This window comes from Diospyros lotus, chromosome 3 (genome assembly GCF_014633365.1).
Source record: "Diospyros lotus cultivar Yz01 chromosome 3, ASM1463336v1, whole genome shotgun sequence".
In the NCBI taxonomy this organism is placed as follows: domain Eukaryota; kingdom Viridiplantae; phylum Streptophyta; class Magnoliopsida; order Ericales; family Ebenaceae; genus Diospyros; species Diospyros lotus.
Genome location: NC_068340.1, coordinates 36,684,949 through 36,829,127, shown reverse-complemented (window position 1 = coordinate 36,829,127; position 144,179 = coordinate 36,684,949). Strand labels below are relative to the sequence as shown.

Here is a 144,179-nt window from a genome sequence, read left to right as displayed (position 1 = left end):
TAATTTCCTTTTATTTAAAATAGGATAAATTGAACACTTATTTGATGAATACTAATTTATTTTGAGATAACTTTTAAAAAATAAGCTTTTCAAAATCAGTTATAAAAGCTTATAGGCTCTTCATAATTTATCAAAATGGGGAGGATTTTTTTTTCTAGCAAGTTATAAAAGCTTATATACAAGCACTAATTGTTTCAAAGAATTACTTCATATGGAAACTGCTAGAATTACATAATAATGCTTAATAAATTTGATTTAATTTTACAAATATTTTGCAGTTGTGATTCTCAAAAGTTGTTTCGAAGAACTGCAAGTGGTGATGGAATGTCTGTGGAGGAGTTTGGTGGCTGATTTGCAGATGGGGGCTTGGAACTGACTAGTGACTAGTCGAGGATGTTGTCTTCCAACTGTTAGATGAAATGCTTCACACTTCAATTAATTTTCTTCTCCGGGATAGTTGAACTACTAGAGTATTGGTAAAAGGAACCCACTCTATTGTTTGCTCTCTCATTGCAGCCTTATTCCTGTTTTCAGGTAAATCTTTCATTTATATATTATGCATAAATATATCAAATCTGTTCCTCATAATGAATTTTTCGGACTCTGAATTTGAGATTATGTTTGTGGGTGAATTCTGGTAGCATGATCTTTTTAGTAGGTGAGTCCATACTCTATTTTTTAAATCACTGGTTTCGATTTACTGAATCATATATTGTTGGTCATTCTTGAAAGATTCAATTATCTAAGTTGCATTTGTGGGTGTCATGACCCAGGAGGAATTAGAGGGGCAATGCTGCCATTAGTTACAATTGTTGGTTAGGAGATGCTATTCATTCTATTATAGTGCACATGGGTGCTGTTCTACAATATTCTATTACTTGAACAGCCTATAAATAGGCCATAGCATGTAGAGAAATGTATGCTGAAACAATATAGTGAATTCATATTTTCCCTCCATATTTTCTCCCTCTCATTCTTCCTAGTTCTCTCTCATTTCTCTTGATTTCTGCTCTATCTCCCTCTAATTCTCCTCCCTTTCCCTCCCAAATCCTTCCTAGACCCTAGCTAAACCTTAGGGTCGTGACATTTGGTATCAGAGCTAACGATTCTTGGCTGAGATTCCGACGAAACTGGTAGTTCGATCACTATAAGTTGGTCACTGGAAGCACATTCTGACAAACCAGGCGATTTCCAGTGCTTGGGAAGCCACAACAGAGGTGATCAAGGTCGACACAGGACCGATTGAATCCTAGCAAGAGGAGGTCATTCCTCTGCTATTAGTCGAAATAACGCATGCAGCGTTTGATCTTAATCTGAGCGGAACCAAGATGATTCCAAATTTCAGGCGATAGATTACGGCACTGACCGAGTGCAGTAGGCGTTTCCGGAAGTGGTGGTAGAATTGATCGAACAACTGAGTCGATCAATTATAGAAGGTGGAGGTTCAGGTAGAGCGGACGGAATTCAGGCGCATTCAGTCCAATGATTCCGACGAAGGAGTGGCTTCTGATTTGAGAAATCCAGGAAGTATTGTTCGATCAAGGAAGGCGTAGCAGTTAGCCAAGGCGCTTCAGTGCCAACGATTTTTGGCAAATTGTAGGAGAGGCCAATTCTGTAATCCGATTCGACTTGAGTTTTGAAGGTGAAGTTGGCGATGATTGGGTGAGAAGGAAGACGCGATTTAGGAAGTGGAGTAGAGGCGAATTCAGATCTGATGGTCCTCAGCAGATCAATGAGGGTCGAAATTGCAGGCAACGCGAGGCGAGCGACTCTCGAAACCCGTCTGGGTCACTGTATGTGACCGAGGTGGGAAGGAAGGCGCGATTGAAAACGGTTCAGAAGTTAATTCCGCAAGCAACGATTCTCAATTGCCTTGATTTCGTTTGTGATTCTCAACTCAGATTTGGAAGTTGAGCGAGAGGTCTGGGCAAGCGTGGAACTGAGATTCCAGGCGTAAGGAAGGCTGTCAATTACGGATCAATTGCTAGGAGCGAAACAAGGTTAGGCAATTCAGGCAATCCAGAAGCTAAAGGCGAAGCAGGTGGTAGCCTCGTGGCTGGAAACTCGGCTGTGGAAATGGATAGCAACAATTCGATTGTGATTCCAGCAGCTTCTTGCGCTGAGACTCGGAATTGTTGAAGGTGCAATCAATCAGCTGCACCTCGGTTGCTGCTTGGGAGTAAAGCAAATCAGAATAGGGCTGATCGAGGCCGATTTGTGAGGTTCCAGTGACGGAATGCTGGTGAAGTTGGAAGCGGTGAGTAGGCAAACTTGAAGGCCAAACAAATTCGATCCTCGATTGCTAAAGTGAGGTTGAGGCGAGAAGGAAGCTTCGGTCGGAAGTGGATATTGAGTAATCGCTGCGCATTGGAGTGCGATTTAATCCGGAGAAATTCTCAGCTGACTTGATGGAATTAATCGAGCAGTTCCTTGGCCGCTGACTCTTGTTTGAGTTAATCAAGTAGATCCAAATCCAGATCTCAGTGGATTTCGTTTGAGGCAGAATTAGGTTAGCTGAACTTGAAGCTGCTATGGTTGCGGATTTGGAAGCGATCGATTAACAGTAGGTCTTGGCGATTTATCAAAGCTATTTCAATGACTGAATTCCGATGAATTTGGAGGCCCAACAGATTGAATCAAGCTTCGGGAGTAATTGCGTAGCAGAAGTTGTGGTTTTAGAGTGCGTAGCGGAAGTGTGGGTTTCAAAAGTTGCGGATAGATTTCCAAAGCTGATCAGAACAGGTTATGTTCTGAAATTATCCAGAACCAGCAGATTGTTTGAAGGGTAATTGATTTGGAGGCCATCATCAGCAACTAAAGACTGATTTGGACCTAGCCTTGTGTGAATCTAGGGTTGCTGAATTTGAGTACTGGAATAAGTTTCCGAAGTGGTCATTGGAAGCTGATCAGCAGGCTGTTGTAGTGGTGAATTTTTAAGGAATTCAACTGAGGAGATGGCCGAAGGACTATGTGCTGCAACTGCTGCAACAAGAAAAGAAATCAAGGACCTTAGTAGACAGTTGAATGATTTTTTGATCCTATTTTCATACAAATTCTAGGTTAGTATTCCAGCTGAATGTTTTTCAAAAGAATATTCTGCCTACCTAAGTCAAATTGGAGATGAGAGTTGCAACGAAAAGTATGCGCTACAGCCCAAATGTTATAATAAAAGCAGCCGACAGATTGGAGGAATTCCTAAGGCTGATGTGTCCCTAAGATTAGGAATGGATGATACAGAGGAGGAAAACTTGAGGCGAAGAGTTGGAGAAACTCACTCCACACCCCCAGGCTTGCGGATGGACATTCCTGCATTTGAAAGAGATAGGCCTAAATGGTGGATTAGGCAGTGTGAACGAGCGTTCTACCAATACCGAGTAGCTGAAGGGGAGAAAGTGAAAAGGGCTGTAGCTTATTTGGATGGTGTTGCAGACGCTTGGTTCCAGAATTGGAGTTGGGGAAAGGTAGAATGGAGTTGGCCATAGTTTGTAAATGCCTTGTGTACTCAGTTTGGAGAAAGGCCCAAAACTAATGTTGTCATAGGAGTTCCTAAGGCTGCTCATCAAGAAGTGCAGGGAGTTGATATAGTAGCCATGGAAGAGGAAGGTGGTGTTCATACAACTAAGGAGGAGTATGAGGCTGATGAGGTACTAAGAACGAGAATGGTAGCTGCAAGGAAGGAGGACAACCCTGCTGATCTTATTGATCTCCAGAAGCAACAGAGGAAGGAGCTTGAAAAGTCTCTTTACCAAGTACTTGAGGAGAAGGAGGACAGGATTGCACCGGGCACCTTGTTTGGAACATCTCATACGTATGTCTTTGGCACGGACACACAAAACAGGACAATAGCTGCAAAAAAGGTTGATTTGCTTAAAGAGAAGTTTAAATTTCTTCTTATGCTAGGAAATGAGATGGTTACCGGATTGACAGCTCCATTGGAGCCATTTTCAATTGCAATAAGGAAGAGGTGGATGGTTGGACTTGGGCTTGCCGCTAGTCGTAGTTCGGTTAAGAAAGAAGGAAAGAGAAAGCAAAAGAAAAGGGTAATGCGAGAGGAGAACAAGAAAAGGCGAAGAAGAAACCAGTTGGTAAATATGGGCATCAGATGAATAACAACGGTTCAATGGTAATAAGTTTCTTGGGGATAAGAAACCTTTCAAGGAGGGGAAATTGTCTTGACCCAGGAGGAATTAGAGGGGCAATGCTGCCATTAGTTACAATTGTTGGTTAGGAGATGCTATTCATTCTGTTATAGTGCACATGGGTGCTGTTCTACAATATTCTATTACTTGAACAGCCTATAAATAGGCCATAACATGTAGAGAAATGTATGTTGAAACAATATAGTGAATTCATATTTTCCCTCCATATTTTCTCCCTCTCATTCTTCCTAGTTCTCTCTCATTTCTCTTGATTTCTGCTCTATATCTCCCTCTAATTCTCCTCCATTTCCCTCCCAAATCCTTCCTAATTCCTTCCTAGACCCTAGCTAAACCTTAGGGTCGTGACAGTGGGTTATTGTTATGTTTCTAGCATGAGTTGCAATTGATGGCCAAATATACTAAGGTCTTGATAATCCCTTGGTTTCACTAACTTAATATTTGAAATTGAAGCTAATTTAAAAATCTAATCATTTATAGCTTCTTATTAGAACTGTAGATAATTAAGAATGTTTGAATTCTTTACTCTTGAGAATAATGAGTATTTTTTTCTATAAGTGGGAATAATATGATTAGGAATCTTGCAAAGGTGAATTCATTTGTATTTATATGCTATCTAGGAATTGAACTAGGCTCTGATTGAGAAGCTGAAGATGGATCTAGGGGCTATGCAATTTGTTTTGTTAGTGATCTAGTCAATGTGGTTGTTAAACTTGTACTCTTTCTTGTTGGTTCATCCCATTCTCCTAGATTTTGATGAGATTAAAACTAACACACATAAAAATCTGATCTTTTTTACTTGTAGAGTTGTAATTAAATCATCTTGAGCAATATGAACTTTTCTACTGTTTTAATATTTTACATGCCAATGCCATAATAAGACATAGAAAGAAAAGGCATATACAACCATAGTATTAATTGATTTTCCACTGTCTTCACATGGCATATATAGTTATCAAGTATTCAAAACATTGCAGAAAATGTCTCAATAGAATAGATAGAAAATGTAGTATGCCAATTGTATTAAAGAACATATGAAATCAATGGAAGAGTACTAGAATACAATCAACTAACCAACAAATAATAGTATCATCAACTATTTGGGTATGGGCATTGCCCCATCTCCACACGGACGAAGAGTACTAGAATACGAATGAAAAGACACTCTATCGCCACATTTATGTTGACATATTTCTTCAGCTCCCCTCTCAAAATCATCCCTTAAATAGTATCGATAGACTTTCTCCTTTGTAGCAACAAGCAAAGACTCCCCATTGACTACCTTGAAGCCAGCTACATCATAGGACTTGATGATTCCTATGTCTTGCGTACAAATTTTCAATACTTTAGTCCATGAACTTGAACTATGATCGCTTAATGTCCATATGGTGAAATTTCCTTCTGCTAGTTGAACCAAACAAATAGATTCTCCTTTTCCCCACTCGAATATACACATTTGACAATTTCGATCATCCAAACCTCCTCTTGCATCTTCTGGTATTTGTATAAATTTTTGGGTGCCCTTCTTGAAATCATATGCTAATATATACGGCCAATAGAAAGGGCTATCTAGATCAAAAGAAGGAGAAAAACAATTCAATAATAAGTGAACATTACCATTATAGCAGACAGCAGATTGAGAGTATAATCTTCTAGGACCAAGACATATTTCACCAATCTCTTCCCAATTCGCTGTTGCTTGTAGTAAGTAGACTTTGCATGTTGCATTTGCTGACCATTCTTCTGGCCTCTTTATCATCATCAATAGAAAATCACATGGAAACTCAGATGGTTCCTTAATGCTACATTGGAAGACTAGGTTGAAGTATAGGTCGAAATTTATTAAACTCATGGGGACTTTAATTCGTTTCCAACTTTGTGTTGTTGGGTTGCAAATAATCAGTTCATTTCTCTTTTTATACCTGCAACATAGCAACCCATTGCTTGAAGCTAGCACCCGAGTGGTAGACTTTAAGAATTTGATAGATTGATTAGGCAACCCAGTTGATGCTTCTTCACCAGGGTTCGCATGAAATTCCAATTTGTGATAGCCTCTAGGGGACCATCTTGGTTGAATGAAAAAGGCTGAGTCATTTTTCAACCCCATGTGTATGTATTGTTGCTTGACAAATAACATGTCTGAGGGAAATTCATTGCATGCTTTGCAGGTTAACATGAATCTGAAAATGGATTTTGCAGGTAGCCAGGAGAATATTTTAAAAATTTCAAGATTTGCATCAAACTCCTGCAATTCAAAGTAAAATTTAATTATTATCCAAGACATAAAATATTGTAATACATTTAAACATAAATTTAAAAGGCCTAAAGTGTTTACAGCATATACTTAAGAATCCTAGCCAATTTTGGTCTCTTCCATTTTGTTGGAAAAGAGGTCTATTAATAAAAGAAAGAGTAGATTGCACTCAAACTCCTGTGCTTTGGTGTCATACTTCTTGTAGTATCTTGAGTTTGAAGAAGTTAAAAATTTTGTAATGTGGAGACTCATCTTGATATGTGATTTTGGCTTTTTCTAAGTGTTTCGAGCCCCACTCTATATTTGCATAAATATAAATACCATTTGATGACAACAAAGAAACAAATATCAATCTTAAATTGTAAATATAAAATATTTAAAGAGTAAGACTAAATATACATACTTACCAATTGTTGTTGACAATTTTGTTTCTTTCGACTGTTTGAGCCATGATGATCTTTTTGAGTACCCTCTTCCAGCTTTCTCTCATCCATCATATCAATGGAGCTTTCTGCCTATCAACAATGGATATGTTAATTTGAAGGATCTCATTGCCAATGTATAAATGTTTGGCTAGAAATTCCATCCCATTCTTGATTGGTTTATGCTTTAAAAGATATTCTTAATTAGTTTAGATGTCGTTCTATCATGGAATACCAATTTCAGAATGAAACAATTGTGGGTAATATATTACGCATATCCACGGGCCATGTAAGGGAATTTTTAATTGATTGACATATATTTTGAAAAATTAATTAATTATTTACACTGAAAATTTACTTAGATATTTAATTTATCAATAAAATTAGAGTTTTAACAGAAAATAATATAGACATAGTAGGAATTTAAAAAGTGAACATTTTTGGATAAATTAACTAAAATAAAATTTCATTTTTTTACCATACTTTTAATGAAAAATCTAGCAAATACTATCACATAATTTGAAATAAACATAACATACTAATATGATAATTAGTTATAATTATAAACACAAATATTTGTCATAATAACAAAACGATTATAATTTATCAATAAAATTGATGATCACAAATATTTTCTTTTGCAGTTCTTGTATTAAAACGTCCAATACATCCCCGTCCCCCAAAATCATTCAAATAAACGTAATATACCTAGGTGACGACAGTCCAAAAAAATGAATAAATGATTTTATACTTTTGTAACTATTTGTATTTGTAATTAGGAAACAGTGATAACTTCTAAAATTCAAATTAGAAGAATTTTTTGGACTAATTGTAAAATTTTGGGTGTAAATAAAAAATTAGGAAATTTTTTTTTGAAGATAAGGGAAGGGATTATAACTATTCGATAGTCATAAATAAAAAAGCTGTAATTTTTTTAATCATCAAAAACAGAAAAATTATAATATAGGATTAGCACACATTATTGATTTAAGAGGTATAAGAATTGAAAAAATTGTAACCAAACCATTGTTCTAAGTGCCAATGACCATTTTCTTTGTATTCTCATACTGTATTTTTTCATTCTCATACTCTATAAACAGGTGCCTTACTCTATTCTATTGATTTTATTGTTTTTAAAAATAAAATCTATTCTACACCCAACACAATTAGATTGTTAATTTTGTAGGTGCATCCATTGCAACTTGAATTTAAATTTTCAATTAAAATAGGAAACCTTAAAACATTTTGACAGACTCCTTTTCTCAGATTTGTCATGAGGGAAAAAAATAGCTTTTCTTGTATATTAAAACACGAAAATAGAAATCAGAACTGAAGGGCATTAAGTAAATCACTGAAAGTATGTATGAAAGTACCAATGAATTAATCGTAGGTCCTCAACTTGTTTCTTGGCAATCTTCTTGCAAAACAGGGTCGTCAGGACTGGTCGGGCCTGCTTAGATTGGCTTTCTGACGCTCAAGTTGATCTGATTTGGAATTGAAACCAAAAACTAGGACAGATGCGTGATATCCAGTGATTGTTCGACAGTATATAAGAATGAACAATAGTAGAGAGTGTTTTCTGGATATTACCTTCAAAGGGAGAAGAGCCCCCCCCCCTCCTTTTATGGATGTTAATTTGCTCGGGTCTTGTGCCGCCCATGTGTTTGAGTGTACATGGCAAGTGCGGATATGGTGGATCAAGGATGGAGAGTGAGGATACAATGCAATTGTGTGTGGTAGGTTTGGATTTGGCAAGTCTGTGTATGGTAGGTATGGATATGGCAAGTTTGCATGTGGTAGCTTTGAATATGGCTAGAAGTATTGAATGTGCTAAATCGCCACACGATATGTTTACGCGTGATATGCACGCAATGAACAAAGAGAGCTTACTTAGTTGAGTACCACTAGGCCACGTGGGTGGATCTCCTTAATTTTGAGTTGCATTATGCCTGGTATTCTAAAGACTATCGCAAATTGGAATTTCTTGTAAATTCTGGTGAAGAAGCATTATTAAGTTGCTTAATCAGTCTCTCAAATTCTTAAAATCTACCACTCGGATACTAGCCTCAAGCAATGGGCTATTATGTTGCAGGAATACAATGAGAAATGAAATTATTTGCTTTTTAACAACTCAAAGCTTGAAACCTATTAAAGTCCTTGTGAGTTTAAGAAATTTTGACCTATGCTTCAACTTAGCTTTCCAATGTAAAATTGAGAATGGTCAGAGAATGCAACCTGCAAAGTTTACTTATTCGAAGTAGCAAAGAATTGGGAAGAAATTAGGGAAATATGTATTAGTTCTAGAAGACGTACTCTTAATCTACTGTATGCCATAATGGTAGCGTTCACTTGTTATTGAATTGCTTTTGTCTTTCTATTGAAAAGAGTAAGCTTTTCTATTGATTCGAATATATTGTCATATGATTTCAAGAAGGGTACACAAAGATTTATATAAATACGAGAAGGTGTAAGAGGAGGTCTAGATGATCTAACTTGTTAGATGTGTATATTCAAGTGGGGAAAAAGAAAATCTATTTGTTTGGTTCCACTAGTGGAAGGTGTTTTCATTATATGGACATAAAGCGATTATAGTTCAAGCTCTTGGACTAGAGTATTGGAAATTTGAACATAAGACATAGCTATCATTGAGTCCTATGATTTAGCCAGCTTCAAGGTAGTCAATTGGGAGTATTTGCTTGTTGCTACAACAAAGAAAATCTCTCAATACTATTTAAGGGGTGATTTTAAGAGGAAAGCTAAAGAAATATGCCAACATAAATGTGGTAATAAAGTGTTTTTTTATTCGTTTGCTAGTACTTTTCGTCTATGTGGGAATGGAACAATACTCATAACCAAATAATTGTTATTCTTATTATTTGTTTGTTGGTTGTTTTTGTTTCAAAATTGACTATATAAACTCTTCTATTCAAATGTTTCATATGTTCCTCACTCACAATGAATGCAATACAGTTGGCACTGCATGATTTTCTATTTGTTTTGTTGAGACAAAAGTGGAAACATATATTTAAAGTTTCCTAAGAAAATACTTAATAGCTTCTGTAATATTTTGAATGCTTTATGTTAACTACATGTGCTATGTGAAGATGGCGCAAAATCTATTAATACCACCACATGGTATGCACCTTTTCTTTCTCTATGTTGTGGCATTCGCATACAAAATATTAGAAAACTTGTATGCGAACTGAATTTATAATACCAAAGATGATTTTATTCATTACTCTATATGTTTGTGACTGTGTGGTTATTTTGATTGAGGATAGAGTTGATCTTGTTGATAAAATTGAATTGTTATTAGATGAAGTTAAAAGATATCAACCATAATGGCTAGTATGTTTTCAAATTTGAAAGTACAATTGCTTATTTGACATTTTTTAAAAGTACAATTGCTTTTTTGAATGTATAGGTGCTTATTTGACCTTTCTTAAGGGACAGTGACCAAATTAACCTTGAGGCCAAACTATGGCTTATTTGGCACTGCATCCAAAATTTTGAAAAGACAACAAAAACAAAAGGCTCCAACAAGAGAGAGATAGAAAGATGGGGATATGTTAGCCATTCTAAAAAATTTAACAAGGTTAAGTGTTAAGAATTTTTAAAATTGAGTGAAATTATTTTTATTTTCAGAACCTCAAAAGATATTGTCTGCTTTTCTTCTCTACTGAAAAGTTTGAGTGAATTCTTCCCTTGAAATAAGCTCTTTTGTATAAACATTTTAATAAGGGTAAATTGCATAAACATGTCATGTGATTTGACTTATATGTGTAGACACACTCTATACTTTAGGCCATCTATTTGAAGCCAAAATGACATAGTTTTGGGATGCCAACATTAATTAAGTTTTATTAAAGTTAAAAAAAAATAAAAATTGTTGCCACCTTGAATCTATTGGAAAACCCACTGGTGGGTTCTCTAAACCCATCATTGGTGGGTCAGGGGAACCAAAGTGAAGAGAGAGAGAAGAAGAAAAAGAAGAAGAAACCGATCTCCTTGCCATCATTGTTGTTGAGATCCCCTGGCTAAGGGCAGTCATGCTAACGACAGTCGAGAGTGGAGTGGAGGCCAGCGTTGGTGGCTGCCCAGGACCCCTTCCCTTATTGCACTGCCACTGTCAACTCCAACTCTTACACTACTTCTACTTACAAACCCAGAACCTCAGCCGCCCTCTCTCTCTCTCTCTCTCCCCCTCTCCGTCCTTTTCCTCTCCCTTTCCTTTACCAATCCGATTTCTGCCACTTCCACTTTTCCTTCAGTTTCCTTCCTCTTCTCTTCCTCTGGCAGTGATGATTTTGACTGGGAATGCGTCGACAGAAGCGAATTCGGATGGCTTCGTTGCTCTTTCTGTGATGATTTTTTTTTTGGCACTGTTCCTTCGGTGGACAAAGTTCAAACCGCAGCCGTTGCTCTTCAGCAGTAAGTGCTTTAATTTACTATAATTTCCTGTTATCTACTGAATCTTATTGATCACTTAATTTTTAACAAGGGTTTATTATCTTAATGCTTCTGTTTGAGCATTCATGTTCCAATTCCCCTTTTTAATTTACAGAAAACTTCTGTTTCTGTAAGTTTATTTAGAAAAGTTTTAGTCAATTGTAGACAAACAGCATCATTTGATGTCGTTAATGTATGTATGATGGAATCCCAGTAGGTAAATGGGAAAAGCTAGGGGTCAAAACAAAAACTAGGTTTGGTAAAGAGAAGAAATCATATAAAGGATACCATTTTTAATATTAATTTGAAACTTAATTGAATTTAGTGCAGAAATAATGAGGCAAATAACACTTGAGTTCATTATTCTTGTTGTCTCTGTTGTTTAGATAATGATGATTGAGTATGAAATACGGCATAGGTTATTACCCGAACAAGCAAAATTTCTGAAGCAGCTGATCGTTTCGTCCATGATTGTTGTACCAAGTTAATTATTTTGCAGTGGGATGATAGCGATGACGAGGGGGAAATAGATAGGGACCTGGGGTGATAAATACTAGGTTATTCCTAGAAAAGATGATTTCTCCGCTTAGTTCAACAAATGGTATTAGAGGTTGATTCGATCGAATGGTTTGATCGAAGAATAGCCTAGTATTTAACACCCCATTTACATAAATTGATGCCGAAGAATGTAATCAGAATTATTGTTCTACAATTTCTACTAATATTTTCCTCTCACCCATCTTTTTAAGTTTCTGTTTTTCTTAATCCTTCTCATCTTTCCAATCTCTCTTGATCTTCTCATCTTTTAAATCCTCCTAATTTTTTCTCTGCCATCATCATAAATTGAAAACTTTTAACTAGTAATATATGTTGAATATTATAGTGTAGGTAGTTTCTTACGATTTATATCTTGAAATGTCAACTCTAGCGACTAGTATAGCCAGTCCAGATTTCTCACCATTTCAAAGATTCTTGAAAGAACATAAAACAATTCAATCTGACATTTCATTTGCTTTGCATAAAAAGAACACGACATTTCAAAACCAAAGCAACTTTAACTACTTGCTTACAAAGTATCAATTTGGAGGCTTAACTTTGGCTCCATAATACAAGTAGACAATCTAATAATAATAAGAAGAAAACTATTTGGGTATGGGTATTGCCCCATCCCCGCACAGGCGAAGAGTACTAGAGTATGAACGAAAAAACACCTTGTCAGTGACTCCACATTTATGTCTGCAAATCTCTTCATCTCTTTTCAAAAAATAATCACCCCTTAAATCATACCGGTGCACTTTATTCTTTGTCGCAACAAACAAAAACTCCCCATTGAACACCTTGAACCCTAGAGCTTAAATTAGAATCCCTTAATATACATACAGTGAAAACTTCATTTGCTAGCTTGAACCAAACAAATTGATTCTCCTTTTCCCCACTCGAATATTCCCATCTCACAACTTCGATCATTTAGACCTCTTCTTGCACTCTTCGGTATTTGTAGGAATTTTTGGGCTTTCTTCTTGGAGTCATATGCCAGTATATATGACCAGCAGAAAGGGCTATCGCTTGATATACAAGGAAGCCAATCTGATATGAGGTGATACTTATCATTATGGTAAACAGCAGACTGGAAGTCGAAGTATCTAGCACCAAGATCTATCTTTCCAATCTCTTGCCAAATCCTTGCTTGGGGTAAGTAGGCTTTGCATGTTGCATCATTGTTTGACCACTGTGTAGTCTGCCCTATTATCATCAACTCAAAATTATGCGAAAACTGATCAGATGGTTTGTTGATATTGCAGTGGAAGATGAAGGTGAAGTGCCTCTCCAAATGTCTTAGATTTTCTGGGAGTTAAATAGGTATGCACATTTGAGTTGTGGGGTTGCAAACAAGTACATCTTTCTTTGTGTTTCTGCAGCATAACAGCCCGTTGCTCAAAGCTAGCACCCGGGTGGTAGTTATTAAGAATTAGAGAGACTGATTAGGCAAACCACATGATGCTTCTTCACCAACACAATGAAATTCCAGTCTATCAAAGTATCTGCTTTAGCTATACTGGTATGGTTGAATGAAAAAGGCCGAGTCAGCTTTTTGACCCCATGTTTTTGTATTGTTGATTGATGAAGAACATCTCTGACAAAAATTCCTTGCATGCTTTGCTGTTTGACATGAACCTAAAGATGGATTTTGCAGGCAGCCAGGAGAGTATTTCGAAAATTTCTCCGTTGAACCCCATTCTAGTCTTCAAGATGGAAGCAAAATGTAGTTGACAAGCCTGAAACTGCAACACAAATGTGACTGAGAAGATAGATTTATGTTGTCTTTTGGTTTTCTAATCAAAGTGTTCCTGACTACTGAATGCAAATAGAGATGGCAACAAGAAATGGTCAATGTTAATTAAAATTGTAAATATTGAAGTATCTAAGAAGAAATCAAATATATGCTGACCTGTTGTTGTTGTTGTCGATTTTGTTTCTCTGGACCTTCCTGAATCATCATGATGATGGTGATGATTCCAAATTCCTTTGACAAGCTTAGCTGATTTTCTCTTACCCATCCTGTCAATACGACTATCGAAATTTCACTACCGAACGTGGTGGTGTTGGTTGGAATGATCTCAATCAATACCTATTCTTAATTGGGTTGGGATGGTAATCACAGAGGTCATTTCCTTGATTGGGTTAGGCTAGAAATCACATTCCTAATTGGTTTTGGTGTTCTTCTATTATGAAATTAGGATTATACAGCGAGTAATATTTATGATTATTTTATTTAAAATTCATAAACGTTATGTATTTTTCTTTTAGATAAGATGAATGCTATGTAGCGAAAAAGAATTACTAAATAGGTATACATTTAGCGAAATGCTTATTTATAAATAAGATTAAACTAATTTAATCTAATTAAATTTTGATTGACTCTTGATTCTAAAGTCTTCAAAATTATAACAAAAATAATTTACAATCTGTGACGTGTTCAAAATATTAACATAATAAAGTCTTGACAACTGTAACTAACAATTAACCACTTACACAAAGTAAACATATTTGACCAAATAGAAGTTAAAAAACAAGGCAAATTTGGGGAGATAAAGCCCTTAATTATGTTAGTAGGGTCATGTCAAATTTATAGACGAAATGATCTTATTTGATCTAAAATTGATTAAATTAAAAAAAATCAATACAAAGAACTAATTCAATTATATTAATTCGATATGATTTTTTAGTCTATTAAACAAATAAACGCCATCAAGAACAACTGTTAAATGACATGAAAGATGGCGTATTTATTGTTATCTCGACTAATCCATGGCACTAGCACTATCACTAGCCATTGCGTAGGAGACGGGCAGGAAGACAAAGACCAAAACAGAGAGCTTTGGAAGAGCAGAGGGGCTTTGATAATGCTAATTATTATTTTAAGGTTAATGATTAAAGGATAATGAGTGTATTTTATTTTAAAGATAATACATGTTTATTATATTTTATTTTTAATATTTAAATAATTTGATTGTCTTGATAATGAATATACTGTATTTTAAAACATGTAACTAATCAATCAAATTATTTAAATGTTAAAAAAACAAAACAAAATAAATACATATTATTTAAAAACAAAATACATTTTTTTATTCCTAAACTAGCTTTAGCCACGAATCAAAATTACAGGCCACTCTCTTCTCTCCTGGCCTGCCTGCCTGCCTGTCTGTCTTCAATCTTCTTCCACTTCCCCAAAGTCTCCTATGAAAATTTCAAAGTCTTTTGACGGCAACAACACGTCCCATTAAACTATAACCCGAGACCCATTTCGTCAGTCCCTAGACCTATGCCAAACGCGTCTCTCACATCCACCCATTCACCATGGCCACTCCTATGCAGTAAGCACTCTCTTCCTTTGCTTGCAGTTTTCGGTTCTGTTTTCTAGAGTGTTTATGATGAATTGTCCAACCAAAACGTCCATTTTTCAGATACTACCGAGATTTGCCGCCGGTGGCCAAGACTTTTGGGGTGCTCTGTTTGATGTCCACCTCTGCTTACCATCTGGGGCTCTACAATCCCAGGACCATAGCTCTGTTCTATGGAGATGTTCTGAAACGTTTGCAGGTACAAATCTTGTTCATCAACTTTCAAATGACGTGACAGTGACAGTGGTGGTTTTACCGCTGTAAACTAAAGTTTAGCATGATACCGATGATGGTGCCTGCGATTGATTTGGTGATGCAATTGTTGCAGGTTTGGAGGCTGATTACAAATTTCTTCTTCCTGGGGCAATTCTCTCTGCCATTTGCTTATGAAATTTTGCTAATGTAAGAAGAGCAACACGGCAGTGACATTTTTACAGTTATATTCATCTCTAAGAATTATGCTGTCACTTCCCTAAAATTTCTAATATTTTTAACGAGATAAACCACCCACCAACACTATGAGAATTCTGCACAAAATGGGGAGGCAATAACAGCTATATAACTATACATCACTTGTGATAAAATTTTCATGTTAACGAGATGGACCGTGAATCTTGGGGCTGAACTGAATGGGGATGAATTTTCCATTCTGTTCTTGCTTTTTCACACACTTGGATGGATCATGGACCGTAGTGGCTCAATCTTGACCTTTGGCTCACGGCCAATTGTCCAATCTCGGCCTTTGGCCTGGACAGCCCACAGCCCAATCTCGACCCGCGGCCTTAACTATCGTCAGTCCACAGCCCAACCACGGTTCCTAGTCTGGTCCCAGCCCTAAACTTGAGGCTCGATCTTGATCCTGTGCCAATCTGCAGCAACATTTTAATAGGCGTAATGATGTTCGGTTCAACATATTAACAGATCGAATTTCTTAATTCTATTTGGCCTGAATTTTCGGTTCAACTCGAATAAAGAATCGCTATCTTAACAAGATAATATAATTATGTACAAGAATTCTGCACAGAATACCATTACAGTGATGCGTCACTTCCATAACATTTCTAATAGAATTTTGCAGAGAGACTTGATTTTCTCTCCTCATAAAAAAATAGTGTTTGGAAGCCTCTCATTCTGATTCTGCTTTGGTTGATTCGCGCAGAGCGTACTATGGCGTGCGATTGGAGAGGGGGCCGTTCGACAAGAGGACGGCGGACTACGTGTGGATGTTCATCTTCGCCGCGATCTCGCTGCTGGTATGAGTGTGTTGTGGTCATTGCCAATGGCATTGCTGATTCATGTGTTTGGAGCGTCTTCTCTTGGTCTGGTGGTTTAATTAGGCAAGTGTTGGCTGTGTTGTTCAGGTGATGGGAGCTGTTCCGATGTTGTGGTCGCCATTCATGGGGAATTCATTGGTGTTCGTCATCGTCTACGTCTGGAGCCGCGAGTTCCCCAACGAGCGTATCAACGTTCATGGCCTCTTCGAACTCAAGGTAGTTTGCTCCCTATGTACCATTTTTATACTGCTCTCAATCAAACCAGCTCACTGGAAATACTTGTCTTTGGGAGAGGAGATGGAGGATCGGAGATCCATGGGATAGATATCCTTGGTCTGGAAAGACATGTAGTACTAGTAGTAAACCCGCCTAGGCCTGTAAGTGGACCCACATTTTTCTGTAAATTGTGAAACCGCCCCGAAATATTTCGCAATTTACAGAAATGGCCCGAAAACCGTTTCGGGCCGTCTTTATCGTTTCCAAATTGGGAAATGGTTAAAAAATGCAGAAACGGCACCTCCAAACTTGCGTATAAATTTCCTTTCCTATTTTATTTGAAGAAGAAGATGAACTTGGGTATGAATGTAAAAGTTGGTCCTAACAAATTACTAATTAATTTTAAGAGGGGGATAAACAAGGAATCCCAATAATATTAAGTATAAATTTCCTTTCCTATTTGAGGAGCTTAAAATTGTAGAATTTGATTGAAATGTATGACACCAATATTGAGTATGCATGTGATTTGTGAACAGGGCTTCTACCTTCCTTACTATGTTATTGCAGTGGATCTAATCATTGGGAACCCTTTGAAGCCCGATCTCCTTGGCATGGCCGCTGGCCACTTGTACTATTTCTTGACGGTTCTTTATCCGCTTTCTGGCGGCAAATACGTCTTCAAGACTCCCCTCTGGGTGTATCCTTTTCTTTATATAGTTTTAATTAATTTTCAATCTCCGCCTCTGTTTATTCTCTTTCTTTACGGATTTTTTGCTAACGTCGCCAGCCACCCTATAATAATAGAACTAACTAAGAAATGCGACACACAGTCCCTATCCCTACAGTTAATTTCTTAACTAGTGCGTCGTGCAGTCACAAGCTAGTGGCATTCTGGGGGCAAGGATACCAAGCAAATGCTCCAGTGGGCAGATATGCTTCTACCGTGCCCGCTTTCCAGGGAAGAAGCCACCGCCTCGACGGCAATCGGACCACCCCTCAGCCTCAGCCTCAGCCGCAGCAGCCCCACCAAGCCGACGGTGTAATTTTCCGTGGCAGAGGCCGCCGGCTTAGTGACCAGTAGTCGCCGGCTTAGTGACATCTACTAATCGATGCATGCGTTCTTCATCTCATTTGCGTGGGTTAAAATGTTCTATAAAAATACTATTAATTAATGTTACACCATCTCGTCTTGAACTAATGTCCGTTGTGTTATTGTATGAAATAAAAAAGAATTAGGAACAGTAAAATAAAGGCTTTTTTTTTTAAGAAATGATAATAATAATGATTGACCCTGACCTTTGAAAAGGTCAAATTTGCACACTGGCAAACAGTTTGAGGATGGACCCCTCCATTAAATTCTGGCTTCGAATTTCAAGTTCAGGCATTGCTGTGACAGGTTGGCTGCAGTACTAGCAGTCTCCATCAATGAACAAGGAGAAATGCATAAGATCCATCACCTAAACATATTAATCTTTGCTGGGACAGGTAAGTTTATGGCTTACCAAACCAGGTTGACAGCTGAACAGTATCATTATTCTTATCCCATTAGTGAAAAAAATAAATAAAGATGTATAATTATAAAAATATCAATAAATTACACAAATTTCTTTTCCACATAATTCAAGGGATCTTTCCCATAATAAAGCCATTCCCCCTTCAATGGTTTTATGAAGCCCCGAATCAATTACAAAGTTTTTTTTTTTTTAGAAGGGATGTGTTTAATTGTATTATTTAGAATTTAATTCTAGGTAATGATTGTTTAAAAAATAAAAATTACCCTATCTCTTTGAAAAATGAATTTTATGAAATGAATATTTAAATGTTTGTATCATATACAATTTTTTTATAAAAAAGTTAAGAGTGTTTGATTATTTTTATAGAAAATATGTTTAATAATTATATATTTTTTATGATAAATATGTGTAATCAAACATACTCTAAACTTAACTAATTAGTGTTCATAGAAAATCTATTCATTTAGTCAATTAATAATAATTGACTAAATGAACTTGATTCATGAACTTGATGACATGCAGCTTCAGTGGCAACTGGCTGATGCTGGATCCATTAAGATGGTCTTAGTCTCTCTCTCTCTCTCTCTGTATATATATATATATATGTGTGTGTGTGTGTGTGTGTGTGTCTGAAAAATGGTGAGCACGAAAAAGAGAAGAATTTGTTTTGTGAACCTTTTGTATTTTATTCTGTTGTGATGTATATATAGGTAGATTTACAATATATAAATATACATAAAAATAGAAAATTAACAACTCTGTTACAGTAATTATAAGCTTAAAAGATTGGGTTAAATTTCAAAAATTAACAATTAAAGAATCATGCTAGATGTACAATCATTTTATACATCTTGGGTTACATAAAGAGGTATTATGACTAAAAAATCCTACACTTTATATGCGCCTCACGCGCCTCTATGCGTCTCATGAGGGACTTTTTTATCATTGATATACCTTTATGTAGTCTAAGATGTACACGTGTACCAATAGCATTTTCTACAATTAAAAGCCTAAAAGATTAGACTGGAATAGACTCTTTGATTTTCCTCTAATAATATATATATATATATGTATGTATGTATGGTTTAATAAAATTGTGAACAAGTTCACTGAAAATTAAATTTTTAAACGAGAATAAATTAAGTAATTTCGGTCATGCCAATTAAAAAAAGGCCAAATAACTAATGATTTGACTCAAGCCTGACGTTTTGAGCGATATAGATTAAGTGCTTGTATAAATTGATTATTCACTTGATAAACAGTTCGAGTTATTTGAAAAAAAAAATTATCCCATCATAAGCAAATATTTTTTAACATTTAAAGATAATCAGGTCATGTGATAGAAAATTAAAAAATAAGTTTTTATAAAAAAAAAAAGACAATCAAATATTTCAAAAATTAAAATTTAGATAAAAAATAGATATTTTTAATGAAAAACTTGACTAATCAAAGGCACCCTTAATTCTCTTTATTTTCTCATCCTATTTGTATTTAGGTGACTACAATTACTTTAATATTTTTATTGACACACGTGACAAAGAAAGGTCAAATAAAGAAAAAAATGAGTTATTTGATTATTATTTTAGATTTTTTTTAATTGCATTATCAGAAGTCTATGTAATTTTCTAAACAGAAAGAGATTGTGCCCTGAATTTTGCTTTATGTCAAAGGAGGGTTACCCTAAAAATATGAAAATCACATACTTCCTAGTTAAGTTTTCACATAAAAATAAAGTGTAATTATAATTTTGCCTTGGTCACGTTAATTGGGGTAGATACGTGTGACTCATGCGAAGACCAGTTGACCAAAACGCAATCAAGTCACCTTTTTTTTGGCATGGCAAAGGCGGCCGTGACCATAAACAAGTCAACCTAAAACTAGAAGGTAGGGTAGAGGCTATGCAAATGGAGACAGCCTACAGACTAACAAAGATGCTAAATAAGATTCTTTTCTTACAAATGACTCCTGTTAAATCATTTATTAGCTGATGTTGACAATTATATTTTAATTTTTTAAATAAAATTTAAATACAAATAGGGTCATGCTATTTATACAGAACAAATGTTACATAACATTTACAGGACAATCAAAATATCCATTTTGCCTTTACAATTAATGACCCAAATGCCCCAAATACAGCATCTCTCTCCCTCTGTCTCTCTTTCTCTCTCTCTCCCTCTCACACCGTCGGCCCCAATGGCAGCGGCGGTGGCAACGACAGCGGCGAGGCGAGGCGCAGCGGTAGCGACGAGGCGAGGCGCGACGGCAAGGCAGCCGAGGCGACACGATGAGGAGGCAGAGGCAACGGGGTGAGGCGGTAGAGGCGACGGGCGAGACGACGAGACGAGGCGAGGCGAGGCGAGGCGGTGGCGAGAGCAAGTGGAGGCGAAGTTGCAGCGGCAAGGGAAGGGGGGAGAGGGAGAAGGGGATGAACAGGATCAAAATATCGCAAAAATATCGCGATATTTTGATGTCAATATATCGCGATATATCATTTTTGTAAACATTTTGTACAAAAACTTCTATACAAATAGCATTTTTCATGCAAATAAGAGTTGATGCAGTAGTAAAAGGGTTTTAAAATTTATTATAATTGTATTAGAAATTTAGTATAGTTATTTTTTTTTAAAAAATAAAACAGACAAATGATAATTCATTTAAATCCATCGGTTCAGGATGACGCATTTGTTTGGAGACTGTTTCAACAACCGGAGACAAAAATATAAAAAATTAAAAAAAAAAAAGGGATAACCCCAACGAACTGATTACTGATTTCCACGAACTGGAAATTGAATATAATTAAAAAAGGGTTTAATCTATTAACAATTTCTTAATATCATTTCAATGACGAGGACAGAAATATCGACGAAGGTACAATCCTAAGAGACAAATGAAGACTTTAGCCTCCACATATAAGCCGAATCACGAGAAAGGTCAAGCTAGAGGAGGAGAATCGGCAAGTAATTGTTACTTGTTGTCAGCCAGAGCTTTTAGAATTTTGGGATTTGTTTTGTTTTGTTTTGGCATTTGATAGCAGGATGAAGAAAAGCAGTGCATTACGGCACGGTTGTGCTCCGAATTTAGGGGCCTGAGGAAGCGTGTTGGCTGGCGGGTAGTTTCAACTTTCAGGTTCACATCTATATCTTTTTCTCTCTCTGCTAAATTTTTCCTGTTTTTGTGGGAATTATGAAGTTCAACTATGGAAATTTTGGGCTGTTAAGCTGCTGCTACTTTCTGGGTTTGGGGGAGAATTAAGTGGTTGTGAAAATCTTGCTACGGTTTGTTTCCCGTTTGGACTCTTTCTCTGCGGTTTCTATGTGAATTCCTTTTTGGGTTTGGCCTTTTGACTTCATGTTTGGTTGTTGGGAAATTGCTTTCTCTCCCTCTCTTCTGTCCTTTCTGAGAAAATGGGAGTAGTTTTTTGTCATTTGATGTTGGTGTTTCATCTCTTGATACTTCATTTCTGGGTTTTCTGAGTTCAATTGTGTAGGTCAGGGAATTGCTCTCTCTCTCTCTCTCTCTAAGTTTATTGCCTTTTCTGTGGATTGGAGTGGCTTTTTGGTTACATGCTGGTTATAACATCTTATTTACTATGGTGTTCATGGAATTGGGTAATTCTTTATGAGAAAGATACCTCAAATTAATTTGATTAAAGTTGCACTGGAAGTGTTTCTTTCATGCAAATGCTATGATAATTGTATTCATCATATGGTTTTTCTTCCAAATTACAGACAATTAATTCGTGACAAGATATTAATACAGCAATGAATGAAAGTGAAATAATTCAGGCAAAAGGCCTGCTGGGATTGCCTCTTCCCCCGTCCTTCACTGTTGCAATAGCTATCAGTGGAAGCAGAAAAAGCAAATACATAGTCGAGTGGGCATTGCAGAAGTTTGTCCCAGAGGGCAAGTTAATGTTCAAGTTGCTCCATGTCCGTCCCAAAATAACCACGGTTCCAACACCAAGTAAGTTATGCTGCTTTCAGATGTTGTTTGGGCGATAATTTATCTTAATACAATTTGCATCCACCTCTCTCGCTTCTTGCCTTACATTTCATAACTCTAGCTTCTGTCCATGAAGTTGTTTCTCAGCTTGATTTCGTTAACACCAGTGTGATTTTATTCCATACCACGTTCAAAAGATTTGGTGAAATCATTTGACTTATCTATTGTCCTTTTTATCCTTCGAAAATCGGTCAGTATATTTGGCTGCATAATCCATGAAATCATAATGAAAAATCCCATATCATTTAAATTTTCCTTAAGGACTAAAAAGTTTGCCCCAGAATTGATCATTTTAGTGAGAAGAATCCAATACCATTTGAAGTAAAAAAAGTTACAAGACTTGAATAACTTATCCAATCTTGACATTTGTGTTCCCCTGTCCCCCAACTCTTTGCAGTGGGAAATTCTATTCCTATTTCACAAGTGCGAGATGATGTAGCAGCTGCTTATATAAAGGAAGCGGAGTGGCAAACAAATGAAAAGCTCCTACCATACTCAAACATGTGTAGTCGGAAAAAGGTTAAAATTTGTACTTGAGCATCTTTTTGAAAGAAAAAATTAGAAGTCTTAAGAGGCTTAATTTTAATGATCCAAAGCAGGTACAAGTGGAAATTCTACAAATTGAATCAGATGATGTTGTAGATGCAATATCAAGGGAGGTGGATGACTCAACTATCAGCAACCTTGTTATAGGAGCTTCATCCCACAGCATATTTTCGAGGTACCAACATAGCTTATGCAGCTCTACTGAAGATGGTTCGTTTTTTTCCCCCTAGATTTAATCTCCACCTGTGTAAACAATCTCGCCTCCATAATGGGGATGTAGGCAAATATGCTTTTTTTTTTTTTAAATCTGATATAATTATTTTGATGCATATCAATTCAATTCCTATTTGATCTTGGCCTAAGTTCATGTTTTCTTCTTGATAATTTTGTTGCTTTTTTCTTTATTGAGTAAAGATCTTGACGTAAACTGCTAAGGAATATAATCAAGAATTGAATTCCTTTTGGTGAATAACGAACAAGCATATTAACAAACATGCACGTCCCCGGGGAAAATGTAACTTAGGACTTGTGTCATGGAAACCATGATGATGTACAGTAACAATCTCTCTCTCTCTCTCTCTCTCTCTCTCTCTCTCTCTCTCTCATGAAAGGTGCAGTGACAGCAATGAGGAGTGGGGTTGTGGTGCTCACTCTTCAATTGCTCTCAAATAGTGTACTGCTAAATGGAACATATCATCTTAGAGCTCGGACACAATGGGAAGAGGGATTACAATCTCTGGACATTGAACCATTGAGTTGCTAAATGGTAAACAAATAGACATAAAAGAAGTTTTTTCACTACCAATCAATGAACTTGTTAATTGAAAAAAAAAAAGTCTTTCATTATTGAAAATAAATTAAGGATATACATCTTGAGTTACAACTTGTTTGTCATATTAACAATCTTATGTTTGCTGAAAGCTCAGAGGACAGAAGTTATCCTCAAAAATCGCAGAAGGTGCTCCAAGCTTTTGTACCGTTTATGTTGTTTCAAAGGGAAAGCTGTCCTCTCTGCGCCCATCTGATTCAGTAACAATTGCAAGTTTCGAGGATGAAAGTAGGGAAACAGTTGGAAGAATTGAAGATGATGGTAGCGAGGCAAGTTGCTCTACTAAGAATTCATCAAGTCACAGTTCTGGCTCACAAGCAGGTATATTACTTCATGTGTTTATTTTCTGGGTGGGTGCAACTGAATTATCATTATGATGATAGATAACTAATACATTGGACCAAAATTAAGATTGGCAACAATAGTCTTTTTTTTTTTCCCTAAATGATAGATAACTAATGTACTGTATCAAATTATATCATTCTGTTGGTCTGGCATGTAGAAGTCAAGTTACAGTTAAAATCTAACTCTCCTCTTTTTTCTGATTGAACTGGCCCAGGCTTGGTTCTTTCACATTCTCTTTTGTGCTCTCCTTCCCTACCGATGCAGCGGTTTCAAGCTCTTTCGACTATAAACCAGACCCTTCTTCACAAGAAATCAAATTCAATTGAAAGTAGTGATTATGGAATCTCGTATCCAAATATCATGGAAAGGGAAGACGGAACGAGCTCTTGTCCTAGCAACTCGGATATTGGTCATCCACATGGTGGGCCATCTAGTTTCAGAAGCTTGGTAACGGACCATTCATTATGGACATCTGATCAGGCTTCAATCTCAGACGGTCCTTCAGATTTTTCATCCGAAAGCCAGGTACATTCTTATTCACACTTGACAATAAAAAATACCAAACTTACTGCTCATCACTGGTTAAATTGTACACTTGGATGACCTGTTTGCTTCTGGTGTATAACCTGGTGAGCAGGAGTGTGTTTGATAGGTATTCCTTTGTGGAAACTCAAATTGTTTTACACATGAATAAGCTTTGGTATTATATGGAAGTTCAAGAAAGGAGATCTTCAAAGTAATCCAGAAATATTTGTGAAGTTCAGTTAGTGTTCTTTCTTAAATTTGAACCTGTCACCTTGGTAATTTGTTGCTTGTGTGTTGAGAACAGGTAATACTTACATGCTAGCTTAAGAACTGTTCTGATTGCTAAATACTATTTCAAAATGAAATTAAATTAAACAAGAAATGTGAGGATACAGTAAATTCAGTGGCATAAGCTATGCGTAAATTTATTGGAAGGCTTGACTTGTTCTGTGCATATGCTTTCCATTGTGGATTTTTGACTGATGTGTAACTCAGGATGATGCATGGGCACATTCACATGATTTACTGGAAGTCTTTCTTATTATATTCAGATCAATGTCAATTTTGAGCTAGAAAAACTGAGAATCGAACTGAGACATATTCGAGGAATGTATGCAATAGCTCAGAGTGAGACAATTGATGCTTCTAGGAAGGTAATTTCTTGTCCACTCCAATACTTAATGGAAAGAATTTTTTTGCATTTCTTGATTGATATGGATACAGTCTTTTGCTTCCATGGTTTGTCTTTCCTTCATGATGGGAAGTCTCAGAATGTAATTTTCATGCCTATGGCTCATATTCAGTAAATTCAAATTTTTTTGTTTCTCCAAATGAAGATTGTAACCAAGATTTTTAGAATATGTACTCTTGAGATCAACTGGAGTTGTGGCAGTGCACCAATTAACTAGAAATTATTTATTATTCATTTATTTAATCCAACTCCTCCAAGAATGCAACCTGATCTACTTTCTTTCTTTTTAGGTAAATGATCTTGAGAAGTGCCGATTGGAAGACACAATCAAGCTTAAGGAGGTAAAAATTAAGGAGGTGGAAGCAAAAGAATTGGCAATACAAGAGAGAGTAAATTATGAAGCTGCAAGAAGGGAGGTTAAGTGTGTGAAGGCATGTGCTGAAAAAGAGGCTGCACAAAAGAGAGAAGCAGAGATTAAAGCTTCGTATGAAGCAAAGGAGAAAGAAAAACTTGAGAATGCACTGATGGGCCATCAGCAGTACCAGAAGTTTGAATGGGAGGAAATTGTGTTGGCCACTTTATCTTTCTCTGACAGTCTTAGAATTGGAATGGGAGGATACGGAATTGTCTATAAGTGCAGTTTGCATCATACGACTGCTGCAGTGAAGATCCTCCATTCTAAAGAGACTCACAGGACCAAGCAATTTCAGCAGGAGGTAAGAGACTTTTGTGTGAAAATGTATTAGAAATCATTCCCTTTGTTTCAAATACATAAACCCAGGTCAAACTGTTAAAGGACTTTCTGATTTGTGATTTTTAAGATATTGAATCCATTTGTATATCTGAACTGCTGGTTTGGATATTCTGGTAGGCCATCTTGTTGTTCACTAATCCTACTTGGTCTCAGCTCCCTCTGGTTCACTCTATAGCAAAATTCTGATTTACTGTTTGGATGCCCAAGAAGTGCCTCTCATCTTCTCCTTATCAATTATTAGGTTCACTTGCTCACTTCGAATCCCATTTTTGTTTGTTCTTTTGTTTTTTCTGCTAAAGAAGCAGATTAATTTATAAAGAAAACAACATTTTTATGCCTGTTCACTTGCCCTGTGTCTCTCAATTTCTTGATATGCAACCTTGATTGTTAACCGAGAAACAGAAGAATGGAAAACATAATTTACCTGAATCCAGTTTGAGTACCTACTTTGATTGTTTGTTGGCTTCCAGCTTGAAATCCTGAGCAGAATTCGTCATCCCCATTTGCTGATTCTTCTTGGTGCATGTCCGGAACACGGTTGTCTTGTTTATGAGTACATGGAGTACGGCAGCCTTGAGGATAGGTTGTTCCAGAAAAATAATACGCCTCCTATCCCATGGTTTGAGAGGTATAGAATTGCTTGGGAAGTAGCATCAGCTCTTGCCTTCCTGCACCACTCACAGTCACAACCTATTATCCACCGGGACCTGAAGCCTGCAAACATATTGCTTGATCGCAACTTGGTGAGCAAGATTGGCGATGTTGGTCTTTCAAAAATGCTTCACTCGGACTCTTCTGCTATATCAACTGTTTGCCAGGACACAGGCCCTGTGGGGACATTTTGCTACATAGATCCAGAGTATCAGAGGACTGGATTAATCTCTCCAACATCTGATGTTTATGCATTTGGGATGGTGATTTTGCAATTGCTGACTGCAAAACCAGCCATAGCACTTACCCATGTAGTGGAAACAGCAATTGATGATGATCGTTTAGTAGATGTACTTGATCCAGAAGCCGGCAATTGGCCAATTGAAGAGACAAAAGAACTGGCAGTATTGGGGCTGAGATGCACAGAGCTTCGCCGCAGGGATAGACCTGATTTGAGAGGTGAAGTACTTCCCGCACTGGAGAGATTGAAAGAGTTTGCTAATCGGGCTCGAGATATGCCATCCAATGAACAGATGGTGGCTCCGAACCACTTCATATGCCCAATAAGCAAGGTATGATTACTGCCAATATTTGCAGAGCTGAATTTTCATGCATGTAATAGAAAAGAATATGCTGTAAATTTGAAAATGGGTTTTGAAAAACCCAACATTCATCTTCCCTGCAGATGAGATTCTCCGGCATGAAGGGGAAATTCATGGAATATAGTCTTGTCATACAACCATAATCAATATTTACTTGGACAAAAGCATTTTTATGCAGGCTTCTTGTTTACTATTAACCTTTGTAATCGCTTTCTCCTTGCCATGAGCACATGCGTATCCATGTCTGTGAAAACATGTACTCGTTCAAATTCCTTGACGAGTTCGATAATGGCAATTGATCTGTTCCTATTTCAGGACGTAATGGAAGACCCTTGTGTTGCTGCTGACGGGTACACTTATGATCGCGAGGCTTTGGAGATATGGCTCAGGGAGAATGATACATCCCCATTGACAAATCTCCCTCTGCCAAATAAGAATCTACTGCCAAACTATACACTTCTTTCTGCCATTGCCGACTGGAAGTCAAGAAAGGAATGACTTCATTTATCGTTTGTTCATGGCTTTTCTCCTTTTCTAGTATTTTTAGGTACATTAATCTGCATATATCAGTTTAAGGAATGCAATTTTGCTCGAGTCAGAATGATTAGATTAGCAAAGATGTGTATATAGTTTGGAATTCAGGGTTGTAATGGACCAAAAGTGTACGGGTTGATGATGAACTAGATGTTTCTTTGAGGCAAGGCTTTCAAATAAAGGTAGATCCATTTATAAACTTCTTTATGACAGAGCATGCATATCGTAACTGCTGCTGTTAATGAGAGCTTCTTCCTATCCGCATATGAGAAAATATTTTAAGTAACTGTGACATTGTATTGACACGATTATGCTAACGTTGTATCACAGCTCAATCATATGTTACTAGGTGTTCAAATGTATTCTCGATTTGAACATGTGATAGGCATATAATTAAGCCATGATACCACATTGATACTATGACTATGAGGTAGCAAGTATCATAGATATATTAAATATTGTTGGTACTGAAGTTTGTGCCGTGCTGATAGCCAGGAAATATGCTTGAAATTGAATGGATCAAATTATCTAGAAGGTGTTCTGAAATATTCTATCCCATCTAAATCGAAGGGCCCACCACTTACATACAAGTTTTGCTTAGTGTCCATGTCAAAAGATCCACAATCAGAATCTAGTGGGTGATGTCTTCAACCTTTTTGGCTTGCAAAAGTTGTTGTCTTCTTCTGCATCATTATTTTGCTTACCATTGAGGACACGAAATTTAGATTTGCAGCCAAATGGCCGTGCCAAAACCATCTAGTTTATCCAAAGATCCATCTTCTCAATCTCCAATTTCTTCAAGCTTTCTAAGGACTTGCTTTGTATGGGGCCTATGAGAAGGTGAAGGAGAACAGCAAGCCATTGCAAGCTGAAAGGATTTGAGGATTTTCTCTTCGAGAAAATTGTCTGGATGGTACAGATCATCCATAATTCCATGCTTAAGTCTCCAGTTTCTCATGGTGCTGTTTGGCAAGTAAGAATTATGATCAGGGATTTTCTCATTGATTGGCTCCTTACCAGAAAGCATTTCTAGTAATATCACCCCAAGGCTGTAAACGTCAGTTTCTTCACTGGCATCCTTCATTTTAATCAATTCAGGGGCTTTGTATCCCTGAGTTGCAGAAACTTGAAGCATATCTTGGCCTGCAGTGGCATTTAAGAGGAGATGCAGGCCAAAATCGGACACATATGGATCATAATTTCGATCCAGAAGTATGTTGTTTGACTTGAGATTTCCATGGATTATAGGGTGCTGCAATCCAGAGTGAAGATGAGCCAATCCTCTGGCAATTCCAATCGAGATCTTGTGCATGATGGACCATTTCTGGGAATTACCATTTCCTTCTGCTCATCGAAATTGATTCAGTCAAAAGCTAAAAGAACAAGCTTTACCAAGAAATCAATCAAGGCGATCAAGAGATTCACCAAGTTTCCAGTTACCAAACTCAAAGCGTTCAGTTTTCAATTTTCTAACTGGAAAAATAAAACTGAACAAAAAAATCAGAGAACAAACGCATAAAAACTGATAGCAACTGGGCATGAAAGATAAGCCATTAGAAGATCAAAACCAGTACCTCTCAAGAACTGTGCCAAAGTAGCATGGCTATAGAACGGATGAACCATCAGCTTCTCACCCCTTGGCCCTGCATAAAATGCAAACAGTGGCACCAAATTGGGATGCCTCACTGATCCCAGCAGTAGAATCAGAGGCATCAATTCCTTCATCTTCCCGGCACAGGCCGGCCTCAGAAACCGAAGCAGAGCAGCTGAATTAGTCCTCAACGGGGTGGCTCTGTACAGCGTGCCATATCTGGATTTTGCCACAACTTCACCAGGTGCCTCCAATATGTCATTTACTGTGAGGCCTTCACCACCCTGGAACTTGATCAAGTCTTCTTCTTCTTCACTTGCAGCTTCTGTTTCTGGTGTCTGATCTTTTGCCGGATTTTTCAGACATAAGAAGATAATCACTAAGATTAGAATTGCAAGGATCGGGAAAGTGGTTAATGCCATGATTAGTACGAGCTTGTGCTTGTGTTCCATTTCGTGGGAACTGGGAAGTGAAATTCTGGGAGTTTTTTTTTTTATGGGACTTGTCAAAGGACCAAAAACCAAGATTTAGAATGTGGATACAACTGAAATGGAAAACGTGCTCTGAGAGAGAGAGGGGGGGGGGGGAGAGAGAGACTACAAATCGTTGTTAAAAAAAAAGTGTGGCTTTGTGGGAAAGAAGAATGGATGCTTGTGTGGAGATATGATCATAGCAACGAATTGTGGATAAAAGTTGTTGGAAGTGGAAATACTTACACTGATTCAAATTTACACAATCATCTTATTAACATGCTTCTTCAGCACTATTTTTTTTTTTTTTTTTTGGGAGGGGGGATGAAATTCTCTACCTTTGGTGTGACTGATTTGTGAAAAGAAATAAGAATGTAAGAAAATAAATGGAAAATTGGGAAAATGAAATTGATTTTTTTTTCTTTTGAGTTTATTTAAGAAAATAAGTATTGATTCAAATATATCTCTTTCATTATTCATAATGTATATCAATTATTCTAATTCTATTTGACCAATGATTCATGATGAAAAAATTAATTCTTTTTTTTATTCTATCTTAAATTCTCAAGATATCTAATATCTAGATGTAAGCATTAATTGTTTAAAAATTATCCAAATAACTCTTTATGCTGCCAAAGGACACTCTTAAACATTGAATAATTAATATATTGGTCGAAAATGTGTATGGAAACTTGATTAGAAAATTAATTTTATTTATCATTTTGTTGAATAATTCAATGTAATAAGGGAGTAAATAAAGATTGTATATTCAAATTTTACCACCAATCAGAATTTAATTATTTATATATTTTACCTTAGTATAAAATAGGCCAAAGAATATGTTTAGAATATGAATAATAATATGAAAAGTAAATTAACCCATTTCTATAACTATCCAAATTTTAATAAGGATAAGTATCTGATAATTTAGCAGTAGTTTTGAAAGAGTGATCACTAGTTAGAAAAAATTTTGAGGGCTTGATTTGGTGATGGGTAGCACATGGAAATTGACATATGTATTTGCTTGTTGATCAACTATTAAAGATTAGGAATAACTATACAAGTTATCTATGATGTACAAAAATGTTTGGGGGTGTTGTTTCGGCATTTTTAAAACGTTTTTATTTTTAAAGTGTCAAAAAAACCTAATATATATATATATATATTTTCAGACCGTTTTTACAATTTCAAAAATATTTTTGAGGTAATTTTGTAATATTAAAAAATATCAAAAATACGTTTTTGTCCACAAACGAAAAGGTTAGAGACTGAAAAAATGTTGTCTCTAGAATAGGTTAGAGACGGAACTTTTTCTGCTTCTAACTAAAAATTTTTAAATTTATTGTTTGTTTTTAAAAGTAAGTAAAATTTTAAATTTATTATTTATATTATGTTTGATTATTTTTTTATTTTTAATTACTAAGTTATGGATCATGGATGATAGAACTTATGCTTATGTTTATTTGAATGCATTATGAAATTTTTGTTTATTTTTTGATTAAATAACTATTTTTTATAATTTTCTATACTAAATATTATATTTACAAAAAGATTCATATATATTTTTTTTAATTTATGCGTTTCTCCATATTTTTGTATCTTATTTTTTTAAAAAATGTCATTTTCTCATTTTCGTTTAAGTATGGTATCGATTTCTCATTTTTGTTTCTATGCAACCTAGCAGCTATAATATATATTTTTAATTAAATATTTTGTTAACTATATAGTTTCATTACCTAAATTATATTTAACCTAAATTTTTTGAAAATAGTCAATAATTTAGAAGGTAAATAAAAATGTTCGTAAAGTTGTAAAGTTAAAATGAAAAAAATCATTGTATCTAAAACCATTCATCATAGTTGACTTTCTAATACCTAAAACCTTTTAAATAATTTTTTTTAGACTTATGATTTATCAACACTTTTGTTAGGCTTTAGGAAGTCCATTGACTATATATGCAAGATTTTTCTTCATGAAAATATAAATCTTAGGTAAATTTTAATTAGATTAAAAAAATATTTAGATGTATTTCTATAATAAAAAGTGTATATTATTACAAATTTCAAGTTCTATTCAGTAATTATGATATGATAAATTTAAGTTTAAATTGAGATTTTTATTAAAGTTGATTAAATATATCTTTTATCTTAGTTTTCTTTTAGGAGAATAAATACATTTCAAATATCAATCAATTACATACCTATTTGCCAATGATGTGTTGGCTAAGTGGCAAGAAAAAGGGCCATGAAAACCCTTATATCCAATACTCAAATTCCTTTGGTGGCAAATCAATGGGTATCATCATTAAATTATTATACTAATACCATAGATGAAAATGAAATTAGCAGTATTAAACTGGCTGGAGGAGGGGTTGTGGAGATTTAAGCTGCTTGAATCTCCAATCATATACCACTGCTTTTATGAAAACCCCTCCTTTGCAAAGAAAGGGTTTACTTGCATGCCAAAAGGGCTCTAAACACACAAACTTCTGTATGGGCTCACCCTAAAGTTTGAACCTTAATGCAAAATAAGCTCTCCCAATGCTCAGTCGATCTCCATAAATGACCTTTTATTTAGTTAGTTTTTAAAAATTAAGTTCGAACACCAAGAGTCTGTTTCAATAGAATCATGATTGTTGGTCTAATTCAAACTAAGTATCATAATTCTTTTTAATAATTTTAACGATATAAAAAAATAACTTTCTCATAAAAATGACTCGCGTGGCATATATTTTACAGTTATCATTTTAATTTTATTTACAATTATTTTTTTTAAATAAAATGAGTATTTTTCAAAAGACAAAAAGAACAAAAAGACCTAAAGATGAGAAAATAGCGCTTTGAAGATTGGTCAGGATTATAAAAAATTAAATATAATTTCAGTCCAAGCCAAAAAAAAGGAAAGAATTTTAACTTATGGGTTCTACGTCTATGAAATGGTTTCAGATGAGGTAGATTTTGAGCGGTGATTAGACTTCAATTCAATGGGAACGCTAAAAATGGCTACAATTGCTGTTCACTTGCCTTTTCTACAAGAATTTACTTTGGAATGGCTGCAATTGCTGTTCATTTCTTTCTGCTGCTGCTCCTGATAGTATTAGTAGCAGTTTTTTATGGGCACTGATTTCTAGCCTCTTTTTTCTTTCATGTTCTTAATAGTCTGGTAAAACTAAAAACTGTGGAAGGACACATAGAATGAATTATTAGTTATACAGCCGACTCTATGCTATAGTTGCTTATTCCTCCAACAGTTTTATTATCTAGTGATTCCATGATGGATGGCAATGAGGCAAAGCCGTGTAAAGGGGTTTGAACCAATTGTTGTAAGTTCCTCCATCAATGGGGATTTCTCCAAAAATGGCCGTCGGTACTAGTGGTTCGATAGAGAAGACAAAACGTGATGAGATGGTGGTGGTGAAATGGCAACATAAGTGATTCCAATAGTAAATATCTCTCTTCGAAAACTTTGAACCTAAATTTTTAGGTTCAAAAACCGTTTAACCCATCGAAGATTTGGGTTCAAAGACAACCATACACGCTATATCTATATATAAATATATATCAAAAGCATCTTGGTTCCAATCAAAACTTATAAGTGAGGGTTTCAATCATAACCCAAATGCAGAAGCTTGATGGTCGTCTGGGTTAAATCAGAACCCAAATGTAATGCTAGGTTGCATTCAAACCCAACAATGATTTTTCATTCTAAATGTGGTTTCAATGACTTCTTTATTTTTCTACTACTTTTTCAAGGCAGTAATTTATTTTTATTTTTTTGTTTTTATGTAGTTAACAAGACAATTTAAAAATTTTAACAAAATTAGCTATCATTACTTACAGGAAAGGGGAATGCATTGCCTTACACGATAATTAACATCAGGGGAAGTTAGTGTCATTTTTAAAAATACAAGAATAATCTGTACAATTTAAACAAATCTCAAGAATAATATTTGAAATTTTCTCAAAAAGATTAGGTAGAAAAGGGCATTCAGGCTGTTCTAACCTAGGATGGAACACAACCACTGTAGATATCATTCGAATTAAATCAGACAAATTGGTAATGTCTCGTTCGCTCGCTGTTAAGATCCAATCCCTACAAAATTGGAACCAAACAGAAATAGGAGTAGCTAAAAGGCAAATTAGATACCCATAGATCAAGGTGAAGTGCCCAATAACATCTCACTCTTTAACTATATACAAATGAATTAAATACAATTACAAAGAATCCATATCAAATCACACAAGGCTTCCTTTTTATTGTGTCTCCATTGGACACTGGAAATTATCTCTAGTTGTATATGAATGAGCCCCAACTCTCCATTGTCCCATCTCAACGTCTTACATGCTGCCCACTTGGCGAATCAGCCGAGGGATTCTCTAATGATGTGAACACAAAGTTCCCAGAAAATAGAGCTTCTTTATCTGCCCATCAAGAATCACTGTCAGACAATGCGAAACTTGCAATGTTTTAGGACAGATATTTACACGGCATAAATTCCAGAAGTGTCCAACTAATAAACCACCACATGAAGGTGTTTCTAAGACTAGGACTAAGGTTTGGCATGCTAGGGGGAGCACCAAGAAAATTCTTTTCCAACCCCACTAGGTTGGAAGGCAAAATTACGTACAGAACTGGGCCAGCCTAAATTCACTTAAAACGCCATTGAGATGTCAAGTTTGCCCTCAACCAAAATGCTAGAGGAAGGGGAGGGAGATGGGCTGGCTATGGGCTAAATCTACAAGGATACAGGACAGAATAGTTACCCTTTGATAAACTCAAAATTTCACACTAATAATCCAAGCTTGACGACTCCAAAACTTTCATATGCATTATATGGCACAGCACTTAAAACTCACCCTATAATTAAGAATTGGGCAACTTACCAAAAAATCACTTATGTTTGACCCGAATATCAATTTTATAAGTTACAACAAACTTTAAATGTAATGAATTACATACTTGAATTTTCAAGTGCGAATCAATTCCATAACACCGTCAGATAAAACTAATAGTGTCAAAGTTCAGCTGATTTCAGTATTTGGCTTAATCAACCAAACTTTTCCAAGAGTCAATTTTACTTGTTTTTAAAATTATTTCTATGTATTTAGGCTTTGTGTGTTTTACTTGCATGCATATACATACAACTATAAAATAGGTGTCTACATATATACAGTAGGTATACATATAAAATCAAGTATGAATGACTAGAATTGGTTAAGAAAAAGGTGAAATGCTGAAGAGAATCTGAACCCCCAGGAATTGTGCAGAATCCAATAAGAGTAGAGAAGATGGTCTGATCAAATGGGGAAAATTCTGGACTAACTTGTTTGCAATATGTTGGTTGGCCTAGTCCTGGGAGCAAATTATCAATCACCAAAAGGTTGTCTTCTCAAAGAGGTAGCTAGAAATAATTTAATTATCTTTTTTCTTCATTCTTTTTTGAAAATATAAAATAATACAACAAATTTCAATGATCGCTTATTGATATTAAATAGAGCGTAAATATATGGTGTTTTTAGTTTAGAGATTAAGTTAATAGATAAGAGCTTTTTTGCAATTAAGACTAACGTTAATTTGCATTTTCAAATTTGAATACTACCCAAATGCATTTTCACAAGCCATTAACTATTTACATCACCCATATTCTATTATATACATATACCTATTGTGTGTGTGTGTGTGTGTGTAAATTAAGTAAAACAAATCGAACCTAAATACATAAGAAAATAATTTTAAAAGCAAGCAAAACTCTGGAAAAGATCAGTCGATCAATTAAAACACTTGGGCAGCCGAACTTTAACTCCGTAAGTTTTATTCGACACTCAGTTGCGGAGGAACATTAAGGCCTGAAGGGGCCATGCCCGCCCTAGCTTTTGGTTGATTGCTATAGGTATAGTATTATGTGTGTTGAAAGGTAATTAGATTTTGATAGAGTGGCCCTCCAAACAATTTTTTGTATCATAAATATAAATATATAATCATGTTATTTGGGAAAGAAATCTAGGGAACTATAGTACAGTCTCACTCTTGTAACTAGTAATAAAGAAAAAGTTATCCTTACAACATTGTCATTTAAAATGAAAAAAGACAGAACTCTACTTTGTTTAATTGGTTATTATTTATGTTTAAAGTGACCACTTGTGCATTAAAAAATCTCTCATGTTGCTATTGATTTTTATAATAATTATATGTCATTAATGTCAAAACCCAGAGTCTTAGAAATTTTTACAGGAGAAGAAACGGAGGAAACAAAGAATCTTGTTTGTAATTAATACATATTTTTTTGTTGGCACTTAATTAGGATTGGCATTACTTTTGTTATATATTTTTTTGGATTATTTAAAATTGCCCCCCCTCCCCCCAACCCAAAAAAACAAAAAAATTTGATCTTGGCTCTGTCCCTGCTGATGATGTTATGAAATTTGCACATTCGAAAGTTTTAAGTATATAATCAATAACATTTGAAGTTCATTATAAAATTGATAATCAAGTCAAAGTTCAGTAGTTTTTGGTAATTGTCCTTGAGAATTTCATCCCAAAACAATATGTATGAAAAGGAAGGATATGTAATGGATAGAAAGGTTAGCATACCTGTTAATGAAAGGCAAGCAGATTCCCTGCGAACATACCTTGACATAGCCTGGAAATAAAACAACAGCTAATTGAGCATCTTGCCTTACTTTTTTACTTGTCTCGTCATTTTCTAAGACAAGCAATTTACCTTATAATTAGAAGGATCAGAACGCTGAATATAGAGAGAATCTAGAACATGATTAAAGCTTATTCCAAAGTTTCAGGGTTTGGTTTTTGGTTGTTGAACATTAGACATATGTGATGAGGAAAGAAGCTATAAATGATTCTCACAAAGGTCATCTGAAAATTATTGGAATTGCCACTGCATCAGTGACAAGATTGGAAGTTGTTGTAATACGTTGCCACTAAAAAAGGACCACACTTAAATAATAAGCTAGAGATAAATTGAGAAGTTAAGCCGAGTTCAACTTATACAACATCATTTTTGGTCACCACTCAAATTTAAGCAGAAACACTACCAAGAAACCATGAAAAGGGCCTAAGCATTTGTTGTCTGGCATCTTGTGATTATGCAATAAAGTATGAAGTGTAAAACTAAGTCCAGAAGGCAACCATGTCCATGATTAACAGCATTTCACCTACCACAAACATAAAATGATTCATGAATGATAATTCAACCTCAGGGGATTAAAATTGACATTAACACTTGCCTGAACAGCATGTAGTCCAGCATCATTTGGTATTGACGAGCCATCATCAGAGAAGACATTTCTGTAACATCATAAACAGTTTTGCAGAGAATTAAGCATAGAAGTAGGGTCACCAATGTCAACAAATTGTCCCATGAACAACTAGTAGTTCCTCCTAGCTCTTAATTCAAGTGAGTTCATAATTTTTGAATTTTCATAAGAGATTGAAGTACATTTTGTATGTCCTAACTCCAATTTTGTGAAAGCTATTTCTATATGGCAATTTGCAATGGCCATAATCTATCGAGTTATGGGGAGAAATAATTGATTAAACTTATAGATTAGCAATTCCACCAATCAAGTTATACATAGGTTGATTATAACTCTTTTTCCCTTAACACACTCATGATTCCCTTCAGGTTGTGAAGAACCTTGCTACGTGTCAGTGTCTGAATTTTCATGCAGCAGAGAGACATCGGCACCTGGACGCCACCAAACCCAAGCCACCCTTCAATCATCCAAGTCTATTAGATTGCCTGCTTTGCCACAATTCAAGCACACGGACATTAACAACAAGAGGAACTCCTCCAAAGAATCCTTGCATATTGAACATCTTGTGTAGATATGCTCATCCCAAATATTAACATATAGGGTATAGTGGAGGCCAGTCACCAACCTCTCACATAAGAGCATTCTGCTACTTTGGCATGCCTTGTTGGCACAATTGTGAGGCTCCTTTATGGAAACCCTAGATGCTGTTGTGGATGCCCAAAGCCCATCCCAAGCCACCTTAAACACTCCTTAGTAGGTGCCCAAAAGTGGCAAGCAGATTGGTAGGAAGCAATTCATCAGCCCATCCTTTATAATAGTATTTTTTACTAGCCAAAAGAAATTTACCCTGATGAGCCATAGTGTCATTAGAAAATTCTACCAGGCTATAAAGTTACACCAATCCATTTTCCACTATGGACTCCAAGTGACTTCTGGGAACAAAAACATATCAAGCCTTGCCTACTAAGAGGGGTCAGCAGCATAAATTCTAGTTTTACGCATATCATGCCCAAGAATTCCCACCAAGTTTTTTTTTTCTGTCTTCCTCTATCTCATTCACTAGAAACTGCTTTCGTTTTATCCACTCTCCTCATAGGCACATCTATTAGTTGTCTTCTCACAACTAAAGCATCTTAATAGTGTCTCATTCATGTTATCTCCAATAGGAGTCACTTTGACCTTACAACACATGACCTGATTTGTAATTCACTCTTCTTGTACGGTCAAATCCACCATAATAATTTTCTACCAAAGAGACCTTAATTGGTCCCCATTCCTCTGTCAAAATAATTTTCAGCCCAAGCACATTTATCTCCATTTGAATTAATCTCACAGCTCTCTTGGCCAATCAAAGGCTTCAATAAAACATACTTATCTGCCTTGTATCCTTCTTTTATTGGTTAAGGAAAAAAAACCACACCAAATCAAGGCACAAAGGAGGTGGCCAGCCATATAAAAAGAACCAAGAGCTAAACAGGAAGCAAAGGCCCTATACAATATTACTCAACTTACTACAAAATCTAAAACTTGCCCTAATAACAATCAAGCCACATGAACACCCACCACACAACAGAGGCAATAATCTATTCTTGAGCTTAAACAAATAATGGCTTCAAAGATCAATAGTTCCCCTCACCCAAAAATCAGCCACATCAGCACCGAAGGGAACAAACTCTATGCCTACTTCTTCCTCTTCCCATCCTTGTCCCTCTCATCAATGCCCATGAGTCACTAGCTACCCACATTGAATGAGAAGGTGTCTTCAGAAGCCAAATGTTGTTTACAAAAACAAATAACACCACCACCTCCAACAACAACATATCAAGCCTTAATCCGACTATGTGGGATCGGCTACATGAATTCTAATTCGCCAATCATTTCTATCTATGCCCTTCCCTCCTCTAAAGGCCTTATAACTCGTATTATACCTAAGAGTCTCCAACCAAATTTTTTCTTAGTCTTCCTCTACCTCTTGTGCTAGAGAGTTGTTCCATTCCATCCTCTCTCCTTACAAGAGCATCTATTAGTTATCTTCTCACATGACCAAACCAATATTAATCGTGACACAAACAACACCAATTGACAAAAACTTTTCTTCCCAAAACAAAATTACTGCTAGTAAAAATCTGATTATGTGAGCTTATCCGTAAAAATTTACCAGGAGTTCAAAACTCAAACACTTATATAGGGGCCACTTTTGCAACACTAGCATCATTTTCCCTACTCGCCACAATGTCCTGCAGAAAGACCTCACCTGAAAACAACCAAAACTCAGACCTCTCTATCTCAACATTCAACTTCATAAAGAAGCAGGGATGTAGAATGAATCTTGTAACCTAAGCAGCTTCTTCAATCCCCACTCATTAGCATCTAAACAGAATGCAATATCCTATAAAATCCTATTGCTACATCATCCCTAATAACATGCTATGTATGCTCCTCTATCTATAACAAAACAGATGAGAAAGTGGCAAAAATTCACTTCCAAACTGTCCTCGCCACACCAAAAGTCACACTATAAAAAAAAATATTGATTCCTGGTTGACACATCAAAAGAACTATAGCGACAAATAACAACCAGCATTTTCTAGTACACATCAAAGCTACAGCTGTAATATAGCACATATTTTTATTTATTCTTTTTAGCTATTTCCATAAAAATAATATCCACAATTCACAAAAAAAAAAAAATGTGACTAGCTCGACAATAGAATAAATAAATCACGAGTCAAAAGAAAATATAATTTAACATATCATTACAATTCAAAAAGAAAAATCAACATTAATATTATTTATAAAGAAGACAAACTTTCAAATAGACTCATATTAACCCATTCATTGCTATCGAATATGTTGTGTGGTGTGCCCAAGAGGTATTTTCACCAGTGAACATGTAATCTAGCATATATGACATTATATCAGAAGAGTATACAAGTTGAACATATAGAGAAAACCCAATTTTAAGTTTCCATGTTTCAGGTTATCCAAAAAAAAATAAAAAATATTCCATGTTTCATAGGATGCAATGCTTAACATACATGGAAGACGAAAAGCCTAAAAGCATATACAGATGTACATGAACAACAAAAAAGAAAAAGAGGTAACCAAATACATTGGGAAAAAGGAAGGAGGTGAAATGAAACACTTCCAATTATGGAATGAAGAAATACTCCACACCATTCAAATGTAGTGCTTCCTTTTTCGTGCCATAAATACCATTAGACACAAAAGGAGCAAATGACCCATAAGCATCACACCTTTTCTTGAACAATCACAACATCTATTATGCATCAAGACCCTGATTGACGGTGTCACCAACCCTATCCCAAACAAGAAAATATCAAACTCCTCTAGCCACCATATAAGGGAGGAGGAGACAATTAATAGGTTCGGCATCACTTTTCATCCAACAGCAATGCACAATAACCTTTCTCCTCGTTCTTAAGTTGTCTATCATAAGAATGGATCCGAGATTCCAACGAAATAAAAGATGTGAGAGGGTGCCCCTGCCTTTCAAAGAAAAAGCTACAATGAATTTTATACTCCGCATTGCCAACCTAATCTTTTTGGTTATTAACTCCATAATCTTGGGTGTGCTTCTACTGCTTGTCTAATCTTAAATTGGTAAAAGTTACAAATTGAATTGACTTTTATAGATAAAAGAAATTATTTCTACATTTATGAGAGGCAAATATATTGAAAAATATATTATGATGACTTTGGACAATAAAACTATCAATGGAAATGGCAGTATAATGTTCTTAAAAGCAATAATATCTCAGCTATCAACAGAAACAGTTCATACCAAAGCAATAATATCTCACCTCCACAGCACATTTTCCAACTCATACTGTTTAGATTCTGGAAGTAGCGCAGCATCATAAGCAACAATATTTCCATAAAATATTTTTTCCAAATCCTTCATCCATCTAGTCAATAGTAAGTTAACCTGTCACACCATGGGAAAGAAGTCATCTCCATAGCAGCAACTGATCAGATTTAAGCCATATCAGATAATCCTAATTGAATTTCTTATCATCAGGATTAGTAGATTTAGGATCTACAACATATTCTGTAGGAGGCTGTTTTGATTTGGAAAGAAATTGAACTAGGTCAGGCACTCTGATTGTTGCAAGAATTTGAGCTTTCCAGAAGAGATAATTATCAGTCTCTAACTTGATAGGACTGAGATTGAAACCTTTCGCAAGTGAAGAAAAGTCAGCTAGTGATTGAGAAATTGTTGAATCTTGAACCAAATCTAAAGAATTCGAACTGAAGGATCTTTCAGAATTGATCAACATAACGATTTTGCAAGTGAAGAAATATTGAGATTTCAGCCATTGACTCCGATACCATGAAAGAATGAAGAATTGCAGAAAGAAAAGAAAATTGAGAGAGAGAGCCCTAACTCTCTGAAAATTCAGGACTGAAATCTTATTGAAAAAATATTACAAGATCGCATTTATAGTAGCTAACTGCCAGCCATAACAATTTCTTTAACAAACTTACAGGTGGTAGCCAACTGGTAAAACAAAATAACTAACTAAAGAGACTGAAGAAAAGCATGCCACATAAGCTAGCTAACTATTCTTCAAGTGCTCAAAAGACACAGCCACTTTATTCTTAACATGTTACCTTAACTGTGTACAAGAAAAAACAAAAAGATAAGTCTATAAACAATGACATATTTATTATTCACAAAAAAGACTAGCCACTAAATTCTCACAGTTCTAATGATCTTTCACCTTAGAGACTAGGCCGTGAGGATAATTCTATTATACCCATAGTTTCTTCATCACATTATGATTAGTCTACTAAATCCAAAAAGACATTCATCCTAATAAATAAAATGATCCTCATTGTGAGACCAATTAAGAACAGAAACGCCAGCAAGAAACCTTGTAAGGCAATAATGAGCATTTAGGATCTTAATTCATGATGTGAATACAGATCACTAACCCCAGCCTTGGAAACTCTTAGCTCTACATCGTGATTGTAGATCTCATACAAGTATTGCCCAAACTCAACACCTTCCTTTCCTTCTTGTTTCATACGTCGTAAGAACAGCCACGTGTGTAGTAGAAGCAAAGAGAACGTGGTTTTGAAGGTTTTCTCCAAGTTAAATACTGCACAAAGAGAGTCATATCACATAACATTATGTGAAAATTAATACTGCATGGTATACAAATGAAAAATATGGCACTCAATGTCAATTTTGATGATTTTTAATCTCAAACTCATATAAAATCCTAAAGTCAATTCTGACAAGGCTTTACACGCCACCACTCAAACTACAAGGATTAGGATGATAGTTTTAAGGTACGTCTAACATTTTATACATCATACCTCCTCTTTTGAGTTTTTAACATCTTTGTTGAGTAACCTCCCATCAGAAAAAGAAAACAGAAGGCCAGTAAGTGATTTTGAGTTACAAAAGGGTATCAAAGTGATATGCCCAATCTTAAGGTCAAGGTTAAAAACTGTGAAGAACCTTCCAATTATCAGGCACTTGGACAAAATTCTAAGGGAAACCGGCGAGTCAACTTAGTAACTTGGTCATAATGCATATGTGTCTTCAAATCTGTAGGTCGTGCATCTTTTCTGCCTTATTGTCTTTGCAGAGAGGAAATGGTTGGTTTTTAATCCTTTCCCATTTAGAACACAGATCCCAGTTAGCTAACCTTTAAGAAATGTTGTAAACCTAAAAAGGCTTTTTCTTTCTCTCTCTCTCTTTTTTTTTTTTTTTTGGTACGTTGTTGCATGGATGTTATTCTTGAGGATGCTCTAAAATAAGTAGAACCTTGACTGATAAATTATAACCTAATCATATCTCATTAATGTGAGAGAACACAGAGAGGCAATCAAAGTTATAATGTCATACAGCACAGGAATTAGTTATCATTTTCCATTTAAAATAGTATAGGGGGTGGAAATTCACTAGATGGCTGCCACGAGAACTGAACTTGTTTTGCACTGTTGTCTACTTTCGTTCATGTCTTCCTTTAAAATTATGTTCTCCTAATAAAAAAAACAACTAATCCTGTAAGAACTATTTATATAGGCAGCTTTAACACAATTCAGTCCCTTATGATGTAATTTCTACATAAACGCTATAGAGAACTCCGAGGCAACCTAGAGTTCTTTAGAGTAGTAAAGAAAATGATTGCATTGTTGGAGAACCATAACACGAAAAGACCAACCATTATAGATAGCAGGTTTATCAACTTGAGATGTGATGCGGCGGTAAACCAGATTTGCCCCTCGAATGGATTTGCTTTGTTTACTGTAAAACAGCATCAGCTTGAGCATAATGTGCCGGATGCCCTCATACTTTGGTTCTTCAATCCTTAGAGGGGAATCAGGGGCCAGAGACAATGAACAGGGCTTAGACCAAAACATCTTATTCAAGTTTACCTGTTCAAAGACGATACTCTGGTATTCAGTAATAAAAACAGCACAGTGCAACACTAAACCCTAAGCCTCCAAACCAACTAGGACCGATTCAAAAAGCTCGATCAACAATAGACGTCATCGAATTGTACTCAAGTGACGCCCATTGGATCCCAAAAGAACATCCTTAAAAACTGACTTTCCATATGCCCATTCTCCCCAAAGCAAACCCCTAATTCTCAGTTTATACCTGCGGTGCATTGGTATGGCTTTTCTCGGCCGAACCCGCCGCGACAGTATCCACGGCAGCGACTTGCGAATAGCTCCGGCATGAAAAACCGCTCAAACCTCTTGCAGCTGCAATGTCCTTCCGCAGTGCAACCCTAGATAGATAGCTCACGGCTCTGCTGCATCTCGGCAACATCGTCGCCGTTAATCTGTCAAATTCAGATAATCAAAAGTGAGCTTCGAATCGAACGTGAATTGAAATCAGAAGAAGCATTTTTGTGAACCACAATGGCCCAACCAACCAAGCGAAAACCTGAGAACCAAACAGACTGCAGGGCCTTGTGATTTCTGGAAAGTGGTTCTCTAACTTGAAGTGGCTTTGTTTGTAGCAATTAAACCCTAGCCTAGCGATGAAAAGAAAATGAATCCAACGGCTGCAGGAGTATATAAATTGACAGTATATCTATCATCTCAGCCCAACCCAAATATATATACATATATATATATATATTTCAAACGTATGTAGTGCTTCGAAATATCTTATTTATTAGTAAAAAGTATTGGTGCCTGTTACACAGGCAACTATGCGCTAAATAACTAATTATATCTTGTGCTCCTCCTAACATTTCAGCTGACTTCAAAAGTGATACATTAGTAATGATTTTTATCATGGTTACATTTAATTTAGTACAAAGTTTTTATTAAACTAGTCATTTAGATCACCAAAATCTTTTTATTGGAAATAAAATATTAAGTTATGAAATCAAATATTTCGATGTTATAAAGGCAACAAACATATTATCATTGAATCACATACTTAACTATTTTTTAATAAAAATTCAATCAAATTGCTTAACCTACATCTCGTATTTTAAAATTGAGAGGGACCTCTTATTGTCTCCATCTCCTATCCTTCTCTATACTCTCTCTCATTTCATAAAAATAAAAAATTATATACCACTTACGAGGCAATAGTCAGTAATGACCCAATAATCGTAGGGAGATTAAATGTCTTTTATCTATATATTTTTTATATATGTGTATATACTTTCTTAGTTAGTTTATATACAAAAATATAATATATATATACACACATATATAAATTAACCAAAACTAAGGAGAAAAAGAATTTAACATGACTCAATCTACCACTATCACTAAAAAGAGCTAAGGATGGAGAAAGGGACTGAGCTTAACCATGATTAAATACTAGATCATACGTGTTCAATGGTTATGGAAAACAAATATTCACCAAATTGAGCGACTATCACTAAAAAGAGGAAAGGGTGGAGAGAGGGACTGAGCTCCACCATGATTAAACACTAGACCATAAGTGTTCAATGGTTATGGAAAACAAATATTCACCAAATTGATTAGTGTTCGCTATAATATAAAATCTTAACTCACAGAAGATTAGAACTTAAATAAAAGTAGAACGACACTCCCAATGCCTTTGCCCAGTACATTGATGCAGGACAGTAACAAAAAATTGCAAAAAGTAGGAAAGAAAGAGAAGATATTGAGGAGAAAAAGCTAGAGAAGAGAACCCAAGGAAAAGAGAAACAGAGAGAGAGAGAAAGATCATCTAAATCTGAACAAAAGATTGCATTATATGCAATAGGCAGTGTTTATAAACCTATCTAAAAAGATTTAACATGTAATCCAAAAAATAATTCTAATCTCTAAATCAAACATAACCCTATCCATACCTAAATCAATCATAATTATATCATCTAAACAACTAATATAAAACAAAATAAAACCTACTATAAATCTTATTTTTAAAATCAAAATAGAAAACATATCAAAATATCCCTATCATAAATGTTTTCGTGCACCTCCACTCAATCCCATAACCATTATTTGCACCCAGTCCTACATGAACAGATAACAGCAGTTTTATTACTGCATCTGAGAAGCATGGAATGGAGAAAGATTTAGAATAACAATAGATAACATTAGGCAGCATTGCCAATTATACAGAACTGCTACCTAAGATATATATCATGTCATCTAGTGAACTAAGAGCCGCTCTCCTATCAAAAATTTCAACCTCAGCTATACCAAGTTGAAAAACTTAGCATTTATGTACATGTTAAAGAACAAACATATACGTATTGATCCCCACAAAGTGCTCTATTAGAACTCGGCTAGAACAGCATTTTGTGTGTAGCTCTTTTGGAATGCTCAAAGGAATAACACAGCAAGAAATAGATAATGTACGACATCAGAGGTATTGGCGAAGGCTTTCCCCACTCATGGATTCCATTTCCTTGAGGATCTCTTGTGCAAGAGACTTAACAGGCGGCTCAACGTCTTCCAGCAATTCACCAAGAAAGGGGATGGTCTCAGCCAAGAAAACTAAATATTCTTCCTTCAAATTCTCCATTAGGAATTTCACAATTCTCAGGCCTAGAATACGAGCCCGAACCTTCTCACTTCGCGTTTGCATCAACACCTGCAATTGAAAAAAAAAAAGATTTAACACAGGCTAATGAACATTACCAGAACATGGAGAAAGGGAGAAAATGATTAGGCAAATTTGAGCAACAAAAAATGAAGGCATGAGAGGAGATTTAAGATGAGGAGGAACTCCAAAAAATCCAACCATGGAAGAAGTGGAGAACTGGAGAAAAAAATGGAAATGGTGTTTGCAGGTGCTTGTGGGACGTTCTCAGATGCCTATAAAATACCATTAGAAGGATGCTAATACCATTCTTTAGCATTCCAATTTAGCAAGGCATATTTGAAGTCTATTCTTTGCCTTATTTGAGGTCAAGTCAGTGATGCCAAGCCATGTTCTGAAGTAGGTTAAATTTCAAGTAGTAGTAGAGCCCATACTGATTGAGTATGAATAGAGTTTGGAGCCATCTTTCCTATTGGACAAACAAGCTTTCAAGGGTATAGAGTAGGCACTTCCTTTATCAAGGAAACCTTTTCATTCTACTTTTGTAGGTAAGGGAGGAAAAAGACTAATTGAGGCTCACATGAAGAGAGTGGATAGAGTGGAAAAAGGTCATTAGCAAAATAGATAAGGAATACTAAGAAAAACTTGTAAGAGACTCTCAGGCATAATACAAGTCGTAAGGGTCTTACAGAAGATAAGACCGCAGATATAAATGAATAGTTAGTTATAACTCATGTAACCCACCCACACGATGTGATTATGTCTCAATATGTTGTTGTTGTTGTTGTTGTGTTGTGTTGTGTTGTAGACAATAGAGAGGAGTCCTTGTCCATCTTTTTGTCCTAAAAAAAGCTCTCTTCAAGCCTATAGATATACCCGCTTCTTGTTGCTTTAGAATTCATCCCACATCTTTGCTTACAGGGTTTTCCCTTTAAAGAAATTTTCTCTTAATACTTTCCCAATCAAGGAAAAATGAACCAACAAAAACACCAAACTCTACAATCAAGATGGCATGTGAAAGCCATGGTACTCAAAAGGTGTTAACAAACCCAAAATTTGAATTTATTGAAAATAAAAATTCTCAAAGTTCATGATAATATCACAAGGAAAAACAATAGAAGGTGGGGAAACAATGTATAGTACACCCTCAGGGGAAAAAAAAAGTGGCAGGTGCCCGTTTGATTTGTTAGAGACACAGACAGGAAGAGGGAGCTTGTTGATTCTTGTGACCATTCACCATTGTCATAGATTTACAAAATAAATAACAATGAACATTGTTTGGAACACCAATCAGGGCAGAACACATCTGAAGGCCAAATTTAGGTGTGATAAAGAAAGCTCAAGCAGTCAAGTAATGCATATGGGTACAAAGCAGTCAAGTAGGCATATGGGTACAACTCTTCTTTTTTCTTTCCTTCTTGTTTTTTATATATTTTTTGCACCATTTTAAGGCAGGAAAAATGTGGGAGATTAGTTATACTGCCAGCTAACCTGTCCCCACCCTACAATGGCAGAGACTAGGAGAGCGATGTCTTGACCTTTAACTGGACAGCGTGATGACAAACAGAAGAAGGTGATGAGAGACGAGAGTATCCCATTGTTCATCATAAGCCATGAAGAGACAAGACTCAAACATGGAACGATGGACCAGGGTTTATGGAGACTCCAAAATGGGTCACACAAATCCATGTTCAAGGCACATGCAATGATGAGATTTGGACATATAACAAGACTTATCCAGTATCCAATATCTGTGGTACCCATCAAAATACATATCTAATGGTGACAACTCTCTTGAGTTTATTAATGCTTCAATTATGATTTTTTCTATTTTTTTTAAATGTGAATTCACTCATTTGTATTCTACAAATTTGTTTACATATTTGTATTCTACATATTTGAATTTACATATTTGTTCCCCCCATTTGTATTATAATGATGTACAATAAATGAAATAACATTATTTTTTATAAGTTAAATTTTGTTTAGATATATGAATTAATAGGAAACTCTATGCCGAGTGGAATAATCCCCTTAACACTTTTACTGGTAAATATATTCTTCTCACAGCCAATCCCATGTCTAGATAAAAGAGAGGGATGTCTTATGTAACCAATAGCTTGAGTAAAAATCATCAAATCTTCATCATGAATTTTATACGGATTCAAAGGAAGTCAATGTTGACCTAACATGGCATTTTTGGTGTTCAAAAATATAAGTTTTTGTAGGCAAAGCTAACAAGAAAATGACATTTTAAGTCCTATGTTCAATATTCTTGTTATTTCAGTATCTGTTCCTGTATCCACGGTCCAGAGGGGACAGTTATTGTTTTTTCCTTTTTCTTTTTTGGACTGACTGGAAATTCATTCAAAATAAGACTAGAAAATGATGCATCTCAAATGACTAATCCCACACCTCCACTGTACTCACTCAGCTTCTGCTAAATGAGGGCATATATATTTAAATGCATGAACATACACAAATATCAATAATTATAACCAAATTGTGTTAAATGCGCATGTCTGCATTCAAACACAAATTTCAATCTCCGTTGTGCTGTAAGCTATAGGAACCAATAGGAATGGATTATAATGTTGAAGTCCACAGATAAAAAAAAAATACCAAGGGAAACAGGGTCAAGGCTGAAAAAGTTAGGCACTACCTCATGGTTCAGGGGCTTCCACAGAAGGTCAGAACCAGCTGCAACAGCCATTTGACCAACGCATGCAACCAACAAATCATCGACTTCCTCTACAGATGGTATGCTTGTGTGGTTTTCTAAAGAAGCAGGTGGTTCTATGACTAGTTGTGAGACTATGGGTTTCAGCAGTACCTGCAGAAACAGGGAAATTCATTTCAATCAGTGAATCAGAAGTAAACAGCAGGAAAGGAGGGGGGAAAAGCCACTTTTTGTTTTTGGCTAAGTGAAAAGCCACTTATTGGTATATAATTATAAAAGCAGCTGCAAATTACATAATCTTAATTATGTCATCAAAATGCGCTCTTAATCACTTAAAATGAGATTCCATAAGCTCTAAGCTGCAAATCTGAAACCAAGACCACAGACATAAATCCAGGTTTGCAAAACCTATTCTTCTTGGTTCTTTCCCTACATGATGTCAAATTCATCAATTTGTTTATGAAGTTCACCTACAAAAGCTTGTGTGTTTTTTCTTAGTAATAAATTAACATGAAAAACATGTAGCACAACACTGAATACTTGTACTGGTACCAGACATTCCTGTCAGACAGGTCAAAATATGTTCAAACATGCCATGTCCTATCTATAGTAATGGCTCATAGAATACATCTAAATGGACACCAGAGATAATGTAGGTGGGTCAAATGGCAAGTAGTTGGTTTAAATTTAGCAAACGTGAAAGTCAGAAGTTGGGCATACTAGTTATTTTCACATTTTCTACAAATATTGGATACTGGTCAGCATCTCTAAATTTGGATGGTGTATCAGAGTACGATCTTTTTTTACTTTAATTGATCTATTTTAACATATTGAATTAGTTCAACTCCTATCCACAAATATCACTTTCACAGGCATACTACATAAAAACAAATATTTTGTCATAAAATATTCATATCATTATTTCCTATAAATATGAGTATACAGGTCTGTATCAATGTTCATTTCAACATTCATTTTTGTGTCTGTACCCTTCTTCTTAGCAAGAACCATGGTACATATTAGTGCATAAGATAGAATAGTAAAGAACAACAAATGCAACCTATGTTTGGAGTCATCAATCAATTTCAATATTAAATTACACTCTTAAACATTTAGACCCATTTGGTAGAACTTCCATTTTCCATTTTTGTTCTCACAATTTTGAACAAACACACAGCCAAAGAGCATTAATTCTTTGTCTCTAGGTTTCATTTCAGACATTTCAATGAGTCCTCCTCCTCTCCCCTGACCTTCCAACTTATTCCCCTCTGAGTCATAGCCAAAGGTGTCCCTTTGCCCGTTCTTCCTATCCTAATCTCAGCCAAAGGTCTTCCTGAACCAACTTCTCCATGGTTCCCCCACATCTAATCTTCCAACCTTGCAACTTTATCTCCAAGACCTAGAATCAGCATTTCTTCTTCTTCTTCCTACCCACCAGCCAACTCCTAATCTTCTTCTTCACCAAATACTGTCAGACCCAAATCAAGGTTTAGCCAACTAAGATCTTGTCAAGCCCTTGAATTAGGGCTGGCAAATCGATAATTTCCTAAATGTAAGAATGGGATAGAGAGAAAGAGAGAATCAAAGAGAGAGGATTTGATCATTCATTTCAATCGATACCTCTCACAATGTCGTAGGTTCCTATATATAGAACCTCTAGCTACATCGACAATTCCTCTAACTACTTTAACAGCCTAACAAGTAGCCATTGTGCAACCTCTTCCCGCCTATTAACTAACTGCCTTCCTTATTTAGACTTATCATTTTACAAAATTACACACTGCCCCCAGGGTCATGACAGATCTGCACTCGTTTGAATCAAATTTGGGGTCAGGCAAACCCAAGTCTACATTTGATGGAGTAAACTTGAGGTTACCCAACCAAGCCATAGATGTCTTCACCAAACCCAAAGAAGAAGAAGAACCTGTTTTTGGGTTTGCTTTCCACTTGCAAACTTGAGGTTACTCAACCAAGCCATAGATGTCTTCACCAAACCCAAAGAAGAAGAAGAACCTGTTTTTGGGTTTGGTTGCCACCTAAGTTTGGGTGTAGAAGACCAATATAGGCTCCTATGAGGAAAGTAGATGAAACAGGACAAGTATCTAGCATAAGAGGTAGAGAAAGACCAAGAAAAATTTGGTGGGAGACTCTTAGGTAGAATGTACAGCTTTTTCACTAAGTGGAAGAATGCAACCAGATCAATTATCTTCATTCACAACTATCTCATGAAACTTTCCAATATGAAGATAACTTTATATCACCATGCCCTCGCTAGACAGTTGTGTTGGAAGCACATTGGCATAAAATTCTGTCAAGCCCTTCAATTAAGGGCTGGGCAATTGACAGAATTCCAAGAAGAATTCCGGTATGAAACAGAATTAAGAGAGAGAATGTGGTAGGGAGAGAACAGAGAACGAGAGAGAGAATCAAGAAAACGAGAGAAATATTTGTTATTCAATCCAAACATAACCTTCTCCCCTTACAACAGCCTACTTAAGGCACCTCTTACAGTTAGGATGGCTAACTGCCACTCCCATTAGTTTCCCCAATCTGTTACACAGTTACACCCCTACCCATTTCCTTATTACACTCCTACCCCAGGGTCGTAACAAATTCTTCCACATTGTTCTGCATAAAATTGTATTATCAATATGACTTGTAAAAGTTAATTAGCATTATGAATGTTGTGCCATCAACCCTAACTTAGTTAGCATAAGGTCATTTGACAACAATGATGAACATCTGTAGTTTTTATTTTTAAAAATTTGAAAAAGGCCCTAGTCATCAAACAACTTGTTCAAATTTTTAGTTAAGAAAAAACAAAAATTGGAAATAACAACTAGAAATCAAAACTAAAAATTGAAAATATAAACTACATCAATCAACACCAATCACAAGCCCTACCCTACTAGGTGGGGTCAACTACAAGAATTATAGATCTCCAATAAGCATTATCTATGGCTATAACCTCGGTAACGCTAGTATATCTTATGTCATGTCTAGTGGTTTCTTACCAAGTTTTTTTTAGTCTTTCACAACATCTTTTCTTCTCACATGTCCAAACTATCATAATCATGACTCCCTTGTCTTGTCTTCAATAAGCATCACTCCAAGCTTTTTACATGTGATCTTGCTTCTTATTTTATCTTTTCTTGTATGAGCATCACCGATCTACCGTAACATTTTAGCTACACTCATTTTACACATGTCAGCAGATTGGCCAACATTCTAAGCCATATAGTAGAGATGGTCTAATAGCCATTGAACAAAACTTCCCTACTAGTTTTAAAGGAATCATACAGTCATAAAATGCTACACAAACTTCTCCAATTTAACCATTACATCTTCATTCTATGCGTGCATCCTCCACGATCTCCCCTTCATTTTGAACAATTGATCCAAGATTTGAAATTGATTTTTTAAAAATAACTTTATCTCCAAGTTTCACAATAATATCATCCATATATAGTTTTACTGAACTTACATTCCCTTGTCATGTTCCTAGAGCAATAAAGGGCAATATTGTAATAAAGATATAATACTTGTTAGGATTATAATTGTATTGCACATGGGTGGTTGTATTGCACATGAATGCAATGGCTGTGAGGCTATAAATAAGCCATTGCTATAGGAGAAGCATCATCTTTGAATTGATAATTGAATTCTCTCATTTCCCTCTCTTGAATTTTCTCTCTCCAATTTCTCTCTAATCACTCTTGTTCTATCTCTATCTTTCTATTCTTCCCTAACTTCCCCCATATCTCCTACGATCTAACTTCCCCAATTCCTCCCCAATTACCCTTAAACCTATTATGAACCCTAGGTTCATGACAATTGGTGTCAGAGCAGTTGTTCTTCGGCTGTGGTTCATAGGCGGTTCCAATGGTGTTTCCAGCGACTTCAAAAATGAATTCAGGCACAGTCGCTTAAATTCTGAAGTAGCTTGAAGTAGTACAAGAGACGATTGATTTTCGAAAAGAATTCTGATGCATGGAGGTGATTTACGACTATCGTAGCACTTAGGTTTGGAGTTTGAAAGGCGAAATTCAACAACAGTCTAGCCAAGCGAATTCTGATCGGTTATAGGCTATTTGTAATACCCCGAGAGCCCAGAAAAGTTAGAATATATCGAGGATAGTGTAAGAAAGGAAACAACACCAGCTGGATACCTTTTGGGCTGAATGTTGGCAAAGAACTCCCAAGTTAAGCGTGCTTGACCTGGGGTAATCCAGGGATGGGTGACCCCCCTAGGAAGTTCGTGTAGGCCCATCAGGGTAAGTTGTTCCGGTCCTTCCTATCGCTCGAACAGAATGTTACACTATTGCTTTCCAACGTGGTTAATGGCCAACGCCGAACTCTCGGTTGGAATTGTAGAGGAAAAGTACAAGGTTCGACTGGTGAAGGCGGAGCAGTAGGTTGATTCGCTGTTGTTCTCCAAGTTGTATAGTCCATCAAGGAAGGTGAAGTAGAGCTGGTAGATCACGACCGTGGTAGGTGGTGTATAGAAGCGGTTTTAGTGTCAAAGTTCGAGTGACTTCGGAAGCTGTGAGTAAGGCGATCGCAAGTGGAATTGAGAGCGAGCCAAGTGATTGCCAGTGATCTAAACAGCGAGTGCAATTTAGCAAGGCAATTTTCGTAACTTTCGGTGCGAACTTGGAAGCGAAGTGGGAGGTTGACTCTTAGCTGCAAATCTCAGTAATTCTTGCTCGTAATTGACTTGCAAAGCAGGTCAAGCAATTTTCAGCTTGAATCTAACAAATTGTATCGACTGCATCAGAGTCCATCAGCATAGAAGATGGATTCCGTTGGGCGATTCTAAATTGGAAGGCAACTTGAAGGACTGAGGGAATCGAGGAAATTGTTGCAGCAGGTTCAACTTGAAGAAGAACAACACTTGCAATTCTCCACTCCTAGAATCAGAGTCGAAGGCAAGTTAGGTTGCTGCAGGCCATTTTTAAGGACCAAGGGAATCACAGGAAGTTGATTCTTGGCGGATCGATTGCTGGCAGTTGCTACAGTGGTGATCCAGACAAAGTCGCTTGAATTCCAAAGCTGAGCTAGGGTCCTTCGGCCATTGGACGATGATTAGGTGTGGGTCGCAACCATCATAAGTCTTGATTGGTGGCGGCGATTGCAACAAATCTCAAACTGTTGATTCCTCCTTCCATCTCTGCATAATAGTTTCGGCTCGAAGCTGTAGCTGAATTCTGTTCGAAGAGAAGGATTCCTTCGACTTCGTTGCTATGAGTTTCGACACCCGAAGCTGCTAATTTCCAATCGAAAGGCGCTTTGAGACAAGAATAGGAAGCTTTGGCAACAAGCGAGCCAGGAGGTGGTGCGAGCTGCAAGTGGAGGAAACTAAATTCAAGCACTAATTCCAACGAAAGTGGTTTCTCAGCTATCAATCCTCGAGGCGATCGATTATCCACCAGCTATATAAACTCTGATGGCAAATGATATCGGGATGAAGCACAAAGAATCTCAATGGCAGGAAGTGTCAGCAAAGATGACAAAGAGGCAAAACAGATTGGATCTGTAGAATCGACACTGGAAAAGAAGTTGAATAGTGTTGTCGATCTATTGCAAGAGGAGATCAGTCACAGGCGTGAAATTATTGATGACTTAGAAATTGGATGAGGGACGAGTGCATGATAATGTTCGCCAGACAAAATCAGGTTAGATTACCTGCTTGTTTGCTTTTGAGAGAATATTCTAATCCGATTATTATAGAGACGCTACCAGATCCTACAACTACTCCTTACTGTCCTCGAAGAACTAGAGCAGAACCAAATTTAGTGGGGAATCCTTACCTCACTCATCCCTAGAATTGGAACCCCATGGACAAATCTCAATGTCCACGGTAGGGGGACAAAAATGTTGTTCCAGAATGGGATGTTAAAATGTCTAAGGCAAAAAAAGATGATAAGGAGGGTGTGGTAAAGGAAGCATCACTGCTTTAGGAGTTTCCTAAAATGCAGCAGCCTAAGGAGGGTTCAAAACGATGGGAAAATGATTCATGGCATACCTCTGACTGTGGGCAGAAGAAGTATTCTAGTTTAGGAGGAATTAACAAGGAGGAAAGCTATAACAATCAGGTTGCTAGTGCAGCCTATCCAAAGGAACCAATGGAACTTTTTGAAAAAGAAGTTCATGTAGAGGGATGTTCCGACAAACAAAGAGAAAAAAGAATTACTAAATTATTTGCATGGAATCAAGAGATTCATGCTGAAACTGCAGTCAATATTAAGGAAGCTAGCGTTGTAACTAAAGGGAACCTATCATTGATAACTCAGGATGCCGGAGAAGAAAGGAGGGTGGATATGGAGATTGGTGTGAACCACGTTTTTCAAGGGCATGAGGCTGATGACTTGGTTGAAAAACAGCCTATAAATCAGATTGAGAAAGGGAACTGCTACGAAGATGGCTTCCTTACAACTGATATTCCAGCTAGGGTTATTGTCTCATTAGATAATCCGATTATAAATCATGTTTGGAATGAAGGTTGTGATGGAGGCCTGGTTTCAGCCATCGAGGAACCTGTGGGACTTTCTCATCACTTTCTATGCAACCAGTATGTCCGGACAGCAGGGCAAGGAAATTTGAGTCCCTTACTATTGCTGGAAATGTTATGTTTGGAGGTATGTCCTTAGCTGGGATATCTTCTAATGTTATGAAGGTGTGTGGATTTGATAAGGAAATATGGGGACAGCCTGTAATTGAAGGACAGCTACCAAAAAGAATTGATTCAAGCTGTATGGTCGGAAATGAGGTTTTGCATAAGTTGGACAATGCCAATTCTCAAGGAGGGTTACAGTGTTTTGCACCGATAAAGCAAAATACTGTTTTGGAAATGCAAGAGAGCATGGCTTCAGCAAATAAATTCCTAACAAGATTTCAGCTAAGGAAAAGGGCTAAGGAAGCCAAGAGTTTTGTGGTGGAGAACAAAGCACTTGTTGCTCTATTCATTCTTGCTACAACCAGAATTGCTGCAGCAACTCCTAGATATGACACTTCTACATTGCAGCATGTAAAGGCGTTTGCGGATATCGTTGCGAAGGGTGATGAAATATTCAAGGACATGAGAACCACTGCAAATTTGTTGTGCATATAGAGGTTTTTCAAAACTTCTCCATCCAAGCTATGGAAGAGAAGGAAAAAGCATACCAAAAGCAATGGGGGTTTGGCATTTCTTGGGGATAAGAAATGTTTCAAAGCGGGGGAAATTGTCATGTTCCTAGAGCAATAAAGGGTAATATTGTAATAAAGATATAATACTTGTTAGGATTATAATTGTATTGCACATGGGTGCAATGGCTGTGAGGCTATAAATAAGCCACTGCTATAGGAGAAGCATCATCTTTGAATTGATAATTGAATTCTCTCATTTCCCTCTCTTGAATTCTCTCTCTCCAATTTCTCTCTAATCACTCTCGTTCTTTCCCTCTCTTTCAGTTCTTCCCCAACTTCCCCCATATCTCCTCCAATCTAACTTCCCCAATTACCCTTAAACCTGTTATGAACCCTAGGTTCATGACATCCACATCCTCAATTTTCAACTTACTTCCCTTAAAACCTTCAGATTCTGGAAACAATGAAACATCCTTAAAAATTAATTGATAGAAGGAACTCACTAGATAGTAGGTCCTGAAATATTCTTTCCCCTCTATGAGCCTAACAGCCTATACAACACCAACCAAATGGCAGGCTTACCAACTACAGAAACGATCAGTGGCTTATGAAGCTAGTATCCTCACCCCTAAATTTTGTTACTTCAGTTCTCAGTAACAGTTTCACCAACTACTAAGATGGAGCAGTATGACTTGGTAACTACCAAGAGAACAACAAAGGTTGGAACCAATGTCAATGGAAAAGTGTTAGGTTATAATTAACATACCTAGGAGAAGCAAACCAACAGAAGAGTGAAGGAGCAATGAATTTAAGTTCTCGTGCAATTCTGTCTCCCTGATAAATATAAATATGTATAAACCACTAAAGATTGCCTTAGGGAGAGGGGGAGACCCTTACAAAAAAAAAAAAGGAACTAGAAGTTCACACTATCAACAGCCAAGAATTAAATGGCGTGGAACAAATTAATAGGAAGACATGCTGGGGTTGGAAGGAATAAGAATTGAATGATCCAACATGACACTAGCTCAATAATATACTACAGAACGTTCAATAATCAAAACATAATCCTGCGAAGTGTTAATGGGATAGTCCTATCAAAGCTAGTCCAGCAAATGTTCCACGGACCTAAGTTATATATCAAACATAATCAATGTAATTGCTGCACACATAGGAAAGTGTAAAGGGGGTTCTGCCAACCTCAAAATTTGATGAATCGAGAAACTTCAAACTTCCAGCATCAAAAAGAAAACATTTATGCAAAGACGACACAACCAATGTCCTAAGATGCCACATCTCAGGGGTCAAGGTACCATTTCCATCATTCTTATTACTGTTTGTTTCATGGAGCTTAGCCTTCTTCTTTCTTGGCACAGCAATTTTTAAACCTTCAGCAGCTGTCAGATGCCGTATACAACTATCAAGCAAGAATTTGAAGTACGGGACAAACAACGATCTGCAATCAGATGAAATAGTATGAGAAATCAATAGTTCAAAGAGATACTCCACGGTACATTATCTAATAAAAGTTTCTGAAACTCCCAGAATAAAATCTTCAAAATTAAAAATATAATCCTGTTCATCTGAAGACATCTCTAGCTAAGATGCATAAACCAGGACACAACACATAGATACAACATAAGATGTATATTGCCAACATCACATTTAAAATTTCTAGACACAACTACGTAAATGCAGACAACAAAACAATAGTTTTTACATTATCAAATAATAACAGATCATATATTTTAATCCAATGGGCTCTTATAATCCACCCGTTGCACTAAAGTAAATTGTCTATTTCTTTAAAACACAAGTCCACCAGAAATATCAAGTTTAAGAGCTAAAAACAGAGGCTTCCAGAAAGGTATCCCGTTATGAGACACCTGCCAAAACTCACAATGAGTTTCTGACATTTGAGGGAACACACATTATAAAGATTGCCAGTTTAAACATAACCTAGACAAAACAAAGAGCAGATCTCCACACTTAATTCTTTTGAACTTTAAGTTCAATAATCAACCAAAACTTCCAAACACCTATATCAAACCAGGATCCAATTCTGGATTCTTTCTGCAGTACATAAAAAGAGAAAATAACATTTAGAATGGGAAAATTATTTTTCTCTTTTTCTTTTCCATTTTGATATAGCATAAATGTAGTTGTAACTAAGATATTGAAACACTATTGCATTTCACAAACATGTATAAATATATTTACATCACATCATATTCTTTTTTTTTTTTAAATTAACATGTCAATATACTGGTGTTCTGATGTGTCCATATCTGTTGCATTTTCACCATATGTTCATTGTGCCTACCGAGTATATAGGGTATTTTCTTGTCCATAAACATACAAAATAGTTAATTACTCTAATTCTTAAGATGAGTGGAAAAAGAAGTAACACGTGTGCTAGAGAAAGTAGTCATTCACATGGATTAATGCTTGGGATTGTTGTTGTATCCACACCAATGCTGATGCTTCTTAGTTGTTTTCAGTGAAACTTCACTAAACAAAAATACCCAATTTGAAATGAACACTCTTGAAATAGTAGAACCATAATTTCAGCATAATTAGAGAGGGGTACAGACTCTGCCCGCCACAAGGTCCTCAGGACCAATTAAAGAAAGCATCAGAATTCCTTTTTTTCCCACCCCACACCACCCCTCCGCAGGGAGGGAGGGGGCTTACAGTTCACTTTTTCTAATTTAAGCAACAACCAGATCCTCATGCAATGAAAGACTTAAACCAAGAGAAAAACCCTACAAGGTTGCCTGGTTGCTCCAAGCTACCAGTAGTGAACAGACATCACATCATGGATATAAAGTAACAAAGCTTGGAATTTTTTTAAAAAAAAAAACTTGAAATACAGAAAGGCATTTATTGACTCACCGGTGGCTTTCAGCTAGTTTATTTACCAAGCTATAGAAAGAAATTGCCCTGTCAATACTTGTGTACCCCCCTTCACTTCCATTCTCATTCAACTCAGCCCACTCAATACACCTAATGAAAAGAGGCTTGAACATCATCTCTGTAAGTTTCATGGTAAGTAAAATCATTGTGTGGATAACATTTTTCTCAACATCATCAATGCTCTTAATTGTAACAGGATGTTGACGGCGAAGATCAAGTGCTAACAAACACAAGTCAAAAACTTCTGCATAATGAGCAGCAATCGATGCCTTTTCCATTGTTCGTACTAACTGCCCTAACATTTCAAACACAATTGACAAACTTGAATCGCCACGTTTAATAGCTTCAGAATATATATTCAACAGAGGCGGAAGCAAAGATCGAACCTATAAGCAAGTTAATGGTCAGTAGAAAGAAGAGATTGCAGATTACTGAATGCATCCAACAGCTCAATGGAAATTGAAATCAAGTTTGATGCAGAAACTTACTTTGACTTTGTCAACAATAAGCTTCCGAATTACATTGGCTTTCAAGTTTAATTTATGATCAGACCCAGTTGCATAGTTGGGATGCAACACAATGAGTTTCAGGATGTCTCCAAGATATGGATTTAAAAACCCACCAAGCTTGTCAATGATGGCCTCTAAGGCTAGAAGAACAGACATAAAGAGAGATTCCTTGGAATCTGTCAATGCAATGGACATATTATCTTCACCAGAGGTGATTAATGCAGAAGCCGTTGACAACACCTTCAGCAGATTCTCCATAATAGAAGAAATCTCAGGAAGAGCCCTCAAGCCAAGAACGTTGATCAAAGTGCCAGTTGTTCGGAGGCAACAGGAGGAGACAGCCAAGTTGTCTGACAGGATATTTTTAGACACAGATGCAAGACAAACGCTGAAGACAGAAGAATTAGAAGGAAATTTCCATGCCAAAGCTTCAAGGGCTGAAACTGCTGTCATTTTCAATGCAGTATCAGAACCATCAACAGAGTCATCAAACAGCTGCACAATTTCGACACACAGCTGCTTAAAGGATTCCACAGATTTCTCATCAAGATGAAGCCATTTTGAAGACAATGCTTTTCTCTCATGCTTCAGTTTGGCATTGTCAGTGTCTTTCACAGTTTCAGATAAAAGACCAAGAGCCTGCTTGCACAGAAGGTATTGATTAATTTGCTCCAAGACTACAATTGCAGAAAATTAAGCAGAAAACAGAAGATGACAAAAGACAAAAGTAGGATAGAAAGAAATAAAATTAGATAAATCAAAATAAAAATAAAAAACACATCAAGCATTTCTAGCATCTGCCTCCACAGAGAAGTTGCCAAATTTTTAACTTGGCTAAAGCCCACTTCGTCAATTGGCTAACAGCACAGGAACCACTAGAAATAATAAGAAAAACAGATAAGAAAATTTTGATCCCAGGGAATTTCACAGATCATCAGGTGGTCAAACTTATCCTTTAGACCAATATTGGGGAATGCCACTAGAATATTTAAATAAAATTCTTTGTATCCCTCTTCTAAACAAATCATATATAGTTACATCACAAATGCATGATAAGTATTATGTTACTTACTTTTCTCCTCACGCTTCTATCTTCATGTTTCAGCAATTTAATCATCCCTCTGAAGTATGCTGATGGTGTGAGCCTTTTTATGATGTTTCGCAGGACAGTACGCATACTCTCCTTTAGTTCTTTCCTGATGACAGTGCGAAAACCTATTTGCTTTCTTCTCGAGTCAACCAGTTGCAAATGAGAAACAACCTTCTCCATAAGTGCTCCAAGCATTCTCTGTGAAAGTAATCATAACTTGTTGCCTCAAGTAACTTCTAATCAAAGAATATCTCATATGCAGATATGCAAGCACAGCACACAGTGACCTCAATTGCATTAAACAAAGCAGCATCAACACTTAAGTCCCTCTGCCATTCCATGCTCAAGTTTATAAAAATAAAAATGTCATTGATCTTCATCTTCAAGCAAGTGAACACTGATGCCTTTGAAAGAATGGTTTCATTGTAATACATTTGTTGTCACTTGGGAACCATAACTTTTTCAATATTAACATGTGTATCTTAAGATTAATAAAAAGATCACAGGAAAATATAAAATAAATATTATAAATAGAAAATAATCAGTATCTTGATATTCTTTCAAATAAAACCAGGGTGCAGTGGCTCTTTGAAGGGGAAATGGGAGCAGGACTGCAGGTAAAAATTCTTTCCAGTTAGGTCTCAGTCACAAACCAACAAGGCAGATTTATGGCGCATACAATTCGTGAGCTAGATTTATGGCGCATACAATTTGTGAGCTAGAATTCAAGTAGCGGACCGCTTGATATGTTGCAGTTATTGTTTATGATGTTCTTACTATACCTTTTATATGGATCTTACTCGTTATATTCTTGGTAGTTCAACAGCCAAATTATATCATTGAAAGTAAGTGCAAAATGAAACCTCTTACAATGAAAATTAACAAAATATTGATCACAATGTCCTTCAGACAATCTCAATTTGAATACACAACACACGCTATACCAGTCACACAAGCTGCAAGACCAAACCAGTCAAAAGACCTACCAAATGAACCCTGTTTCTGACAAAGAAAATAATAAAAAAATATATAATATATATTGACCAGAATATTCTTCACACAATGTCCAACTTGCACGGATCACTTTCATGTTTTAATGGACCATAAATGAGTAAAGTGGCGGCAAAACTCAGGTGCACATGACTTCCTATGTTTCCCCTTTTTTGCTTCAGTTGTACCTCTCGTTCTAAGTTTCTTTAGCCACATGTCACAGATGCCAAGTCCCTGATGATGCTAGATTCAAGCTACAGATTCATTTACAGGCCGAACTCATTAAAAAAAAAAAGAGGAAGAGATTAAATTGAATATATACAAACCTGAATTTCCTCTGATTCTTTTCCAGAATCAAGTTTAAATGCAATTTCAGGATCTTGCATTTTGTCAGAAATGAGCTGCATTGAAACAACCAGTTCCATAAACAACTCTTCATCCCAGTTGCCCACTTCTATTTGCTGAAGCAGCTCAACAAGAGCAGGAAGCCATATCGTGCACGAATACTGTTCAGATATTTGCATTGCAAATACGAACTCCCATTCTGTACGTGTAATGGAAGTCAATTGATCCCATGAGCGCAGACTATTACCAAGGGTAGACAATCTTTTCCTTCGAACCAATGAACGAAAAAGGAGAACAAGTAGTGAACCAAAGCTGCTAAGTTCCCCCAAAGTCCTGAAAGGATAGCTAATCAATCCAGGCAAAAAACTAAAGAATCATCAAAACCAAGAGACAAACCCAACTTTAGGCAATATACCTTAACAGATGTACAATAATTGACAGCCTTCTATGCTCTGCAACTTCAGGCAATACATTCACAAAAATCTGAAGGGCAAACCAAACAAATCAAAACCTAAAACAAATTCAAAAGATGGAGAACTAAAGTAGTACTGCATAAGGGAAGGCTTGCAAGGATAGCAGAATTATCCTTCACAAGTCCCTTCCTTCACAAAAATTCAATCTACCAACTTACCTGTAGCAATGCATCAATGTTGTCATTCATAGATAACCAGCATGGAATGACTGCAGATATGAGGCCTTCAAACACTTGCTGCGAGTTTATATCCCACTATAAACAAAAAATACATTAACCTTCAGCATTCATATGACTACAATATATCAAATTCAAATATTCAATAATTAAACAGTTCTATTGATGTTTCTACAAAGAAAAGCAGTATATTAATTTCAAAATATACTAACAGACCTGCTCAACAGCTGATTCCCCAGCAACAGTTAAGATATCCATCATATGCTCCACGACGTTGTCTGGAGCAACCTTTGCAATGGTAGATAACAATGAGAACACATGGTTGCGAGTGCTTTCATCCTTTACTGCACGGGCATATTTGACCAATAGCTTCAAATCAAATTTGTTACTTATATCATCCTGCCATGGAACATGGTCATACTCAGTTAAGATATTATGAGCAGAATATTGTAAACATCCACCTAAAACATCTTTTACTAGAAAAATAGTAACCTTTAGAGGAACATTAGTTAACAGCGAAGAAATAATATCTTCCAGAATCAGTAAGAGCATCTGCCGAACATAAGATGCTATACTGGAAATGGTTTGAGCAGTGTCAGATGAAGCTTGCACACATTTCTCACCATGGTCAAGATCATCATTTTCCCAGTCATCCGTGAACATTTTGCAGAGAAGCTTAAATAAGGGTCCTATAAGAGATGTCCTAAAAATAAAGTTAATAATACAATTAGTACCAATTGCTGAAAGGTGATTAAGCAATAGCATTGTATAAAAACAAAATATTGATCACAACTTCATTAAATTATTTAACTAGTTGACCAAGAAGACTTATAAACATAATAGCATACCGATTCTCTATATCTTTCTTCAGCAGCAAAATATCTAGGAGCGAGCTCACAAAATAAAGCGCATTTCTGCCCATAATCTCACTATTTTGATTCAGACAAGTCATATGCTTCTTTTTCTTCTTTCCATATGCTGAACCATCTCTGCCAACTTCCTCCTCCAAAGCAAAATCAAGCATCTGGATGACCGTTGAGCAAGTAAACTGCAAAAGTTGTAGAGATTACCAATAAGCCATCTGCAGGTTGCTCAATCAATGGCAAACTAAACAAAATATAAAATACGAAGCTTCTGCTATATCGTGAATTTTTAAACAGATGGAACCACACTACAAGGAAAAAGCTTGGGCATTCTCCTTAACTGCAGAAAAAGCATGCCACGTTCTAAAAAGATGACAGCTAGCAAAACTGGACAATGTTGCTTATAGAGAAGAGGAAAAAGCAATAGGATAAGTGAGGAAATCAAGATCTACAGACCACTAGAGAAGCTGCTCTTAAAAGCTCCTATGAATTTCTAGTGAGTTATCTTAACAATGTTGGCATGTCTAACTGGGGTTACCACCATTACTATTTAGGCATTGATGCTATGGCAATCCGATAACCCAGAATCAACATGAGTAGCATTTAAGTTACCTCAGAGAAAAGATATGTTGATAAGCATCATAAGGATATTCTTGTTTTGTGATTCATGAATTTAATTCATTTTTCAAACCTTAGTTAAGCAGTATTTAGTTGATTCTACATTGGGATAATCTTCCCGAATTTAATTCATTTTTCAAACTTTAACTATGCAGTATTTAGTTGATTGGACATTATAAAAGTTTCCCTATTAGTCAATTGATTCACAGGATAGAAACAGTTGTGGATACATGTAGACTAAAATCATAGGACACAGAAAAAATCTTTGCAAATACCTCACTTGTTTATCATATACAGAGCACATTAATCCCAGATGCCATCTCCAAATGTCAAAGCAAATGGAGAAAGTTTTTTCACTTGGTGACAAAGGGAGGAATGCTACTTTGGAAGATATTGTGGAGGTGGAGAGCTCTCTCAAGGTGACCAGAAGGTCATGGGTTTAAGTTCTGGAAATATCCTCTTTGCAAAGCAAGGATAAGGTTGCATAAAAAATGCACCCCCCCCCCCCCCCCCCCAAGGCAACCCTCACAGAGTGGGGAGCCTTGTGCACTGAATATGCCCCTCACCTTGTTTAGCGTCTCTTGGTATATGAGCATTCTATTGACCATTGGTTTCACCAATTTATACTGGCTCATGATATTTGGAGCCTTTCCCCATTTATAATTGGTAGTGGTTGATTTCAGCTTGAGCAACTGATTTTTTGCATTCAAGTAATTGGGTCCAAGCTGAATGGGTGCATTCAGAAGACCATTCCTTTTTAGTGTCAGGTGGCACATTTGGCATAATGAGAGAGCTCTTGGGCATGTAGAGTCATAGATTTTTTCGTCTAAAGAGAAACGCTTTCATTTCCCAGTTCATATGATTGAGGGAGGATCCCTCCCTCTTTCCCCATTCTTTTTGCAAACTCTCCATGTAAGTAAGCATTTGTTCTTTCATTTTGTACAGGGTTTCTCTTAGACTGCTTGACATTGTTGCAGAGACCAAAATTGTAGCAATGCATGTGTTGTCATCCTTAATATCTCAATTTCTTTCTTTTCTTTATTGGGGAGGTAGATGTTGCTAAAGGGAATAGTGAGCTACAGCATCCACCCAGATAGATGGGATTTAACAGCTAGGTCTTAAATTTGATCATCCAGCACCATCCCAACAAGCTATCCTAAAGCATAAAAGTGTACCGCAACAATAACCAAGATAATCACAACATACCAAGCCTTTATCCCACTGTGGGGTCAGGAACAATGGCAAAGAGGTTGACACAAATTACCAGAATTTTGAAGTTCTTTTTATCAATTGAAGCACTGAAACCTCACAAGCTCGTGACTTGAACATAGGCACAAACAAGGATTCCAATAATATGGATAATAATAATAGAGATGTGGATAGAGGGGGGGATATGATGAGCAAATAACATTTTATGATTTGTATTAGTAATATCTACGAAATAATCAGGAAAAATAAAAAATATACATTCAAAAAAGTACCACCAATCCGATAAGTGGACAGCACTCAGTTTATAATAATATTTAACAATTGAAAAAATTAAAAATAAAAGATCGATTAAAATCTACAATAACAGTAATATAAGCAACATTCAAAAGAGAAAAATAATTATTTTTCATAGTCATATTAGGCCACAACCCAATCCCATATTGGCAGTCTACTGGAGAGGTTCTTCGGTATATTACTTGGTCCCATAAATCACCTTCAACTAGCACTTTTGGATGAGGACCATGGTGTTACATATTAGGCCCAATTTTATGATTTATTTATTTATTGAATAACTTATTATATTTGTAAATTTTAGCCAAACAAAAAAACATTTCAAAATTTTAATTAGAAACACAACAATTAGCAATGTCCTCACGCATCTCCATCGGGAGTCTGAATCATGGACACGTATATCTGTTGCATGTCCTAGAAGGTTCCAATGATGAAAGAAATTACAAAAAAGTAAGACATGTGATTTGCAAAGGCCAACACATACCCCTAAGTTCTGACAAATATCTGTCAGATACGCATCATAAACATGTACGACAGCCAAAAGGTTTGCATACCCCTGAACCAACCAAATATTTACAAAATTTTGTTAAAGTGTATTGGGACATGCAACCAAGTATTCCATGATACTCAATACCATGCATTCAAGCAGATAATGACTATGTTACGGGGAAATTATCACCTCTTCCAAGTGTACTAGTATAGTAAATTCCCCATGTAGCACCACTGTATATCACAACTGAGAAGAGAATGCCAAACTCACGTCCACCACTACCCCCTTTGTATGACTATATCACATAGAGGGTCAAGTAATTCTTGCCCTTGTTAACAAGTGAAAATCAATTCATGGAGTTCCCAGTGCTCTAAAACTCAAACTTTCCATGATTTTACAAACTGTGAAAACAAAACATGGAAAACACTTAACGTCAATACAGCCTAAATTCAACTAATTCAAGTTTTTTTTTTTCTAAGTCCCAATTTAAGAAATTTTACCGGACTCAGGATCAAACAAGAATAGATAACAGTACAGATTGGAAGGAACAAAAACAAATATTTAAATGAGATTAAGAGAAAAGAAATAACATTTATACGCAGCAAAGCATCTCTGGCGATATTGCGTAAATCTCCGTTACCAGTCCGAAACAGATGCACAAGGTCTCTAAAAAGTTCTACCTGTCAAATCAATAAAAATACTGTAATTTAGCAATAACAGAGGAGTCAATTTTTAATTCTTTTAATTTACCATAGTCACAGAAGCAGAACATGAAATAGTTGTTAGATAATGATCAAAGCTAAACATTGTAATTTCAGCATTCAAATAATAGATATCAATTGCTGAAACAAGGGCAATACACAATCAATAGGAACATATACTACTAGAAGCGTACGTGGCTTTAAAGATTGCTTTCATTCAATTCTAATCAAGGCAGAAATGACATTAATTTAGCCATATATAGTACATAGGAAGGAATAAGAGATATTTTTATTTCAGTTATAACATCTTAGAGAACAAATACTTCAAATTCTTAAAGGTAACACAGACACACCTTTCACTCTCATGAAGTTTTCAGATACTTTGACTGTGTTCGACCAAAATCTTGTCAGTGATTAGGGAAAATATTCAAAAATTATTAAAGTTGTTCCTTCATTGGAGAAAGAAATTAGCTTTACAGGACATTCAAATTCAAGGTCTTTAGGGGCCAAACCTAACAAAACCATCAAGACCAAAGTCAACTACACTCTGGAGAACAATTGTCCTATCATTTTGGAGAAGTGCACCCAACGAGTATTTTTCAGTGGTAATCCCTCAGTTGGACAGCAGAATAATAAGTTTTTAAGGTTTAGTAATTTAGCCTCTAGAAATTAACATAAGCCAATATCATTAATCATGTTTCTAGAGGCAGTGTCATAGATTGACAATAAATTTCTATATTGCTAGATGGCTTCACAACATCAGTCTCTCACCATTCTAACCTACTTGAGACTCCTGTTCCATATTCTGCTTTACCTATTATTCTGAACATCTTCTCTCTAACTAGAGACCTTAGGTATTACAATTCTTCAGATTGTGGCTCATAGTGACTCCATTCAAATGCATTTGGAAGCACATCTCTCAAACTAGAGGCCACAGGTTTCGTTATTGAGAGTCCTCGTGGCTCAAGCTGACTATATTCCCACTAATTTGGAAGTGTAAGAATTAGAATAGGTCCTTTTATAGCACATGTAACTACTTTTGGTGAGCAAAATACTTTTTTCCCTTTTTGGTTAGGAAAGAGCAAATTCCTGTTGAAATTGCTTTTTCATGAATAACATGCCTCAACAATGCAAGATAAGAATTTGTTCAAAATGGGAAAGAGGCTTCCATTATGGCAATATATATATATATATATACATCTATAATGCAGGAAAAACAGAACCCTGCATTAAATAACCTTGTGCAACAAATCACCTGTACCTTGTTCCAGGAAAAATAATAACCCAAAATGGTGTAAAACATCAATGGAACCAAGGACACAACTCTTTTTGAATCTAAAGTAGAAGAGCCTTTATGTAAAAAGTTTCATTTTGAGCCATTTACTTTGCCAAAAGCTAACCTACACTTTCAAACCAGAAGCAACATCACATACAGACATTGACAATTGACCAGAGACCGAATATTGAAAAGAAAACAGAACCAGAAGTAACAACAACAAAAGATTTATTCATTAAGTGAACATGTATATGAAAATATCAAAATATCAATTAGTTCACAAACACAAAATATAATTATATTCTTTAAATTCAATAAAAATCCATTTGTTAACAATAAATGTGAAATTTATCAAGCCCCATGTCACTTACCATGCAGATCATTCAATTCCAACAAATTGGGGCTCAACATTATAATGCAACAGGCTCTAGAATTTTGACAGAATAGGAGCCAAATTTCATAACTCAATGCACTTTTACAGTGATTTTCAAAAAATTAGACATCCATCAATACAATTTGCTTCATATAAATGAATATCATAAAAAATATATTCAACTTTTTCTTTTCTAAAAAAAAAAAAAAAAAAAAAAGGAGTAGCTTGTATAGGGATCAAGAAAATACCTTAAAGGAGGCAAACCCTATACAAAAGAAATGATAAAGAGCAAGAACTTTAGACTATTCAACACAAAAAACTGAAAAGATATAACAGACAAAAAAGACAGTCCAACCTCAAACATATAAAAAGAGAAAAGTTCCAAAAGCTGAAGATGTTCAAATACAAAATTCAAGTTTTAATAAAGAAATAAAATGTGCTTCAAGTATAGGATAAGAAGTTTAGAATGCCGATGATCTTCACAAAAAAATGTTCTAGCACAATTGATCCCAAAGCATAGGATAGAAAAATGTTCAAGCATAGGATAGGAAAAAGCACGAAGGAAACCTGCTTCTCAGTTTTGAAACCTTGGTATACAGGAGCACTGAGATTCCTCAACACAGTTACACAAGGAAGCACAACTGCAGGATCATCAGATGATGCATCCAGCTGAGGCAAAGCCAGTAAACAATTAAGAAAAAATGAGATCAGCACAGAGAGGTTGAAAGCTTTACAGTTAGAAGCAAGGTGTCAACAGATAGAACATGGTATACAGATAGAATACCACCTTCAGAGCTTCCAATAATGGATCTTCAAAAACATACCCATCAAATGAGGAAGTTGGAACAGAACAGCACTGCCATAAGAGAGAGAATTCAGTCAAATTCCTCCACACAGAACAGCAAAATTTAAATCCAAGACAGAAAATCTACACAGAACATCTTTAGTCACCTCCAATAAAACGCACAAGATATCAACATCAATCTTTGACAGCTTACAACACGATTTTTCATGACTAAGATGATACTGATGACGTCTTTCTAAAAGCTCAGACAGCAATAAATTAAAACCTCTAAAGTTCACAATTCCACTTCCCAGTCCTTTAAGTAATGATAGAATGATTAGCTGCCAAAGAAAAAACAATACATTACTTTCATTGCATTATGAGAAAAAAAAAAAATAGGGCAGTGAAAAGTATTGTTTTCATATGGAGTGGTAAAATGCTTGTCTTTCAACAGCGGAACAATAAGTGCACTACACTAGTTGCAGTTGACAAATTGTAGATCCAATTTGGAAGGCACTAACCTTTGGGTGTGCAGAAAGATTTAGTGCAGAGACTAGAATGAAGTCCAGTATCTCCTTCTTTGCCGATTGACTGAATCTGAAACAATACATAAGAGGATATTTTAGAAAATTAACAGAGTGATAGTTGGAAGGGGGGGAAAAAAAAAAGAGTGCTTCTATCAGTCTTCTTCCCACATGTTCAAATCACCATCTTAATTGCAATTATTTATCTTATCTTCAACAGGCGTCATTCCAATCTTATTATGTATGATCTTGTTTCTTATTTACTTTTATGGCCACACATCCACCATAGCATTCTCACCTCAGATACACTTATTACACTAGTAAATTCAGAGATAAAATATTCTTAAAAGAGCCACGAGACAATGTCACCAACAAAGTAAGAAGCATGTACACAGACAAAGGGGCATCAGACATAATATGCACACACTGACACAGTAATATTCAGAAAGATTTGGACACAATACAGCATGGACACATCAAATAATAGATTACATGTGCATGTGTATATCAAGTTAGACAAAAAAAAAAAAAAAGATCATTTCAGATACCATGGTTCAATCATCAAAACAGCTGGGGAGATAGTAGGGATGTTACCCATAGACTTAAAGCATGATGGTTAAAATAGAAAAATGCATCTGGCATTCTATGCAGTAGTAGGAATCCATTAAAGCTAAAAGAAAATTTTACAAGATAGCTATAAGACAAGTTTTGTTGTATGGAACAGAATGAATGGGAGTAAAGCATTAACCTGTGCAAAATATGAGTGTAACGAAGATGAGGATACTAAAATAGACGTGCGGACATGTAAGAAAATATTAAATTAGAAATGAGGATATTTGTAATAAAGTCAAAGTGGCCCCAATGGAAGATGAGATGCATGAGACAAGATTAAAATGACTTGGTCATATAAGAATAAAACTAGTACAGGCTCATGCAAGAAAGTGGATGGAATAGAACAAGAACTTAGCAAAAGAGATAAGAGGGAAGACCAAGAAAAATTTGGTGCAGAACACTTAGATTTGATACCAACTATTTGAACCTTACAGGAGATAAGGCCATAGATAGAAATGAATGAAAAACTAGAATTCACACCACATAGTGAGATAAAAGCTTGGTAAGTTTTTTGTTGTTGTTTATTTGTATATATATGAAAATGATGGCATTATACACAGTAGGAAACAAGTGTGATTAAAAATACCTAATGGATATTTTAGAAAGCTCCACTCATTAATAATTTTTTTAATTTCAAAGTTTCTAAAATTAAAAGGTTTAAATAAGAGTACAATAAATCTAAATCAAACTTTAAAAAAATAATTGACTTTAGAATTATCATTTAAAGCTACCAAACAATACAAAATTTAGGTAAAAGATAAAAAAAATAATAGGACATGGATGGACTCATGAGTATTAATGTTCGGCACGTGGCACCTTTGTAAAACTGACCCTGCTACTTAGTAACGGTTGACAACAGGCAGCCAGCTTATATATGCAAGAATCCATCTTTTCCCTTAGGGTGGGGTGCACACACAATAATCAGAATATCTCATGCAACTCCAGTAAGTAAGAATAAAAGCAGCAACTCTCATAACATATATCAAGAATGGAAGAAACTCAGTCATTAACCATAGACTGAAGGAACTTTATGCTCTTTGTATATTATCAAGGCAGACAACAAGAAGGATATGGCAACAGGTGAGAAACAAGATGACAGTGTTAATTGTAATGATAGTATGTCAAATTAACTATAATAAAATGTGCAAACCTCTCTCCAACTGTCTGAGACACTAAAAGGCTATCAAATGAAGAGCTGAGCAAAGCCATTAAAAATGAAGAGAGGAAATTTCTGTCCGAAAGTATCAGCTTCTTATGTTGAACAATCATGCTTAGAAGCTCCTCAAGCAAATGACTACTGATTGTGCTGTTTCCTGTGAAAATTAAATTTAAGTAAAAGCTTACTGTTGAAGGCAAATGGTAAAGAAGAAAAACTAGAAAACAACAAATCACTACCATGACAGGTGTACTACCATTTTTCAATCTGGTGATATTAACACGGGGGCATAACATGCCTAAGCCTTCAATGCAATTCATGGAAGCCATCTGTACATCCTGGGAAGAAAAGAGAGTAAAATTCTACATAAGCAATAAGGCCATACAACAAAATGAAAATATAAACAACATAAACCACGACCCAAAAAAAATGCTAAGCCATACACAGAATTAGAAGTAATAAACTAGTATATAAAGGTAACAGATCTTGATAAGACTGGAAAGATCACATAAGCTGTAAAGTTGTTCAGGAACCTGGTTATCACTCGATAATGGAACAAGAAGTGAAGGAAATTCAGCAAGAAGTTGAGAATTTAAGTTCTCATCCAACTCAGTACAAAGAAAATAAAGAGAATTAAGGCTCTCAACTTGAACAGCAACAGGAACACCTGCAAAAGTGGAATTCCCAAACGAAGGAAGTGGACACAGAATCAATACCATCATAAGAAATGAAAGCTAAACAAGCAGGAAAATAATTCCCAGGGACATAAAAGGATATCTTTAATTTGCTGGAGATACATGTACTAGATGAACATCCACAGATCCCCAAAATGCGTCCAAAAGTAATCTGAACAGCAGCTTTAAGGGGGAATAAGTTAAAAGTACGGTACACAGCCAAGAAATATCCATAGGGGAAATATATTGTTGACTTCAAACTCTCAACCTTTTCAAGTTCAAAAATCAGCTACTTCACATGTTCTACTTTTCCATTAACTATTCCACCAAGGGAAAAGTTCCTCACGTCCCTGTATGGACACAATTCAATGTTTGGGATTCCTTGTTGACTTACCTCTAAAGGTCAACAAAACAATGCTTATATAATTCTCATATCAATCAAAAGCAAATTTTACAAAAGCATTTAAAATTCACAAATCTTCCATGCATTTCATGCATATTCTAAGAACTAAGAAGCCTGGGCATAAATAAATGTTGGAGCATATACACAGAATAAACAGAAGACATGATATGCAGTGGGAATCTGGCAAACTAAGAAGAAAGAATACTAACAAAACATGGAAATGCCAACAGACTAAATGTCTTATACCTATACAATATAACTCGATTTTATATAATAATATTGAGTTATGTTTGTTTACATAGGTATAATTAGACTTTAGGATAGACCCTAGGACAAGGGATGAATTGAATTAGAATAACAACAATTACAGTCTTAATCCCACCAGGTGGGATCAGCTACATGAAGTCCAGACCTCCAGCCAACTCAATCCATAGCCATATCTGGATGAACTGAATAAGAAAGCTCTAACAAAATGCAAATCAGGACAGCTCATAGTAAGATAATGGATCCCTCCGACCATAATCATATCTTAAATGAGATTGTCTAAGCAAATCTCCATCTAGCTGGGAGGGATAGATTTGGACCGAAGTGGGAAGCTCAGGGCTTAAGCTCCAAACATGTCGAAAATATCTCACATTCTACATAATCAGGTAAATATCTACAATTTAAACTTCCATATATATTTTAGAAAATTTTATATATACATCGTTTTTGAAATCAATTCTTAAAATAAAAAGTTTAAAGCAGTGAAAACTAATATATACACACCCGCATAGTTTTTTGTTCTATGAACATACTATTTACATATACAAAGTGATTCTATTTTCTTTAAATGTGAACATGTAACATCCTTGAGCCACAAGTGTCCTTTCAGTGTCTGTAACGTGTAAACAGTAACTCAAAAATAATGTGATATGTGTAAACAGTAACTCAAAAATAATGTGATATATTGGGACAAGTGCCTGACGAGTATTTTTGATGTGTCAAACAAGTAGTAATATCTAACATGAGCATCCGACTCAATACAGAACCTTCAAAGAAGTGCTGTGCTTCTTGACCAACAAAAAAATATATTTTTATTGGCTTTGTAAAAATAGATAACATTATGGTATAAATCATGCAATATTTACACCAGCGACTTTAAAAATTTTACGTTTGGTAGTCAATAGGTCATTCACAAGAAATCAGAAATAACATTCAAGTGAGAAGAAGATCATCATCCAACACCACATTGAAATTTCAAGAACAATAGCATTCCCCATGAAATCCCCCACCTCCCAAAACAAAACTAAGAGAAATACTTAATTTAACCAAGTTATCCATAATTTATGATAAAGAAAAACACCACAGTTGTTTTTGTCCAATTCCATAGTAGTGCTTCAAAGATTAACATAAGAGTAAAAACACCATAGATGTTATATGACTGACTCACTACCAGAAACAAGAATCAACGGCTGGCCAAACAGTAAGATAATCAATGAACTACAATGCCTAAATCGTTTCTTTCAGAAAAGGAAGAAACAAATGCAACAGAATGCATCAATAATCAAGATATCAAGACCAAAACCTTCTTCAGTATAAAACTTTGACAAAAACCGGACAGCAGATATCTTGCTCTCCATAAGTAGGAAGCGAATATGCTTCTGAAAAACATGCTTTGACTGAGATTCAGTAAAGAAGATGAACAGATTCCGAAGACTGCAAACCCACTTCCCATTATTGTCCTGGAAGAAATACAGCCACATGTTCAGCAGTGCTAGTGACAAAAATATTAGTCCAGCCACTAAGATCTTGTGCTGTCTTGCACCAAAACAAAGAGAAAATGGATTACAAATAAATAAAATAAAATAACATGTATCACCAACCAATGAGGCATTTGCAGGCATTGTCAAAATAAACCCCTTCAATAACCTCCAAAATAAACACATTAATATCTTAGCATTCAGTTGCCTGAAATCGGTGCTAAAGCTGGTCCCATATAGCTGATCCAGAAATGCTTTCCAGTCCCCATCCAGCAATGTTGTGTTGGACTGTACATTTATATAGCAAAGTCAGAGAATGTATTGCTCAAACACCTCAACTTGGGACAGCCAAGATGGATGACCAAAAAAATTATTGACATGGGTGTCAGAAAAACCAATAAGAAAATAAAAATAAAAGGCTAAACAATCAACAGTTTTCGTTCTCGTACCTCTTTGGCAGATACAGGTATGGCAGACTTTAATGCATTCCACTCAGTTTTCAGAACTGGATAGCAGGAATCATATAATGCATTAAATTGGCCAACATCATCTGACAAAGAGAGAAAATATCAGAATCAGCACAATAGTTATTGCTATCTATGCAAATGAAGTGGCAACAAATAAATGTACAATACACCAAAAAATAGCAATTACAGCAACAGGCATAGTATCGACTGCATAAGCAATGAATTTATTGTATGACAAGTACAGATGTTCAACATGAATATATTGCATCACTATGAGAGAAAAAAAAAAAACCATACTGATGAAAAAAGAAGAGAAAAAAAAAATAGTGTGTGACTTGACTTTTTTATATAGTCACCACTTTGCAAAGAGTATCTCAATCTAAGAAATCAAACATTGCAACTGGTGCGGTACAGTGTAGATTGGCCTCAACCTGACCCCTACCAAAAAAAGGAAAACCCACCCTTATATCCAGACCCGTGATTGCACAACTTCAGCCCCAAAACCCATATACCTTTTTGGTTAACATAAACCATTCATGCCTTGCCCGAGATGTTTAAGACAAACAAATTTGATTGGTAAGGGTTAGGATACACCACCACAATCCTAATTGAAGATGAAAGAATTTCTAGAAAAATCTAATCTTATATAAGATAAGTGTTTTGGTATCAATAAGAAAACATCAGAGACAATTTTGTAAATCGACATATAACAAAATTGAGTTAGGGGGGCAGAAAAAAAAGATCAAGGGTATGGATATGCTGAAATCTAACCTATCCCCATTGTATTTTACTAACACCCCAGAATCCATCTACCCTTATGTACAAACTCATACCCGCGCTATTAGAGCCATGGATCACTTTGCTGTCCCAATGTAACGTTGTGGATGCTTGAGGACAATTGTACTCCATCAAAGCAATTAGCATTCATGTTTGCTTCAAAATAAACCAATTTATACTAGGGTAAATTGCATCAGACCCTGTCACAGTTTAGGCTAGTTATATTTTATTTTTATTTCTGCAAAATTGTATTAGTTAGTTATTTACACATTAGAGATAGTTGTGTAGTGTTTAGGAGTAGTTACCTCTAGGAGTGGAAACTACCACAAATAACTATTGGTTAGCTTCCTAGATAAAGCTTTAACCCATTATTGTTAAAATCCCGATTTTACTCGTACGATTTTACGCTTCGGAGACCCTCAAACGATTCAAATCCCATGTAAAATCTTACTTAGGGTAAAATCCTATAAAATCCCGATTTTAGGTGTACAATTTTACGATTTTACGCTTTAGAGATCCCCAAACGATTTTACGCTTCAAGTATAAATTGCAACTTAAATCTAATGGAGAATATTGAAATCATCCTCTAAAGAATTTTAAGCTATATTTTGCCTCTAAATTGCCTATACCAACATGTTAGTTTTGAGTTATATTTTGGAAGCATCATCTTTTGAGTTATAATAAGGAATAATCAGATTATTAATATTAAATGATATTAATTTATTTTTTATAAAATTATGTTATTATAAACATATATTTATAAAAATTAAAGGATATTTATAATTGTCTCTAAAATCTTCCGATTTTATGAATCCTTTTTCGATCCCACTTAAAATCCCGATTTTAACTACCTTGCTTTAACTGCTTGGCCGATTTTATGCTTTTTGGATGAATTAAAAGTTATTCCCTTCTCTTTGAAATTCCCCTTTTCTCTCTCGATTTCTCTCTAAGTGTGCTTGAGTTGGGAAAGCTCAAGGATGGATTAAGCGTGCTTGAGTTGGGGAAGCTCAAGGATGGAGACCCCTTAGGAAGTTCGCGTAGGCCCATCAAGGTAAGTTGTTCCGATCCTTCTTATTGCTCAATGCGGGATGTTACAAGAGCACCCGGTTCTCGACATAAGATCTAAGGCGACCCTAGTAGTTGCAGTTACCAATTTTTGGAGACGGACCAGAGGCAATTACCAATTCCAACATAAGATCTGAGGCGGTTACCGAAATTCTGGAAGTAGTTTCATTGCCTGCCAAAGTAAGACAGAAGAAACAGACCAAGGCAATGGCAGAGGGACCTGCACAAAACAGAAGGAAGCAAGGTTGGACACCCTAGAGTTGGGTTTGCAACAAACCCAAGAAGAACTAAACCATTGCCGGGAAGAGCACACTGCCACCAACGCTGCCACCAAAGAGGCAGTGCAGTTACTGGAAAGGAAAGTGGCTAACATGGGCCAAAGGTTGGACGAGCTCCTGAAGATGTTTTCCAAGATGCCTCAAGCCAACCTACAGGAAAATTTTCCTCCAAGAGTCATGTCAGAATCGATCTGTCACATTTCTAGGGTTACCTAGGGTTGTGATTGGAATTAGGGGAAGAACGGAATGAGGGAATTGAAAGAGGGGAAGAAATCAAGAAAAAGAGGGAGAAATTAGAGAGAACCGATAGAGGAATAGAGAGAGAATTAGAAAGAAAGAGAATTAGAGAATATTCATCCAATTCATTCACGCCATTCCAACTTCAGGTTGTGGCTCACAGCTGCTATCATGTGCGGTTATAACAGTATTGTAACCGTCTTAGCTACAGAACAAAAGGAATAACGACAAAAGAGAAAATATACTATTACTAACAGAATCTAGGGACGCAATTACATAGCTACCCTTGTGTATGTGACAACTATTATAATCCTACTACAATAATGCTCCTCTATTGCTCCTAGGTTTATGACCAATTCGCCCGCCTTAAAACATTTCTAGTCCCCAAGAAATGTCAAACCTCCACAGCTTCCAACATGTTTTTTTCCTTCTCTTCCACAGCTTGGATGGAGAAGTTTTGAAAAACCTCTATATGCATAACAAATTTACAATGACTCTCATGTACACCTTGATTGGAACACAACCAAAATCAATCACTCTCCGTTGGTCAACGTGAACAGCTAAAATCTACTAACTGTTGTCCTCACTAACTTTCCCGTTCGCAATTCCTTCAATGTGGGCTAGTGTAAGTCCAAAGGATTGGCTAACCGTGACCCCAACTTCTTGTAATATTTCATCACCATCTAGTAAAATTAAGGATGGCAAACATGCATCATTAGAAGCAGTAAGATACCCTCCTGCTGAAGCTGTCTTAACATTCTTATAGCCTATTTTAACCCTAGCCAAGGAATCCACAGCTTTTCCCAAAATCAAATCCCATACATTAGCTGATTCCCATATATTGGACTAGGCACCCAGGGTAATGCAAGGGACTTTGTTTCCTCTGTCAATCCATTCAATAATCCTTTATTTTTCTCCTGCCAGTTCTCATTAGACACATTCTGATGTATTAACCCTTCTTCTGCTGCATAGCAATTGTGCCCAAACTCATGTCAACAGAATTCTCCTTCAGTAGAGTTTCAATGGTAGTTGTAATAGGTAAACTGCCTTCCTCTGCAGCATAAACGGCCCATATATCTCCTTCCACAACCAATCCATCATTTGAATCAACCTTTTCCGATGGTGTCGCAATGACTATTCCTGCCACTACCATCCATGTCAGTACATCGAATGCATGAAAGCTATCCTTCTCACAATTCTCACCTCCAATTTGATTTATAGCCCGCCTACCCACTGAATCACCCACTTCTTGCAACTGTAAAATGTGATCCACACGGATTTCCTTGACAATTGTAATAGGATTCATTTCAACGTCTTTCTCCTCTATTGGAACCTCAATAATTCCTCCAGTAGCTGCCCTTCCTCCCTTGTCATCTTGAATAACCTGCTCCATTTCAGGTCTATCCTCACTTATTGCAACAATCAGCCCGAATCTTAGGGACTCGGTAGTCTTAGGAATACCCTCCCATCTACTGGCTGCTCTTAGCATAACCGTTGGGCTGCTGCTTGTGCTTTCTAGAAATGGCTTCCAATGTCGTTTCATGAAGCCTTGCCCTCTTCATCACTTGTTCTACCGTGGCAGGACACGTCATCCTCACAATAGTCCTCAACACATCGTTAAGACCTTCAATAAATTTCAACACAAATATTCCTTCAAGGACGGTTGAAAACTAAGCATCAACGCTTTCAATTCCTCAAATTTGACCTTATAATCCGTGACAGATCCTTCTTGCATTAGGTTATTGAAATCATCTCTAAGTTGATTTAAGGAAGCAAAGTACTCCTTAGAAAAGCATTCAACAAGAAAGACTAACCTGAAATTTCTGTGAGAATAGAATCATCAAGTCGTCTAGCTTCTATTTGAAGTTATTGATTCCATTTATGGTTGCGACCCATTCCTCATTGAGTGTTTTCTCCCTAGACTATGCACTTCCACCAAGTCCTACGACCATCTCCTTAGTTCAAATACTTGAAAATTCATTACTATAACAACCTCTTGCTCAGCTTTTGAGGATCCCTTCAGAAATTTATTCTAGTACTAAAATTCAGCAACCTTAAATACACATTTACCTAATTCAGCAAACTCAATCCACTGCCATTGTTGTTTCCAGATTGTAGCTAAGATCAAGATTAGTTGCATTAGATTCCTCCCTAAGGAACATTGCCTCTAAAATTCAAGTCAGTTCAAAATTTGGAATCTATTTCGCCTACAATTCGCCAAGAATCGTTGGCACCATCCCCTCTCACCTCGATCACCTACAGTGACCCAGATCGATTTCGGGAGTTAATTGCTTTATGTCACCTTCAACGTCTCCTAAATCATCCAAATCCAAGTCAATAGTCGAGGATAGCCTGGCTCTGAATTCGCCTCTGCTTGCCTGGAATTGCTTCAATTATCAACCGAGTTTTACTCGCCTGAAGCACCAGAAATCACGCTTGGCTAGTCGGACTTGCTTGCTCGCGCTCGCCTCACCCAATCACCATCCAATGGTCGGAGGACCACTGGGCTTGCTGTAAACTTCTCAGAATCACAGCGAAGCTCACTTGGTTGAATTTGCCAAGAAACAACGATCACCGAAATCCCACCACGCTTCTGTTGTGCCTTCAATTCTGAGTCTATAATTGATCGGCAGAACTCGCCTCTTGGATTAGCTGCTCTAGATATGCTTCAGCCCTAGATCGCCTGACTTCTCAACCTTCCATAACTTATTCAGCTTCGTTCAGCCCATTGATAATTGCCTGAACAGCGCCTTCCAAAAATCCAAACCGAACTGCTGCGAGTTTGTCAGAATCACTACCGAGGATTGCCTCGCTCTGATATCATTTATCACATTCCTTGGGTTACTTAGGATTGTGATTGGAATTAAGGGAATAACAGAATGAGAGAATAGAAAGAGGGGGAGAAATCAGGCAGAAAGAGGGGGAGAAATTAGAGAGAACCGAGAGAGGAATAGAGAGAGAATTAGAAAGTAAGGGAATTAGAGAATTAGAGAATATTAAGCCAATTCATTCATGCCATTCCAACTTCAAGTTGTGGCTCAATATATAGGCTCACAACTGCTATCATGTGCGGTAATAACAGTATTGTAACCACCTTAGCTACAGGACAAAAGGAATAAAGACAAAAGAGAAAGTATCCTAACATAATCTAGGGACGCAATTACATAGCTACCCTTGGGTATGTGACAACTATTATAACCCTATTACAATAATGCCCCTCTATTGCTCCTAGGGTCATGACACGATCTTAACACAAACAGGCATTCCCCCTTATGCTTCCACATCGCAAGAAGATGAGAAACAACCAACAATAGACCAGGCCATCCAAGTAAGGGAACCCTACCCAAATCACCCACACACACCCCTACCTAAGCTAGTGTCATGAACTAGGGTTCATGACGGACTGAAATGGGAAGGAAAAGCAGAATATTTGAGAGGAAGAAATGGACAGAAATGGGGAGAGAATGTAGCGAGAATTGAGGGAGAGAAGTAGAGGGAAATTTGGGAGAATTGTAGAGAGAGAATCAGTTTTCATTTATCAATTCAATCATATCCATCTTCTCTTACAATGGCCTTTTTATAGGCATAGGTAGCCCCTTAACTAATTTCTAACAGCACCCATGTGCAACCAAATATCTCCTAACAAACTAATATAAGCCTATTACAATACTACCCTTTTATTATATCTCTATCACAATATTACCCTTCTAATCCTCCTAGGGACATGACAGCTAGAAATTCCCATGTTTGAGGGTGCTAAACCCAGGTGGTGAGTTAGAAGGTGTGAGGTTTTTCCAATATTATCATGTGGCTGAAAGTCAAAGGATAAACCTTGCAACAGCCTATTTCAATGACGTGGCTGATACATGGTTCCAAGGGTGGAACAAAGTGAGAGATGAGACAAATTGGGCAAACTTAGTGTAGGACTTTTGAGTAAGGTTTAGTGAGAAACCTACGACAGACGCAATCGAGGAGTTTAATAAGTTGAAGCAAGAAGGGTCAGTGATAGACTACCAAGTCCGCTTTAAAGAATTGAGATCTCTAATGATGAATGCACATCCTGCCTTGACTGAAGATTATATTGTTTCCAGTTTCATCAGTAGACTTAATGAGGAATTGAGGCCAATGGTTAAGATGATGCAGCCTACAACTGTCAAGCAGACTGTCAAGAAGGCAAGATTAGAAACAATGGCCTTGAACAAGTCAGCAGTTGGAAGGAAATCTGGGGACTTCAACATCAGGATGGAATCCTAGAGTTAATACTTCAGCAAAATCCCTAGCAATGGATCAAAGGAGGCAGCTAGGGTTGTGCTACAGGTGTGGAGACGAATTTAGTCTAGGCCACCAGTGCAAAAGGCCATTGTTGTCTCATCACTGGAAGTTGAGTACAATTCTTTCCTTTTTGGTGACACTCAGATTCTTTATTTAATATTTCAAAATCTCAATATTTTCATTTTATTATTGTACATTTTAATTAAGCAAACTACATTTTAAAATACAAATCCGTGCATAATTTTTACAGTTTTCAATAAAACAAAAAAAAACACTATTTTATAAGCATGTATGTTAGAATGTTGTCTCAAGTAGATCCAGATTTTTAAAGCAGTCATATGAGTCGGTTTTATGGGTTTAGTCAGGCGGTTTCTCAGCTTTGTAATTAGTTTTAAGTTTGAGGGTAAAATCGGGAATGTCTAATCCTGTTTTAAGCCTTAGAGATTATCACCTATTATTCTATAAATAGGGCAGAGGTCTAGGCTTATGTTAGGTTGCTCATTTTCTCACGAGTAAGTTCAAGAGTAAAGGTTGTGTGTTCAAGAAATAGTCTTTGTAATCTTGGAGAGACTTGTAATCGTGAGGCGAGATTGTACTGCTTACATTCTGTATTAAAGAGGCTGCTATCAGGAGGCTTTAAGAGGCTGGATGTAGGGTTGTCCTAAGGGCAATCCGAACCAGGATAATCTGCTGTCTTCTTCTTGTGGTTTGGTTTTATTTTCTGTCATTTACATTCTGTTTTCATTGTCATTCATTTTGTTTTCTGTTATCATTGAAATCCGAGTGTGTGCGCAAGGGTGAGGTTGAGAATTCCGTCCAAGAAATCTAACTCTAAGTGCTCCTAAGTTAACAATGTATAACATTATTATTATTACTACTACTACTACTACACAAAATTTTGAGAGGTAATGACCAATTAATAGTACCTAGTGCCTAAATCCATTTATACATTCAGGTTTTAACATTTAAAATCACAATGCTATACTATTTCATTATGAATGATATTATTGTTATGTTGTTATGAGCTATTACTTTAAACCATCTAAAATTTATATTGGAGTCAAAAATTCTTAATAATAAGGTTGGTAGAACTTCCTTCTAGAAAGTTCACAACTTGGGACCACAGGTATAACATGATGCTCATGTTCATTGTATTGCAATCATGCATTTGTTTTAGTCCATGATTGCAAATTAGTTTTATGATCCTAATGGCTAAAAATAATGGAGAGGCAAGATACAAGAAGTTGTTGAAGGAAGATAAAATGAAGATACGGAAGTGATATGTGGCTTTGTGTGTGTTTGAATAAAAGCCGGAAGGAGATGAGATGATAAGGAGTATTTGAAACTAAAGAGATAAGAAAGATGAGAAGATAAAGAGGAGATTAGAAGATAGAGATAAAACGGTTCCATAAAAAAGGATAAAACTTGAGTTTAAATCCTACCCTATCTGTTTTGAACTTGTTTTGTGTATCCTATCCCTGTATTTTAGGAGCAAACCGTGGCCCAGCTCATGTATAAATACTCATTCTAAACTCAATACAAAGTGAGAAACAAGTGCTTTGTTAGTCTCCAATTTTACCTGAAGTATTTCTACTCATATTTGTTCAGAAGTCTACTATTTCATTGAATAGACACAGAAACCATTCTTTGACCTTAAGCCAACTAGAACTAGAAGGCCTTGCCTTTAGTAGAGGGGAAAAATAACAAAAACAGGAGAGAGTGAAAGAGTAGACAAGCATGAAAGCAGGAAAATATTTGAAAAGACTGTTTCCAATCATTCTATATCTCTACAAAAAGTTTAAAATAAAAAAAAAAAGAGAAAAATCATGCGGTAGTCAAATTACTTATCTTTGATATCAAAGACCACTGTTTGGCTAAAAATTAAAAGGTAGTACCTAAATTAATTTTGTCACTTTGACAAAATGGAAGACTACATGTATCTTACAGTCCTATAATGAGGAGTGAATGAATCCATACAGAACAAGACTGTCACAACCACAATTTTTCACAACCGTGATTATTTTTTATACTGAATCTTTGTAAGACTTCTTTAAGCATATTTGACACCAAATTAATTTGTATGATACATTTTATATGAGGCCGCACACCAAAATTATAGCAATATCATATATGATAGCATAACATGAGTTTAACTGTACAGCGTCCTTAACATAGCAACTAACAATTAATTGTTATATTTAAAAAATTGTAATTTTCAATTTACTATAATAGCATTTTAAATTATCTCTCAATATCTACAAAATACTTAAAATTTAATGTCTAAATTTGTAAAAGATTATACCAAAAAATTTAACTCATAAATGCACAACATAAAATATTTTAGCAAAAACTTACCAATTAAAAATGTAAAATAGTATAGTGCATGTGAAAACCAGGAAATCAAATTCTCAAGTCAAGCTCTCTATATGACAGAATAAAGGTAACAACACAACAACAACAACATATCCAACCTTTATCCCACTATGTGGGGTCGGCTACATGAATTTTAGACTTCTATGTAGGTTACGTCCCAATAGATAGTTTGTCTAGAATTTATATTTGGATCCGACTAGATTTTACGCTGGCTGTCGGCTACCTAACGCAACCCTCCTCCTTTATCCGGGCTTGGGACCGGCAGTGGATAACATCCCTTGGCGGAGTAATGATGAAATGAAGTTTCAACACCATCTTCATATGGAGAATTTTCATGAGATGGTGATTAATAAAGGTAACATAGTGCAAAAACTAATCATATCCACAGAAAACAGAGATATACGTGCGGAAGAAAAAAAATTGTCCACCCATCTCATCCTCTTTGGCAAACATGATATAATGACATGACCAAACGCATTGAATAAGGATCGACAAGGGGCACCCTGGACCAAGTTGGAATTCGTTGGACCATATTATAGAATATTAATTTGGAGACCTAGGTGGACAGATATTTAAAAATAATATTCTTAAATGCAACCATTGGAGAGACAGATATTTAATAGGACTGTTTTTCTTAGGTGGGTGTAAATATTTGGTCAAATCTAAAATTATAAGTTCAAATCCCATTATTAATTGTTTCAAAAATTAATGGCATTTCATTATTTCATTTAATAAAAACTATGTTGATAATCTGATCTTAAGATAATCATCCCAAGGTCATAAGGTAATTAGATTAAAGCCTAAGATTTTGTCCAACAAAGCTTTCCAAACCAATATAAACCCAGTGCATTAGAAGACTTTGCAAAGTTTGAGCCAATATTCATCCTTAACATCACATAAAAACCACAAAATGCAAGTTACACAACTTACAGTACGACAGTTGCACCTGTTGGACTATCCAGAATATAGAATCATGTAACAACTATGTGCTTCTCTCATACGAGGGCAATAATACATGTTTCCATCAGAATTACAATCAGCTACGACAGTTGCACCTGTCGGACTCTAATTCCAATTCCATGTTTGCTACAAATCATATCAAAGTGAACCAACCATGTTAGCAACTTCATCAAATGTAATCCTAGTCAAGTAACACAGAGGTGAAAACCCTAAACTAATCAATAATAGCGAACAACAATTTTGCATTGCTGGGCATGCCAAAGAAGCAATCAAAATGAACCCCAAGTACATTAACCATAGATGTAAACAAACATGAGCAAAATATATTTATAGGTAAGTTAAAGGAATAGGTGTACCAATTTTAGGCATCATGACTGACTGCAACAAAACCAATAGGAATAGCGTTTTTGACAGCTCTGAAAAATGGCAGCATTCAACAAGCCAAGGAAGATATTCTTCAGGGCACATCAAGAATGTTTCCGCCAACCCTCTGATAGTATCCATATTAATAGAAGATAAGTGCCCATGTTCCAGTCTCTGCATTCATTTTTTAGAGTGGCTTAAAATTTACTTGATCAAACCATAAATGATGATTGACAATCATGGTCAATTTATACCATATAGAACAAGGAAACTAAAAGGAAAAATAAGTAGAAAATAAGAAAACTGGAAAGTTCAAGCAAAACACAGACCTATGACAAGTTTTTTTTTTTTTTTTCTGTAACTACAGACCTATGACAAGTTGGAGCCTTTAACACCTGAGATGTCAAGTAACAGGCAATACTGTACATCAAACTTCCTGTATGCCTAATGCACATCCCCCTCTCACATATAAAGAGAGAATATAAAGGACTGAGAAAGGCAAATAGAAAAGGAAGCACATAGAGAAAAATTAACAATGAATGAGACTCAAAACACACTAGGAAAATCTCCACAAGATAAATTCTCTAAGCACAAAATAGGCAATAAATAACCTAATGCCTAAAATCTTAGTGGCTAAAAATGGGACCACATAATCACTATTCACTAACTAGCTCCCAAACATAGCGAGTTCTAACATCTATTATAGAATTCAATCATAATCATGAAGTCAACAACCATTTGATCATGTAAGAAAACACTGATTACAGGGAGAAAAAGAAGTGGCATTTCTTTGCAAATTTCAGATCAAACAGGTCAAGTAATACCTTCTCTCTCTACTGGGCCTCTATTAGAGAGAGAGAGAGAGAGAGAGAGGCCTTAAATAAGAACGTAAAAAATATGACAAAGTATATAACAATAGTACCTATACATGTCCCCACATGAAAAGGGAAAAATAAGATATAGTTGATCAATAGAAATGCCCATAAGTACAAGGGTTAAAGACAATTGATTAGAATAAACAGCAAGTTTTTATTTTCTTCAAAAATAGCATAAACCAGTGTCGAGGTGAAGACCAAAACGGAGTGTAATAGAAGCATAACTATCCAAACATAGTGGAGAAAAAGAAAAAAGAAATCTTTCTTTCTGAGCTCAATAGCGGTGTAACTTCCAGGTTGACATTCAACAGGAACATATATTCAGGTACTAACGTGGAAAATATTTAAGCAGAGTATTGGTTGTACTGTACATCCCAAATTAATGTAAACTTCTAGCTGAAAATCTAAAATTATTCCAAATTTCAACATCCATAACTCAAAAACTCCAATGCATAAATTAGCAGTAACTAGCACATAGAATGAATTTCATAACATGCTATGAAACTTTATATATGTGCGAGTGTCAGACCACTTTGATAGTTTATGGAGTGTGTCCAACATTTACAGTCAGATATTCACCCATCAAACATGTCTAGTTAATCATTTTTGCAGCATGACTCCAAATACGACTTCCAATTCAGGAAATGTCACTTTGTAGAATCCCATTTTACCCCAAATGATAAAATAATAAAACTAAGACAGATGACATATGTCTCATTGGAAATGAGAATGATGAGTTGAATTCATAGAGTTAAACTTAAAGTTCACTACTATGTCACTACCTTTCCAGAAGCTTATATTTTAGAAAAGGATCCCCAATAAATATAAATCAAAGTTTTCAACACTACCCCACATAAATCCCCCTCTGCACATGTATACACTAAACCACAGTATACCAACAGCACACAACAAACTTGACAAATTAATAGGTTACATATAAGAAGACTCAAACCGAGGACGACCTAGAACTGAGACTTTAATACCATTGTTAAGTCAATACATGTTCCAAGAGTTTAATCTATTATTAGCAAAGAAGCCCAACAATGTTTATTTGCAACATTCACCTCATAAGATACAGCAAAAAACAATATTGACTAGAGAACTTATATATTAATTATTTGCTAACTCATCTTTTCAGGTAAAATGCCACATCTTCACCGACTTCTTCACCTATCATATCATTGTTGTATTAGAGACAACAGTCCGCAATGAGAGCTGATTCATAATGAAATTCTGCTCTATCATAAGAACCAAGAAGCAGCAGGACAACAAGACTTTCTCGTGTGCACAACTGACACTTCCACACATAAATTAAGCACCTAGAGAAAGAGAAATTGAAAAAGTTTTCTAACCACAAAAACTATATGCAACCTCAATCCAGATGTTCATATGCATCTCAAGCTGTCACACCTTAATTCAGTTGTTTCTTTCCTCCTTTGACATGCAAATTCACCAAGGCTGAATTGCACAGAGATTTGTTTTTTTTTTAATTTGCTAATTACCTTATTCGAGGAGGCAATGATGAGATTCCGGTAGAAAGGCCACTTTATTTCCTTGGCAGATTCTAAAGCCTTCAAGTTCAACCTCTGAGTCTGGCATATGATTTAAAAAAAAAAAAAAAAAGTCCCAATCAATAAGGAACTGATAGTGAATTAAAATTACATTAGTGAATTGATGGTTGAACACCAGGTAAGGAAGAAAGAACCTTTGGTATGATTAGCAATAAGGGAAACATCATCATGGCAAGTTGCTTAGCAAATTCTTCCTTATCTTGGAAGTTTGAAAGGGCACATTCCAGACACAAGACAGCAACATTACCAGGTAAAGATGTATCATCTGATGTACCTACGAGACAAGTGCCAATAAGAGAGAGCTGCATATAATTCCAGAATGGGCTAAATATGTGTCTTTTTATGCTAACTATGAGTAGGTTTTTTTATGCTAACTATGAGTAGGTTACAAACCCAATTAACTAAAAATACTGTAATGTCCAATAAATTGTCAATGCAAAAAAATAGCAGTTTAGAAATTTTCCCCTTTCCTATTGTTTCTGGCATAACTTGCATCTGTTTTTGACCATTAAGGGATTTTTTTTTTTTTTTTTGGGTCTATCAACTCTAACAAAGTGAAATAACAAGAAATATTTTGCATTTTTAAGTTCTTTTCTGGAGATCAACATCAAGTGATGCGCATGCTGAGCACATGAATAGTTGTATATTGCATTTACCTTCCTGAATTCACGATCAAATTTCTGGCAATGCCTTTCATTAGGTAACATGATCAATATGAGTTTTAATAATGCAGAATTTACAAGTGAAACTGACTCTGTAGTTCATAAAGCCAACCTGAATTTCATTAACATAGAAAGACATCACTAAATATTTCAAGTAGAAGTCATACCTAAAGTAACTTTGTTATGTGAGTCATAAACTTGAAAGGTCTCTTCCAAATTGCCCTTGGATTTCTAATTGATTACTGATCATAGCTATTCAGGAAACAAGTAATGAACTTTGGCCAAGCACCTATTTGAACCTCTTCACAACCACTCAAAATTTCTGATATACAGCAGTGTAAGACAATGAAAAGAAAAAGATTAAAAACCCAAAATTCAAAGGATTAATACAGGTTGCCACAAATGTCCAGGTTTAACAGTGCAGTATTCATTCCTTTCTACACACAGAACATAATCTTGCACCTATTGCTTGAGCATAGTTAATTAAGTCCCATCCACTGGTCCACCAAAATGCTTTCTCCCTCTTTCCCCAACCCCCACACACAATGGAGTTTCAGTACCAGTTATTGGGTTTGTATACACGTTCATCCCACCATGCAGACCCAACCTTTAGCACTTATTCTGGACTTGAGTGACAACTATTTCTTTTCTGCCACAGCCTCAACCCATGCTCTTTGTCTAACTCTACTGGCATCTTCATGTCAAAATCAAACAACTCCATGCAATTCCATTCAATTGCTAACATAATGTCAAATAGTATTATTTGGTATTGTCCTCATTCACATAACTTACCGATCTCAAATTTCCTATGCATTCACTTGTTATAATACATAGCATCCAAAAATATTCATTGATGAATCCTCGTGTCAACAATTGATGCCATCACTAACTTCCTACAGTTCATTCAATTCCTATTCAATTGGTCCTTATACTGCAGTCTTCCATATAACCAAAGAAACTAGAACCTTTGCTCCTAATAAGGTTACAAGAGAATAAATAAAGACAAGACATAATTAACTTACTTGACATTAAAATGACAAGACATCTGTGAAGTACTTTCTCAAGTGCATCAAGAAGAGCCAAGGGAGGTATGATGTCATCCAATCCACTGAGAGTTAAAGTTGCCTGAATCACAGTAAGATCATCATCGCGAAGCCGGCGCAATATGGCATCTTGAATAGTTGCAAGTTTCTGGACAATAAGAAGAAGCATCAAACAAATTAGGAAGGAAATACCTTAAGAGGAAATGCAGAATATAATTTTAATGCAAGTTGATACAAATCTTAGAATTAATAACAGGATCCTACAGCAAGTTGATACAAAACTTAGAAATAATATCAGGATCCTACACCTAACTAAAGCAGTTCCTACCCTTTATGAGAATCATCTTGGGGACACTTAATGCACAAAAAAGACCACAGTACCATAATCCCACAGATAAAGAGGCAAGATAAGCAGTGAAAACAACATAAAACAAAGTTTAAAAAAACTATTATGGGAATTTAAGCACGTGAAGCAAACAAGTAAAAGAACCGCAAATCCATCTGAATAAAAATTTTCAGCAAACAGCAACACAAAAGAGAAATACAGCAATATTTTAGAGGCAACCCCATATGATGTCAGAACTGCATCTATGAGAAGCACCCAAAAAATTCATGGAATCAAAATCAAGGTAAGTAATACAGCCATTTTCATATTTGATGATTGCTCAGTACCAGATGATTTAAGAGCAATAAAAGAGAGATACGTGCAGTCCTAGTAACATGAAGACTAAAACAATTTACCTAGTCCCTTTGAAACACTTTACTGATACAAAACTAACATTTTTGGATGGTGAAAAATGGTTCTTCAATAATACAAATACTCTGGCAGCTTATATTAAATAATTAATGACCTAAAAATTACCAGACCAAAAGCAGACACAAAATATAGACCATCAACAACATCTGAGTGGGAAATAGCAAGAGCACTCTGCAGCAATACCCAAAATATAAACGGTCATTAACTAAGAACGAAGGGCTGAAACAACACCCAGTCAATGAGTAGCCCCAACAAATGCAAATATCTGAACCTATACCTTCTTATTGAGTCCATCTTCTGTTAAGAAGTAAGCATTCAATAAAGTAATATAAAATAGTTCATTTATCTACAAATTAATTATGTAAAGCACAGTTGACTAGGGCATGACAATTCTATTTTACATTCTATGCCAGTCAAAATCTACCCTCCCTACAATTAATTTCACTATATTTTATTTTTTCCTGAAAAGAAATATCCCAGGGAAGGGGGGGGGGGGTGATCAAAAGATAACAAAAAAAAATAGTGTGCAAGAGGAGGATAAAGGGGAGGAAGTGCAAAAGGAGAAAGAAGAAACACAGAGAAGTTCCTGCATTCATGGGTTACCCAAAAAAAGACGAAGAACGAAGAAGGGAACATGCTCAACAAGATAAAGAATACCAGAGAAGGATTGAAGCCAAAAAAAAAAGAAGATATAGCCAAATAAAAAAAGTGGGAGAGAGGAGCACCTACTAACCAATCACAGCAAGGCTCTCCAATTTCCGGATAAATTCTATTTATCATCTCTAGAAACCTCTTTGTTTTATTAGCCTTCTCAAACGCTAATAAATAATTATCTAACATGCTATCCTAACCAATCACAGCAATGACAACCCATCCAATATTCATTCTGTTATAAGTAAATGCTTAATCAAAATACAGCCAAGGACTCAACAAAAGAAATACAGGACCAGGGAGGATCCTGTACAAAATAAGTCAGAGCAAGAACAAGAAAAAGGAAAAGGCAGTCAAATTATTTAAACAGAAATTTGATAAGATTGGTCGAGTTCTTCAGTTGGTGATGAGATTGCATGTTTATGGACCAAACAGGATTCAGAGAAGAAAAATGGTTGGATTTTCCAACAGCATGAACAGAATAGCATTCAGCCTTGAGAATGCAGGGATTGTTTTCATAAGTAATAACGGTGCTATTAAAAAAGGAGATCTAGTTTAAGTGTATTGGAATGTTTTGGGGACAGAATCAACCCTCAACTGCAACAAAATAAGCACAAGAATTGTTCCCTGACACAAGATAACCATCTATCTATAGACTCAAAAGCTGTACAATTTTGCTCCTTCCAAATGAAGAAAGAAATACCAAAAAAAAAAAAGGAATATTCACCCAGGCATACCTGTAATACCCAAGAACTTTGGGTTATTATTTTAAAGGAAAAATGGAAATTCGGAGAAATTAGGTATCTGAAAAGCCCAAAAAATTTACCGAATCAGCCGGAGGGAGTACCCTAAAACTTAAATCTCTAAGGAAATAGGAACACCTCTAACGAGAATCTCGAGGCATGATTTTTGGGACCGAAAGAAATGGAATCCGAAATAATTTTCGGTACAGCAAAAATGTAGCTACCTTTTGGGCTGCAAAACCGAATTCTCGTAAGAGACTTCCAAAATGATGACGGAAGCTATGGGAAGCTTCAGTTTGTCGAGTAGAACAACCCTTCAGAGGTTTCAGGAAGAAACGAGTAGGTTTAAAGCCAAAACAGAGAAACGGGCCTAAGTGCAATTTTCCAAAGTTGTCCGAGGGGGTCAAAATGTCATTTTTTGCAAAAGTTGCAAAGAGGAAGTTGAAAGATCAGAACTCAAGGGACTCAATGGCAATTAAGGAAAGTATAGGAGTTGTGAGGAAAGGGGCCAAAAAGGGAAAATTGAAACTGAGGGGGTGAAAGTGCAAAAATCGAAAAATCCATAGCCATGGATTCCGACAGTGGCACGCACGGTCGCCGACTGGCCACTTCAAGCAATGGGCTAGCTAGGGCAGTGGTCGGGGGAGACCAAAGAGCACTCATGAGCCGTCGTTGGGCGTCGGGATGGTCGGATTTTCAAGAAATCCGACCAAGAAAAGCTGGCCGCGATGTCAGCACCTGCAACTTGGTTTTCTGGTCGCGCGAGGCTGCCTCAAGGTCAATCCAGGGAAGGTGTGAATGCTTAAGGCATTGGGCAAGGCGGCCAAAGGAAAATCGGGGTGCGCCATCGCCTATAAATAGCGCATGTAGAAGCCGAAAATTTTAGAACTTGGAGCTTCAAATCGACGCCTATTTTGAACGAATTGAGAGGCAAGGATAGAGGGCTTTTGTTGCCCATAGCTTGAAGGTCATATCTGGAGCATTTGGTGAGCAACGAAACAGAATCGAAGCCTTGCCGGAACCCTAGGCAGTCCGCTGGCCGAGACTTCAAGGCCTCCGTTGTCCGGCTTCCGGACCTCCTTTTGAGCCATCTCAAGTACCCCTAGGATCGATTCTTCATGGGCTTTCTTTTGGTATAGCTTTTGCATTTTTCCGGCAAGCCGTGGCCGGAGAAGATGACCGGCACATGGGCCCCACGCGCCAGTCTCACTCGCCCTAGCACGCGTCAGCGCGTGCAGGCTTAGTTTTTCGTGCAATTTTTTTTAAATAACTTAGAAAAATGTTTTATAATTTCCTATGTAAAAATATTTGAAGAAAAATAGGTGTAGGTATTTATTTTGGAATATTAATGAGGAAAAATAGAGAAAAAGGCAAGAAAATTGAGGGAAAATAGGTTTTATTGATTATTTAAATAAATATCTTGCCTAGGGTGTTTTGGGAAGTGAGGTGAAATATTTGGTGCGAAGTTCAAGATTGGCTGGCAAATCGAGGCAGTTTGCACATTTTTCGAGGTATCCTGATAACTGTGAAAAGTGAGTGGTTTTGTCCCTATATTCCAAATATGATATGATTTCCTTTCTATGCATGATAATTTCATATGTTATGATCATTTTCGTACATATACTATTGCATGGGAAAACGTGATACTTGCAAGACACGATATTTTTGTTATATTGAAACTTGTGCATGGGGTTGGGATGTTACCCTCAGAGTGTAGCCGTAATTCCCGTAGAGCAATTAATGGAACAACATTAGGCTTATCCTGCAGAGGTTCGGGATTCTGCCTAGGGTTTTGTGCCGAGCTGGTGGGCCTGGGAAGTTACATTATGGGTATATGTTTATAAATGTCCATGCATCATTCATTCATGTTTATCTAACCCTCACTTAGAAGACTTCATCTCCTAATATTGGACTGTGTTCCTGGAATATTCCACATTCCAAGCGAGGCAAGCAACCGGAAGGGCAAGGAAGTGGTCGATGCATGATCGTGGTGGAAATTTTGTGGGTCCCATGTGGGGCTAGGACTATTTGTTTTATTCGGATGTAATGTTTAGAGTTTAATATTATCTGTAATGTTATGTTGGGTGAACGATATGTATGTACCCACATATGTTATGTTTTCGAGGTTTCTTACAGGTTCTGATCTTGCTTCCGCTATGTTTAAAGTGTATCATTCATTTGCTATGTTTGGGAGTGTTATTAAATGAAAGTTATGTTGAGGATTCATTGTCGATTTATGTTTGATGTAAAAAAAAAAAAAAAAAAATCCTAGCATATACTAATGCCCTAGAAGGCGGGGTGTTACAATACCTCCTCCAATAAAGATAAGCCTGGCTCCAAGCACAAAAGACGTGAATCTGACATCCCTCCATACTCCAAAACTGATAGGGATATTTTAGTTTGATTTTTTTATTTTAAATAAGATTTCGATTAGATTTCATCTTGTGTTATCTTGTTCTGTTTGATATTTGATTTTGTCCTAGTTGGTTAGCAATCTGATTTTTATTTATACTTGTATTTAAAAAATTGGTGTTATCTTTTAGATAGGTTATCCTTAATTGCCTATAAATAGGCAACACTGCATAACCTTATTTTTTCAGCTTTGGTGATTAAAATATTGTTAATTTCTCTTTTCTTCTTCTCAGTTTCTTTCTATCTCTTTTCTTTTCTGCAAATTTTTACTGCTGTTTCGCATCAAAAACAAGAGGAGAAGCAGATTTCAAATGCCACAAGCCATCACAATGCAAGAAGAGAGTGAACAGACTCCCCGTCCCCTTTGCACAAAAAGCACCATAGCCCTTGAAGGTCAACCCAAGAGAAGTTGTTCAACAAAAGAAGTCAAACATCGAAGGGGGTTTGAATCTCCACAAAGCACTCTAACAAAACCACTATTCCTTCATCACAAAGTGCCTCATAATACAAATTAACTGAAAAGACACCTCCCCTAGCCAGACACCAAACCTACTCCCCCATCCCCCCTCTTCCCAACCACAGGGTGATTGCTAAACAACCCAGAAAGAGAAGACTCAACCTCTTCCCAATACTGGAAAGTGAAATTCAATATCTCATCATTCAATTTTCAGTAACTTCCAAGATAACAAAACACAACCATATTCTCAATCAGATCGATCATACAATCCACTTCCAAAGTCAAAGAAGGCAAAATACGAATACTTTTACTAGGAAAGTAGTAGTTGATGCAAAGATGCAGCTTGATGCACATGTTATTCATCCTGAAGTATCATCAAGGAGACTGTTCCCTACAAAGTACAAACATAGAAGAGAAAATGGAGTATCACCTTTGAACCAACAGCCTTCTCTTTCAAAATGCCAAAAGTATTCAACCATAAAAGTGTAGAGCGCCTAACCTCAGCCTGATATGCATTGCAACATAAAATCACAAAAACCTGAGCATAATTCGACTAATTCCACACAAAAAAAAACTACAGTAAACTAACATCCAAGCTCAACCGCTAAAGTTTATGAAACTGACAAAGGGAAAGTACAAATTAATCATGGTGTTTATCTGGTTATTTATATATTCCAATAGTTCAAGCCAATAGAAAATACCATTGGATGTTCCAGGGCAAACCATATTCTTGATTCAGAGACCTCAGAAGGCATATCCAAATTCCCATCTAATACCCTGCACAAAATCTCATACGCAGATCCTTCATTCTTTGATTGCACTTTAGGATCCTGCAAGAATAAGGCAAGGGAAATTGAGAACACCGCATAAAATCAAAACATAGATGCCTTGGGGGGGAGCATGGATGTGGTTGACCAACACACCTCTAGAAACTCATGAACTGCTCCAAGAAATTCAGATGGGTAACTTTTATTCAAGGAAACTAAAATTTGCTTGGCCCAGCTTCCTGAAAATAATTCAAGAAATAAAGATGGAAACAAGAAAAATGAAACAATTCAAACTTATGGACTGCTCCAACATCAGAATGTAAATGAACAGGTGTATCCCTAGCTGGATATATCTGTAAAATATTAACAACAAAAATCATCAAATGAACTGGGGAGGGGGGGACCTGATTCAGAACTTGTTGACTCATTTTTCCGATGCGGTAACCTCAGGCATGAATGAAGGACTTTAGACACTATTTGGTGAACAAATTGTTTCAGAGGAACATTCTCTATAATTGATAATAGAGCAACAGGGCCATGATCATCAGAGGAACTGCAAGCAAAAGAAATTAGTTTGATGGTGCAAAATTTGAAAACAAGAGAGCCATGACAAAACTGAAACAATAACAACACCTGTACTCAAGGAGAGAATCCACAAATGAAGCCAAGAATTTATCAATGTTGAACTCCTTGGTAAGTGCCACAAGAATTCCCGGAAGATCCCTATAATATATTACAGCAATTCAGACTTTCAAAATAGACAGAATAAGTATTGATATATTGAAATCAATAGTTTCAAGTCTACGGATTACCTTATCTCTACAAGAATATCCACTACCTTCTTGGGAAACACTTCAACAGATTGCAACTAGGAAAAATTTTACAAATAAAGTCAGGGTGTGAACTATGGTAAATAATTAGAGCAGCCAGATTCATTACCATACAAAAAGGAATTAAAAGAGTCATTATACAGAAAGAAAATTAAATGTGGTAAATATAACTAACTGTGCAAAGAGAGCTCAACAGAAAACAAGACAGATTGAAAACTACTAGCAATTATGCAAAACCTAAAGACAAATGAGTATGAATGTAATAAAGACGTGACATTATCATGTCCTGGAGCTTATTCCATAATCAACCAAAAAGCAGTTGTCCTTTTGCCTCTCTCCCTCTCCACTTGGTCTTACTACTTTGTCCTTCACCCTTTGCCTTAAAGAGATATAAGTCACAGACTCACAGCCAGTTATATCATCAAATTACTTGTCTTCAGAACTTAGGTACTAATAGTTAACTTCACATGAACCTGACAGACACCATAATTCCAAACGCCTTTCAACTACAAAATTAGCACAATCAGCAACTACTTACAGTTTTCAGAGTCTGCAATGGATGTCGTGGGTTCAAAGACATAAATCTAAATATAAACCAGTGCTTGGTGCATTGCTCCAGATGAAGATATTTAAAATGTTACACAATCAAAATTAGCTTTGGAAAAAAAGGGGGGAAAACTAGAAGCTATGAACTAACCTAAAAGCTGTATTATGCAACTTACTAACAAACAAACAGCATTAATAAATAATGGAGAACCAAATAACATTTAACCACTTTTTCAACTAATGGCTAACTGTGAAGATTCTGCCCCAAAACAAACAATGTAAGTTCCAGCATGATAGGGATAGGGACCAACACAAACTTATATAGACAAAAACTTGAACAGGCTAAACTAGATGCCACATTCAAAGATCTAAAGCAAATTGCATTGGATGCCTTTCAAAGTCACTTCCCATATAAATCCAAACTACATCCAGAAGCTTACGTCCTGACAAAGAAAATTGAAGAAGTCGTTCAAACTCAACTCAATCTAAGGCAAAAATTTCCAGAATAATCAAACTTGAAAGGCTCAGTGAAACTTAATTACAAGCTTGATGTGAAACTCGAACTTCATGAAGCCACAAAAATTTGACAGTATTCCGGAAGTTTCAGTTTAAGCCGCAAACATTTGGCATGCATGATATGCATGGGTACAACACAAACTCCATGACAAGGCTAACAAGACATACTTCTTCTTTGTGATATATATATATATATATTTCTGAGCATAAGAAGATGAATCCCAAGAACAACAGACTATTTAGTGTTGAAACAACAGGCACAAAAAAAATATTGACAGGTGGATTGCTGAAGAGCTAAATTAAGATAAGAACAAAAATCATTAAACCTAATGTCACAAAAATTGAAGACCAACTTGTAGTACCAAGCATGACACTACCTGCACTAGATTGATCAAGGCCATAACTGATGTACGGAACCACTGCAGATCAGTAGATTCTTTAGCATCATCACGGGCTACCTCGGCAATTGACCGCATCAAGCTTTTGACAAGTTTAGGGGACAAAGCTACCCTATTCGCAAGTAAACCAACAATCATCAAACAACCAGCCTGCACATAGAAAATGATACAACACTTCTGGCAGTCAGCAACAAGATAAAAATATAATGCTAAGTCACGCTCACTGAGTTGGACAAAACTGCATTCAAAGAAAAGGTGAACAAAACATGGACAGGGTTCAGTTAAGCAAGTATGAAGTAATAGTAATACAAATTGTATTACATAGCAAATGGCAAAGAGATCAAAGCTACCAATTTTTTATTAAAAGACAGCAAGGATCACAACTCTTAACATTCACATAGTGCTAATGATTATGATTAAACCCTTAGATATAAAACAAAGTGAAAGATGATGCTTACAAAAGATACATGGTGGATATAATACTTAAATTCAAAAAATTTAAAACTGCTAACACGCACCAAAAAAAACGAATAAAATAATGGATAGAATTGATTACAAGTCTATGATATCATACACCATTACAAGCAAAACCCCTCCAAGATATATGGTGCTTGCGGGTTTTGGAGGAAAGGGAACCAGGGAGGCCGTAAGAGAAGAAGAAGAACAGAACTCTATAGTACTTGAACAAGCAACAACAACAATCCCAAGCGTTAATCCCATTAGACGAGGTTAGCTACATGATTTCCAATCATCTCTATCCATAGCCATATATTTTGTAAGACCATTATACCCCCGTATTATTTTTAAGTGTTTCCAACCAAGTTTTCTTTAATCAGTACCGACACAATTGATGACTGATAATTCTATAAACTCACCTTGTGATCTGGACCACCTTTGGCATCAGGTTGCAATCCAGAGACTATATATGGGAGGATTCTCTGCACGGTACTGCTGTCAAGAGTTGTAAGAGAACCCAAAACCTCAATAATAACTGCCGTGCAGAGAGTAATCATAGGTCTAGATGGCTGAAACTTCTTGGTAGGTGAAGCCTGACAACATGTAAAAAACAAGAACCAAAAAAAGAAGTAATGTAATATGTCTATCACAAATAACAGTGAACAAATCAGGTGCAGAATATCGACTTACATAACTGCATATGACCTCCAAAACCCCCATATCACGAATGCACTGTTGCACTATGACCTTCCTAGGTGGTGCTGCACCTGAGGCTTTTACACCTTGAAGAAATTTCCACTTACTACTTCTACATCACGAGAATTTAAAAATCAAGTAATGCCCACAGAATAATAATGGCACTAATATGAAAAGTTATGAGGGATATTCCTTTTACCCTGTGTCTAGTAGCTGCACAACTCGAACAAAAGTATGGGTGTCATGGTAAGGCAAAGCACACATAATCAACTCTTCTGTGTTGTATACATAAATCCTACAAAACCAGCCAATACTTAGAATAACCTGAAATCATAAATTTTCACATTCCAGCATTCTTATATACCAACTAACCGAATTTGTTGATTATATAAAAGCAAAATTATGGTGAGGAGTAATGCTTACTTGTATTTACGTATCAAATACTCTAATGTCTTCAATGCCGAAGGAAGTTGAAGATAACCAGACAGCAAACGCAGGTAAGAACTAATGGTTGTGTTCATTTGGTTATTTTCCTCAATACTCATCAATTCTCTATCTAACTCTCTACTTTTATGGCTAAACAAATTGTTCTTGTAATTCCTGAACCTTTCATCCGCTCCTACAAGAACCTCCAACCCTGAAATTTAAACCAAAAACATAAAAAGATGACTCGTCTGAGCTACTTCACTGCCCCAGCTACAAAAATTAATGATTAAATACCCTGTTTGGTATGTTTACCATTAGCAGGAAACCCAGCTCAAAAACTTTGGAAATACAAAAAGTTCTTTTCGTTTACGGAACTGAATTTTTCAGGGAAAAAAAAAAAAAACACGAAACGTTTCGTGAGTATGTTTGGAAAACAGAGAACGGGCAAAATGGCAACTAATGTAATCAATCGGGCTATATGGGCCGTTTGTTGCGCTCCATGTGTTCTTCTTTTCTGCTACTTTCACTGTTTTGCCAATCCAGACTGATAAAAAAAAAAAAATCCACATAAAAGGTTTCCTGCACTGGCTAAAACAATACTTTTTCACCTAAAACCGTCTGTTTGACATGTAATTTCCGGAAAAAAATTTAAATCTGAATACAGCGACCTTCAACACAACCATGAGTCGGAACCAATGGTACCTGTGAGAGCTATGTCGAGGATAGCGTCGAGGTCGATGTCGGCGGCTTCTTTGGGGTCGAAGAGAATGGAAGGGCGAGTGAAGGGACGCTTCTGTGGCTCCGAGTCGGCTTTTATCAGAGACTTGATGGCCTGCAACTGCGAGGCGATGGAGGCCGCCATTGCTGGTGGTCGCGATGGTCTGAGAATTAGGGCTTTAGGGAGAGGTTTAAGAGACAGAGAGAGGCCCCTGTTTGTTTTTAGGGAGACGAACTCGCGCTGGGACTGGTCAAAAAGAAAAGGGCGTTGGCGTTTGATCTGATACGACAGCGTTTCGTTTCAATAGGGTTTTTCGCCCGTGGTGAATCCGAGCAACCGACCCACGTTAATTAATGTCCGGTTCATGCCTCAATGTTGGGTTACTTTTCGTTGAAAAATGACGTTTGCTCTGATTTAGTTTGAATAATGTTGTTTGGTATGTGAGCGCTAAAAGCATGGGTATAATGGAAATTTTCCATTTTGGCTATGAGAAATTCTATTCACAGCTATCTTTTGATTTTCGCAGCTACCTTTTAATATACTTAAAATAGTTTTGAACAAAAATTCAATTTTACCTTTCATTTTGTCGACGTTTGATTTCGGCCGACCGTGATTCGTTTTGGGCCGCGGTGAGTCAATCCAAAAAAAAAAATACCGAGAAGGAAGGAACCCCCCCCAAAGTTCCAAGCGTGTACACCAGAATCTTTTACGTGGTTCGGCCAGAACGATGCCTAGTCCACGGCCGCCATCTGATCATTCTCCCAGAGTGGCGGTATCTGATTATTCTCTTCTGTCCCTCCTCTTTGCTCCTCATGGCCCCCTTTATTTCCATTTTTCTTAAGGGACTTTTACAATCTAGATAATATATAAAAATACAGTGTTTGTATAATGGGGGACAAATAGTTCTTACCGCCTTCGCAAGACCGGGAGTGGGATCCTCATTACGAGGGGCATGGGCTATTACAGATAAAGTGATCGGACCCTACCTCTGACTTCTCAGCAGCTTTGCCGCTCATGCGAACTGGAGGTTTTAGGCGAGCGACCTGGATGGTCCAGCGATCTGGAGGATATTTCAGGAGCTCGTTAGTCGGTTGCTCCGAGCTCGTTGGGGGATTACCGGGAGCTCGCCATACGCTCGCTTTACGAGTTCCGGATCTTTGATGGAGGCTGGACCTTCCTTGACGAGGTCGTCCGGGCCTTCTTGGCCTTGGGTGATTGGGCCGGTCTATCGGACCGAGTCTGGCCCATGCGGGGTGATGCGGGAAATACATATAACATAAGCCCCCCAGTTCGTGGCACGATCTTCGTGCTGGGAACTGACGCGTGCCAGCTGTTCTTCCATCCCTCCACCTTCTGTCCAATCACCTTAAGTCTCGTCGTTCCACGCAGCACGCTTTGTCGGCAGCGCATTTAATGCGCGCCCCCTCCCCATTTCTGCGCATGATTAAACTCATGGGACCCACAAGCTGTTGTGCGGCCGCTGGATGCCGAGCATGTGATAAGTCGTCATTCGATCCGACGGTTGGGATGGATCAGGCCGTCAGTATAAATAGTGGGGAGTGTCCACCCGCTTCTTCTTTCACGCTATTTTGAAACTCCCTCAAACCTTTGCCTCCCTGCTTTCTCGTTTTTTCTCTCTCGAGGCCTCCGTTATCGCCGTGCTTTCAGACGTCTGCCGTTCTCGTCCGGTGCTTGGTACGAGTCCCCATTCAGTCGTCAAGCGCAGCTTTTAGGTAAGTTTGTCGTGACTTTCTTCTTCTTCTTGTGAGGCCGTCCACCGTTGGTTAGCCGTCGGTGGTTTCTCTGGCTTCGTCGATCGATGTCGTTCTCATTTTTGGAGAAAACGGCACGATTCGGTTTGTCGTTTGCTGGGCCTTTGGGTCCAATGACCTTAGGATTAGCTTTTCATGGAACACCGGGCTTGCGGCTGCAGCCCCTCCGCCCTAGGCGGTACCCCTTTTGCGAAGCGCTCGGCCTGGAAGACCTAGGGGACGTTTTAGGGTTTTTCTTCTAGTTTCTTGAGGTCTGGTTCGCGACTTGCGACCTGACTGTTCTCTCTTTTCCTTTGTAGATGTCCGACCAACACCGTGGAAATTCAGGTCAAAAGCGCTGCAATTATATCGTAGGAGAAAACGACACTTCGAGCTCCGAAGATTGTCTCATTATGGAGGGCCAAAATCTTGGGGGTGCGAGCTCGGGGTGCAGGGAGGTCGCCGTCCCGACCTCTCAGGAAACCGAGCTGAAGGTTCAAGATCAGATCGATGCTGATCTTGCGGTCTTCAAGAGATTCTCGTCCAAGGCCAAGCTTCACGAGGTGATGACTTGTGCTCAGGAGTTTCGTCTCCCCAGGACCTGCCGAATATACATCCCTGCATCGAGCTCCCATGCAGCCTACCCGCCAGCCAATTTCGTAGCTATTAGCCCCAAACACCTCGAGTCTGGCTTTAGGTTCCCAATAGCCCCGTACCTTATCGCCCTCTTGAACGACGTCAAGCTCACCCCCTTCCAACTAACACCGAATTCGTATGCCCAACTTACTTCTTTGGCCGTTTTATTCCTTATAAACAAACTTCCTCTCCCTTCCCCAAAACTGATAAGATTTTTATTTTCTTTCAAAAATGCCAAGGACGGGCTGTATTACCTGGCGGCCCGTTCTTCTCCGTACAAGGCCGCCCTTCCTCAGGGTAAAGCAAAGGGGAAGTCCAACGTGGGCGATTACAAGTCCAGTTGGTTCTTCGTGTCTTGCCCTTCCCTTTCTCTACTTAGGAATTGTAGCTTCGCACTGACCCCTGGTAAGAGAAGATGAGCTCTCACGAATCTTTCCTTTGTTCCGAGAGTGCTTGTTTTAACTTGCTCATGTTTTGATGCAGATTTTGGGGGGAATAAACCGATTTTATCGGCCGAGGAGACTGATATCCTTGGCAAACTTGTGGCTGCGGAGTCGAGCTCGGAGATTCTTGAACTTTCGGACGAGCTACTTCGCGAATACGAGCTCGCCCCTCCTCTTGGCACCGAGACTGTCGAGGGAGATCATTTCAGGGACTTGGGTGCGGAGGTTCTCTCTTCCGGCTTACAGCTCGCTGAGACGAACAGTTCAAGAGGGGAAGCCGACTAAGACGATAATATGGTTGATCTCGAGCTCCTCCAACCGAAGCGTCATAGGGCGAGGTCAAGCACTACGTCTTCCATAACCCCGAGCTATAGCTCGCGGGATGGCAGGTCGGAGCAGCCGCAGCCGCAGTCACGCACCCAGCAGTAGCAAACCCAGCAGTCGCGGGGGGGGCAGCAGGAGCAGCGGCAAAGAACACTGCCCCGTCAGCCCCAACAATCAAAGCAAGCTCATCTGCAGTTGGGGCATCGGCCACCTGCCTCCCGAGACCATGGTTCGAGTGGAGCCCGTGGGAAGGAGGTTGCAGTGGAGGTTCGAGACGCTCCTGCTGCCAGCTCGAAACGGAGATCGGACCAGCTGCAACAGGGGGAGGATATCAGGGCCAAACGGGTCAGGGTCCGTGAGAAGGAGCTGGCCGTGGAGGCCCTGCCAGGAGGGGTCTTTGTTGGTCCCCTCCTGGATTCCGTGCCCGATTTCCTGGGTCCGAACTCTAAGCCCCTTGACGACCCGAAGTTAAAGGGAATCCCCCTTTGTGATTTTGTCGCCCGTCACAGCCTGGTGGTAAGTAGGAATTCTTCGTACCTTGGTTTCTTCGTGCCTGGTCGTAACTTCTTCACGGTATAACTTGAAATTTCTTCAACAAAGCTCCCGTATTTTTGAAAGGTCCACTGATAAGGAACTTTTGAGTATGTAACTTGATAATAAACTGTTCGAAAATAGGTCCAGGTAGATCCGGAGTTTTATCAGCTCGTAGACTAACGCTCTTTAACCAGCTCGTTGATGATAGTTGTAATAATCAACGCGAACACTCATACCTAGGCAATTTCCAGGAAACCCCGTTCGGCATATTTTGACGAAATAACGAGAGCCTTCCCGAGATATATGTAAAGTCGGACGGCCTTGTGATCTTGTCTAACATGCGGTGGCTGAGAAGCTCGTTATAGGGCGTGTGCCTGATAGGTCGCGAATACTTTATTTTTAGCCAAGTTAAGACGGATCTCAGCTGATAGGGTCCAATACGCAAAGTTTGCTAGGGTATGAGCTTATGCCATGGCCTCGGCCGACATGTTGAGGCTTTAATAAGTTTTCAATAAATTGGGAGCGAACACTCAGGTAGGTCGCAGACCATGGCTTTAAGCCAAGATAGGAGGACCCCAGCTAGTGAAAGCGCAGCCTGTAGCACCAAGTTATATGTTCAGGCGGGTCATACAGTGACCCCAGCTAACACACCATGGCTTGTTATTTCGTTTGACTTGTACGGCCGGGATATGTGTCCAGGTAGGTCGCGTTACGTCCTCAGCTAACACCCAGTGGCTTCTACAAGTTTTATTTGAACTGAGAGGGAACACCCAGGTAGGTCGCAGACCATGGCTTTAAGCCAAGATAAAAGGATCTCGGCTAGCGAACCCAAGCTCGGGGTTACTTGTGGAAGTGGTTGCTCAGTAGGTTCCGAACCATGACATAAAGTCAAGATGACTGGTTCTCAGCTCGCAAACCACGACCTGATGGAGGGACCGAGGTAAATGCTCGGTTAAGCCGTTGACCGTAGCGCCGTGGCTAGGTTATTTAGGCATCAGCTCGCAAACCATGGCTTCTCGACCCCTCGTTACGGGGGCATTCAATCGAATACCAATAAGAATAAAGTGTAATGAAAGTTCATAAATTCTGACCAGAATCATGAAAGTCATTCGTAATGAAAAAGACGGAGCATAGGCAAGAACGATTACATTTATCTGAAGTAAGGACGAAGATGTTCTGCGTTCCAAGCTCGTGGGAGAGGGAAACCGTCCATGTTTGCCAGATGATATGCTCCGTTATTCAAATTTTCTTTGATGATAAATGGACCTTCCCAGTTAGGCCCTAAGGTGCCATCGCTTGCCGCCCGTGCTCCTGGTAGTACTAGGCGTAGTACCGGATCTCCGACGTTGTAACGTCGGATTCGGACCTTCCTGTTATAGTATCGTGCCACTCTTTGTTGATAAATTGCGATCCTCACGCGAGCTACATCTCTTGATTCCTCGAGCAGGTCCAGATTAGCCGCCAGTAGCTCGTTATTGCGATCTGAGCTGAAGGTGGCCCTTCGGTGGCTGGCCACTTTATTCTCAGCGGGGATCATAGCCTCCGACCCATACGCCATTGAGAATGGGGTTTCTCCAGTGCTGCTTCGGGCTGTTGTTCGATAGGTCCATAGCACTGTTTGCAGTTCATCCACCCAGGCCCCCTTTCTAGCCTCAAGCTTTGTCTTCAGGGTCTGCTTGATTATTTTGTTGACTGCTTCGACCTGCCCATTGGCCTGGGGGTGATCAACGGCGGTGAAACTCTTTTGAATCCCCATTGACTCGCAGAATTGGATGAATTGCTCGCTGGTAAATTGGGTTCCGTTGTCCGTTACTATTTGCTGTGGCACTCCAAATCTGCAGATTATGTTATCCCATGTAAAAGCTTGTGTCTTCGCACTGGTGATCTGTGCGAGCTCTTTGGCCTCTGCCCATTTGGTGAAGTAGTCAACTGCCACTATGGCATGTTTGCATCCTCCGCGAGCCGTGGGCAGCGGCCCGTTTAGATCCATGCCCCAAATGGCAAAGGGCCAAGGGCTGCTCATCTGCTGCAGGTAAGCCGGCGGAGCTCGCGGAACCTTGGCGAACCTTTGGCACTTCTCGCATTTCTTGACCGTCTTTATGGCATCTTGCTTCACGGTGGGCCAATAAAACCCTTGTCGGAGGGCCTTTTGTGCCAGAGAGAGTGCCCCTGCATGATTACCGCAGTGGCCTGCATGAATTTCTTCTAGCACAGACTGGCAATCGGTGCCGTCAATGCACCTCAGGAGTGGGGCTGAGAATCCCCTCTTGTACAGTCTTTCATCGTAGATGCAATATCGGGCGGCTTGAGCTCGCAGGCGACGTGCTTCCAGCTTGTCTTCCGGTAGTTTCCCGTCTTGCAGATATTCCAAGATGGGGGTCATCCATGAGTTTTGGGGCACCGTGATCAGTAGCGTTTCATCTCGTTGTTCTGTGCTCGGGGTGGCCAAAAAATCGACAGGTATGTCCCCCAAGAATTCTGCGTCCCGGGCAGTTGCTAGGCGAGCCAGAGCGTCCGCATGAGAGTTCTGGGAACGGGGGATTTGATGCATTTCATATTTTTCGAAAGTGGCTAAAAGTTCGCGTGCCTTCTGTAAGTATGCTGCCATCTTCGTGTCTCTGGCCTGGTATTCTCCCCGCACCTGGTTGACAACTAGTTGAGAGTCGCTGAAGATCTCCAAGAATTCAGCTCGTATTTCCTTTGCCAGGCGGAGTCCTGCTAGTAAGGCTTCATACTCGGATTCATTATTGGTGGCTAAAAAACCGAACCTCAGGGCGCAGAGGATTTTGTGACCTTCGGGGCTTATTAGCATAACCCCGGCTCCCGCTCCTTGTTCGTTCGATGATCCATCGACGTATAGTTCCCAGGACGGTCCTTTCAGGTTTTCCGGCTCTTCGTCAATTGGCCCAGTAAACTCGGCAATGAAGTCTGCCAACGCTTGACCCTTTATCGCCGTCCTTGGTTTGTACTTTATGTCGAACTGAGCGAGCTCAATAGACCATTTTAGTAAACGACCTGAGGTATCCGATTTTTGGAGGATTTGTTTCAATGGGTATTTGGTCAGGACTTCGATCTCATGAGCTTGAAAATAGGGTCGCAGCTTCCTCGACGCCACTATTAGACAGTAAGCTAATTTTTCGATTGGTGCGTACCTTGTTTCTGCATCGATTAGGCTTTTGGAGACGTAATAAATGGGGTGCTGCACCCCTTCTTCCCCCCGAACGAGGGCCGCGCTGAGAGCCTGTTGGGATACTCCTAAGTACAAGGTCAACCTCTCTCCCTCCTTAGGTTTGGCGAGCAGCGGGGCCCGTCCCATGTACTCCTTTAGTTGTTGGAATGCGAACTCGCATTCTTCTGTCCATCTGAAGTCTTTCTCCTTTTTAAGAAGCTCGAAGAAAGGGGCACACTTGTCAGTTGCCTTTGAAATGAAACGGCTCAGAGCCGCGACCTGACCATTGAGGCTTTGCACCTCCTTCTTTCTTATAGGCGACCTCATGTCGAGCAGAGCCTTAATTTTGTCTGGGTTGGCTTCAATGCCTCTGTTGTTTACCATAAACCCAAGAAATTTTCTAGAGGCTACACCGAAGGCGCACTTGAGCGGGTTGAGCTTCATCTGATATTTCCTGAGGACTCCAAACGTTTCTCTTAGATCGAAAACGTGGTCCGTCACTTGCTCGGATTTTACCAGCATGTCGTCAACGTATACTTCCATGGTTTTTCCGATCAGTGTTTCGAACATCGTATTGACCAGCCTCTGGTAGGTCGCGCCAGCATTCTTCAATCCAAAGGGCATGACCTTGTAACAATAGAGCCCCCGGTCGGTTATGAACGAGGTGTGCTCTTGGTCCGTTGGGTTCATGGGGATTTGGTTGTAGCCTGAATAGGCATCCATGAAACTGAGGAGGCGGTGACCAGCCGTTGCATCTACGAGTTGATCGATTCTGGGGAGGGGAAAGCTGTCTTTAGGACAGGCCTTGTTCAGGTCGGTGAAGTCGATGCAGGTCCTCCACTTCCCGTTTTTCTTTTTTACTAGGACCGGGTTGGCCACCCAGACCGGATAGTGGGCTTCCTTGATGAAATTATTCGCCAAGAGTTTGTCCACTTCTTCTTTAAGAGCGGTATAACGCTCCGGAGTCATTGGCCTCCTCTTCTGGCGCACTGGCCTGTAGCCTGGATCTACGTTGAGCCTGTGTGACATGACTTCTGGGGCGATTCCCACCATATCTTCGTGGTTCCATGCGAATACATCAAGGTTAGCTTTAAGGAAATCTATAAGTTGGGATTTTTCCTCGGGGGCTAGACTCTTGCCTAGCTTGAGGTGCTTTTCCTTGTCTGCCTCGCCAACTGAGATATCTTCGAGCTCTTCCATGGGACCGGTGGGCTTTTCGCAGTCGACCTCGCGTGGATCCAGGTCCTCCCATCGGCCGGTTGATCGCGGGCCGACTTTTGCGATGATATTTACTTTCTTTCCCTTTGCTCCTATTTTCAGGGCGTCCTCATAGCAACGTCTTGCGAGGTGCTGCTCGCCTCGTACACACCCTACACCGTCGGGGGTCGGGAATTTCACCGTAAGCGACCTGGTTGAGGTCACTAGATCCAGGTCGTTCATCGCCGGCCTTCCGAGTACGACGTTGTATGCTGAGGGGCAGTCAATTATGAGGAATTCTGCCAAAGTAGTGGCCTGGCGGTTCGCATTCCCGATGGTGAGGGGAAGGCTGATCCGACCGACGGGAATCACTGCGTCTCCCGTGAACCCATAGAGTGGCTCTGGGGACGAACCCAACTGTTCCGGTCCCAAACCCATCTGATCGAAGCATGCTCTGTACATTACATTTACCGAGCTGCCCGTGTCCACCATTATCCTCCGCACTTCGGAGTTGCCGACCTGGGCTCGTATAACGAGTGCGTCGTTGTGCGGCCAATGGACGTCTCTGGCGTCTTCTTCCGAGAAAAACATCTTCTCTGGGATTGGGTTACCCCTAGGCCGCTTCGCGGGAACCGGCTCTTCGCCCGATCTCGCTAGCAAGACATGGTTGGCCTCTCGTATGTATTTGTCGCGGGATTTGTGGGAGGAACCAGCGAGGTGGGGCCCGCCATGGATCGTGTAGATGGTTCATACAGCCGGTGCTTGGTCGTCATCGGTGGGAGGCTGCTGCTGTACCGGCGGCTGGCTTGGTTGATTAGTCGGCCGCACCACGTAATCTTTCAAGCGACCTCTTCTTATCAGATCTTCGATGGCGTCCCTTAGGACCCAGCATTCCGAGGTGTTGTGACCCGCCTCGTTGTGGTACGCGCAAAATTTTTCTTTGTTTCGGAATTTGTTTGGGGTTCTTAACGGGTTGGGCTTCCCGAATTCCTCTTTGTTCCTTTCGATGGCGAAGATCCTTTCTTGGGGGTCTGACAGGGCACAGTAGCTGTCAAAGCGCTGTGATCTATGAGGTCGCTCATCTCCCTCTGCCTTCCGAGCTCGCTTGAACACTTCATTGCTCGAGCGCTCCCCCCGAGCTTCTCTTCCGGCGTCTCCGTTGTGCCTTTTCTTATTCTGGCTGGAGCCCCCAACTTCTTCTCTCGACCCGACGGGCTTCTTCGTCCCGAAGGCGTCTTCCCATCAGATTTCCTTGGAAGCTCGTTCATAGAATTCCCCCAGGTCTTTGACCGGGGTTCGGTAGATGCTCTCGTAGAGCTTTCCGTCTTTTCGGAGGCCGGCGGAGATCGCCGTTAGGATACTTTCATCCGAGGGATCCTCGACGTTGCTCACCTCGCGCCTGAACCTGGCGATGTAATCCCTTAATGGTTCGTTTGCTTTCTGGAATACGGTGGCAAGGTGGCGCGAGCTGCCTCCTTAGAGCCCTGTATTGGTTAAGGAACCTCTGTTGGCACTCCTCCCAGCTGTTGATGCTACGAGGCGGAAGGCTCCTGAACCAAGCTCGGGGGATGTCTCCTAAGATTGCTGGGAAAGCGCGACATTTAGCCAGCGAGCTGGTTGTCTGTAGATCCATTTGCACGTTGTACGCATCCAGGTAATCATAGGGGTCGCTGTCCCCATTATATTGTGGCATGCTCGGGACCTTAAACCTCCGGGGCAGGGGTTCGAGCTCAATTTCTCTGGCGAACGGCGTCCTATCCCCACGGCCATTATTCTGGCTGCGGACTCCTTGTCGTTCCTCCAGCTGTCGCACCCTCTGATACAGCTCTTCCACAGTTGAGTCCGGTCCTACTGATTGCTGGGCTTGCGATCGCCTGCTTCTTTCTCGGACTGGGGAGCGGTGAATTGGGGACGGGTAGTTATCCCCGATATCTTCTTCCGCGGGTGGGTGTCTCTCCTCCCGCGGTTGGCGGACCCTGCGAGGCGACGCCGGTGGGTCGTGGACAGCCCGTGCTTGAGCTTGGGCCAGAATTCTGACCGCGTCAGCGAGTTGCATTACCATATTCTCCAATGCTTCCTGGCGCTGTTGCCAGTCCCGGATCGTCCCTGTCCCGGTGATTTGGACAGTAGGCTGGACAGGGATCCGTGGTGGTATGCCGGGAGCGTCTCCGGCGGGCGGCGGCAAAGGAGTATCGGCTGTCGGGGCAATGGGTCCTCCATTTGGTGGTAAGTCTCGTGGTCGGTCGTGGTGATTTTCAGGCGGGTCGACCGCCGCCTCGGAACTTCTAGTATTCCTTCCTCTAGCCATGGCTATTGATCAGAGCGGCCCCTTCCTCTAGCGCCAAAATGTCGACGTTTGATTTCGGCCGACCGTGATTCGTTTTGGGCCGCGGTGAGTCAATCCAAAAAAAAAAATACCGAGAAGGAAGGAACCCCCCCCCAAAGTTCCAAGCGTGTACACCAGAATCTTTTACATGGTTCGGCCAGAACGATGCCTAGTCCACGGCCGCCATCTGATCATTCTCCCAGAGTGGCGGTATCTGATTATTCTCTTCTGTCCCTCCTCTTTGCTCCTCATGGCCCCCTTTATTTCCATTTTTCTTGAGGGACTTTTACAATCTAGATAATATATAAAAATACAGTGTTTGTATAATGGGGGACAAATAGTTCTTACCGCCTTCGCAAGACCGGGAGTGGGATCCTCATTACGAGGGGCATGGGCTGTTACAGATAAAGTGATCGGACCCTACCTCTGACTTCTCAGCAGCTTTGCCGCTCATGCGAGCTGGAGGTTTTAGGCGAGCGACCTGGATGGTCCAGCGATCTGGAGGATATTTCAGGAGCTCGTTAGTCGGTTGCTCCGAGCTCGTTGGGGGATTACCGGGAGCTCGCCATACGCTCGCTTTACGAGTTCCGGATCTTTGATAGAGGCTGGACCTTCCTTGACGAGGTCGTCCGGGCCTTCTTGGCCTTGGGTGATTGGGCCGGTCTATCGGACCGAGTCTGGCCCATGCGGGGTGATGCGGGAAATACATATAACACATTTTATTCAATGTTCAACTACCCACATTACCCATCCATCTACCATCGTACTTTTTTCTTATCGGTCAAACTCTTTAATTAATTTTTTATTATTTTATGCTCTTATTTGTAAAGTTATTTTTCTCATCATCATAACAGAGAGGTCACTCATTTCTATTGTTTCACGTCCACCATTACTCAATTATTTTCTCTCAATTAGTTGGAGTTAGCCATAGATTACTACAATCAAATGTTGACGATGATATGGATAGAGTTTGACGAGGAAGATAACAACTATTCAAAAAAAAAAAAATCACAAATCATTTGATGGACAAATAAATGAGTTTTGAGAGTTACAGTAATATTTGTATGTATCTATTGGTGTCTGTTATAGGAAGTCGGGAAGTTGAATTCGAGAAACTTCAAGATTCCTAAACCTTAAGATTCGGGAAAATTGGGTTTCCTCAAATCCTAAAGTACTAGAAAATCTATGTTTCCCGAACTACAGGGTTCGACGAACTTTGGCTTTTTCGAATCCTATAATTCGAGAAATTCCAACTTCCTCTAACCCTAAGATTTGGGGAATCCCAACTTCCTCGAACCTTGAAGTTCGAGAAACATGGTAATAAAGTAAATTCTCAAAATACCTTCAATACGTTTCATTTCAAACAATAAAAACTAATCCTATTAACAATATTTAAACTCAAAAACTTCAATTTATAATTAAGTTAATTTGACTATTACACCAAGTGTTGTATTCTTCTAAATTTTGTCTAAAAAATACAAATTCAACTATAATTTTAAATGTCACCCAATAAATAGCGCGAGATCAAAAATTTGATTCTACTTTCATACGAAATTATATAATTTTCTATATTTATTCGATAGGTCAAATCTTACATTTCGATTTGTTATCAAATTTATTTGTATATCTAGGTTGGGGTGAAAGTAGACTATGATTTTAAAAATAGTGAGACAGTTCAAATTAATGATTGGAGTCTAGACACTTCTCAAATTTATCTCATTATAAATCTTTTAGTTTCTACTTACATATACAGAACATGATGCATATTTCCTGTAATTATTTAAATAATCATTTTATTTGGTTAACAAAGCACTTCTCATATTCAAAACTATCGTCTATGTGTAATTTTGCTTAAACAACACAACAACTAAATAAATTGAATTTATGATCTTTAAGTTACAATCAAACAAACAAAAATTTACCATTGCAGCAAGATTTATCATCATTTAATTTTGTTTAAAATACGTTTTCAATTGTTCTCCAACAAAGCCATATCTTATTATTAGAGCTATTCATTTATAAAAAAACAATAACTAAACTATTGTTATTGAAAAAATAATATTGTTAATTTTGTATTTTTAATAATACTTTTTTTTTGCATGTATTTATGATAACTTAAATTAATTTATTTATTATTACACATATTCATGGTATTACTAATACCGTAATATTCATTATTTTAAAATTTAAATAGAACGTTGAATTGGAAATAGAATAGGAACAAGGCTTAAAGGTATAATGGAAATGCATTTTTCTTTAAATATATATAATAATTTAAATTATAATAAAATATAAAAAATATAATTTAAAATTACAAAAAACAAAATTTAAATATTTAATAAAATTTATTGGCGTGGGCAACGACTTTTATATGTAATATATAAAAGCGTCATAGACTTATATAAATTTTATTGTAATGATGGTTCAAATGTAACATCGTAATTTTCGTGTCAATATTGAGAATTTAAATTTTTAATAATTACACTTATATCTTACTTTTTTTCAAGTATATAGTAACCTAAGGAGAAAATACATAATTTTGAATATGTATTCACTTAAAATGTAGTTTCAAAATATATCCATAAATTTTTAGATTCAAAATTATACCATTAAAATTGAAAACATTAATTAAATACATAATAATAAAAAATACCCCTACTAACAAATTAATCATGTATCTTCTCCTTGCACTTATTATTATTGATTTATTAGTGTCATTTGACTCGCTTAAGAATATCATATTAAATGTTAAATTATTTAATAAGAGTTTAAAAGTATTTTAGCGTGCAGTGAATAACATGATTCGACTTAGTTGTATATTTTTAATATCTGATGAGTTAAGTTTAAATCTTGATATAAATATAATAATTATCCATTATCGTCATTTTATAGATAATATAAATAAGTTTATAGATTAAGGTCCATTTTGATTGTGGTCAAACAATGACATACATATAATTAAACCAATTAATTATACGTTCAATACAAGTAATGTACACTTTATGTATGATAGTCAACAATAAATATAACAATTAATACGCACCTGAAATAAAATATATATATATATATTGGGGAAATAACAATCAACATTAATTCATTAATCACTGACTAATGTCTAGTTTCTTAATTTTTTTGTTGGTCTCGATGACTACTTCAAATGTTTATCAAACCTTGGACTTGCCTAGCAGTGTCTACAAACTAATTTTTTATTTTTTTCACATTTTCTTAAAAAAATGTATATATATTATTTTTAGAATAATGTTATTGGTATACCTTTGTACACCTTGGACTACATAAATGTGGCTACACAAAGGTGTACCAATGACAAAAATATCCTTCATAAGACGCATTGAGGCGCACGAAGAGGCACATGGTATTTTGGTCATAATACCCCTTGTGTAGTTCAAGATGTACAAAAATAATGTACATGTAACATAATTTTTATTTTTATATGTGTTTCTTTTATTTTCTCATTCCACGTTTTGTGTGTTATACGTGCTACACTCATGCATGTTCTAGCCTGATACGTGAGATGCACACACATAAAAATCAATTGTTGTATTTAGTTATACTTTCACCATCAATTAGTTGTTATTAATTTTTGCGATGTTTCACTTATCTTATTATTTATTGGCAGTGGTCCAAATTTCAGTGAATCCTAATTTATTAACAACTATTTGTAAACCTCGTCAAACACTCCAAAAAACTCTTCAAATTTATCTTTACAATCTTATAAACCAAAACACTGTACTCACAATTTTTGAATTAATCTAAAACCTAATCAATTTTGTTTCCAATAACGGGTTAAACTCTAATCTAGTTATTGGATCATACTAACCCAATCAAACTCGGTCCAATAGAGACTCAAGATTATTATCGCTCTTCTCAGCTCTATACCTACAAGCAGTAATCATTATCGCATTTATATCTGTAACATTTTCGCGCTCATTACAGATTCTATTGACATTTAATATAATATTTAATAAAAGTCTTGTCAGAACCATATATTTGTCAAAGAGTCTCGTCAGTACAAAATACTATTGCATTCCGTTGCAATACTCGTGGGTTGTTTACACCTCAGAAAACCCTTTATTCTCATATATAATCTAGGTTGGTCGCAAGGTAAAATATATTATTTTTAACTTATCGACACTCTGTCAACTCAATTCCTTACTCACTTCACTATAAGAGTCTTCCGCAATTATCAAGACCCCTCACTCCAATCATCAGAATCAATTTCAACATCCCGAAACCTCCCAAATTTGACAATTCTACGGACTGAAAATAACAATTATAGTCGAAAGTTTGTTGCCAGATCACCCAAATCGACGAAACTCTGACCATCTGTACTAACCAACAAAATTTTAAAGTTATCATCAGCCTATTGCCTAACCCTAAAGGTTGGGGTCAGCATTGGAGACTTGCCCTGTGAGTTACCCTGGTGAAGCTGTTCTAAATTTATTGAAATTGCAGTTCAACTCTCTCTCATTTTATGCATTCCAGTTTAGCCACTGTCTTAAATCCCTCAAATTTTTTATTATGTCACAAACATTCCCATTAGGTTTTAAGTCTCAACTTCCTCCCAAATGATTTTGAAAATTTGCTAACACCCCAAAAAATTTAATAAATGGCATTATAACCATAGAGTTATCAAATTTATCTCAAGATGAAAATCCAAATTATCAAAATCTCCTCACACTTTTTTTTTTTTAAAGTAATCACCATATCTTGTTTTTTTAAATTCTCTTAAAAATCTTGAGCATTATATACAGTTCTCCTAAAAAAAAATTTCACCATTGAAATTTTGTTAAGTTAGCACCTTAGATAAATATGGTAAAATTTTTCAAATTATGATAATTATATCATTTTTGTCCATAATATTTTTAAATTGAAGAGTATTAAATCAAGTTCCATCATTGTGATTGTGGGAATAAAGCTGACGATATTAGATTATCCGTTTTCCTTGTTTCTCTATTTATTTATTTTTTTCATTCACATGGTTTTATCTGTTTATTTATATATTTATCTCTTATTTATTTTAAGTTCATTGTAAATCTATATATTTTTTACATCTTTAGATAAGGTTTGATTTGAACCCTAATAATTATTGAGATTCACCTAATGATCATCAATATTAATAAAAAAATAGAAGAAAAAAAGACAAAATACATTAGTATGTTATTTTCTTTGTTTGTAATTTTGTTTGCTAATAAAATTTTGCAAATTTTAAAAATAAAAAAATCTCCTAAATTATGCCTTACCTCCAAGAGAATTTATGTAATTTATCCTAAATTTTTTAGAACAAGACATTCATAGTGCATTGCCCTTTGCGTGACTTTTTATTTGTACATGGCATTGAGTTATGAGTGAAAAGGGACAAATTTTAAGTGACTCATATATTGAGCTCTAAAATAATAATTTAAAAACAAAGTTCCTAATTTTGTGTCACCATCTAAACTTACCGTGACTTACAGTTTAATCTTCCCATTGCTTCCAACCTCATCGTAGGGGCGGAGTCTTTTTCCCTTCCATTTCAATGAATAAAGCGAAAATAGGGCCACCCCGAACTTTCAAAATTTGAACCAAGCGTGTCCTGCAGAGCTTCGATTTGCGGGTCATCTTCGTGAAAAATCAAAGAATGTTGTTGGTCTGCTCATTCTTTCTCGCGGATCTACTCGCCTGGTACAATCTCGTACCTATCGCCATCTATTGTTGATTCAAGTTTAGTTCTGACAGTTGAGAGATGGGGCGGATTGCTTGGAACCACTGAAGAATTCTCTGCGTGTTCGATGGAGTTCACGGAAGGCTATAAGCAGACTGGCCCTTGCTGCTTCTCGCCCAATGCTCGGTTTCTTGCCGTCGCCGTCGATTACCGCCTCGTGATCCGCGATGTTCTGTCGCTCAAGGTACCCTATTGGCCCTTAATTCTTCAAAAAATTCTGTTGCATTTTGCATTTCACTGGTCACCATCGATCTCAGTGGAAAAGGAAAGTAGAATTTGGATGATTTAGGTAAGGGATTGGCCGTTGATGATGAGATTGTGGAAACTTAGAGTTCACTTGCACAGTGAGCTTCCTCACTGTCTTTTAGGAGCAGGTGCCAAAGAATTTTATAATGCGATGAGGAAGTGATACAACCTTTTGGAAGTAATTATAACTTCTAGAGACAATGGTGACGAACTCACGCCATAAGGTGGCGGAGATGCATCGAGAAGTAGTTAATACAATGGAAAGAAAAAAAATACCAAACAGGGCATCTCTAATTCTGAACACTGAAGCATGACCACGGCCATAGATCTATTAGATTTGTTAGACATCTGATGTCCCCAAAAGTTGGTTTACTTGATATCTGAAGATCATGCTGTTGTCGGCAAAGTGATTGTTGTAACTTGGCAGTGTTAAAACGATTTGAAATAATCAAGTGGTCAACCCATAGCTATCCCCAAATAATTCGTGAAAGGGCCAATCTTGCATCTAATTTAGCAAGGCTAAGCAAGTATAATCTTAAAAATTTTAGTGCATTTTCAAATTGACAGTGAGTTGAAGAAAGATATTATATTGGCGTGGACTTTGGGTAACTGGCTTGTTTTTTCTGACTTTTAAGGACAGAGTCTATAGGCTTCTAAGCTATGATATCTTCAACTTAGGACTTTCCAATCTCTTTAATTCAGGACCTGATTCAACATGTAATTGATTATTTGAGATTGCCTACCATGTGAAATTGAAAGAATAAAAGAAAAGAAAAACCAAAAATGAAAATTATGACCACAGAAAAAGGCAAGCAAGATACTCAATGACAAATGGTCCATTGTTGTTTCTACCGTTTCTTATCGCCACGTGGCATTTTTTACTGATGCCTTATTACCATATTCTTTTAAACGCATTAGTAGCCAATCTGCATAATATAAATTTGATTGATGTTAAATTTACTCTGTTTGCAAATACAGTAAATCTTCTATTGTCACCATGTTAAATGCGTTAGTAGTTAATTTCCAAAATGCAAATTTCATTGTTGCAAATGCTAAATGTAATGTATGAATGCAGGTTGTGCAGTTATTCTCGTGCTTGGATAAGATAACCTATATTGAATGGGCACAAGATTCTGAATACATACTCTGTGGCCTCCATAAGAGACCATTGATACAGGCTTGGTCATTGACGCAGCCTGACTGGACATGCAAAATAGATGAGGGTGCTGCTGGTATTGCTTATGCAAGGTGGAGCCCCGACAGCCGCCACATACTTACTACATCTGATTTCCAGTTGCGGTTAACTGTCTGGTCATTGGTTAACACAGCATGCGTGCATGTCCAATGGCCAAAGCATGCTTCAAAGGGGGTCTCTTTCACCAAGGATGGAAAATTTGCTGCTATTTGCACTAGGCGTGACTGCAAGGATTATGTTAATCTGCTCTCTTGCCACTCATGGGAGATAATGGGTGTTTTTGCCGTAGATACATTAGATTTGGCTGATACTGAATGGTCACCAGATGATAGTGCTATAGTGATCTGGGATTCTCCTCTTGAATATAAGGTAATTGTGCTTCCTATTCCTTTCACAATGAATTAAAAATTTGTGTCAACATATCTCTTCCTAGAAGTGCTTAATGTTTGAAGAAGTTGCTTTGGTAGGTTCTATAAATTTTGAGTGTCTCCTATAAGTTGGCAATTGATGTCTTTTTATATTGTGCTTGCGAAGCTGATGAGCTAGCTGCACATCATTACAATGACTCTTAATCTAAACAAGTAATACTCTTAATTCTAGCAATCTTCATATCAACACTCATGGTTTGACATTTAATTCACAAACACCTGCAATCTCCTTTAGGGAGTATGGAGTTGATTCTTGGATTTGACAAAAGGTATATATTCTGTATGTCACTTTATTTTCTTTCCTGATAGATGTGATTTTTTCTTTTGGGAGTTTAGGGTTTAGGATTTGTTCTTCCTTTATATTTGATGATTTTTTTATCATGCCAGTACTAAATATATTTGTTCCCTCAGTGAAAATTCTTTTTTCTTTCCTGGTACCTTCTTGTGTGCTGTGTGCAACCAACACAGTCTTAGTTTTTTCGACTTATTCCTTATGATGTGTATACATCACGTCAGTGGAGGAGCTAGGGCCTGGAGTCTGGTGGCAGAATTTTTTATGTATTATTTATAACACATCATATATTTAACTGATTAACTAAATTGTAGCAAAAATCTTTTGCTTTCTGAAGTTAGACATAGCTGCATAAAAATAAAAATAAAAAATCATTTGCAATGGTTTACCCCAAATTCATTATCTTGACCACCAAATTCTTGACGAGATAACTATTGGTCGAGCATTGTTTTCCTCTAAAAAAACTTAGCCATAAGTATATTCAAAATGATTTTTTTTAACTTCATGATATGTATAACTCAACAACTAATCATTTGATTAGTAATACAATTCATATGATTAGTATTTTTTTTTAAGTAAGAATTTCATTAAGAACAACCAAAAATGTTTACAGCCTTAAGCTAGGACATCCCTCGAGCCCCAACCAAAGATCAGACTAGAAGATCTATGCAACTAATAAAAATATACAAATGTATAAGCCTCCGGACATCAAAGGAAATGTACAACTATTAGGGGAAAACTTCATTAATGTCACCTTCTGAACACATTAAGATAATACAACTTTCCTAAGGATCATGTTGGCTTTGATCATCCAAGGTTAAAAGTTGTGCTGCCAACCTCATGATACTCACCAAAATAATCACTTAGGTTGAATAAGTATACTCATAAGTTAAGCCACCATTTAATGTGAGTGTTGGCATTTGTGATGTCAATCTCCAGTTAATAAGTAGCTTAAATCAATGTAGCAGACAACGAACACTAAACTGAACTGCCAATTCATGAATTTCCCTAAGAATTATGTTGGCTTTGGTTGTCCAAAGTTAACAGTTGTGTTGGCAACCTCATGATACTCACCAAAATAATCACTTAAGGTGCATAAGAATACTTGTAACTCAAACCACCATAAGCAATTCAAATCAATAGAGGAAAGAAGACTGGTTAGCTAGAAGCCATCAAAAATGCCGTAGAGCTTAGCTCTGTAAAGTAGGAGGGAAAGAAGTAGTAGCTAATCTGGTCCAAATAGCACACTGGGTTTGATGTACCAATTGAGACACATATCACTTGTAATACCCCAAGAGTCTAGAGAAGGGTAGTATATATTGAGAATAAGTAAGAAAAGAAACAACACCAGCTGGATAGCTTTTGGGCTGAATGTAGGCAAAGAACTCCCGGGTTAAGCATGCTTGAGCTGGGGAAGCTCAAGGATGGGTGACCCCTGGGGAAGTTCGTGTAGGCCCATCAGGATAAGTTGTTCTGGTCTTTCTTATCGCTCGATGCGAGATGTTACAGGTGGTATCAGAGCCGACTCTTGGTGAAGGCGGTCCGATGAGGGCGGGAAGTGGCGCCAAGGCTCGAGGGCCTATACAAGGAGCGTTTTCTGGCAGGCTTCTAGGATGACAGCTCCTAAAGAGGAAAAAGATCTGGGACCAGTTGTAAGGTCGCATGACGAGGACGTCATGTGCTCAAGGGGGAGAGAATGTAATACCCCAAGAGTTCAAAGAAGGGTAGTATATATCGATGATAAGTAAGGAAAGAAACAATACCAGTTGAATACTTTTTGGGCTGAATGTAGGCAAAGAACTCCCGGGTTAAGCGTGCTTGAGCTGGGGAAGCTCAAGGATGGGTGACCCTTTGGGAAGTTCGTGTAGGCCCATCAGGGTAAGTTGTTCCAGTCTTTCCTATCACTCGATGCGGGATGTTACAAGTGGGGAAGTTCGCGTAGGCCTATCAGAATAAGTTGTTTCGGTCCTTCCTATCACTCGATGCGGGATGTTACAAGTGGTATCAGAGGGTCACCCATCCTTGAGCTTCCCTAGTTCAAGCATGCTTAACCCGGGAGTTCTTTACCTACATTCAGCCTAAAAAGTATTCAACTGGTGTTGTTTCCTTCCTTACCTATCCTCAACATATACTACCCTTCTCTGGGCTTTTAGGGTATTACATCTCTCTTGCTCTTTCAAGCATTTGTTATTGCACTCTTGTTACATAAAATAAACCATAGTTTGTAAGACCAAATGGTTAGCAATCTGCTAAGGGCCCTTGCCATTCCATCTTGCAGTTGCCCACAATACACCTTTCTCCCATCTATGCCAAGGCCATCCAAATTTCTTCGAATGACGAATGAAAGACAACACTTCGTGGGAATAGAGACAATCAAAGAAAATGTGGCTATGTCACTTCGGTATGATTAGCATTGGGACTAGGGTTTTTCTATCAGGTATAGGATAAACTATAATAAATACACTTCTTTGCAGAGAAGGTGTATCTAAATGCAAACACCTCACCAACCAGTGAGAGGTGTTTATGGTTTGAAAATAAGTTGTAATAAATACAGTTTGTTTGAAAAAAAAAATGTATTTATTACACCTTATCTTATGTCATTAGGGCACACAATAGAAACATCCTTAGAATTATAATTATTAAATTATTTATCCCAAAAGGCTAAGTTTAATTACAACATATCAATTACTAATATAAGAAATGATAATGATTTTTCCACCCTTACCTTGTAGAAGTAAATTTGTCACACAATTGATAAAATATTCAAAAGAAACAAAGGAATTTCATTCCTTGTTCAATCATGTTTTTCAAAAAATTGTTTTATGTGGTTTTCTTCTTTGCTTTTCTTCTCTCTCTCCTTCCCCCACCCCCAACCCCCATTTCTCTCTCTCTCCCCCAACCCCCATTTCTCTTTCTTCAGATAACTTCAAGTCCTCGCACAGCTACTATATCCAGAAAATTTGTATCCTAAGAGACATTAATATTATTTTTAAAAGTTGTCATTTTAGTTTATGAAAAGTATCCCATTTATATCTTTTTGTACCTAAAAATTTTAAGATCGAAAAATATACCTCATTTTCTTTTTCGTACGCCCAGCCCAAACATTTAAAAATACTGTATAATAGTTCATCATTTTCTCTATTTAGTTATGTTACAAACAAACAGAGATAGCAAAATCTCTACACACACACACAGTCAAAATCGCCACTGATGAAAATCAACAAATCTGACCGAGAGACATAAATCGATACAGACAATATTCAAAACATAAACAAAACAAGAGGCACAAAGATTTATAGTGGTTCACCCCAAACAGGGGTTACGTCCACTTGAGCTTCGGTGAGAAGAGTTCACTCCACTAAAATATAAAATATATTTAATCTGATTACAATAAAATTGAGACAAAAACAACCTTGATTTTCTATACAATAAGGCTCAGAATCACTAACAGATTAGGAGCTTACCTTCGATCAAAAACAAAAACAGGGAACCCAAAAGAAGACGAAATGTACAACATATACAGAGAGAGAGTGAGCGAGAGAGAAAAGAAAAAAACCCTAGAAAATGACCACTCTCTCGGTACCCCCGCTTTTTCTTCGTCTTCACTCACACAAATCAGCAATCTCGAGGCGCAATAAATAATCCGACTGAATGGCTGGGATTGCACACAATAAAGGAGCACAGACGGCCTAGATGAGATCGTGCAAAAGGGACGGCTACAGGCTAAGCGACAAAAAACCAAAAGCCATAAGGCTTGGGCTGGCCCAAAAACGGCTGCAAATTGGCCCTCCAGTGGGTGCCCAAAAGAGCAGCCCGCGGTTGCCAGAAAATGCCCCCCTGCCTTTGGGCCTCATTTGAAGTTTCACAAGATATATAACAAGTTAATTATGACTTTTCTTTTGTTTTTTCAAATTGATTGACATGTGATATATAAAAGTAGGAAATTTTGATTTTTTTTCAAACTTTACACATTATGTGCATTTTCAATTTTTTTTCTTTTTCTTTTTTGGGGGCCCAATGTAGCTCCACCACTGCATCATGCATGTTGCATCCTAGCTGCCTGAGATAGCAGCTACATAATGGTTGGAGTCTTATGGTTTGTGCAGGTTCTGATTTACTCTCCAGATGGGAGGTGTCTATTTAAGTATCAAGCTTATGAAAGCGGACTTGGTGTAAAGAGTGTTTCATGGTCTCCTTGTGGACAATATCTTGCAGTGGGCAGTTATGACCAGATGCTACGGGTTTTAAATCACCTAACTTGGAAAGTATTTGCTGAATTCATTCACCTATCCACTGTCCGTTCTCCTTGTTGTGCTGCTGTCTTTAAGGTATTTAATATCTAATATGCTACCTAATTTAGTAATAATTAGCATCTTTATGGATAGTCATGTATTTCTCTGTTTAATACTTTTTGTTCACTGTTCACATAAGAAAATAAGAATGTGCTTATAAAAATAGATTTAAAACTTTATTCCCATGAACTGAATTGGAAAAGATTCCAATAACACATCCTTGTGTCCAAAAATTTGAATTATAACAAATATCACTTCTACTTCAAAACGATATAGAGTATTACAGCGGTAAATCTCACAGATATATTTATATATATATATATATATAAATTCCTTTGTGAGGTACAGATTTTAATTAGTCTAAGAAATTTAAAGAAACACTATGGCAATATGCCATTTAATTATCTGACTTCATAGCTCATATAGCATGTACACATACAAATCCTTCCATGCCTTTTATTTGGGAATCAAATGAAGCATTACCTGAAAAATCTGACAAACAAACAGCGTGAGTTTTATGTAAACTCAGTAAGATGGTACATAAACATATATATTAATGCATAAGTTCCCTATACATGGTCTGGGGGAGTCACATAATAATTTCACAGATCGCCCCATAACATATGGACCATGATCACATACAGAATTTCATATTTTTGCTTTGATGCCAAATAGCAACCTTCTTGTTGCCTTGCCAGAATAACAGCTTTCTTGCTGTAACAGGGAAGGAAATACGAAGAAAATATATACAAACAAAACACATACAAATTATCATCTTACCTCGACAATTTCTTTTTGTCTTGCTAAAAACTCTCTCTCACGTTTTCTCAATCTTCATTTCTTGCTTTCCTTCTCACACTAAGTATTTTCTCCCTCCTTTTGAGATATTTTTCCATGTCTTTTGCATCCCCGACACGCCCTATTTATATCCAATTTGTGAAGACTCGAACATTGCACCAAAGAATAAACTTATGTCATATATTATTTTTTATTGTTATTATCTTTTTTTACTTGATTGCCAAGTAAAGTTTGATTTTAACTAATTTCTTTCAACTAGCCAACCATGTTGTGGGTTCTTTTGGAGGCCACGCGACCCCTAAATTGGATAGATTCTGTTCTTTTTTCTCTTTATTTTTTTTCTCCTTAATTTTCTTTTCTTAATTGTATATATATACAAACAAATATTTATATAGATATTTTTAACAGAAATATTCAGGGTATCATACCTTTTCTCTGTGTTCTTCATTTCTCAGGAAGTAGACGAGCCATTGCAACTTGATATGTCTGACTTATGTTTAAATGATGATTTTATGCAGGGGACTTCTGGTAAGTATTTTTCTTTGTTAGGTTTCTAAGAAATGTATCTGTTCTTTATATAATGCTCCTACTTTTTGCTTGACAATTCTATTAATTTGAACGCTTTGCTTGACAATTCCATTAATTTGAACAGCTTCTGACATCTATCGTGCATTTTCTTCTAAACAAATTGTTGGCATACTTGTGGCTCTTTGTATTTATTGTTTATATTACAAGTTTCAAATCATTAATTTTCTTTTTGAATATGACACATTTGTCTTGTTGAGTGATTTTACAATGTTTAGATGTTTTCAATGGCATTTTTGGACTTAAAGATAAACTCATTGCTTAATGCTCGCCTATAAAAACTGAATTTTTCTTCTTCATTTTTCATTAGGGTTATATTCATTGGATAATATTAGTTAATAATCATTTGAAATTATTCATTTTAAAGTTATAGCCTCTACACATACTAAATAAGGGAATCATTGAATTGGCCATCTAAGTAAGGCATTCCCAGATTGGCAGCGTGGATGACATTTTAGTTGTTTCATGTAAAATTCCATAGATTAATATCAAAATATTATCAATTAATAGATAATACTTGAAGAGGTAGTAGAATTTATTGAAACTGGTATTAGTGCCTTCAACTTGATATTTGCATTTATATAAAGAACCAGGTATTTGGGCACCAATACACTTTGAAAAGTAAATTTCATTTTTTCGGTTATTTAATGGTATTTCCCCTCTCTCTGTCTCCAGAAAATCCCTCTGGACGTATCCAAGTTAGGTATGACGTCATAGAATTGCCCGTTACCTTACCTTTTCAGAAGCCTCCTGCAGATAAACCAAATCCCAAACAAGGAGTTGGTAAGCAATTTATTACTTTGCATAGATATTTATCTGCTTTAGTTTTTTTTTTTTTTTTTACCTTTTGTTCTTTTCCGTTTCTTTTTTTGGCATTTTATCTGTACTATCAGAAAATTTTAAAAAGAAATGCATAAGAACATTTCGTATGTTTTTATTCTTCTTCTTTTCTGCTTTATATATTAGTATCTTCTATGTTAAGATATAATACAGTAATGGAGTTGCAATGTGGTGCCAACATGGATTGTTGACAAAATTACTTTTTCCGCACCCTTTTGCAATAGTGAAGAAATCTATGCAGTTTGCAAAATTAGCAAAAAATAAAAAGAGAAGAAAAGAACAGGTGCTGTTCGAAAAAAAAAAAAATCATAAACAGATATTTAGCTTGCTGATCAGTGATTACCTTTAATATTTTGGGTGCTCAATATAGACAAATTGAGAGAATGTTGAAGTCAGTATTGTGTTTTTCAAACTACTTAGACCCTTGTGGGTCTTAAACTGGCCAAGCCTATTCAGATAGGGGGCTGTTACCCATCAGAACATTTCCATTGTGAGGCTTATTTTGATGGAGTCTGATAAGTGTGCATTTTGTTATGCAATTCTAAATGCAAAACTAATGTTCACGCAATCAGAACTGTTATCAGATCATTATGAAGTCCTAATTTGATCTGTGTACAATCTGTTTCTGAATTTTAGTGGATTGTTGATCACTAAACTTGGCAGCCTAAAGTACCATTGTCACAGATCCTCATAAAAAGAGCATAGCCGGTTAGCTTGCTGGACAACTAGAATTAAAGTTAAACAAAATGAACCTCCTGCAGGTCTCATGTCTTGGAGCAACGATAGTCAGTATATCTGCACTCGCAATGACGGCATGCCTACTATTCTCTGGATATGGGACATGCGCCATCTTGAGCTTGCTGCCATCTTAGTCCAAAAAGATCCAATCCGAGCTGCAGCCTGGGACCCTACATGCACACGCCTCGTAGTGTGCACTGGAAGCCCTCACTTGTACATGTGGACTCCTTCGGGTGCTTACTGCGTGAATGTTCCACTGCAGCAGTTTGCCGTAACCGATCTGAAATGGAATTCGGACGGGAGCTGTCTTCTCCTCAAAGACAAGGAGTCATTCTGTTGTGCTGCTGTGCCTGCACTCTCAGAATCCAGTGATTATAGCTCAGATGATTGAAAATAGGCTTTGTAAACTTAGTTGTAGTCTAGCCAGCTTGGAGAAATATGGAAAAAATGGAAAATGCAGGATCCAAAACTGATTTTGATTAACCTAGCAGAGGTGATTCCATTAGAGCTCTCGTAACATGACATGTTGATAATGTAATGATATGGCTGACTTAACAGCCATTGCCAGGTGGTTGTTTTTAAGCTAATGTTTCTTAATGATTTTGTACATTCGTGAGACCTGAATTGACATCTCACCAACCAGGGGATGTGGATTGTGAACTGACCATATGCTATGTACGTAACTACGTATCTTTCTAGTTTGGGCTGTTGGTTCATGACTGCAACTTTGTACAAGTTTTCTGGCTGTCTGGATTATCCTCAAGTGGTGCACTGGCGTGGTCTGTAGAGGTAACCCCACTGCCAAACAAGGCACTGGGAGACAATAGAAGTTGAGTCAGCCATGTCCAAGAGCCTTAGGTCCTATCCTCTTTGTCTGTGCATTAATATAAAGGGAACCACCAGGCTGTCCTGACTTTTTTCATGTGACTGTATTATTTGAAGGAATCAGATGTCTCCGTTGGGTACATGATCATCTTAGTGCTCATTTGGATTTGGACTAGTTCTTTAATAAAATACGTTAACTTGGGTAGAAAATATTTTTTTAATTTTTTAACTTTGATTTTATAATTTGCTATGATTTTATGTTTTAAAAACTAATAATATTTATTGTTAGAAATTTAGGAAATATCTTTTTAGTATTTTTCAATTCATAGTATAAAGTTTAAATATTAAAAAATATTTTTCAAAATTGATCCAACTCTTTTTCTTTTATTTTTTTAAAAAATATATGATTATTTGCTGACAGTTAAAATATAACAAATAATAATCACAAATTCTCTATACATTAATATATGGAGACATGTAATTGCTAATGTGATCTATTGACTTTCGATGTGAGGTAAATATCCTATACGATCAGTTTTGATTTGTGATTGCTTAAACGCTTAGGCCAAGGTGCACTTGATTGGAAATGAGTTTTCGATGTTGGAACAAGTTTTAATGTGTCATCTCTATCACATCATGCTATATTTTGACATAGTTATTAAGTCTTGTAAGTTTTATCAATCTATGACTCTCACTTAATTGGGATGTTATTCGATAGAATAATTATAATACACGGTAATCAAATACTCTAATAGGCTCACTTGAAGTTATGGTTTTATTATTGATAGAATCGTCATGATATAATACTAATTGTCACTCATATAATTATTTACATAAATTTTAAATGTCCAATTATAGGTATTCATTTTTATATTTTTTTATAATGTATTCATATCTTATGTTGCACTTAAAAGAGCTTTTTCATTTTTCTAATTTTTTTAGTTTTTTTCTTTTCTACAAATTTCTTTTATTTCTTCAAATCATTTCACAAATGATTATATTAATCTTCTTCTTATCTATCTAAACTATTTAATTGCCTTGTTATAAAATTATTGTCAATTCTAATATTATTATGTAATTATTTTATTTTTATTATGATTGTGCTCCACCATAATATATAACATTATTATCTTAACTTTACTCGTATTTTTTCTATAAATAACTTTACTCATATTACAAGTTGATATCTAATTGTCTAATATTATAATTATATAACAAGATGGTTTTATATTTTTGATAATTATGCTTATCTCTTTTGATAATAACTATTGTTAGATGCGATGCACTTATATTTTTTAAAATAACGATGACCTCCTTTACTATTAAAAAATGGGAATAGAAATATTTTATTCTTGATCTCCCATCACTCTTTCTAAATATACTTTTGTAAAGTAGAAAAAATATTTAAAAATATATTTTCTAAAAAATATATATTTATATAAACTAAATATACTTTCTAGAAATATAATTTCTTACTACGGAAAAATAAATAAACATTTTCAAATTTCATAGTATATAATATAAAACAAAGAATATATAAACTAAGAATTAAGAAAAATAAAAAAAATCACCGAAGGAGATATAATAAAAGGAATTGAAATAAAAGGTTATTTTTTGGCATTTTAAAAAGTTTGATTACTATTGTTCACCGTATGATTATTGACGGGTATAAGTTATAAATGTTAGGACAAACTTCTTTTGTAATTTCTTAAAATAAAGGGCAACTTTTATTATTATGTTAAACTTAATAGAAGATTAATGTAATTCATTTAAAAAAAAAAGTTGGCGAAAGATGCGTTGCGTGGAAGAAATTAATGAACCTTGTTTTCAATTTACGCGTTAATTTATTTTATTTATTTAAGTTACTAAGTTAGTAATAGAAAGTGAAGGAAGGTTGGACATTTTGGTTCCGCCACCATTGATTTGTCAATTGGGTTTTACAAATTCATATCACAAGGGGGTGGTGATGGTGATGGCAATTTGCATTTCCTATTGCGGTAATTGTTATGATAAGTCAATAAGAGAGAGCCAAGGCGGCTCAGTGAAGAAGCCATGGCAAAATGAAGAAAAAATTGCTTTATTTTATGAATTATATAACATTAAAAATATTATTTGAAAAATTGAATTAACTAATTAAAAATATTGCTTTATTCACATCAAAACGACAATAAAGGCATTTGACTATTATTTCATTTTATTCAATCAAAATTATTATGTATCAGTCATAAAAATAAATAAAATAGCATTTTCACTATTGACAATATCAAACATGATAATTGAATAAAATAAACCTTATTAGTTAAAAAATCATTCCATCCAACTAAAACACGTCAAATGCAAATTTCAAGAGGTGGAGAGATCCATGGCTCATGAGCGCAGCTACTCGCCGCTAAACCGGAGAAATTAATCACTAGCGCCACTCCCCACGCAGAACTGGGGCACACCTGTCTTTGACTCGCTGATCCTATTGTTACACACGCACACAGACTCTCTCTCTCTCTCTCTATCCCTCTCTCTCTGGTGTCTTCATCTTCGTCAAATTGAACTCCTCTTGCGCTCACAGATCAAAGCATAATTTCTTTCTTCTTTTGCTTTTTCCCGCATCGTTCGATCTCTCATTATTCCTGCATTTTAATTAGCGACCTCGTTTCGATCACCGCCTGCCAATGGCCGCCGAAACTAGAGTGACGGAGAACTGCGCAGTGGAGAACGGGGTGTGCTCGTCGGAATCGGTCAGTGGAGCCGAAGACGTCTGGAGTGGCAACCTATCCGATGCCTCCTCCGCCGATCATCTTGTCGTCATGGTTCATGGAATTCTCGGAAGGTCATGTATACATATGTGTATCGAAGCACGGATGTTTTGTGTAAATTGGAGAATGCATTGAATTTTCAGGCTGGCAGCTATTGTTTGTTGTTTATGTTAACTCGTTATTAGTTTTAGTTTTGTTATATTTCGGAGAACTAGGTGCAAATTCTTTCATAAGGTTTTGTTTGGACTCTATAGAGAATTTGTATTTTCAGCGATTTGTAGATGAGAGTTTAGGTTTTATTTCGTGATTTGGAGATAATACGCACAAGAGATTTTGTTTTGTTTTGTTTCTTCTCCCTTGAAAACAGGGGAGTTTCCTGTTTTGATGATTTTGGATCTTTGTCTTTTACAAATGCCGAGGGAAGTTCCAGTTTATGTGGTGTGACCGTGGTTTGAGGAGTTTCCGAGCTCAAGTTTAGTTCCTTTGATTCTCCACGATGTATTTGAATATCCTGTGTGATGGTGAAGAAAAACAAGTTAAGATCACCACTGTTAATGCTTCTTCCCCTTTTACCGTAGCGGGCACTTCTCATTCTCTGGTCCTTCCGTCTTTCTTTATTTTTTCTTTTTAATCTTAATCAGCTGCAATGACTGGATTCAATGTTATACCGTTGCAGTGAAGGTTAAATACGACTTGTAATAGTGATAAGTCTGGATAAGAAGACATGGTATTGAGCTCAATAATTTTTTGAATGCAAATTTGCTGAAGTGTTCCGTCAGTGGAAACATGATGATGTCTTTGTGAATGAATGCTTGTGCTACATGGACTTCTGCTCCACTTGCAATTGAGAATTCACTCTGGTGGTGTCTTATTTTTTGCAGTTCTTCGGATTGGAAATTTGGGGCTGAACAATTTGTTAGAATACTCCCTGATAAAGTATTTGTTCATTGTAAGGATCATTCTTTCCGCAATTCTTTTTAGTGATCCCCCAGCTCTAATTCTATTGGTGCATTTGGGTAGTTCACTTGGTTATTTGGTTTATTTCCTTTCCTATTTGCAGCCCTTCATTCTGAAATTTTCCTAATTTTTTCCTGTCTTGTTTATATTTATGTTGTTACATTTTTTTTTTTTAAATTTATGCATGCACCTGCCAAGCCATTTAAGAAAATGGAAAAATCATCTAAAATAATTTAAAAATTAAAAGGTTTAGTTAGTTGCCCTTGATGACCATACATTGCTGGTAGTGGTGATCCCCTTTCTCGTGGTTGTCGCCACTGTTGATCCTACCAAAGTAGGAGTAAAACTTCAATGCCTCTTAAGTGCAATAAACTGACAAACACTATCCATATTTTCATTTTTGGGAAGTAGTTTTCCAGTTAATGCCTGTAATACTGTAAACTGCTTGTAGTCCCCTTCCCCAAAGCTAAAAGAAAGAAAAAATGGAGTAAATTTAAAAAGAGAAAGATAAAAAAAGTAAACTACTCTGATTTATAGTTTAGCCAGTTTAAATATTATCCGAACTTTTTTCATTAAAAAAAAGTGATAGCAAAGAGTCTTTCTGCTGGATGTTCATGTTTTTTCACCCTGGGCTTCTTTGACAACACATATTGGAGCATATGTCCTTAAATTGTGTCTTACACGCTGCACATTGACTTCAAACTTTAACTATATTTTAAGAAATAACTCTGTTTTGTTGTGAACTCAGTTTAGCATAGCTTGGGTGCTTGACTATAGATGTTAATATAATTATTTATCAAGTTTTTGACTTGTTTTGCAGGTAGTGAACGAAATATGGCAAAACTGACATTGGATGGTGTGGATGTAATGGGTGAACGTTTGGCAGCAGAGGTTAGTTTATTCTTTTGTGATGCTGTGTTGATTATATTTACTGTTCAACCCAATTATGTAATGTCAGGTTCTAAATCTGCTTAATTATTCAAGTAAGACACATGGAGGATGCAATTAGATATTTGCAAAATGAATAAATTTCAGGTCCTCGAGGTGATCAAACAAAAGCCAGGTCTACGCAAGATATCCTTTGTTGCACATTCAGTTGGAGGTCTGGTTGCAAGGTATGCCATTGGGAGATTGTTTAGACCTCATAGAAGGGAAAAGTCGGAGGACTTATTGCCTAATTCCTGTGAAGAGGAGTCAAAGAGTTCAATTGGTGGGTTGGAGCCCATGAACTTCATTACTGTCGCCACACCTCATCTTGGCTCAAGGGGTAATAAACAGGCAGGTTTCTTTCTTTTTCATCATAACTAGTGCTCTTCTTTTGGATGATAGTGCTCTCAGTCATGGTGGTAGAGAAAGGAAATATGGTGTTATCTGGCAAAGCACATGATTGTGTGGTATTAATTTGAATGCAAAACTAGTGCTAATGTGGACAAAAAGCTTACAAAATTAAATATAAATGTCATGTGGCATTGTTTTCAAAGTTTATATAGAAATTTTTATCTGTTATTAAGCAATAGTTAGTAGTTGACACCCCCCTTTAATAATAATGCATGTCATTAGTTGATTATTGACTTTATGACAACTTTAGTCAAGATTTGATGTGGAATCTACTCTGCTACTGTAATGGTTCAAAGCCATGTTCTTGCAGTGTCCACTACTAACTATGCTGTGTTGTTTCTTCTGGAGTTGATCTCTGTCATACATTAGCCTTTCTGACCAATAATGTAAGTTGTATATGCAATTTGAATTGTTATTTCTATCATTTTCTCTATCATATACAAATATTTGAAGAATTTCTTTATATATAATCCATTGAGGTAAGTAGATTTCCAAATTTATTCGTCAAATTAATTCATTTATGTGTAAATGGGAGTAAAAGTATATCTCATTCTGTTGATTAAATTGGGGTTTTTTTTCTGTTTTCATTGAGCTGCTTATTGCATTAAAAAGCTGTAGATTATATCTCAGTTGAATCATGACCTGTGATGACAAGAAAGGAGATGGAAACTGGTAGAGAGACTTTTTGGGGGGGGTTGGGTGGGCACAATCTGTTGCACTATTGGTGAACTTGATAAAAATATTTCCAAAATATTGCAGGACAGTGGTTTTTACGTGTGAGATAGGAGGAAAATTGCAGAAATGATAAGTTTGACTCACATGTTTGCTAGATTTTTGTACATCCTTTAATGTTATTATGTTGCCACACATTTCCATTTTTCAGTTGACCAAAATGATACACTGGAATGAAATTTGAGCGTTCATTGCCTGTCATTTGTAGTTGCAATGTGACTGATATTTGTTTAATTTGCTTTCATGTGTAGGTACCCTTTCTTTTTGGTGTACCTGTATTTGAGAAAGTCGCTGGTCTTTTTGTTCATTGGATATTTAAGAAAACTGGCCGGCATCTTTTTCTTACTGATGATGATGGTGGAAAGCCTCCATTGCTCAAACGCATGGTTGAAGACTACGGTGAACTTTACTTCATGTATATCGCCTAAGCCCATTTCTTAAGTAAATTGCTCTTTTGGATCCTAATTTCTTTAGATGTAATTGTCAGTAAGTCATCTATTATGAATTGTGTTAATGTGGCTACCAACATACTGATGCAGGTCTGCCTTAGGTTCCTTTAAACGGCGAGTGGTATATTCAAATGTTGGCTATGACCGTATCCTGTTAACACCAAGAATTTAGCTCTTTTTATTTTCTAGATTCTACACATATAAAATTATATTTTCCTTGTTTTCCTTTATAAAATATTATTCAGACATAGTGGGCTGGAGAACATCATCTATTAGACGTAACAGTGAACTTCCTAAGGTATCATCTTTTGTTTGGATATTGTGATCAAGCCAATAAAGTGGTTGCAGTTAAATGACCAAAAATTACGTTGTTCTTCAGTGGGATGATTCTCTAAATGAAAAATATCCTCATATAGTATATGAAGAGCACTGTAAAGCATATGATGTTGAGCAGAATGAGCCCACTGTAACGGGAGATGATGGTACAGATGAGCTAGAAGGTTGGTATCATCAGTAACTTCTACTGGAACAGATAGCTTTTTGGCTATCTTAGGTCTATTATTGGTGACTTGGGTGTTTGCCTTTTCGGGTTCCTTAACATTTTACTGGTTTTATTTCTGCTTGTATTTGGCCTCATCAATAAATGGTAATAAAGTTTTTCATTGGACTGAGTTCTTTAGAGGAGCTTGTGACTGGCTTATCACGTGTATCATGGGAAAAGATAGATGTCAGTTTCCATAGTAGCAGGCTCCGGTTTGCTGCCCATAGCGTGATTCAGGTACCTCTCTCCCTCCCCCCCCTTTCTCTCTGAATACATATGTGAATTAGTTCATTTGTGCATTCTTAGTAAATGAATGCAAAATGTAATCCAAAATTAACAATGTCTTTTCTAAATTGACCAAGAGGAACCATGAATTGGGTTTGGTAAAATTAAAGTCTAATTATGTTATGAATAAATGGATGTGAGGATGTAAGATATACATAATAGCAAAGCACCAAGCTATATGGGAATCAAGTAAAAATAAGAAAAAGGAGAAGAGAGATGTTTGGCAAATCTCATGATTATCTACTAACTCCAAGCTTTACCTTGAGATTTTGCAATATTTTTTATATAGGAGTATATGACCAGTTTTCAGTTGCTGGTGGACATTTACATGAAGTGTTATATCAAAATAACACTAAAATAATCTCACCAAAATGAATGTCAATTTCAGGATAACTCCCCTCCCTCCCAAACTTCTGTTCTAACTCAATCAATATATGGACTAATACACCATTGCAAAAGATTGAAGAAACAAATAATCTATTTTTGTAGGCAAAATAACTTTCAAGAAGTTGATTAATCAATATTGCTCACAATAGAATAACTGTGGAAGACAATAAGAGTTTAGCCTTGATGCCTTTTTGTTTCTTCTGCATGAATGCTCAGATGATCTCTGTAATTGAGGGTCTTCACTCATATAGGTGGGCTGGTGAGTCTTGACCAATTTGAAAAATCATTTGAGGTAGTTGAAATAAATAAACTTTGGTTTATTTGATAAGCAAGGGAAATTCAATAAAATTCATACAAGTTCCAATCCTTTTTTCTTTCCTTTTATTTTCTGAATATTCTAGTGGGATTACGGCTTGATATGTTGTTGTCAGAATATTCGAGTTTAGACCATTCCATTGCTCCTTTTCATCATGCATAAACTGAACCAATAATTAAGATTAAATGTTAAAAGAATTATTGAATGAGTTCAAATAGAAGGAAAATATGTTGATAAATGAATACCGTTTTGTTGACTATTACTTATCATTTACCAAATATTTCTCTAGATCTGGTTTGATCTTGTAGCCCAAATAACAGCATTCCATGGTGTATTTAGAATCATAGTAACCAGTGAAACAAATATACTTTTGCAAACCATCAAAGCAATTCCATTTCCAACAGCCCATGTGGGATTTCTCCGGAAACTATTCCATTTCTCCAGAAAGTAGATGATAGGCTCATTAAATTTCTCCAGGCTTTCTTGCAAGGTATTTTCAAATTTCTGGAACACTTGGTAATAAGTATTGAGCCTATTGTGGCTTGGTCTTACTCCTTTTTTCCATGATAAATTTTTAGGAGCCCACAGTCATTTGATGTCAATCCTATTTTCATCTTGATGGTCACCCCATTATTCTCATTTGATCTCAAATTCTCTTAGCTATTTAGTGTTTTTTTTGAAATAAGTTAGCACAAATATATTACTGAGACCATAGGAGTAGTACATCAATGACCCGGAACAAGAGAGTTCCATATAACACCCCCCCCCCCCCATTAGGGGGGATCATGACAACCCAAAATTGACTTCATAGCCATCAAGCCTAGAAGAGGGAGAAGAATTTAGCGGCCAAGAGCAGAGGTAGACATGATGACCTGGTCCACCTAGTAAGGGAAAGATGGCTCCACAGCCCTAACCTAAGCCACTAACCTGGCAAGCACCAAGTTAAAGATATCAACTGCACCTGACTCTCGATCTTTGAAAACTAACCTATTCCGCTCCAGCCACATCATACATAGCGCTGAATATAAAAAAGACTTCCATACCTTCCTTGGTATGAGCAATATAAGACTATTCAAACTAGTTGAATAAACAATTCATAATATAGAAATCTTTTAAGAGGCTACATCAATAATGGGATGTGCCATGGTGTATGCTATTTGCAGACGACATAGTGTTGGTGGATGAAACAAAAGAAGGAGTGAACACTAAGCTTGAGTTGTGGAGAAACAATTTAGAATCTAAGGGATTTAAATTAAGTAGAAAGAAAATAGAATATATGGAATGCAAATTTAGTAAAAATGCAAGAGTGGATGATGTTATAATAAAATTAGAAGACCAAATCTTACAAAGAAAAGACCATTTTCGATATTTGGGATCAGTGATTCAAAAAGATGGAGAAATTCACGAGGATGTCGCACATAGAATTAAGGCAAGTTGGCTAAAATGGAGAAATGCATCGGGGGTGTTATGTGATGGTAAAATCCCATTAAAATTGAAAGGAAAATTTTATACGACAGCTATAAGACCAGTCTTGCTGCATGGCTCAGAATGTTGGGCAGTCAAATACCAGTATGAGCAAAAGACGAGTGTAGCGGAGATGAGGATTTTAAGATGGATGTGCGGACATACAAGAAAGGATAAAATTAGAAATGAAGTTATTTGTAATAAGGTAGGAGTAGTGCCAATCGAGGAGAAGATGAGAGAGACTAGACTAAGATGGTTTGGTCATGTGAGAAGGAGACTAAGAGACGCTCCTGTGAGGAGAGTTGATGAAATAGAACAATTAGTCACAAAAAGAGGTAGAGGTAGACCCAAGAAGACTTTGGGAGAGACATTAAAATTTGATATGAAATATATGGATCTAAATGAGGATATGACAAAAGACAGAAATACATGGAAGTCTAGAATTCATGTAGCCGACCTCACATAGTGGGATAAAGGCTGGATATGCTGTTGTTGTTGTATCAATAAGCTAAAACTTGTTTCTCGGTAACAATCTTACCACACCATTGTTCTCTGGTTAAAATATTTTGGTGTCAGCTCTATTTGACAAAATGTCTATCCCATGACTTGGAAAATGCTTGTTAACTCCTAACCTCGTCAATTCATCTAGCACAAAAATAATGTATTGAGTGACTTAAACATTTTATTCTGATGTAATATTATGCATTTTAAGTTAGAGGTTTTCGAAGGAAATGATGATAGGATGCCAATGACTTTAACCTACTAATAACTATTTAATAATATTTTGTCAATTTATCATGAAAATGAAAATTTTATTTTACTGCCCAAGCCTGAGCTAATGGATTTTTTTTTTTTGAATGAGGTTCCCCCTCCCCCCTCTAGGCTCTATGTTCCCTTGAAATATAATATAACATACATCTTGTACATGCATCATGCAGTTCAAGTTAATTTTTTTTTGGGTGCTTCCATAAGTATACCAGTATGCAGGTCCTTTGGCCTGTTAAGCATTTGGTAAGGTACTCTTTCCTTCTTCCTCTTGGAACTTGCACCTTCATTGATCCAAGGGTCTATGGAGAGAAATCTAACCATGCTTGATTACTGTGCATTTTGAGCCTAGGGTGGTTTTGGTAACAAGTATTAGCTTTCCATCAAATCCAGTCTCTTTGCATGTGCTTTAAGCTGCCCTCTATGCTCTGGCACCTCTCTCCATGGAATCTCATTTTTTATCTTTGGGACTGGTGTTTATGGGCCTTTGTACTTTATGTTATTGCTCCTTCTCTCTCTCTCTCTCTCTCTCTCTCCCCCAAAAGGCAAATGTGGCAGAAAATTCCTTTCTGTTTGTTCCAGAAATTAATTTCAGATGTGGTATGAACTATCGTATGCAAGATGTATTAACCTTCTTTGTTTGTGTGATGGGTGATTGCTTGTATAAGTGTGTATATGGCTTGGACTGCCAGCCTAACTACTACTAAAAATCTGTGAATGTAAATTGGGATCAAATCAAGTGAAGTGCTGAAAGAACACTTTATTGTCTATTTACAAGCATAAAGGAGACATTCAAAATTGTGGAGTTTTTGAGTTATCAACCTAATGAGCCATACTATAAAAATTTGAAAGAGGGTAAGTGAGAAAAGTTTGAGAAAAATTGAGGTCTTTGAATGGGTATGGAGCGAAAGAACGCTTTATTGTCTATTTACAAGCATAAAGGAGACATTCAAAATTGTGAAGTTTTTGAGTTATTAACCTAATGAGCCATACTATAAAAATTTGGAAGAGGGTAATTGAGAAAAGTTCGAGAAAAATCGAGGTCTCTGAATAGGTATGGTTTTATGCTTGGTGGGTTAACAACAAAAGCTAACTACTTGTTAAGACATCAAATAGAGAGGTCTAGAGATGAATAAAAATATTTGGAAAAAACATATGACGAAGTTAGTCTCATGGAAGGTTTTAGGTAAGAAGTGAGTCCAGATTGCTTATAGACAAGTTATTAAGGACATGTATTATCAAAGGGAATTAGAACTTGTATGGGATATACTGTGGCCTTTTTAGTTATAATTGGATTACATTAAGAATACCTTTTTGGTGTTGTGATTGATGAACTTGTGAAGCACATCCAATAAGTGACTTGGTAGATGTTATTTGAAGGCAATGTTTGTCTTAGTGGATGAGATAAAAGGCATGAAAATTAAGCTTGAATTGTGGAGGAACACATTAGAATTCCAGGGTTTTAAGTTGAGTAGGTTAAGAACTGAACATACAGAATGCAAGTTCAATAAAAATAGAAGTGTGCAAGCTGTTATAGTGAGACTTAGAGATCAAGTTATTCAAAATCAGATTAGTTTATATCTTGCATAAATTGTTCAAAAATAAGTAGGAATTTTTGAGAATATTGCTTACAGAATCAAGGTAGGATGGTTAAAGTGGAGAAGTGCATTCATTATTTTATGGGATCATAAATACAAAAGGCTAAAAAAGAAAATTTTATCAGATAATTATAAGACTATCTTTGTTGTGTGGTTTAAAATGTTACAGTTAGGTATTAACATATACAAAATATGAGTGTAACTGGGATGCTGCTGCTATGGTGGATGTGCAGATCTATGAAAAAAGACAAAATAAGAAACGAGATTATATATAATAAGATGAGGGTGATGTCTCTCAGAGATAAGAAGCTGAAGATGTGATTAAGATGATTTGAATGTGTAAGAAAAAGAGGATAGATGCGCTTGTGAGGCAAGTGGCTGGAGAACGTCTGTAGGGAATAAGATAGAGGAAGATCAAACAAAATTTGGTGGGAAATCCTTAAATGATACAGGATATAATTTAATGGCCTTATAAAAATATGGCCATTTGATAGAGATGGCTGGCAATCTAGAATTTATGTAGCTGCCACCTTGCTTTTCGTGGGAGCAAGGTTTGTACTTCTTGTTGTTAAGATTGATGGACATGCAAAGCTAAGGCTAAATAATTGATTTTTCTGGCACTAATTCTTGAACTTTCTGTAACATACATTTAATCATTTTTTTACTGTCTCGTCAACATGTTACTGGTGCCTTTTAATGTGAAGCGAACTATCCTCTGGAATATATATATTTGACAGGTCAAAGACTATTACATGCATTCTGAAGGTGCAGATGTCATACAACATATAATTGATCATTTTCTTATTTGATGCTCTTGGAAACAAGGCATTACATCTCGGTCAAGCACGCTTCCCACGGCTTAGGTAAAGGGACAATTTCCTCGACGTTAAAGTAGTATCATTTTCTGGAATGATGGGAAATTTCTTATTGACTTGGATGCAGGTTGAAAAGCAAAAAGGGCTCATATCAATCACCAAGCAGTAAGATTTTTTTATTAACTCTTGATGTCTTCAACTTCAAAGGTACAATAACACACACTGCCTATCAATGAAGTGGAAATGAGGCATTCTAATGTTTCAAAAATTCCGTTTTCTTCTATATACACCATCTAACAATTGAATAATCCTAGGTCGTTCTTTGCTGAACAAGTTTGGCCCTCGTAGTTTGGTTACTTCTAGGTATAATCTTGTACAGAACAAATAGAATGATATATGATATCGTTGCTGGGGAAGTATCGGAAACATTTTTGGAGGTGGTCATGGTGTATGGAAACGCTACATTTTTTTCCCCTTAAAACCTATCTTTTTATTTGTGTTTATTAACTTTATTTTTGCTTTTAATGAGTAATTTAAATAAATGATTATTCTTGCCTTATAAAAACAATGCTTTGTTTTTGCAGTTTATGGCTGATAGGGTAGTAGCATTGTTCTGAGAGATTTTAGGGTTGGATATATATGGTTGGTGTAAATGCTATTATTTAAGAAGGAATTGTGCCCTTGGGTGGTAGCTTGATGCCTCATAAGACTCTTTTAACTTGTGTTTATGGCTGAATAATCATTTGATATCTATACTATATTTTTATGGATGGTACCTATTTTTTTTTACGTAAATTGTATTTCTATTTTCAAAATTGGTTCACAGCTCCAAATCTTTTTTTTTTTTTTGTGTACATGCGCAGGCAAAGATGTTTAGTAATAGTTTCTTTATATTATTGAAATAAGGTAAAACTTTATCATATTAGTTTATAATTACAAAGTATGATTTTATGTACAAAAGCTTTGTTAGAATTTCATTTTTCTGTGGGAGATGCCTTTTTGCGAAATAAACTGAGCAATTAGCTTCAGTTTTACGGGACTCCTTCGTTTGATTAAAGGCAAACTGAGATATTCTAACTTAACTTCAATTGAGGATTGAGTGATGGCAAGATTCTTCTTTGGAACATTGACATTTTTACCTATAAAGTTGTCTCACTTTGTTGGTAGAAATATTATTTTTTCATTATTTAAAAAAGTCACGAGTTTAGGAATGAAAACAGTTTATTTTATGACTTTGTCTTCTTTTGCTTTTATAAAATTGGAAGCCTAATGTTATGCGAACCTGCAATTGATGCGAGTCTCCTTTTGGCTCTAGGAAAGCAGTGAGGTGAGGGTAAATTAACGACGATGGTTGAAAGTTTAAAGACATTTGTGTTCTGAATTAGATCTGGTAAAAGGTAAAATGGTTTTTGTCTACGTCTCTTACTTTTCTCTTGTCTTGCTCTCTCTCTTGAAAGTTCAATGTACTAAATTTTTTTTACTTTGTTTTAATTTTATAATTTTATAATTTTTGGATAATATATTAAATTTTGTGTTTATTTTCAATTATATAAATTGATTTTTAGTTATTTAATAATATTTCAAATTTTGTGTTAGTTTTAATTTTATAATAAGATGAATTTTATCTTTGGATTGCTTGTGATTTAAAATTATTTTTAGAGATCTACGGGGTGGTTTATATTTTTTGTTTGGATGCATCTTCATTAGTTTTTGACACGATGATGTTAATTAAAATTAATTAATTTATTTTAATTTTTTAATTTGTAATTAAAAATAAAAACATACAAAAATAAAAAAATAAATCAGAACTATCATCGGCAGTGTTATAGAATCCATCATCTTTCTCTGCTTTATCATTTGGCTGCAGAGTTTTTAAGGAAAAGACGATTGTTATTATTAGTTTCTCTACTTTATCATTTGGCTGTAGGGTTTTGAAGGAAAAGATGATGGTTATTATTAGTTTCCATGACTAGTTATTAGAATAAATGATAATTTTATACATTAATTTTTTTATTATTAATTAAGAAGAAATTAGAATAAATTAATTTAAATTAATTTTAATTAACTTTCTTTGTGATACTGTTCGAACAATTAAGGTAAACAATATAAATATCTAAAGATTTTTTTAAATTATAAAAAATATCTTTGTAAATTATTCAAAACACATGGTCCTAAAGTCAATTTGCTTTATTATAAATTAAAACTGAAGATAAAATTTAGTATATTATTTAAAAATTAAAATTTAATATAAAATTGAAACAGAAGTTTAACATTTTTTTATTTTTTTTTATAAATTTGCCCTATATATACTAGAAATCAATCGCACATATAGGTGCAATTTGTGTACTGACTTATGATATTGTAATGATAATTTACAAAAAAGTACTTAGTGGTTTTTTTTCTTCTTTATTTTTGGCATTAAGTAAAAGGTAAGGCCAATTTTTAAGAGTATTTCATAGTATAGTCTTTAAGCTAATTTTAAGATGATATCTATATATATATTATAACAAAACAATCGTCAATTTTTTTCTCGCCCATTTCCAGTTATTATTTTGATATTTTATTATATTTTTTTAATATTTTTTCTTACTCGAAATGAAATTTTTATAGGTCATTAATTAAGTCTACATTTGTGAAAAACGTGTAGTTCTTGGAACATGTAAATGATTTTTTTTATGGTTAATAGTGTTTTGGAGAATGTGTAAGTATGCTGGTTTATGAAGAGCCAAGATAAATATTATTAATTTATTCATATTATTAATTTTTAAATATTAACATAAAATTTTAATTGAAATAAATTATAAAAAAATGAGACTTTTTTAAATTGGGAGAAATCTTGATATATTAGGTAATATCGTTGAATACCGACTGTCAAGTAATTTTTTTTTATTTATATACAATTTAATTAATTTAAATTTATTTTTTTATAATTTTAAATGTTATAATTTTATATATAACTTAAATGTTATAATTTTATTTTTTAACTTTATTTTTTTGTTGTTTTTTAAAAAATGTGACATGTCTTAAATGTGATAATTGATTGCTATGAGGAATATGTAAAGTCATGTATGGATAATCAATTTTAAAATTTTGATTATTATTATTTATATAATTAATTAATTATTTAAATTATCTTTATTTTATATATAGTTTAATTATTTTAAATTTAATTTTTATAATTTTAAATGTTATAATTTTATATATAATTTAAATATTATAATTTTATTTTTAACTTTATTTTTGTTTGTTGTTTTTTTAAAAATGTGACATGTCTTAAATATGGTAATTGATTGTCAGCAGAAATATGTAAAGTCATGTATGTATAATTAATTTTGAAAATATGATTATTATTATCGTTTATATAATTAATTAATTATTTAAATTATCTTTATTTTATATAGTTTAATTAATTTAGATTTATTTTATTATAATTTTAAATATTATAATTTTATATATAGCTTAAATGTTATAATTTTATTTTTTAACTTTATTTTTTTTGTTGTTTTCTTAAAAATTTGATCTGTCTTAAATATGGTAATAAAGATAAATATGTAAAGTCATGTATAAATAATCAATTTTGAAAATTTAATTATTATCATTTATATAATTAATTATTTATTTAAATTATTCTTATTTTATATATAGTTTAATTATTTTAAATTTATTTTTTATATTTTTAAATGTTATATATAATTTAAATATTATAATTTTATTTTTGTTACTTTATTAAAAATTTGACCTATCTTAAATATGGTAATTGATTGACAGTAGAAATATGTAAAGTCATAAATAATCAATTTTGAAAATTTAATTATTATTATTTATATAATTAATTGATTATTTAAATTATCTGTATTTTATATATAGTTTAATTAATTTAAATTTATTTTTTTATAATTTTAAATATTATAATTTTATATATAACTTAAATGTTATAATTTTATTTTTTAACTTTTTTTTTTGCTTCCTTAAAAATTTGACCAATCTTAAATGCGTTAATTAATTGTTAGGAGAAATATGTAAAGTCATATATGAATAATCAATTTTGAAATTTTGATTATTATTATTTATATAATTAATTGATTATTTAAATTATCTTTATTTTACATACAATTTAATTAATTTAAATTTATTTTTTTATAATTTTAAATATCATAATTTTATTTTTCAACTTAATTGATTATTATCATTTATTTAATTCTCCTTTTTTCCCTTAGTCTACTTTGAAGATGTGCTATACGTTGGACTTAGAGAAATTAAATGCAAATTAAATTTGTGTTTTGAAAATTATGTTAAGTGAGTAAGATTCGAATTGTGTGGTAAAGCATGGAAAAAAAGAAAAACTTAATGGTGACATATAATTTGATAAATTAAGAGAAATAGGAGAATTTGAAGAAAGATAAATTAATAAAAAAAAGCAAATATCTCTCTCTCTTCTTTCTTTCCATTCTTGTTCAACCCTTCTATTTCTTCTCTTCTCATTTCTCGATTCTTCTTCTCAATTTTTCTCTTCTTCTTTACTTTTATTTAGTAAAATTTAATCGTATTTTTTACCTAGTTTGGTCTTCTGGTGTAACATAGCACCACTATTCTGTTAAGTGAGTGATGTGAATGCAACTAAAAAAAAATAGGCCTTGAGGGTTCGTGTGGTAAGCACATATGAGATAAATATACGTGAAAATTCAAAAAAAAAAAAAAACATTTACCCTTGAATGCATATTTCATAATAAAGAGGTTAGTTATCGTTTATTCTTCTCTCTTTTTTCTGTTATTGTGTAATTTTTTTATTTTTTACACGTTGTTTATTGTATTACATGTTAATTTAGGTTATTTTTTACATGATTTCGGGATAGAGTTATGTGCTTTTAATTCTTTGTCTACCCTTGAATGCATATAAGGAAATCTTTCAAAATATGTAATCTTTTTGTTGTATTTTCATGATTGTAATACGATTATTTTATTTATTTTTTACTTCTTTATTGTGATTTTCACTTATTATAACTATTAAATTATATAGCTTTCACTTTAATAATTATTATTTTTTTTTTACGATATCCATGCATCGCATGGGTGATCCATTAGTTTAAAGGTTAATTTACATGTTCTCATAAATGCCTTTATTTCAACTAACCATCCAAAGATGGTCTAAGAAATTGATTAGTCCTTGTGTATGTGTCATTTTTTTTTTCATCCCTTAAATTTGAGTGATAAAGATGAATAATGATTTTATTACATCTACGAATTTATTGAGCATTAATGGTTCTAAATATAAATTTATTTATTTTTTCTTATATTTTCTTAACAAACAACATAAATGGAATTGATATTTTGTAGTTTCATTTTATTTTTGTTAATATGTAGACTATATTTTTTAAATTTTTGATTTGTGGAGTACAACTTTAGAATATAAAATGTTAATATTGTAAAATATAAAATCCGTGATATTACCAAGTTCTTTATTTTGTTGTTTCTCTCAACTTTCATCACTTGTCAAATGAATAGTGAAAAAGTCATTTAAAAAAAAATCTTCTAAAATGTGTATAAAATTTATATAAAAAAACAAAAATATAACCTTCGTAGTAAATAACTCAAAAATAATATAATTTAAATTATAATATAACAAATAATTTTCATATTTATAATTCTCCCCCTACAATCACAATCACAAGTATTTATCTTCAACAAGTAAAATAAACATAAATTCTTTATAATTTACGTAAAAATTAGTTATTTATTTATTTTCTCTAGTATTTTTTATTCTTATTTTCTTATGTTTCATCATATTTAAAATAATAAAATAATAATAAAATTTAATAATATTTTTTATTATTAATTCTCGCTATATACCATGTGATTTATACACTCATTTCTCAAATAAAAATTAAAGAGGTAAAGGCCCTGTTTGTTGCAGTTTAAAAGTTGTAACTTCTAGCTTCTAATTTCAAAAAAGTTGGGATGTAGTGTTTGTTTTAACTTATAGAATTCTAACTTATAGCTTCTACTAGCTTTTAGAAGGGGTAGAAGCTGGCTTTTTCAAAGCTAGGGTACCTTAACTTTTATAACTTCTGCTTA

General features: G+C 36.3%; 7 protein-coding genes and 1 long non-coding RNA gene across 18 annotated transcripts; 5 read left to right on the top strand and 3 right to left on the bottom strand.

The window, feature by feature from the left end:
• The first annotated feature begins 551 nt into the window (after positions 1-551).
• Positions 552-13,748, top strand: LOC127796761 (uncharacterized). The gene is made up of 4 exons (XR_008022092.1): positions 552-11,264; positions 12,784-12,974; positions 13,085-13,142; positions 13,477-13,748. It is a non-coding gene; the product is annotated as an uncharacterized LOC127796761 (long non-coding RNA).
• A 1,169-nt stretch (positions 13,749-14,917) lies between these two features.
• Positions 14,918-18,009, top strand: LOC127797872 (derlin-1-like). Its single transcript, XM_052331056.1, has 7 exons — positions 14,918-15,160; positions 15,251-15,386; positions 15,516-15,589; positions 16,347-16,440; positions 16,549-16,677; positions 17,214-17,374; positions 17,551-18,009. The coding sequence occupies exons 1-7, from the start codon at positions 15,144-15,146 to the stop codon at positions 17,756-17,758; spliced, it is 819 nt and encodes a 272-aa protein (XP_052187016.1). The 5' UTR covers positions 14,918-15,143; the 3' UTR covers positions 17,759-18,009.
• Positions 18,010-21,056: 3,047 nt separating this feature from the next.
• Positions 21,057-27,880, top strand: LOC127797890 (U-box domain-containing protein 35-like). Of its 7 annotated transcripts, none has more exons than XM_052331080.1 (10): positions 21,058-21,303; positions 21,923-22,157; positions 22,594-22,715; positions 22,793-22,917; positions 23,669-23,892; positions 24,131-24,441; positions 24,993-25,094; positions 25,423-25,848; positions 26,357-27,109; positions 27,455-27,880. In XM_052331080.1, the coding sequence occupies exons 2-10, from the start codon at positions 21,956-21,958 to the stop codon at positions 27,635-27,637; spliced, it is 2,448 nt and encodes an 815-aa protein (XP_052187040.1). In that variant the 5' UTR covers positions 21,058-21,303; positions 21,923-21,955; the 3' UTR covers positions 27,638-27,880. The 7 variants fall into 7 exon arrangements, with proteins under 7 accessions (XP_052187045.1, XP_052187040.1, XP_052187039.1 ...); XM_052331079.1 differs by having other exon boundaries at positions 21,058-21,320; XM_052331084.1 differs by having other exon boundaries at positions 21,059-21,320; positions 22,796-22,917.
• Positions 27,881-28,079: 199 nt separating this feature from the next.
• On the bottom strand, positions 28,080-29,830 carry LOC127797891 (putative kinase-like protein TMKL1). Its single transcript, XM_052331086.1, has 2 exons — positions 29,248-29,830; positions 28,080-29,017 (listed from the first exon to the last, which is right to left on the bottom strand). The coding sequence occupies exons 1-2, from the start codon at positions 29,714-29,716 to the stop codon at positions 28,455-28,457; spliced, it is 1,032 nt and encodes a 343-aa protein (XP_052187046.1). The 5' UTR covers positions 29,717-29,830; the 3' UTR covers positions 28,080-28,454.
• A 3,914-nt stretch (positions 29,831-33,744) lies between these two features.
• On the bottom strand, positions 33,745-44,100 carry LOC127798073 (uncharacterized). 2 transcript variants are annotated; one of them, XM_052331374.1, is made up of 8 exons: positions 43,940-44,100; positions 43,649-43,835; positions 43,209-43,422; positions 41,968-42,134; positions 40,833-40,957; positions 36,979-37,039; positions 36,326-36,374; positions 33,745-34,155 (listed from the first exon to the last, which is right to left on the bottom strand). In XM_052331374.1, exons 2-8 carry the CDS (start codon positions 43,820-43,822, stop codon positions 34,064-34,066), a joined length of 882 nt encoding a protein of 293 aa, XP_052187334.1. In that variant the 5' UTR covers positions 43,823-43,835; positions 43,940-44,100; the 3' UTR covers positions 33,745-34,063. The 2 variants fall into 2 exon arrangements, with proteins under 2 accessions (XP_052187334.1, XP_052187335.1); XM_052331375.1 differs by having other exon boundaries at positions 43,929-44,090.
• Positions 44,101-45,506: 1,406 nt separating this feature from the next.
• Positions 45,507-99,592, bottom strand: LOC127796712 (uncharacterized protein At3g06530). Its single transcript, XM_052329020.1, has 39 exons — positions 99,354-99,592; positions 98,649-98,862; positions 98,425-98,520; positions 98,220-98,337; positions 97,949-98,122; positions 97,053-97,223; positions 95,596-95,651; positions 95,417-95,506; positions 95,188-95,336; positions 94,940-95,022; positions 94,718-94,846; positions 94,447-94,521; positions 88,976-89,144; positions 87,426-87,565; positions 87,223-87,312; positions 84,839-85,019; positions 74,503-74,603; positions 74,177-74,341; positions 73,879-74,035; positions 71,768-71,901; positions 71,491-71,572; positions 71,229-71,391; positions 69,464-69,539; positions 69,110-69,283; positions 68,946-69,014; positions 68,726-68,827; positions 66,399-66,488; positions 63,186-63,385; positions 62,830-63,040; positions 62,554-62,736; positions 62,320-62,415; positions 62,104-62,171; positions 61,670-62,021; positions 60,336-60,551; positions 59,243-59,902; positions 58,734-59,140; positions 57,039-57,294; positions 48,696-48,866; positions 45,507-46,084 (listed from the first exon to the last, which is right to left on the bottom strand). The coding sequence occupies exons 1-39, from the start codon at positions 99,511-99,513 to the stop codon at positions 45,854-45,856; spliced, it is 6,459 nt and encodes a 2,152-aa protein (XP_052184980.1). The 5' UTR covers positions 99,514-99,592; the 3' UTR covers positions 45,507-45,853.
• Positions 99,593-115,246: 15,654 nt separating this feature from the next.
• LOC127798308 (uncharacterized) lies at positions 115,247-125,494 on the top strand. Its single transcript, XM_052331781.1, has 6 exons — positions 115,247-115,655; positions 116,793-117,281; positions 121,739-121,960; positions 123,178-123,250; positions 123,983-124,090; positions 124,909-125,494. The coding sequence occupies exons 1-6, from the start codon at positions 115,539-115,541 to the stop codon at positions 125,274-125,276; spliced, it is 1,377 nt and encodes a 458-aa protein (XP_052187741.1). The 5' UTR covers positions 115,247-115,538; the 3' UTR covers positions 125,277-125,494.
• A 2,650-nt stretch (positions 125,495-128,144) lies between these two features.
• Positions 128,145-138,913, top strand: LOC127797567 (lipid droplet phospholipase 1). 4 transcript variants are annotated; one of them, XM_052330576.1, is made up of 12 exons: positions 128,146-128,534; positions 129,342-129,409; positions 130,238-130,308; positions 130,453-130,695; positions 131,739-131,902; positions 132,027-132,082; positions 132,182-132,234; positions 132,316-132,436; positions 132,617-132,714; positions 138,030-138,155; positions 138,235-138,272; positions 138,692-138,913. In XM_052330576.1, exons 1-10 carry the CDS (start codon positions 128,377-128,379, stop codon positions 138,099-138,101), a joined length of 1,104 nt encoding a protein of 367 aa, XP_052186536.1. In that variant the 5' UTR covers positions 128,146-128,376; the 3' UTR covers positions 138,102-138,155; positions 138,235-138,272; positions 138,692-138,913. The 4 variants fall into 4 exon arrangements, with proteins under 4 accessions (XP_052186538.1, XP_052186536.1, XP_052186537.1 ...); XM_052330577.1 differs by lacking the exon at positions 138,692-138,913 and adding an exon at positions 138,422-138,685; XM_052330575.1 differs by lacking the exon at positions 138,692-138,913 and having other exon boundaries at positions 138,235-138,685.
• Positions 138,914-144,179: the final 5,266 nt, after the last annotated feature.

Coding starts and splice junctions, on each gene's coding strand:
- LOC127797890 (XM_052331080.1), top strand. CDS start 21,956: ATGAATGAAAGTGAAATAATTCAGGCAAAAGGCCTGCTGGGATTGCCT. Junction 22,716..22,792: donor ACATGTGTAGTCGGAAAAAG/GTTAAAATTTGT, acceptor AATGATCCAAAG/CAGGTACAAGTGGAAATTCT. Junction 24,442..24,992: donor ATTTTTCATCCGAAAGCCAG/GTACATTCTTAT, acceptor TATTATATTCAG/ATCAATGTCAATTTTGAGCT.
- LOC127798308 (XM_052331781.1), top strand. CDS start 115,539: ATGGAGTTCACGGAAGGCTATAAGCAGACTGGCCCTTGCTGCTTCTCG. Junction 115,656..116,792: donor GCGATGTTCTGTCGCTCAAG/GTACCCTATTGG, acceptor GTATGAATGCAG/GTTGTGCAGTTATTCTCGTG. Junction 124,091..124,908: donor AAATCCCAAACAAGGAGTTG/GTAAGCAATTTA, acceptor AACCTCCTGCAG/GTCTCATGTCTTGGAGCAAC.
- LOC127797567 (XM_052330576.1), top strand. CDS start 128,377: ATGGCCGCCGAAACTAGAGTGACGGAGAACTGCGCAGTGGAGAACGGG. Junction 130,309..130,452: donor GTGAACGTTTGGCAGCAGAG/GTTAGTTTATTC, acceptor AATAAATTTCAG/GTCCTCGAGGTGATCAAACA. Junction 130,696..131,738: donor GCTCAAGGGGTAATAAACAG/GCAGGTTTCTTT, acceptor TTTCATGTGTAG/GTACCCTTTCTTTTTGGTGT.
- LOC127798073 (XM_052331374.1), bottom strand. CDS start 43,822: ATGTTGCCGAGATGCAGCAGAGCCGTGAGCTATCTATCTAGGGTTGCA. Junction 43,423..43,648: donor GCCATACCAATGCACCGCAG/GTATAAACTGAG, acceptor GTCTTTGAACAG/GTAAACTTGAATAAGATGTT. Junction 42,135..43,208: donor TAAACCTGCTATCTATAATG/GTTGGTCTTTTC, acceptor CTCTTTGTGCAG/TATTTAACTTGGAGAAAACC.
- LOC127797872 (XM_052331056.1), top strand. Junction 15,387..15,515: donor ATGTTCTGAAACGTTTGCAG/GTACAAATCTTG, acceptor CAATTGTTGCAG/GTTTGGAGGCTGATTACAAA. Junction 17,375..17,550: donor TTCAAGACTCCCCTCTGGGT/GTATCCTTTTCT, acceptor TGCGTCGTGCAG/TCACAAGCTAGTGGCATTCT.
- LOC127796712 (XM_052329020.1), bottom strand. CDS start 99,513: ATGGCGGCCTCCATCGCCTCGCAGTTGCAGGCCATCAAGTCTCTGATA. Junction 94,847..94,939: donor CAGTTCATGAGTTTCTAGAG/GTGTGTTGGTCA, acceptor TTATTCTTGCAG/GATCCTAAAGTGCAATCAAA. Junction 74,604..84,838: donor AGTCATGATGCCTAAAATTG/GTACACCTATTC, acceptor TCTCTTTGTCAG/ATGATGTTGGCCAATTTAAT.
- LOC127797891 (XM_052331086.1), bottom strand. CDS start 29,716: ATGGAACACAAGCACAAGCTCGTACTAATCATGGCATTAACCACTTTC. Junction 29,018..29,247: donor TTTGGCACAGTTCTTGAGAG/GTACTGGTTTTG, acceptor TTCGATGAGCAG/AAGGAAATGGTAATTCCCAG.